Raw genomic sequence first — 133,023 nt, 5'->3', positions numbered from 1 at the left:
TAATTTCACAGCAGCTTTCCTATATTTCATTGGTAAGTCTCTGCCAATGCTCAAACTTCATGCGATACTTAAAACTATTGTTTTAAAGTTTACCTGTAGGAGTTTATAACAATTATAATTTCTTTTCAATAAAAATATAATGGATGTTTATCCATACTCGTTTATATCTGTACCAAGATATTTAACAATGTAAGTCAGTATAATTCAAACTCAGTATCAGCACAATAGGTAGTAGCTATGGTTCTATATTGAAAAGGAAATTTAAATTTGCATATACTAATTAATAATGTTTATGTTCAAACAATAATAAATACCTTTATAATTATTAAATTGATAAAAGAAAACTAGAAACAACAAAATTACAAGAGCATTTATAACATATCAATGCTATACTTGAGAAGAAAATATCTCTTTGTTATCTCCTTCCGGGATAAAGCAAGTCTTTGTATTCACAATTCTGAGCTTCAGTTTTCAAGATTCATCATCTGACCAAACCACATCCAAACGTAGAACATATAAGTGTCACTCTATGCAACCTTCCTCCAAGCACTCATTTGAGGAACTGTAACATTTACAAGCATGCTCGTTAAGCAAGATGAAAACAGATACCTATCCACTGCTTCAAAATCAACATGGCATCTTTTATACATATCAGTGTCATTCCATAACTTTCGAATCTTTATAAGATTATATCATGATCAAAGTTCATTCAAGTCATAAAAGGCTTCTATATAACTTAAACATTCAAGTTATTATAACGTTGCCAAGTTTAATCTTTAAAAGCAACAATTATTATACAAATATATCACCATCCCATATTGATATATCTGTCCTTATCTTTGCTCCATCCTCCGCTCTTTCAAAGTCACAGACAACTAGTATTAGAGCAACTAGTTCAAGCCAGATTTTTTAGTATGTGTTATCTTCAATTGTTTTTGTTTTATATTTTTGTCCATAAGTGCTTAACAGCTTGAATGTTTGTGTTGTAAATGTACATATTTGCTCTGTTACAGCTATTTTACTATGTATATTACAATATACTTATCTAATGATTATAATTACCATTTTTTGAATGTTGATACAAAATACCAAGTATGACATCATATTATACATTGAACAATTTTAAAGAGTTGACCTTTGTATATAAACCTTGATGCCAATGCAAATGTACACAATTTCAATAAATTTAATTATAAATTTGAATGTATCATATCTTTCTTGTCTGAAAGAACACATATGATTGAAGATATTTGTTTTTCATATTGCCAGTCAAAAATAACTGTTATGACTAAATTGTTATAAATATTGCACAAATGTGGAACTTTGAACTTAGCCTAACCTTTTTCAAATGTTGTTATGACAATGTATTATTTTTATTGTCATACTGGCGCTCAACAAGGGACGGATCCACAACAACAGATCTGAGCACTACTGAGACTTTTAACATATACAAATTAATATAATGCCTCTATATTTACAAACTGTTTTCATGTTTAGCATTATAATCAACTGAGTATAACTGAATATTTTTTTTTAATGAGTATAACTGAATATTTGTTTTCCAACAATAGAACAAGAACATGTTCATCATGAATCAATACAGTGCAACTACACATAGTGAGTTTTTAGTACATAATAATGTTGAAAAACAAACAAAAAAAATCAAGTTCTACATAACAACAATTATCTAATGAAGTTCCATATGAACCATTTTTACATAAAACAATGTAACTACATAACATTTTTATTTATTATCAACCAATGAAGCACCATTAAGAACTTCATTCTTAATCTGAGAGCATAATTTCTATATTAATCTTTATTTAGCCAAAAATATATTAATTATAATTTTCTATATGTAGAGTAAGTTACCTATGATCCAACTAAGTTTCCCATTGGGAATTCATCCATTTATCTAGTAACATCCTCTAACAAGACAAGAATCTAAGTCCCTGCATCAAAAGCAAACATCCTCAGATTTATGGAGTGTCGAAACTAAGATTTCTTACATCACAAATCAATTCATGCAAGAAATGTATAAATTATGATGTGCGCACAAAAATTATAAATCATAAATAACTGTTGTTCCTGAACTCACAGTGTCACGTCACGAATTTTCTATTCTGCCCTTTGTGAACACATTTTGGAGCCATATTGCATTCTAGCATTTTAAAGGAACCTACTACTTGACTTAAGCTTAGATCAAAACGTCTTTGCTTCTTGTCAAGTTTATTTCTATTTGAGCCTACAATTCAACTCTTGGAATCTCAGAGCTCTATAAAATGTTTTTAAGCCACAGCTAAATCTTAGCATTAAAATCTATTATGCACATGCTATCACATTATATTATACATTTTTTGCACTCCAAAATACACATAACAAAGAATATTTGTTATATTGAATTTTTCCACAGCTAATCACAACTAAGGATCAAGATATATGAATGAGGACCAATGTCGGATTACGAAGATCAACTTAAGGCAAACTCTACAGATGAATACTTCATACCTGAACTAATGTTTCAGACTCAAGGAAAGAAGCACGAAAAATGAAAAAATTTTGACATTGACATCTGACAAATGAAAAATTATGCATAAAGTACTGTGACTCACAGTAACACCCTTAAGCAACAGTCTAAGCAAAGAACTCAACCAACCAACCCCCATGGGTATGGTTGTGAAACAAAGCAGTATTTTTTGTTCTTCAAACCAACAAAATAAACAACATGTTATCAGTTAAGAAATCATTATCATGTTTTGCAATGATGAAGAAAATATTACATTATACATTTGTGAAGTATGAACATATATATTGGATATATAATCTCAGATGTATAACACTGTCAAACATATACATGTGTATATTTAAAAGAATTTACAAACATGAATCAATTTTTGATTATTATCAGAATTGCTTTGAGTTTGCAATTGAGAAAATACTATCTGAAATTGTCAAATAATTAATCAATCTGTGTCTACTCTTAATATAGATCACACTTATAGAGAATTACATCACACTGACACTACCTTGTGAAAGCTCATTATTATAATATCTTCAAGTGCAAAGATATTATATGATCATGTCAAAGTCCTTTAATATGCTGTCAAAATAAATCACAAATTAACTTTGTTATTCATTTAGAATAAAACAACTAAAATATACCTCATACCAACAAAATGTCATCCTAGTCTGTATAAATATTTTATCAATCCTAGCAAGTGCATTGATAAAATAACATATCCCTGGGGCTTAATTGACTAAAACCTTTTTAACGTAGTCATGTGTGATTTCAGAAGTCATCAAAAATACATCTAACATAGTTTTAATCGAAAACATGGTAAGAATGGTTATCTCAAAAGATACTTGATATTTACGATCATTATCAATATAAGACACGTGGCTCAGAGTAATCACTTATGTAATTAAGTACATTTATATTATAACATAAATGGAACATTACATTCCCTGAAAAAACTAGTATAACTGGTCTTAATATGTATCTTTCCTTCATAAATTTATACCCCTAAGATGTGGAAATAGTCAACCTTCAATCATCATATATATATACAGCAGCATCATCGTGTGGCTTAGCTTGATAAGTGTACTTGAAATCGTAAATACCTAACCTATCAGCACTACACGATTACTATTGGAAGAATCCAAACTTGATAAAGCACCAAAGATACATGTGCATCATATAAAGAAATATATATATATTCATGTGATAAATATTTCTACATTAAGTGTCACAATAGGACTTACTATTGCCTTTACGTGAACACTTCACAATGCTTTCATGCAACTGTAGCATGGAATTATGAGTGACGAGCTTGGATCATCTAGTGGATGTCTCTGCTACATGTCAACTTCATAAAATATACGAGGAAACAATTCATCTTCAGGAATTATTGACTTAACAATTCCCTAATAGCAAATAAAATAATTCTCGTATATAATAATTTTAAATGCACTTACATTCTTGGTACACTACCACTGCTTAACTAACCTCTTGGGTAATATCTTTCACCAGCTATTCAAGTTTGTTACATAGATGAACTATTAAAGTGTTTTAAAATTTGCTTTTGTTGTGCATAATAATGCCAAGTTTCCCACAAACGTGCGGAGTTATATTTAAGTCTAATAAACTTAAATATAGTGATCATGCAACTGAACTGTACATAAAATAAATCACAAACTTGTACTTCAAAATATTATATTGCATTTTTGTCCATCAAGATGAACAGTAGTACTGTGGACAAATATACCTCCCTAGACCAACAGTCTAGAAGATACTCCCAACCAACCACCCTTTTAAGTTGATGTGTTAAGCAGTTACTACATCTATGTAAGATATAGCAGCTAAAGAAACATCAACTTGCACTTGTCTAACTTGAGCAAGAAACTTCTGCACATGATCACTAATTTTACATTACAAAATAAATAAATAAATATCATGTATATGCCTACTTAAATATTTAATTTGATTCCTAAATTTAATTTTGTTATTGGCTTTGGAGTCTCCAATTAGAAGCTGAACTCCGAGTATAAGCAGAGTTTCTATAAGTTTTGCTACGGCCACCATCACTAGTTTTGCTACGGCCACCATCACTATCTGATCGGTAATATTCTATTTTATCATAACCAGGACCATTGTTATTGCTCTCTCTGCATACTGTGGTTTGCACCCTTGTATCACATGATTGTTTATCATGCTGCTGTTGAACTCTATTACCAACATCAGAAGATGATTGTTTGTTATTATTTTTATTAAAAGTCCTAGAATTTCTATAGGATTTACTAGAATACCTATCCTTATTTCTATTTTGATCATTAGCACATGAAACATTTGCTACTCTAGCCTTATTCTTTGGATTATAATTATTTCTGTTCATGTCATTGAACCGTGCAGGATTATTTCTTAAAGATTGAAAATTTTCAATTACTTGCAAAGTTTGGTGCAATGTACGTACGTTATTAATCACCATGTGTTCACTAATCCTGTGTGGTAATAATGAGGCTAATTGTGCTATCAAATGAGGTTCTTCAGCATGAGGCTGAGGAGACTTCAAAATTTTGTAGTTCTTATTCGCATATTGTAACAGGCTTACATTACTCTCTTTTGTAAAAGGAGAATTCAAAGTTTGAGTCAACTTTACTGATTTCCAGCGGTCATTCTGATAATGTGCCAAAAAAGCCTCTTTAAATTCAGAATAAGTGGTAAACTGATTCTTTACTTCTAAGTACCAAGTTCTAGCACAATCAGTTAGAAGTTTTGGTATGTACTTCAAGAATTGACTTTCTTTGATGTCATAAATATCTAGGTTTTCCTCTACTTTTTCTAAGAATTCCGATGGTGCAAACTCTAAAGATATCCCATCAAAATGAGGGAAATGCCTCAAGTCCTGTGGTTTAATGAGAACTTTAATTTGACTCTTATTACAATTAGTCAATGGAACATCTACTGAATGACTGACATTATTCATATGACCAGCATCATGTTGTGCATATGAAATTTTGTCATCAACATTATTATTAGCAACTGATTTGTTCTTCCTCAATTTTCGACGCTTAGATGCTAATCTTGTATTTCGGTATGGACCACTAAGCATACTTACTCTATCATGATCTGAATCTGTACTATTATACATCTCAGATTCAGTATTCACTCCTATATTATGTCTAACAAGACTACTTTTTGGTGAACCATGACAAACTTCATCTTTATTCCCAACTGTATGTTGTCTCTGATTTACAGTGTGAGAACTCATTCGAGGTGTAAAGTCACTCTGTGCTTTAGCTGTATTTTTAACTGCTATTATATCATGAGTTGATAATGGTGTTAATGCATTATTAACTACACTCATGATATTGGTTTCTATTTGTAGAAGTGCATTCTTAACATCTAATTCCAAAGAAGAGTTGATATTGCCTTTATTATTTACATCATGCAACTTATGCAATTCATCATCTCTATAATACTTGTGCCTTGTACTAATATCCACCGACTTATCACTATCAACATCACTCCTAATTGCATCATTCTCTGGAACGCGAGTGATAATAATATGCCTTGCACTGCTAGACATAACTTCTTTATCAACCTCATCATGTTGTATGCCAATAGATTTGACATCAACCTGTGGTTCAGTTGAATTAGCATACTTGGTTTCACTTCGTAACTTAATTAGATCATTACTTAATGTACCAAGTGATACACTACACTGAGCACAAACCTCAAGACATTGATCCAGTTGAGAAGTAAACTGTTTGGATAAATTACTAACTGTATCGTCTAATTTTTTATCCATATCCGCAGCAAGATAAACTAGCTCATCATTCATCCTTTGATCCAGTAATTGAACTTTCTTTTCTAACTTTTCTGTTCTATCTAAGCATTCCTTACGGAACTGTGAAATATCTACCTTAATTTCTCTAAGTTCCTTACTTTGAGCTTTACTGGCTTCAATGCTTTCTTTCATCTGACTCTGCACAGCACAGATACCTTCTTTCATTTCACCTTGCACTGCAGAGATACCTTCTTTCATTTCACTTTGCACTGCAGAGATACCTTCTTTCATTTCTCCCTGCTGCGATTTGAGCATCATCACAATGTCAGCCAATGTGATCTCCTTCTCCATAATGTTAGGTATTGAAACTAATATCAGAAACAGGAATATTCACAACTCAATAACTTATTCTTTCCTATCCAATAATTGTACCATTTGAGTCCTCATAATCTAAGTTTAACAATGTAAGTCAGTATAATTCAAACTCAGTATCAGCACAATAGGTAGTAGCTATGGTTCTATATTGAAAAGGAAATTTAAATTTGCATATACTAATTAATAATGTTTATGTTCAAACAATAATAAATACCTTTATAATTATTAAATTGATAAAAGAAAACTAGAAACAACAAAATTACAAGAGCATTTATAACATATCAATGCTATACTTGAGAAGAAAATATCTCTTTGTTATCTCCTTCCGGGATAAAGCAAGTCTTTGTATTCACAATTCTGAGCTTCAGTTTTCAAGATTCATCATCTGACCAAACCACATCCAAACGTAGAACATATAAGTGTCACTCTATGCAACCTTCCTCCAAGCACTCATTTGAGGAACTGTAACATTTACAAGCATGCTCGTTAAGCAAGATGAAAACAGATACCTATCCACTGCTTCAAAATCAACATGGCATCTTTTATACATATCAGTGTCATTCCATAACTTTCGAATCTTTATAAGATTATATCATGATCAAAGTTCATTCAAGTCATAAAAGGCTTCTATATAACTTAAACATTCAAGTTATTATAACGTTGCCAAGTTTAATCTTTAAAAGCAACAATTATTATACAAATATATCACCATCCCATATTGATATATCTGTCCTTATCTTTGCTCCATCCTCCGCTCTTTCAAAGTCACAGACAACTAGTATTAGAGCAACTAGTTCAAGCCAGATTTTTTAGTATGTGTTATCTTCAATTGTTTTTGTTTTATATTTTTGTCCATAAGTGCTTAACAGCTTGAATGTTTGTGTTGTAAATGTACATATTTGCTCTGTTACAGCTATTTTACTATGTATATTACAATATACTTATCTAATGATTATAATTACCATTTTTTGAATGTTGATACAAAATACCAAGTATGACATCATATTATACATTGAACAATTTTAAAGAGTTGACCTTTGTATATAAACCTTGATGCCAATGCAAATGTACACAATTTCAATAAATTTAATTATAAATTTGAATGTATCATATCTTTCTTGTCTGAAAGAACACATATGATTGAAGATATTTGTTTTTCATATTGCCAGTCAAAAATAACTGTTATGACTAAATTGTTATAAATATTGCACAAATGTGGAACTTTGAACTTAGCCTAACCTTTTTCAAATGTTGTTATGACAATGTATTATTTTTATTGTCATAGATAAATATTATTTTCTATTAGCAGTGTCTTCGTCTTCTTTCTTTTTGACTCGTCTATATTACCTAAAGGTTTAAGCAACACATTTAAAATGTCGATGTAAGTGTCAATCTGCTCATTTTGGTGATATAGTGTTTGAAAACAAAACCTTCGCCATGCAACTGCAAGGCTTCGGGTGCGCGACAACTTTTTGCAATGGAGTTGTTGAGGAAGTTTGCGGCCTTAATTTTTGGAGAAATGGATTGGAAAGGAAAGATATTAGGCTTTGCATCGAATATCTTGGGAATTACTATAACAATGCAAACACTGCTTACATTATATCTTAAATACTGCTTACTTTTCTCCAATACAAAAGCTAAAGGAAATGAAAAATAAAATACTTGGGAATAGCAAAAAAAAAAAATCGTGCCTCCGGCGCTATCAGCATATTTAACAGTTGCTGCCATCTGTTGAGTTTCTTTCGGAAGGAGCACGTGCTCCGATTTCCAGTTTCCCCCCTTGGTTTCTATCGGCTTCTTCGGTGGAGTAGGAAGAACACAGGAAGAATACAGCAGAGGGAGTTCATAGCGTCAGATGTGCCCCGGGCTCTCGCTGCCTGATCTGGTGAGTTTTTCTTGTCAACAGTCGGAGGAAATTGGTAAATTTGAAGCATTGTGAAGACTTTATGAACGAAAAAAGCTGCTTTGTAAAATAAGTACAAATGTAGTGTTTTATAAAGTAGAGAAGAAAACAAATTGGGGGTTTTCAGTTTTCAGTTGGCGGTTCTTGTGCTCCGTGAACCCCCTTCAGGCGACGCCTCTGCTATTTACAGTCCTTACCTAACTATTTGCATCTCCAGGTCCAGAAAGATACCTCATTAAACGGCTGAAGTCTCAATCATGTATAACGTTAGCAGATAAACGTTGCCCACATCAGGTAGTTACAGTTTGTAGCCAGTTAATAGCATCAGAACCAAATGCAAGATATGAAGTTATAAATCACAGAATAAAATTTCGATTTCTTCAGAGTTGAAGCAGCCACAATTGATGTAAGCTCTCCACGAAGCATTTTTTTCCAAATGAGGCACGTCTTTTAGGCTTCTAGCTGCTGCTCCTTGGCGAATAAGTCCAAATCTTGTCTATTTAAATTCGGTTGTAATAAAATTAAGCCTCGTTTCCATATTAAAAACACTAAGTTTGTATCAGGGTTGAAACGTTACATGTTAAGTATTTTTATATCTTAATAAATTGCCTTGGTCGGCAACTTAGTTCTTTTTGAATTCGGGTTTCCCAGGATTAACTTTTCAGCTGAGGTTTCTAATTCACACAATTGTACAATTGTTCATCGAATTTTGCAGTAATCTCATTGCCAGCTGCGTGGATCTTCTTGGTCAGGTCACATTCCAAACTCCAGTCCAAATCTACTCTCCTGATTTTCCTCAGGCAGGAAGAGGTTTTCTCGCACATCTTCCTGTGCAAAGATTCCTCTAATTTTGTACTTACTTTGTTTAATTTCCACTTGAGGAAACGCTCTTTGCATTTTGAAACAGTGTATTTAGGTTCTGTATAGACTGCTCCACTTCTTCTTCAGATCTTCGGCACATCTGGCGCATCACCCACTTTCCATTTTTCCATGTACAGTAGATCTCTCCTTCCCACTTTCCTCTCCCCTCTAATGACCCAATTTCCACACATGTAGTGGTGGTTCTGATGATGTGCCCAAGATGGTACCTCCTTCGTCCCTGGAGCAAGGCAGTATCTCTGCGTGTAGTTCTTCTGTGACAGATGGTGTTAATCCTTTCAAATATTCCACTGACACCATCTCCAGTGCTAGTTGGTCAGCTTCCTGCACATTTTGCAACATTGACATCCCATTAATCTTGAAATATCGCACAAAATCCCAGTGATTTAACTTCAATCAACTGCGCACGGACATGTACAGGCTTCGATGCAATGAGTTTCAACAATCGCAACCCGGACTATGCTTTCAACAATTGAAACTTGGAGCAGTTAAATGTATTGTTATATGGGCCATTCGTTATATCCGGCATATCTTAATACAAATTACATCACATCTATGAACTGGGAGAAATACTATTCGATGGATTTATGGCTTCAACTGTAATTTTTACATGTCACTAAGGGTCGAAATTTACAATATGATCATTTTACTGCTAGTGTTACTTTTAGCTACATTTTATTCGAGAAATGGTAAGTTTCCAAATTAATATATTGTTTATTTCAGTATATCTACACAAGAGCCAGAAATCAACCAAAGAGAACAAACTGTATATATTATTTTCTGTTGTCGCAATATTGAGATACGAGCTTTCTATGCCACAGTCTCTGAACTAGCCACTTGATCATGGCCATACCGTACATAAGGGGAGGATTGATGGACTTAAGATCTCCAGCCAACCTCCCTTGCAGAATGGTTAGCACACCATGCTACAATGCTGAGTCCCAGGTTCAAGTCCTGACCTAGGTATGGGTGTTCTTCGTGAGTCTCTCTTCATCAATTCATGCCTCATCCTCAATTTCATTAGTTATATACAGACTCCTCATGTCATAGACGTCAGCAGGGTTTTTCCAGGGAGGGTCAAGCAAGGTATTTTGTTCCAGTGGTGAAGCAAACGATGCCTATTTTCCTCTATACCAGTGGTGAAGCAAACAACGCCTATTTTCCTCTATAATGGCATTCACTCCTTCCTTTTCAAGTTATCATGTTCCTCCATGTAGAGGTAAGGTAAAGTTCCCCATGTGCCATGAAGGCACATTTAGGGGATGTAGGAGGTAGGGCCCCACACATTTTCGATCTCTGCCATTTTGGAGGTAATGTGATATGATCAGCAACATGGTCCAGGCATGTTTACCCTCCAGGGTTGCCCCCAGGTACCCACTGATTTGAGGCTGGGCGAGACCAGAGCCACTTTATAGGACGCGTGTGGAAAAATTCCAACCTTAGATCACCTATACCAGGAGTTAAACCCAGGTCTCCCGCATGGCAGTCAGACCACCACATATAATTTCAGATTGACATCCATTTTCAAGGAGGGCCTCACCCCGTAATAGCACCATGGTCATAGGGTGGATTTGTGGATTTTTTTTTGTAGTTCCTGTACGTTTGTAATTAATTAGTCAAAATATTGCCTGCTACTTTTGTTTGTTTACTCAGACAGAAAGCCATGAACTTTTTGAACAACATTAACTTTTAGAGAATTTCCTTTAGGTTTCAAATATATATTCACCTTGTAGTCAAGGAATCCCAGGTTCGATACCTGGTGGAGACACACAATGGTTCAGACCCCACTTTAAACTGCAGGTCCAGTCCTGTTAGCTTATTTGTGCATAGAGTGGACGAATTTATAATACTGACTTTTTTTATAGTTTTTCTGTTGCATGGTGAAAAAATACAATTTTTGTTTGAGAAGATATTTTCATTCAACTGTTCCAGTTTTACTGTATTTATGTTGTTTGTCTGACAATAGTTTTGAATTACCCTGTATTTACACAACTTCCATGGAATGAAAGAAAAGGTAACAAAAACACTGCCATATATCAGCGCAACATAATTAAACTTTATTGGTACAATCATTCAACCATCATCTCAAAATACACATGCACTCATTATGTACAAAAGTGTGCATATGTACAAATAAATAAATAGTGACCTTTGTTGGGTTTGTACACCATTAGAAAACAACAATATTTAACTATCCCAAGCAGGAAATATATTTGTATTATAGCAACTCCCTCATTCCAAGAATAATGTCCATACACTAGGCAAAAGGTCAATTGACTTCACACACACACACACACACACTCCCTGCAACAGCATTAAAACACAATGCAATGAAATACACTAATACAAAATGTTAGGTTTTAACAAAAATTATACTGTTTTGTACCATTGAAAGCTTCAACACTGTTAAGATTTTTCAATTTTCAACAATTTTCACTGTATCAAGACATTTAAAAAAAAAAAAAAACGTGGTTCATGTAAAACATGATGCATAGAGAAGGGAAATATATAAACAGCAATATTCTTTAAAACCCAAATGAACAAAACTGATCCCAGATACAACAAACATTTATTGCTTTTGCACAATTATAAATTTCCCCTACAATAAGTATATGAACTTTGCAATGGCACATCTTTAAATTGACACATTTAATTAAACATATATTCTGATTCTAGTAACAAAAGAGTTTTATTGTATAATAGAACATGGTGCTGTTGCAAAATATATGTATACACACACAAATCTTTTCTGCATGAAAAAATTCAGGATGAGTACTCTTGTGATCAATGTAAAATTATTCAAATATAATTCTTCATTTACAAGGAAAATTTTCTACTAATTCATTGAAAAATAACATTTATTATCTATAAAAATGTATAAACAATTTACACTAAATATTTATGAATAGTTCCTTAAACATATCACTAAGTATATGAATTCATTTATGGACAACCTCCCTTCAAGATATAGACAACAAACATTCAATTAATATAAAAGTAAAAATGATGATGGATGACTTTTCAACTTTGGCCGTGTCCGAATTGGCAAGCGTTCTGTCCCATTCTCTCCCGTTGCTTTCGTGTGCCATTGAAATCATCCAAATCTGCATGTCCTCTTGCAGTACAGTTTCCACTTATCCAGTCAGGTGTTAGCTTGAACGTCACCCGCCGCCTTGTGTGACACGAGCGCACAGTACGGAAGCAGAAGGCAAACACCAAACAAAGATCACAATGATTTCCACCTATTTACTGCTCATATTAAGGATGTGTCATGCGATTTCTTCTCTTACAATTTTTCTACGTACAGTGGTATGTCCAAGTAGAACTAAGTTTTACATAATCTATTCAGTCAACGTTCACTCTGCATAGTGAAAGTGGCAATATGGCTGCCAAGCGCAGAGCCGCCAATTTGGATAACTGAGGAAGGCAGATTCCGCATGTGGAACGGTGCTCTAGGGGACATCTGCTGCAGATTCGGATGCGGCCTTGGTCTCCCATAACACCTTGACATACAAAATTAAGCAATCCTCTCAACCAAGTCATCTTACACTAAAAAAAAAAGTTTCCCCGTTTCAAAGTTTTAAAATGTGATTATGTTTCCCCTTCAAGGTTAAAATTAATTGGTTACCCCTGAGACATCAGGTTTCATTAAGGAAAGCGTAAATTGAAATCTTCCCTTTCTTGACATCTAAAATAAAAGTGACCATTTCATGTCTAAAAATACGACAGTGATAGTAAATAAAGAGAAAGAGGGCACAAAAGTGCATTTTTCAAGTCTAAAGAAAATCCACACCTAATTCTCAGTTGGCAGACACCAGACACTTTGCCAGTGAATAGCCATCTCAGTTTCACGGTGCAGTACTTCATTGTCTTGACACCTCACAATCAGATAGATCGGTTGTGATATTCTCATGCCAAAATAGATGATTATAGGTGAAACACGTGTTTTTTTTTCTTCTGAAAGCAATTACAAGGTGTGTCCAACTCATCCCCTCTATTCTCCTGATTTGGCACCTGCAGACTTATTTCAGTTTCCATTGATAAAAATCTACCCTGAAAGGATGTAGTTTCCAGACAATAGAAGATATGAAATAAAGTTCACTGTGGGACCTGCTTACATTCCAACAATGGAACAAACGCAGGAAAATTTGAGGAGGGAACTACTTTCAAGTGGATGAATCTGACTAGCCTTATAACAAGAAAATAAAATAATTTTGAAAACGTTCAGTTTCTTTCTTGACAAACCTTGTATAAAGTATAAACCCCTTTTCAGTTACACAATTATTTCCCTGTACTAAATGTTTTCCAGGACTGCAAACCCACTTTTGAACAATGAACTGAATGTCCAGGTGAAATTTCAATCTAGTTCACAAATGCTTGTATTTCATTACTGTTGTTGCTAACCTCCTCAATTCCACCTCTCAATGCTATTTACTACTATTTTCAAGAAGTGTGTTATTCCTTTAAGATTATGAAATTTTCCATAAAGAAATTTTCGTCAATGCCTAAACACGTGCATTACAATGCCTTAGAAAAAAGTGGAGGTGTGACAATAATTACTGCAGATTTCTTAAAATGGAGCAAAAAAGATATTTCATGCAATTTCCTGTCACTACCACCAAGAAGACTACATATATAACAAAATCCTATTATACGAGGCATATATACACGTATCTTGAGCAACATATTTGGAAGTAACTCAAATTTTATAGAATTTGATCATTAAAATGAAAAAAAAAATCATGATTGGTTTAATGTTTTTTTAAAATGTGTCCACTTTTATTATCTAGACTAGACTATAGTTTCTTCATTTATACAAAAATATATCATCTCACCTAGCACATTGTCAACATGATTAATAAGAGAATGAAACTCCAACACATTTTTATTTGAGACATTAAAATAAATAGGCATTGTTGAGTTTCTCTCTTACTAGTTATATATTTTTGTGATTCAAATCTTTATACAAGATCTGGTATTATAGCTAGAACTGAAACTTGTACAAAAAGACTTGAAGAAAACATAACACTATCCAGATAACCTGGTGAGACCATATATGCTTATTGTGTCCAAAACTTGTCTTCTTATACTATTTTTGTTGGAAAAGCTCCAAGACTGAGTCAATGTTGGTTACATTGACTGTTTTGCTTTATTCAATGATGTGATCTACACCTAAGCATCCTTCAATCATGTGGATAATTAGTAACACAAATCCTTGAAACTTGTACAACACCCTAGGGAGACCAGGCTTTATTATGTCTGGAAATTTATAATTTAGAAAAATCAAATGCTCAATCTTTTATGGTTAATAACAACATTTACAGAAGTAACATAACTGTGATCTTAAATTGTCTTAGCACTGTGCTTAGGAAATATGTAATATATATAATATTTTTTTTAAAGGTTAAACTGAGTGGAAACAATAACATACTGGGAACAAAAACATTACAAATACATTACAGGAGGCACTGTACAGAAATATGTTCAAATACGAGAAAACAAATTCAACGAAGATACTTATATTGTTGACGTGTGTTCCAGTGAGTAATGAGCAACACTGGAACATATTTCTCTAGTAGTTTATGGTTGTTACAAGCTGTTGGGGAGTTGGTAGAAGAGAATATCACACCCAGAGAGAAGATGCTTGCATTGGTGTGCAGAAGAACTAAGGAACAAGGCAAGTTCTTCATGAATTGGATTCACTTTGAAGATACAGCAAGTTCAAGTAACGACCAGGTGGAAACTGCTCGACAGCTTCCAGATAAGAAAATGCAAGTGACATTTTAATTCTCTTTGGGAGTATGTAATGAATAATCCACAGTGAGAGAGACAGGCTGTGAACTTTGGGTACTCCCAAGCACAGGCATAGAACATTTGCATTGCCTGATGGAGAATCACCTGAGAATCACACACATAGTCTCTAGTTCCGGGTGTTGTTTGAACGTCGCCATTTATCAGTAATTGTTTTTTCAACACCCTCCCTTTATCTAGCTGAGTTTCTGACCATCCTCCATTGCCCCACGATTTTGTTTTCAGCGTGAGTCAGATATTCAAGCAACTATGAGGCGTTTGTGGAAGCCCTGGTCTATGAGTCTGTGCATGACTAACGGCGTAACACTGTAAACCCGGTCTGCCAATCCACAGGTAACTTAACAAGGGGTGGCTTTTTTGTAGTTGCTTATTTGTGAATTCGCAATTTTTATTAAACTGTGATCTTTGTGCAATAACTGAATAGTTGGTGTAATAAGATGGACGGAAAGAAAGAAGAATGGATAAGACAATGGAAATTCCGAGAGAAAGTTAACCAATAGATGGACAGTTTGATTCAGATGACTATTGTGACCAATCAGAGTAAAATTTGTAAGAGCGCCAAATAAAAATGAAAAAGACTTTCAATCATCAGCTATTTCATTTGCAAAACAAATGTTTTCCAAGGTTTTCCAATATTATGGAACGTTGGTATTTTCATTATGCAGAATATTACTTATATTGTCCTGTATAGTTATTTTATTAATAAGAATGCATATTACGTAGATTTATACAATCTCAATTGTTTGCAAATACAGATTCAATTGTAATAATTGATGGTTTGGCATTTTAGACCATTAATTGATTAAATTTTAAAAACCCGGTCTCTGGCATCGTGTACGACCAGCGATGTAACTTTTCTCACACGACCCATGAAAACCAGGAAAGGAAGCTTCTAAAAAAGCTTAGGCCGCAGTTGGTCTTCGTGAATCAAAAAAAAAACAAATCTGCTTTCAAAGAATGCTCAGATTGAACCGACGATTCTAGAACAGGGTCCAAGACACATCAGCAAAGGAGACATTCAAATTTCCATGTATTTCAACTTGATTCAAATCCATTGTAATAAAAGAGATTGTAAACTGAATGAAAAGAAGACTCCAAGTCACATTCCTCGGTTTGTTAAAAAGCCACCAAACTTTGCTACATTACACCACAAAGAATTTCACAGAATTGATTCCATAGATGATTATGTGAGGAAGCAGCAGGAACGAAAAGAGCAAATAAATTCATCTAAGAAAATAATCACCTTTAATGGCCTAACAAGCAATATGAGAATTGGTAACCGACAAAGTGTCAGAAAACCTGTGATGGCAACTGGAAGAATATGTTTTGTCCAAACTTTCACAGCAGCTTCAGGATTGAATTTCAATTTCAGCAAAACAACAAAAGAAAATAGGTCACCTTGTTTGTGTTACAATGGAAGCAGTGACTCTACTTTCAGAAGTCCACCGAGGGCAAATGAAAGCTACCGACAAAGAGAAGCTAAAAATATTATTCAGAAGGCTCCTGTCATGTCAGGAAGAGAGAAAATAAGCAACAAACAACAGGCCATTCTGAAAGGGGTTCAAATGAACAGAAGATGTGAACTGATGCAATGCAGGGAAGCAAGGAAGCATCAGATATAAATTCTAAAGAGTTTTTCTTAGCAATTTTTATGTAAAGTCTAATTTTCAGCCACTTCTTCAGTAATACTTTCTAAACACTGATGAATTGTATAAAAGAAAGGAAAAAGTAATTAGTGATAATAATTACTCACCAGTATTATTAACCATTAATATTAGCTTTCAATTTTTGTGTTTCAATAGCATGTTGGTATAATTTTTATACGGCAAAGAAGAGTTTTGTGCATTATACATAATATTTTCACCTGTTTTGTATTCCTTATATATGAAGAGTGACAGTTACAAGTAATGATCAAATTAAGTTATCTCTCAGTACCAATTTTGTAATTAAACACATCCATGTCCGATCCATGAACCTAGGAAGAAACCCCTTCAAAATTTGTGTTTTTATGCTTGTACCAACCATGAACTGCAAGAGAAATAATTCTACACTGCATCCAATACATGCATACAATAAAAAACACTGAGACTTTATGAAACAAAAATGAACAATGATGTACTGAATTCCAATAATTCTATTTTAATGGGACAAAATGCACAAAGAGGATTTGTAAAATATGAAGATGGTTCAAAATTGTCCAAAATGTGTCAACACTCATCAGTCATCCATGTAAATTACGCAGGACAAGTTTGATTCTTTTCATCGCATGAACAATGAGAAACAAAAATATTTCATCTCAAAATAACAACTTGATTCCACACCACAATCAAATTCATCCACAATTATGCATAATATTTGCATGATTCATTTTATGTATTTTATGAAAACCATTCCTACTATTATTAACAATATTTATACAATTAATCTGAAAATTATGCTAATTATTAGTAATAACTCTCTCATATCTTTCACACACAGAAGCACACATATGAAAAGCAAGAATAGCTGCTGAAAATACTTCCCCACTTTGCAATTGATATGCTGTGCTGATGCTAATATTTAATGTGTATTTAATAATTATATTACTAGCTTTTGCATCACCCCCACAACTACCTCATAATATATAGATATAATATCACATTGTGGGTGGTGCAACTGACATTTAACCTTTAGGAGATGGCTGGTCCACATGACAGCAATTAACGTCAATTTTCTGAAACCAGAAAGGATATTGAAGAATGTCTTTTTTGTTCATTTATATACATAAGAAGGCATGACATTCTAGAATTACTATTAAAGTCAAAGTTTGTTTAATTTTTGATGGAATGGCTAGGGCTTTGACACAAAGTACAATTTACACTGAAGAAGAAAAAAATATAATTTACTCAAGAAATCATTTTCGCTGTCCCCATGTGAACAGAAAAATTCCAAAATGTGGCACTGTCATGCACAGTCACGGATACTTCTGGGTTGTAATGACTCCATTAACTTCACATGTAATCGTTACAACCCAGAAGTGTCTGTGACTGTACCCGCAATAGAGTTAAGTATAGTTGAAAATTGTCTCATAATTTACCATACAAATAATTACAATGTACTATGCAATAGCAGAAAAGTAGTGTTGCCAACTATTTCCAAGTAGGTTATTGCTCTAGCAACAGGCTATGTACCATAGTTACTTGAATTTATGTACCACAAAAGATCCTATTTGAGAAAGAATTACTTGCTTGGATTTTTTAAATGTAAAAAAAAATATTAAAAAACTATAATTTCCTAAAAAAATGTATTATTTTAAAAACAGTAAAGAAAGTGTTGCAAATCCAGTATAAAATTTACTACATGAGAATAATGAGGATTGTCCTAATTTGGGGTTTTCAATATCTATATTTCCATAAACCCACACCATTTTTCCAAATTCTGTATGAAAGTATGTACAATTCTAGGTAACTGGTGCACCAGCACTTTGATCTTACTATTCCCACCCCCAACACTCCTTGAGTGTTATTTTTCTTCACACGATTTAATGATGAAAACTGCTAAATCACTAGAACATAGTTTTGAAAATTGTTGAATTTTATTTATCATAACACACATTTAATTTGTAACAAAAGTCTGTCACATGTTGACAATTGCATACTGTATGAAACTTATTTAATTTTACGATTCAAGTAGTCTCAAAAAGTGCATGAATTAATGTTGTTATTTTAGTGGTATCACAAAATATGAAGGTCCCTACCACAAACAATAATAAAAAAAGATGAAGAAATAACTGTACGCAAGGTAATCTCCTCATCTAAAGTATTAACAAGAGTATTCTACATTAATAAAATAATAATGAATTTCTATAGTGCACTGGAAAATATCTTCGCATAAGATAAACTCTGTTTAATGTTTCCATATACATACATACATGGCATCTAACATTGTGTGCGTCCACACATACAATCACACATGTAGCAATATTTTAATGAACAACTGTATTAAAATATCAGCTTTCCGTCTTCTCAAATGTACAGTTTTCACAACCTATCACCTAATAACTAGACAAAATTCTTCTAAAAACATACCAGCTTTGTATAAGAGAAAGAAAAATTCAACCGCACAAGTAAAAGATAATACAATTCTTCATTCTGCTACACTGAAGTGAATCATAAACATTTACAGAAAGGAATTTTCAGTCGTTTACTTAACAAGTACCTTCAAGGGCACAGATATCTTAAGACTCCTTGCGACTTCTTGATGCAGATGCTGATCTCCTACAGTGCCTTCACTTTTAACTGCTTCATTTTTGGAGCCTTCTTCTTCATTTGTCGTCTCATTTCTCTTTCCTCCCACTTGCGCTGTTTCTCTGGGTCATCCTCCTGCAATTATAATCATAATTTCTCTCTCAGCTCTTTAATTACTACCTTATTTTTAATTTTATTGTGGGGATATCATGTAAATGTTTCCACGGCAGATATTTTCAAACAAACCATTGGTGATTTGAAGTACATATAGGGTGTCTACAAATGATTGGAGTGGTTTCAAATATTATTTGTAACTATAGTATTAGATTTAATTCGAATGTGATGTTAGAGAACAAGTATCTCACAAAGTTTTGATTCCTGTTGCACTTCCATCACGATGTCCGCAAATTCTTAAACTACCATCAAACCAATGGATTGGTTGTTGTGGAAATTATGATCAACAACGGCTGTCATGGCCTTCACGCTCCCTTGACTTAACTCTGTGTGCGGTTATAGAAATCATTTAGTGTGAGTGATCTAGAACTGCGGGCTCGCATCATCAGTGTTTTTGATCAAATTGATAAGGACATGCTGCATTGCGTTTGGGAAGAACTTGATTATGGAGTTGATGTTTGCAGAATCACAAAGGGGGACATAATGTAATGTGTCAAAAAACTTGTCGAGTTTCCCTACAAAACTTTAAAGTTACTTCATGATATGTTTAACCCGTAACCAAACAAAACTGGTGCAAAAAAATAGGCTCATTTCATGTCAAATCAACAGATTAAAATTATTTTTGAACCTTTAAGATTCAGATTCTTTAGATTTTTTTTGTTTATACGTTGTACCTATCAAGAGGACAAAAACTGCCAATTTTCAGATTTTTCCGGCTATTAGTTTTTGAGTTATTGACTTTCAAAAAAGTAAAAATCCCAAAATTTGACATACTCAACTTAAGTTATGGTTTTAACATGAAAGTCAACAAATTTAGCAAATTTCACACACAATACAATACAAAAAAATAATTTTCATAGGAACCCATTGCTGACCCATTATGAAATTTTGCACACAAATAGTCAATTCATGTCTTCGAAACATATTTTTTTTAAAAAAAAAATGTTTTTGAGATTTTAATTTTTTTTTTTTTTTTAGTTTCTTAAAAATTACGAAATTGAAATACCATGGTCATCTTGCATTTCAAATTAAAGCTCATTAAAATCAGAAGAGAATGACACCAATTTGAGCTCTCTATGTCAAATAGTTTTTGATCTACAGCTGTTTAAATATTTCAAAATAATGTCAAATTTTGGGATTTTTACTTTTTTGAAAGTCAACTAAGAGCAGAAAAATCTGAAATTTGTCAGTTTTCGTCAACTTTATTGGTACTAGCACTGCACCAAAAATTATCAATTTCTGAGATGTAAAGGTTCAGACCTTGGTTAATTGGACATGGAATAACCCAATAAGAAATGCTGAATTTGGCATAATTTTCAGGTTTTTAAGAGTACATGAAAGTGGCATGGCATTGGCATCAGTCCTAATACAAGGCACGTCCAGAAAGTAAGTTCCGTTTGGTAATAAAATTAAATTGTGTACAGATACAGAAAAGTTATTTATTGCACAAAATTCTACAACTCTTAAACTACTTTTCCACATAACTGCCGAAATTTTGCAGGCATTTGTCATAGCGTGGCACAAGTTTTTGTATACCTTCTTCATAGAAATTTGCCGCCTTGTCTTCAACCAGTTTGGAAACAGTTTCTTTCAGCTCGTCGTCATTGTTGAAGTGTTGACCGCCAAGGAAAGACTTGAGATGTAAGAACAGATGAAAGTCGCTAGGAGCGAGGTCAGGGCTGTACGGAGGATGGTCAAACACGTCCCAGCCAAATCCCTGTAGGAGGTTTTTCGTTACATTTGCAGTGTGTGGTCGTGCGTTGTCGTGAAGAAAAACAACACCTTTTGACAGCAATCCTCGATGCTTATTCTGTATTATTCTGTATTATTATTATTGCGCAATACATAATAAGCGTCGAGGATTGCTGTCAAAAGGTGTTGTTTTTCTTCACGACAACGCACGACCACACACTGCAAATGTGACGAAAAACCTCCTACAGGGATTTGGCTGGGACATGTTTGACCATCCTCCGTACAGCCCTGACCTCGCTCCTAGCGACTTTCATCTGTTCTTACATCTCAAGTCTTTCCTTGGCGGTCAACACTTCAACAATGACGACGAGCTGAAAGAAACTGTTTCCAAACTGGTTGAAGACACAGGCGGCAAATTTCTATGAAGAAGGTATACAAAAACTTGTGCCACGCTATGACAAATGCCTGCAAAATTTCGGCAGTTATGTGGAAAAGTAGTTTAAGAGTTGTAGAATTTTGTGCAATAAATAACTTTTCTGTATCTGCACACAATTTAATTTTATTACCAAACGGAACTTACTTTCTGGACGTGCCTTGTATTAATCAATATTTTGAAAAACTTTCAATCGTTACAATTTTCAAGCCTTTGTATCGGTCCAGCTGCACTTTTGACACATACCTGCATAATCTTCTCCTTCTCTTGCCTTTTCTTCTCTTCCCGGCGAGCAGCTGCTGCTTCTGCCCGTGCCGCATGTGTGGTCTTCAAGAATGCTTCTTCTACACGCAGGCGGTTCTTGTCAGCTTTGCTTTTAGCCTGAAAATGAGAATAGTATGTAACATTTTCTACTGATATCCCAGCATCACAGTCACAACTTCAAGATACAAGGGCACTAAACAGAAAAATTCACTGGGTGGGACACACAACTATATTTTTTATATTAAAGTAACTATTCAACTGATAGTTGAGCAAAATTTATCTTACAGTTTCTGTGCAATGAATTGTGAAAATAAACACTGTTGATTAAACGTAACTATACTTAGAATACTTTCCCTGATTTATAGCTGCAAGTGAACAATTTTGTGTCACGGGTGGGACAGATAAAACGCTGCCTCTTTACTTAATAAGAAATGTATTTTTATTTCTGTGAATTTTCAAATGATGAAACATAAATTATTTCACATAAGGAGAGAAGGTAATTGACCTTTGAATATTATAGTGGAGACAAGGGGGAAATTTTACAGTTAAAGGAGAAATTAATTGCTTTTTGGTATTATGGTTGGGCACAATAGAAAACAAAAGGAAACCAAAAAGTTAAAATAAAGGAATAAAGTACAATCTACCTTCTAACTTCATTATGTATAATACTTGAATTTTTATCCAAATGACAAGTTTAGATAGTTCTCTCTACTATATTTCACCGGGCCATCTCCACCAGTGACGCGGAGCATCTATCAGAAGAAATACAACATCTTCGCACAGCTTTCAAATAGAACTGGTACTCGGAACACATCAACATGACATTATAACGAGTACTGTCCAAGAAGACCAGCACACCAGGGAATCTGAACACATCGGGGAATCCAGACTTGCTGGGGAATTCAGACATGCCAGGGAATCCAGACACGCTGGGGAATCCACACACATCGGGGAATCCGAACACACCAGGAGACACGGACAAAGCTGACCAGAAGATAGCCATCCTTCCTTACACCGGAAATCTCTCCGGAGTTATCAGCCGAATTCTAAAGAAACATAACATAAAACCATTCACAAACCACCTCCGAACATCAGAAGCCTACTACGCAACTCCAAGGATGAGTTAGGACTCAAAACACCGGCAGTCTACTGCATTACCTGCAAATGTGGGAAAGAATACATTGGGCAAACGGGTAGGACAATATGACAGCGCTGTAAAGAACATCAAAGCTCCATCAAGTATTTCCACCCTGAAAAGTCGGGACTAGCAGAACATTCAATGAACGAGGGACATAGACCAGATTTCAGCAACACAGAAATAATAGCCAAAACTTCAAACTACTGAGACCGTATTATAAAGGAAGCAATAGCCATTTATGAAGAAAAAGACAATCGCGACACGGGGCTCGAACTGGACCCAGCCTGGTTATCGTTAGTTAACCAGAAACGCACACGTTGCAGACACGCCACTCGATTGGTCCACCATCTTCACCGGGATCCCCCCTCCACGAACGTATATACACGGGGTTGACGCTCAGAACTGCACTTCTACCCTGAAGATGAGAGTGATGTTAGCTCTCGAAAGCTTGGAATCATTTCCACAACTCACCTGGTCGATAGCCCGAGAGAATATGTTCAAGATTTATTATTTCAACTAGACTAATCACATTAAATTTATAATGTTGACAGATATTTGTAATACATAATATTGTTTCGGTTGCACTTGAAACCATCTCTTACAATGAAATTTGTGATTATCAATTGTTGTTAAAAGTATTCTTAACTCAATAGAGTGAGTGTTATGCAGTTAATAAGTGATCAAATTTGCACTAGATTTTCTATTGTCAATTTCTTTTAGAAATCAGCAAATAATCGTTAATAAATATTGATATCAGAATTTATGTACTCCCTACAAACATCTAGGTAGTCAAGCATCAAAAACTGCAGAAACATCAAAATTTAAGTTTCATGTATGACAGATCATAAGTTTTCTAGTTGAAAATGTTGTATATAAAAATAATCACGCTGTACAAATTACAACTTTGCCAGCAATGTGTAAAAAAACTACAATGGCAATCACGCTGTACAAATTATAACTTTGACAGCGCTGCAAAGAAAAGTCATATTGGCAATCGCATTGTATAAAATAGAGGAATAGGAGGGTGGAGATATTCTGTGGTTTAGCTTAATGGAAGCGGTGGTTGTAAGTTTATGCGATGCATGTTAATCGGATTGTTTTCTAACAAATTTCAAGCATGTTTGCATGTAAAAATTAATAAAAATCTGAATTTACTAACACCAGACTTGTTTTTGACATTTTTCATGAGTTAGCGTATGTGGTTTAAGCCTGAAAGGTAAAAATCCAAGTAAGTAAGTTGGTCCCCTGCGATTCTCAAGTTGCGAGGAGTGCTACGAGAATAGGTAGGCGGTCGTAAAAGATTTTATGAGACTCAGTACGCTGTCTCAAAGATTATTTGTCTAAAGATTATAATGTGAAATATTTTACATTATCATCGCAACTAGTTTGCAAAAACGAAATATGTGATTCCACGATTGTGATAGTGTTCAACTAGTTCTTGTTTGGTGCAAAGTGAATTTAAGTGGTTTTACGTGAAAAATAAGAAATATGGAGCAAATATTGACTGAATTGCGAGCTATCTCGAAGTCACAAGAGGAACTTAAACAGGAGTTAGGACAAGTGAAAGAAGGATTTAAGAGTGATCTAAAGAATCTAGAAAAAAATATAAGAGCTGATCTGAACATCCGACTGAATGTCATGCAGAAAGATGTGTCCCTATACAGGCAAGAATGCATTTCTAGGAATGAGAAGGTTAGGAGTGAAACCCAGAAAGTTGACATGGAAGTGAGAAAATTGATAGAAGAAAAGGATGAATTGCGTCAGGAACTGGTGGTTGTGAAAAACAAACTTTTTGAACTGGAAGAAAGAATAGAAAACAATCAAGCCAAGACTGTATGGTGTCATCGTCAAGTACAAGTACCAGAGTCTGTCAAAAAGAAGCCTGCATTTTCACCTGTAGATCACCAGGAATCTACTGAAGGGCCATCAGAAGCTGAAGAATGGTTTAATTTTATTGCTGGTAAATCCCACACAAGTGAAAATATTCCCATCGAAACTAGTGAATTACAAAATGGTAATGTTTCCCATGAGGTAGAACATTTAGTGGGTATTGTGAACAATACAGTGTTGCCCGTTTTGTCAGGCATAGCTCAACAAGTTAAAGTTCTACAGAATTCAACTACTACCATGTTACACAGGTTTCGGGAAAGTGATTCAGATAGTTCTCCCAGCACAAATAGCTGTCATTCATCTAGGCTTAAGAGTAGAAAAAAGAATAGGTCTAGGAAAAGGTCTCCCTTAGCCAATGTGAATAATAATGATAGTGTAACAACACTTTTCCCTAATGGAACAAGTAAGAGTGTTTCTAGGTGCAAAGAAAATCAAGTTTCCTCACATGTTACTAAAAGAAATTACTTAAAGTCAGATCAATTAAATAGGTTTCCGAAATTCTCTGGAGTTTCTAGTGAACTAATCCCATCTGAATTCTTAGATGATGTCGAAGAGAATTTCGAGTTATTTCAAATAGCAGAAACAGATTTTATGACTTATGTACCAACGCTGCTAACAAAAGATGCTAAGCAATGGTACAAGATCTCAAAGCAAAAATTTTCAGATTACCAATCTTTCAAAATTCAGTTTCTGAATCATTATCAAAATTCTAATTGGAAAACAACGATGCTCACCAAAATCTTGAATTCCCAGTATCAAAAGTCTGTTCATGGGTCACTGCTAACATTCTTCATGGACCAATGGAAAATTTTGCAGATTGTTCAACCTAACACTGACGAAGCACAAAGGCTAGCTCAAATTGCTACTTTGATGCCTTTCAAAATCAAGGAAATTTTCATTATGAAACCTGTTACCGAGCTGAGTGAAGCCATCACGGTAATAGAAAATTCCGAAGCCCTTAGCAAAACTTCATTATGTGAAAGGCCACAGGCAGTATTTAACAGTAGAACTAAAAACTTTGATAATAATAGAAACATAGCAGTTATTCAAACTAAATGTACTGATCAGTCTAAAGACAGAGGTGACAAATTCAAGTGCGAGGTTGTTGATCATTCCAGCACACAGCGTAACTCGAAAAGAAATGTAGTCACCAATGCTAATAAGTCTACTTTTTCGGGAAACGAGTAAGTCGCTCATGTCGAGAGGGAGGTGTCATGAGTGTACCTGCTAATCCTCCTTTGCAACAACCCAACTCTAGTAATCTTAATCACACAGACAAAAAATTTTACAATTCAGTGAAAACAAATACCGAAGCACAGGCCATTGAACCCTTGTACAATAATGTTCATTTGCTAGGTGATTCCATGATGATCCGCATAGCAGAAACCTTGGCAAACTACACTGTTTCATATGATTCACTAGGTAAACTGAACATAGGGTTATGTACTAGTGGCCAAACTATTTCCAACCTATCCCAAAAAATCCATCCAGATACCAAAGTTGGTAAAAAAGTGATGTTGCTTATTGGCACCAATGATTTTTTGAGATATACAGAGCTACACAAAATGAAAAGTGACCTCAAAGGTTTAATACACAAGTTATTACCTTTAACGAATCAATTAATATTACTCACATTACCACCAATCCCAAAGTTATTAACTGCTGACAATCCTGATTTGTGGAGTAAGTGGAGTCAGTGGAATAATTTTCTAATGGAGTTAGGGAATGATGAGAATCTCATTGTAGTGAATATTAGTGATCTGTTTTTGAATGCAGATTCTAGTATAAAACTAGATCTATTTGAAAAACACTTAGGAAATCCAAGGAATCGCCGAATTGATTTAATTCATTGGTCAAAGTCTGGGATGAATGTAGTTTTTGATTTCTTGAAACAAAAAGGTCTGTTCAATGATGTCAATCAAAATGAAATCACAGTCCAGGCAGACATACACCAGTTTAACTCGTTAAACTAGTTACGAGCTCATGTCAAAAAGCAGGTGATGTGAGTGATGCGATAAATCCTGCTATTCATTTTATAAACTTAAGTGAATGTGATGAAATAGATTGCAGTGCAGAAATCAGAAATTGTAAGCAACCCATAAATACTAATAGCAAGCGTAAACCTTCTGCTCACATAAAAGTAAGAATAAACAATAAGGAATATACTTCTTTACTCGATAGTGGTGCTGAGGTCAGTGTTCTCTCGGAAACCCTGTGGAAGTCTATTTGTACTCTGGCTTCTAAACCACGGCTATTGCCAGTTACAGGTATAAAATTAGTAGACTATACAGGGAAAAGGAAAGACAAGCTAATAGGTTCCACTAATTTGAACGTGGAAATTTGTGGACTTTCCTTTTACATTAAATTCCTGGTAGTCAGACATTTAAAAGTAGACATTATTCTCGGTTTAGATGTCCTATACAATATTGATAGTACTTTAGACTTTGTCCAGCGAGGCTTACTCTTGGAATCGAGCGAAGGAAGCAAATTCTCCAAATTTATCGCTGTCTCAAATGAAAGTTGTCCGGAAGAAGAGTTAGATTTCAGACCTTCTGTATCTAACATATCCCCACGGTCATCCTCTCATCCTTCTGATGAAGACTTGTGGAGAAGGGTTAAAGAGTGTGAACATTTAAATGAGTCACAAAGGATAGCTTTAGTTCAGTTGTTAAAACAATATAAAACATTGTTTTCTGAATTACCAGGTCTCTGTAACAAGTATACACACACAATAGAACTGGATACTTCCACACCAATAGTTAACAAAAACTATCCAATACCATTAGCATATAGGGATGAAGTTGGCAGGCAAATAGAACAAATGTTCAACTTAGGCATTATTGAATATTCTGAATCAGAGTACCTATGTCCTCTCCTAGTTGTAGTCAAGCCCGGAGGAGGCATTCGTCTCTGCTTAGATCAAAGAAATATCAACAAACATGTCAAGCTTGAGCAATTACATCCTATGAACATAAATGAACTCTTAATGAGTTTCCATGGATGTCAATGTTTGTCCTCCCTAGATTTGGTTAATGCTTTCTGGCAGGTCCCCTTACACCCCAAAGCAAGAAAGTATACTGCTTTCAGTTTTCAGGGAAAACTTTACCAGTTCACAAGGGTAGTGTTCGGATCAATCAATGGAACGTCTGCATTCATTAATGCTCTGACACGAACCTTGGAAGGTACGGAATCTTTTACAGTATGTTATGTAGACGACGTAATTGTCAAAAGCATGTCTTTCGAACAACATCTTTTTCATTTAAGACTTATTTTTGACAAGTTACAAGATGCCAACATGACACTGAGACTGGACAAATGTAGGTTTTGTCAAGTCAAGGTGGAATTTTTAGGGCATTCTACCATTGCACAGGGTTATGAGAAATCTCCCAAGTATGTTCAAGCCATAAAAGACTTACCTGTCCCTTGCAATATCAAGCAACTGCAGAAAGTCTTGGGAAGTTTCAATTGGCTATCAAAATATGTTAAAGATTATGCCATCATGGCACATCCCTTGTACCAGTTGAAAAAAGGCAAAAAGTGGGAATGGGATGACAGTGCACAATGCTCCTTTGAGTTGTTGAAACTGTCCATTATTGCAGAAACAATGCTTTACCATCCAGATTTGAACAAACCATTCTTTGTTCAAACTGACGGATCAAATAGAGGCATTGCAGGATATTGTTTTCAACTGGTAGACAACAACATGCGTCCGATTGGATTCGTGTCAAGGATTTTGAAACCTTTTGAGAAATCATATACGTCCACTGAAGTAGAAGTGTTAGCAATACTCTTTACACTGGACAAATTTAAATCACTGTTGTTAGGTAGAAAATTTACTGTTATCACAGATCATAAATCCCTCACGTGGCTAGAATCTGCACACACTTGGAACAATAGGCTGACTAGATGGTTTATTCAAATACAACAGTACTCATTCCATGTCGAGTATTGTAGAGGTAAAGAAAACCTCTTGGCAGACCTGTTGAGCCGATCTTTTAATGACCATAATAATGAACTCATATTCATGAATAACTTTGAGTATCTTGATGAGTCATTAATATGTGATAAAAACAATTTTGTTAATGAACAAAATAGTGATCCGTATTGCAGTGGTGTTAAATCTGTTCTCGCTGGTTGTGAAAGTTCACACCAGAGCAAACATTGAAACTGGAAAAATGTATACCTTATTCACAATGATCTACTTACAATCAAAGATTTTCACAATCCAAACCGGATAAGAATATGCGTGCCTCAATCATTAGTAAATCTTGTACTGCACAAGTATCATGATGAAGGTGGTCATTTTGGTACAGACAAGACACTCGGTAAAATTTACCAAATATTTTACTGGCCTCATATGAAAAGAGACACAAAGTCTTACATCACTGATTGTGAAATTTGCATGAAAAATAAACCAGATAAACATCCTCCTAAGTATCTGGAAATCATGCACAAACCCTCAAAACCAGGTGAAATATTATTTATTGATTTACAAGGTCCATTCATACGTTCCTCCAAAGATGAAAAATATTTACTAACAGTATTAGATTCTGCTAGCCGTTATCTTGTGGCATATCCTATTGGCAATAGTACAGCTTCCATCGTAACTAGAAAACTAACACATTCTTACTTCATCCATTTGGGAATACCAACAATCATTATATGTGACAATGGTCCACAATTTCGTGCAGGACATTTTACAAAAGGTATGCATGCTCTCAATGTAAAAATTTTTTACATACCCAGTTATCATCCAAGTGCTAACTTAGTGGAGAGATATCACCAGGAAATAAATAGATTGATGCGTATATTTTGCAATGGTAAACATAAGCAATGGTCTAGCCATGTTGCTGCCATTTTACATCTGTTAAATAATTCAATTTGTTCCAGTACAGGTTATGCTCCTATAGAACTCAGGCTAAATATTGAACCTCAAAATATCTGTAAAAAAATACTAACGGATCGCATTCCTGATGTAGAGATGTGGAAAAATAAGCTGCTTATGGCAGAAACATGTAGTTTCAATAAGAGACAAAAACATATTATAAAAGAGCATGAAAAACAAGCAACAAAAAATCCAGTAAAGCAAGGCGATCTGATCTTCATAAAACTGCATCCTCAAAGTGACATTATCACTTGCATTATAAAAAAATATTGTAATTTATACCAAGGTCCTTTTGTTTGTATGCAAATTCATGATGATAACACAGTGAAAGCCATATGCTGCAATACTGGAAAAGACATTGCAAATATTTCCTTAAAAAATATCAAAGCTTGGCATTGTTCATTGGACAAACAAAAACTTTGGATAAACAAACTTTTAAGCATGCGTAACGATTTGCAACTTCATGAGTTAGGTTTAGAGCAGTTGCATGATGCTGTCTAACTATATTTATTAAGAGCATGATAACAAATTGTAAATTATAGTGGTACCATATTTGTGATATGTGGAGTTTGTGCATACATGTTGTCTATTGCATGTTATGAATGTATGCATGCGAGATGCATATGTTATGATTTTATCTCTGCATGCAAATTGTACATGATGTGTTTTCTTTTTTTTTTTACTGATGCATGTAAACTGCACATGTGTTGTTTTGTGTTTATTCTTGAAAATTGTACAAATTTGGTTCTGCGATTATGCATACACACTGTACACATGTGTATTCTGTTTTGTGTTTATGCATGTTAAGTTATTTAATATATGAATCTGATATTTTGTCATAATCTTACATGTTATATCTTTGTTTATGTGGTGTTTGTTTTGTAACTAACTTCTTGCATGTAAACAATGTCATAATTTTAGTAGTGCATGAAGTATTTGACATTTCTTCTTGATTTTCAGTAAGAAAGTCAAATTTCCCAACCCCGGGGAATTTATGACAGATCATAAGTTCTCTAGTTGAAAATGTTGTATATAAAAATAATCACGCTGTACAAATTACAACTTTGCCAGCAATGTGTAAAAAACTACAATGGCAATCACGCTGTACAAATTATAACTTTGACAGCACTGCAAAGAAAAGTCATATTGGCAATCTCATTGTATAAAATAGAGGAATAGGAGGGTGGAGATATTCTGTGGCTTAGCTTAATGGAAGCGGTGGTTGTAAGTTTATGCGATGCATGTTAATCGGATTGTTTTCTAACAAATTTCAAGCATGTTTGCATGTAAAAATTAATAAAAATCTGAATTTACTAACACCAGACTTGTTTTTGACATTTTTCATGAGTTAGCGTATGTGGTTTAAGCCTGAAAGGTAAAAATCCAAGTAAGGAAGTTGGTCCCCTGCGATTCTCAAGTTGCGAGGAGTGCTACGAGAATAGGTAGGCGGTCATACATGCAAAAATAATTATTAATGTTTTTTTTAATTTAAGGATGGGGCTACAATTTCTAGACCGGGGTCTTTGAATTGAAAGTGTTTTTTTCAATCGTCTTCACAATATTCCATCAATTCTGGGATCAAACCTGGAACCACTTCTTCGATTTTGCTATCAGCTGATGCTTAATACATATAGAAATAGCGCAGTGTAACAAAAATTTTATTCAAACGTCCCCAACAACCCCTAATACCACCTAAAACCTTCATCAACACCCTCTCTAAAATTTTCCCCAAACACTCGGCTGTGTAAATATTACCCAGAAGCAAAATTACTTCGTAAATCTGAGTTATAATTACATTAAAGCATAACTAACTAACTCTCTAGCCTTCTTAAACCCGAAGGTTCATGGCTGCAGCAACACAGACCTTCCATCTGTCCCTATCTTGAGCAAGTTCTATATACTCTTTTCCATCCCTACCGATTTCCCTTAGGTTCATCTCAACGTTGTCCCTCCATCTTCGTCTTGGCCTTCCTACAGGTCTCTTACCATCAGGTTTCCCAACAAGAATCCTGTAAACTCCTCTTTCCTCTCCCATTCGTGCCACATGGCCTGCCCACCTAAGTCTTCTTGATTTAATTATTCTAATAATATCTGGACATGAATACAAATTATGTAGTTCTAAATTATGTAACCTTCTCCACTCACCTGTCTCCTCATCCCTTTTAGGTCCAAAGATTTTCCTAAGGATCTTATTTTCAAATACTCTCAATTTATGTTCCTCTTTCAATGTAAGGGACCAAGTTTCACATCCATATAATACTACAGGCAAAATTACGGTTTTGCATATTTTAACTTTTAGTTTCTTAGATATTAAACGAGAAGACAAAAGTTTATGAAGAGAGAAGTAACATGCATTTCCTGAATTAAGCCTACTTTTTATTTCCTCTTTAATATCATTTTCATTTGTTAATATTACTCCTAAGTATTTGAATTTGGAAACTGGTTCAAACGACTTGTTATCAATAATTAGATTTTGATTATTACCTAACACTTGGTTTCGGCCTGTAAGCATATATTTAGTTTTCTCTTTGTTAACTTCCAAACCTTTAACTTCCAAACCTATCTCTTTAGCAGTTTTGAAAAATATTTTAGCATTATTCTTAATTGTATTCACATCATTCCCCAGTAAGTCTACATCATCTGCATATGCTAACAACTGAGTCACACCATTTAATTTTAGTCCTTCGTTAGTTTCTTTTACCTTCCTAACAGCATATTCTAAGGCAAAATTAAAGAGCAATGGAGATAATGCATCTCCTTGTTTTAACCCATCATGAATTGTAAATTTGTCAGACATATTAATACCCACACGAATTTTACTTTCTGTTTCACGGGTGCATATTTTTATCATACTAACAAGCTTCTTAGGTATTCCAAACTCTACTAATATATTATATAATTTATCTCTTTTGACCGAATCATATGCTTTTTTGAAATCAATGAATAGCTGATGGACATTTTGATTATATTCCCACTTTTTTTCAAGTGTCTGTCTGATGTGAAAAATTTGATCTGTAGTTGATCTGTTGCGTTTAAATCCACATTGATAATCACCTATAATTTCATTAGCATATGGTGTTAGTCTTGTTAAAAGAATGTTAGATAATATTTTATATGTTGTTGAGAGTAGAGAAATTCCACGGTAATTATTGCAGTTCATTTTATCACTTTTTTAAACACAGGAACAATTATGGATTCTTTCCACTGTTGAGGGATTTCTACTTTATTCCAAATTAAACAAATTTATTTATGAAATTGACATATTAATGAATTTCCACCATATTTAATTAACTCAGCTGGTATTAAATCAATGCCAGGTGCTTTGTTACTCTTTAGCCTTTTAATAGCATCTTTAACTTCAGTCAAGTTAGGTTCTGGAACTAAAGGTTCTGCTGTGTGGACTTCATTTACTTCTGATTTATCTCGTACTTGGACATTTAAAAGGTCATTAAAGTAGTTCTTCTATCTCTTTAGAATATCGCTTGGGTCAGCTAGTAAATCACCGTCTTTATCTTTTATCAAGTTTACTTTAGGTTGCCTTCTCCTGGCCACCTAACTTCCTGGACAGCTACATTAAAGCATTTGATTAATAATACCTTTTTTAGTTAAACTAATTGTATTAATATTAAACATCTTTATTGTATTTCACAATTGATAAAAAACGCAGGAGCACACGTGTGGGTGAAATTTACGTAGATGTTTCTACGGCCCTGTGAGGGGAACTAATGAAGCCTCATAGCTGATTCAAGGTCATGACATTTGAAAGTGTTTACTGGAAAGGTAATGAGAAGGATCGCCTTAGGTACACTCATTGGTAAAGATGAAAGAAATATTTCAAAATCTTTTGGGTCACTTTTACCCATTCACGTGTCATTGCAGATTAATGGTGATAGTGTGTCATAGAAATCCAAGAAACATTAGACGTCAGAGCTGTGAAGTCCAAAAATGGGATAAAGTTGCAAGACTGCACCCAATATCGGTTTCCACGTCACTCCGGAAGTTATCCAAGCCACTCGAGAAGAACGAGAATTTATGTTGGATTTGTGACGCGACAAGGGGAAATAAGAAAATAAAAGGGGGGAGGAAAGCGTTCGTGAAGAGAGACCTTCATGTAGATTAGGAAGCAAAGTTGAGCAGGAAAGGCTGTACCTGCAAGTTTTATATAGTGATACACACAGGTTTTTTAAAGTTTTTTAACGTTTTTAACATGAGAATAGGTTAATTGTGCAAGTTTTTAGTGAACGACGTGCTTTTTAAAATACATCTGGGGAGGGGATATAATATCTTAAATGAATCCACACCAACCCTTGTCCACAATCCTTTTATTACATTTCAACGTGGTACTATGTTAAGTACCTAGTTTTTTATACGAACCTGAACAAGGGGATAGTTAGTCTCCGAAACGTAGTTGTAAAGAAAGGAAAATAGGTTCAACATACTCGCATACGTAAGTACAGTTCTTAACGTTAAAATTTTTTTAACGTCTTTTATATTGTGAAGTACTGTTGAGAGCCACGCACGTGCATCCACCTGTTAGGCTTTCCACCATGGGAATGGCCTTATTCTCTTAATACTACAACTATGTCCACAAACTTACCTCTTTACCCAGCCTAAACCTCTTCACCTTCTCCATACAATGGAACACTAAGTGCATCAGTGGTCGTATTGAGTCCATTGCTTCAAAAATAGGCCTTCCTTTCACAGGCACATTGAATCCAAACAAAAGCACCTTTTTCGAGTCTGGAAGCTTCGTTGGACTGGTTTCTCTGAAGGAAGAAAGAAAAAAAACTCAGGGATACAGCTACAAAATTAAAGTTTGAATCCAGGTTTTTCAGGAAAAACTTCTATTATTTCAGACCAAAAATCTGATAAGCACAATTTATTCAGTTTTCTTCATTGAAATGTGTGCAAATGAACTGTGGCTAGTGTATTTTTAATTCTTTGGTTATGGTATCAACAATGTTTAACTATTCTGCAATTGCACCAGGAGAAGAACCACTAAAAGCAATTCAGGTGCAAGCATTTTTTCTTAGGATTTCTTATTATTCTTATTCTTATTCTTATTTTGCAAATACAGTCTAAGAGAGCATGAATCCAACAAAGATAAAGCTATGCGGTTCTACTGGTAACAGCATGAATAACTATGCAATACATTTTAATATATCACTGACTCTTCAAATTGCTGCAAATTTTAAAATTCGGCAAGAAGCAGAGCAAAAATTTAAAATTGAATGTTTACCATTTCTGATCTAATAATATGCATGATACAGAGAACACACAAGATTAAAAAACACATACTGTTCTCATAATTTTAAAAAAGGTAATGGGAATTTCAAGAAGCAAACTTGAAATAGAACTGAATTGGAAAATTCAGGTTGCAGGTTAAAATTTTCAGGTACCATGGCAACCAAGTGTCCTGTATTTCTCTACCTCTGGATTGCACCATGTATATTTTAGGGCATACAGGATGAAAATTTTTGGATGGGATGGTGAATTTTTAAAATCCCATTTTTCCCGATATGAAAAATATCAAATTCTTCATTTTTGCATTACTGGATATAAAATTGGTACTTTCAAATTTCAGGCATTAATGTGTAGGAAAAATCCAGAATTAAACATTTTTAAATGCAATCATTTGGAATTCCCAGTCTTCATAACTGCGCAAATTAGTGAAAAACTTGCATACTACATACTATTTCCCCCTCAAGTGATTGCCTTTGCATTACTGGAATAAAACGAGCTACTTCCATAAAAGTTCAGATGTGTAAGTGAAGAAAACATCGAGAATTAACCACTTTTAAACATGACTATTTAGAATAAACCACATTTAAACACAACCATTTGGAATTTCCTGACTTGTTTGGGATCAGGACAGAATTATATTTTTTCCCCGATTCTGATACTGACTTTTCGTGATCCTGCACATTCTTAATATTTTTGATGTGGTCAACACAAAACGATACTAAACTGAAAACATTCATTTTCACACCCTCCCCAAAGTTGGAGTGGTTACCTACAGTTAACATGCTTCAAGTTGTTGCATACTTACTCAGGTTGTTTGGCTCCAGAAAACTGATCAGAGAAGTGGATGTAGTCCACATAATCTGCATATTTATTAAGAATCGTAGCCACCTTGGAATCCAATATGGCTGACGATGCTTCCAGAATTTCACTATGTAAGCTAAAGCTTGAAGGAAGACCAAACTTCTCTGCAGCCTTCTTCTCAGGGCAATACATACTCTGGAAAAAAAATAATTAAGGTATGAGTAGGGTGTGGATAGTTGCCCATTCACCTTATTCACTTCCTTTGCATTAACATATAGCCTAGGGATGGCCAAATCCACATATTGGATAATTTTCTATCTGGATTTTAAATATCTGGATATCCGAATGTGTGCTTTAACTGGACAGTTTTATTGTTTATTCATTTTATTGGCTATCCACATATTCTTTAATTCGTCATTTTTGTATTTCATTGTACGGATTCTCTACTAATCCTTCATCAAATCTGTTCTATGCAGATATCCAAATTATCATATCCATATTCTCCAGATATTCAGATAATCCATTGCATCCAAAATGGATATCGGATAATTTGAAATCTGGAAATCCGTTATCCGGAGTTTGTGGCTATCTCTAATGTACTTTAAATACGGAGAAACTAGTACTCACTTTATCCACGAAACTGTTCTTCTTGTCTGTTCTATTAATTTCAGTGGCCACTGCCATCATCATCGTTGGAACTTTCAAGACTTTAACGTCTGAAATTTGTTTCATGTTGTTTCAAGATTGATAAGGCATTTTTACATTGCCTATTTTGAGATTAAGTGTCTATTTTGCTTAATCTGGTCTACAAATGATTTGTTTGGCCATCCTCACTTCTTTCGCCAACCTTGGCATCTACGCGATCACATCTTACCTAGATTTGTCACTTAAGTAAGAGTAAATTATGTTTGTCCCCTTTGAAGTCTAGAAAGGTGATCATCCTTACATAAGACACCTAACATTAAGGAACTGAAATCTAAAATTAACAAGGAGTTGCCAAAATTAATATACATCATAATTAGCACAATTGTAAATTACAACTATTACCTCTTGACATGTAAAATTAAGTAATGAACTCTCTCACGACACTAACATAGTTGTATCTTACAATGACACTAAAAAATTGGGCCATAACTCCAACCCCCTCTTCACTCTTAGGCATTCAAAACTAAAAATAAATCACCAATTTCCAAAACAGTGATCAGCTGTTTCTTCCAAATTTATCACCCTGATGAACTAGGAGATGATAGATGGAAAAAAAAATACATCTGCTCCCAGGTAAGAATGTTGAGAACATGTATGTTCAAACATGATATTGGCAAGATTGAACTAAATATGTCAAACATTTAATGCATTTGTAATAATAAGAATTTTCAATATCAGCTCATCACATCTGTCATGCAAAAATCTCATCACTTTAGATAAATTCCTAAATATTAATGAACACGGATGCACCTCATCTCCGTTTTTCTTTCATCGAGCAGCCAAAGAAAAACAACCAACACTTGGAAACCACAGAGAGAAAAATATTTTCTTTGCCAAACTCACAGATTACCTTAATATACCAGACTTTCGCTCTGATTGTCTGTTCCAGAGAGAAAGCCAGCAGTTGCAATTAGAACACTCATCAAAACCAGTCTAGAAGCCAGCCCAGCAGCCATCATTTCTCGCCTGGTAGCCAATCCAGTCCGTATGATTCGGCCATTACCCATTCTCAAACTGGGAAAACAAGTTGTGAACTGCAGGTTTCTTAGTGCAGTATCACTGTAAATGTGCTACAGAGCAAATAGTGTTTCTAAAGCAGATTTTCCCAATTTACACATGAACTTGATGTTCGCATGACATTTGAATTGTGACATTACACTGAATGACCAACACTCATGTGTACCTGAAATGGAACAGTGAGGAGATTGCACGCCAGAACTTGTCCAGCCCTATTGCAACTGCAAGCAGACATGCTAAGCTTCTCACCACGACAATGCATGCATGCTCTACCTTATTTCGCATTCTGTCTGCAGGGGAATTCTGGGAACTTTTTGACTACCCATTGTACATGCTCCTTACATTAGTATCTTAAAACAATCCTTCCACTTTGCATTTGATACTTACCAAATCATACATATCTTTTACAAGCCTTGCTGCAGTCCTCTTCGTAGCTAGGCAGAATATGAAACTATCCATGTCTTCTTTGTTCATATCTACTTTGACATGGATTTGATCGGTAGCAGGTCGCATCATCTGTGCAATTACTGCAACCAAGTCTTGCCTCTGTAAAAACACAATTTCATACAACATGAAAGTAGGAACTGAATCTTCCCTGGTGACAAAATCCAAGCAGATGTTCTCGGGTGATACAAACTCTGATATAAATTGGCTGATTGATACCCAGAGATCATGTACGTGAGTACATTATCAAAGTTAATCACATTAACCCCCCCCCCACCTCCATTATACGTAATAGTGATGTAACGAAACAGGAAAGAAATTTACAGATTCCAACGTACTCACGTACTCACCAACTCACTCACAGCCTGAGAGACTTACAAGCAGAAAGATTAAACACATTGTTAGGTAAATTATTAATTATTGTTGTAAGTCCACTTCATGCACAGATAGGCTAATCGGGACTGGACCTACAGTTTAAAGTGGGATCCAAATCAGTATGTGCTCCTACTGGATATCAAACCTGGGACCCCTCATTTACAAGGTGTCTACATTAGCACTACATAGTCAGGGAGGATACTTAGGTACATTTTTCCAGAACTCCATGTGAAGAACATGTTATTCAAATGTGCTATCCTCTAGCCCTACTTAAATTTAATTTCCACTTAAATACATATAACATTTACTTTCGTAATCAAAATAACTGCACAAACAATCAGTTAGATATAATTTCTTATGAGCCTCAAAAATCAATATCCTACTATTTGAAATACATATAAAATGAATACATACGCATTATATTGGTTAATTTAATGTACTTGATCAAATTGTTGTTGCTGAAATCTGTATACACTTAATAAGGAATTTGCTGGTACTCTGAACTTAAATATTTCGAGTAATTACAAATGAAGGGTCAGAGGTAAAAATCAGGTAAGTCAATGCTCATCAAATTCCAGAAAGTGAAATTTATGTTTCTGGGCAAGTAAATTAAAAAGTACAAAAACATGTGCTTTGACGAATGGAACTGTCAAATGTATGAAACAAAGTCCAGCACAGCATCAACATAGCACAAAATGACACCACTACCTCAGGACAGAAAATGAGTTACCTGGTCATATTCCCCTGACCCTTTAAGGGCAGGATTTTTAATGTGTGACTACTTTGGGTTGGGAAAATAACTACAGCAATTTTGGTTTTTTTAATCTTCGGTTAGCTCTTCAACTGGAGGTTAAGTGACACAAATTGATCCATGCTTTTTCCGGTTGTCAGCGAGATGACTGGTAAATGTATAGTTTGCGAACAAACATGGCTGCCTCATCGGAAGATCGATCTACACCAGACAGTTTCTCAGGCACAATAAAAAGTTAAATTGGTGTAAAAATAAACTTGTGGTGTTTGGCAGAATTCAAATAAAGTGTGCAATAACAGGTAAAACAAAGGAAATAGTCGCCAGACCATTTGTGTGCACATTCGGGTGACATCCATCCTACCGTGAAGCAAAACCCCAAGTGGCATGTTGGTGTAGTGGGTAAGGGCAGCAGCTTGGAGTGGGGGTAAAGTTTTATGTTGTGAGTTCGAGTCCTGCTGCAGACTATTTTTGGTGATTTACCACGATTTTGAGATTGATTCTGTATTTTATTTTGCGCGATCCTAAAACACATATTAAAAATTGTTGCTTTTTTATATCGTTGGATAGATAGTGTGTAAAAGTTGAATACAAAGTGAGAATGTTCAAAGAAAATATTTAATTTCTCCATGATGTTAGGTTCTCCCTTGAAAAATAAGTGTACAAAGTGGATATAAACTTCTAGTCGAAAGATAAGTGCAAGATGAAAACATTAATTCCTAATCAGCTAGATAGTTATTTATATTTGATGTCGTCTCTTTTGTACTATAGGAAAGGATAATTATTTGTATTACCTATTACCATTTTGTGGGTTGTGAAGTCGATCTGTTTTAGGAAAAAAGCCAAATCTGTAGTAATTGTTCTCCCCTTGTATGTATTTCTTTGTAGCAACGGAATACGCGTGTGTTAAGTTCTACTGTATTTACAATGTAAACAACCGCATGTGCCTTATTTTAGTTCTACCTTTTCACACCAGGCGAAATTTACCGTATTTACGTGTGTATAGTGCGCGTGCATGGATAATGCGCACCATGGTTTTTCATGGGTAAAAGTTACAAAAAATTATATTTCGTATATAATGCACAGTACAATCCAGTTTCAAGACATGGCTTTCTTAGTTGTAGGTCGTAAAGCTGTTGCTATGCTGATCAAGAGTGAATAACATCACCTATTCAATGAGTCACCTATTGCTATTGTGGACCAAGAGGAGAATGTCCTCGTGTATAAACAATAAGTCTCCTACCCATGCCACCTCCCCCTTCTCCCCCCACTGTGTTTAGCATCCCAAAGCTTTCACTCTTTAACCACCTTATTTATTCTATAATAGTAGAAAGCGATATCAAAATTACATTATGGATTTGCAGTGCTCAGGAAGTTATTTTCTATTATTTCTCCCTCTACAAATACTGCTGATATGCATCCCATGTGATGGAAGGTGCATGCTCGAATTTTGCCAGAGTTGCACTGCTTTTCTTGGTGTCGCAGAACATTACATTACAAAGTGAAAAATCGTGTGAAATTGCCTTCAAAATTTTATACGTGGTTTTGCTCATTCCTTCTGTACTTTTTCTAAAAGAACTTCAAAATATATACATTTTTCCGTGACTAATGTATAGAGGCACATATTTTTGGTAAATAAAAAAGCAAAATTTCGGTACAAAAACGGAGTGAATTTCGGGTTCAAAAGCGGTAAATAAAATCAAATATCGGTGTTATAGCGGTGAAAAATTGGATGAAAAGTGGTATATAAAAAGACATTTTGGTTTTAAAATTGTGAATATAATCCTAAATTTGATTTAAAAACTACACCTATTCTACAGAATTAACATTTCACTTCTAATAGCACATTTATGTAGTTATCAGAGTATTAAGTTTATTTCTGTGTAAAGGAGTCCACTTTTGCTTCTCCAATATTAACAGCAGAATTAACAAATTTTCCGGGAATTGCATAAGTCTCAGGATAATTCCGACCTCAGAGGGTGTCGCGGCGGTGAATAAACCCTGAATTTCGTGTTTAAGAGTTAATTTCGCCTTTTGCAGTTCATTTCGCATTATTTCGTGACAAAATATGGTCACAAAATGCATCTCACACCTTTCAAAAACATGAAAAATTAACACTACAATGTGTTTTTTCAAATTTCGTTTTTTTGTCAAAAACGAAATATGCATGCCCCTACTAATGTAACATTTATAGGAGGCACATTCAGGACCTTCAAATTAGCAGTTAGCAGCACAAGATTTCTTCCATTAAGGAATTTACACACTCCATATATATTATTATTTGGCCAGTAATACATTTTAATTATTGTTTTCTCTTTCCTTATCTTTCCTTTCATCCAAAGCACCATAGAAATCAGAATGTTCCTTCATTTGGTGATGAACTTATTTCAACCGCATTTCACATTAGTGTCGTTATCTTGAATGGAATATTGTTGCCATATTCAGAATCTGCAGGATTTAAGCTTTCCAACGATATATAACATGATAGGGTTCTGTAAACATGAAAAATCAATGCAAGTGTCCCAAAATCATGCAATGACCCTGTATGGTTTCATGTTGGCTGTTCGAATTATCCCGTGCATAATACGCACCACAGTTTTTGGGAGCAAAAATTTTGGAAAAAAGTGCCCATTATACATGAGTAAATAACGAACCTCTGGTTATTTTTGCATCGAAAACCCCGGTGTTGATTAAGACTGGAGATGAACTCCAACTGGTGGTTGGCTGACCAAAAAGTTGACCAGACATTGAAAAACTGGCTATAAATATCCTCAGAGATTTCCTACTAGTACAGAATCAGCTATTCATATATACAAGGTAGGAATAAAGTGTGGGAGATTAAAAGTACTAAAAGAAAACCTATAATTCTTAGGTCTTCCACCTAAATAAGCTACTTAGTCTAGGCTACTATTGCTGAGTCAATACTGATATCAAGGTTATTTGCAATGACTGATAACCAGTGGTACTGTTACCATAAATTATCAACTAATTTTAAACATCAATACCAGCCAATACTTTCGAAAGTACAGGTGTATTATGAAGTCCACAAAAATGGCATATGACACTTTCAAAAAATCTAAATATCCTACAAATTATGCCAAATGGCTAATTTGCCTTATTTTTGCAACAACAACGTGGGGAGAAATTGCCTTTCATGTGCAATTATGAATATTTTAAAGGAAAACTGTTAGACTGATATAGTATAGCTGCAATGGAAATAGTATACATTACAAGAGATGCATTTAAGTAGCATCAGTATTGTTAAAGTATTGACACTGGAATCTGTTTCTGTTTCAAGTGGTATCAACTCAGACCTAAAGAATACATTGAAAACAGGGTTAAACTACAGCATGACATGGTTCACAAAAGTCTACATAATGTAGGAGCTAAAAGGGAGCACAAAGAAGTAGTTATTCGGAAAATTATGGTAGGTATGAGCCTGTTATGAAATTTTTACCATTACACACAATATACCACATAAAAATTTTCAAATTCGGATATTCTACAAATCAAATATAGAAGTTCACAAATACACTGAATGGTTAATTCCTTCCTTAATTAATGCACATAAGCAGATGATGACACTAGGTTCCACCTTAGACAAAGGGGTTGTGCATTTGGTATGTCATTTATACCCTTATATTCATATTAGGGGGAATCAAAAACTCGGTTGAAAATGAGAAGACGTAAGTGAGTTACTAAAATAATTTCCACGTAACTTACTTGTAAATGTGTTATTAAATTCGGTGGCCTCTGCCACCCTCCACTTGGGAACTCGATGCTTCACTGTTGGGTTGACTTCCTGTTCCTGTTGTTTCCTCGCCGCTAGGAGCGCTGGTGAAGCCAGTTCGTCTGCTGCATGTGATAGGTTTGAGTTGTTGTAAAAGCGGGAGCCCAACATGATGTGCCTGACCACTGTCGATATTAAAATCGTGTGGAAAATGCATAATTGCATGCATCTCTTTGATTCTTGTGTCAATCAGTGTGTGCACTGTATGCCTTACTGAAACTTTTGGGATCCTGTGTTTGTTAAACTAGCAAAGCACCTCAAGGCATACAGAACATTTACAAGTAAGTTTCGCGGAAATTATTTTAGTAACTCACTCACGTCTTCTTATACCCTTATATTTATAAAAGTTACAACAAAGTGACAGAATTTTTTTAGATACACTGGACAAATAAAATGATTTATTGCTTTACTGGTTAACCAATAATGAGATGCCCATATCAGCCAATATGGATAGAGTACAGGTTAAGCTGTTTCGTCCCTGTACCTTTAAAAACTTCAGTTCCACTAGCATGCCTTCACAGCATGTTCGTCCACTACACCACAAAGTGTAGATATTTTCGGATTCCTTGACCAGTCCACAGTTTTCCATCTCCATCTTCCCATCATCCCCTGCAAAATAAAGATATTGTAAGTTTACATTCTAGTCTCTAATACACACACACACTGTAAATATAAAATCGAAGAGCTCCTTTCACCCAAAGACGACACTGTGGAACCCCAATATTGTTTCCATTTCCATCAGTGAAAAATATACTAGTACAGCCAATGAGAATTCAGGAATTTTGTTTATGAGAAGTACAGTGGAACCTACATTTTACTTTCTTCATGGAGACGAAATGAAAAATTTTAAAAGTGGGAAAATGTATAATACGGGGAAAGTTGGTAAAATGTTGTTTTAGTGGGACAATGAAGATTGAATGTAAAATTCAGGAACATCAAATTTGAATATTGGTTTTAATTTTAGCAGAGAGCCAATACAACAGTGATCACAGTGTTTGTAATACCTAGAGGCACATATTTTTGGTAAACAAAAAAGCAAAATTTCGGTACAAAAACAGTATTTCGGGTTCAAAAGCGGTAAATAAAATAAAATTTCGGTGCTATAGCAGTGAATAATCACATCAAAAGTGCTATATAAAATGACATTTTGGTTTCAAAATTGTGAATATAATCCCAAATTTGATTTAAAACTGCACTTATTTCACAAAATAAACTTATCCCTTCTAATAGCACATTTATGTAGTTGCCAGAGTATTAAGTCTATTCCTGTGTAAAGGGTTCCATTTTCGCTTCTCAAATATTTGCAGCAGGAATTAATCAATTTTCCGTGAATTGCATAACTCGCAGGATACTTCAGACTTCAGAAAGTGTGGCGCCGGTATATAAACGGTACATTTCGTGTTTAAGGGTATATTTCGCATTTTGCAGTTCATTTCGCATTATTTCGTGACAAAACAGGGTACAAAAATGCACCTCAGACCTTTCAGAAACATGAAAAAGGAAAATGACAGCATGTTATTTAATATTTCGTGTTTTCGTCAAAAATGAAATTTGCATGGCTTTAATAATACCTTGTGGATGGATGGGAATACACCTGTCGCAGTGTGATATGGTGACATTTAGTAAAAAATAAAGTTCCCGTGCACATAGCACCATGCCGTGAAGGCACAGGGGATGTGGGGCAGGGCCCCTCATATTTTCAATCTTGGCCATTTTATAGGTGATGTGACCAGCACCATGCTATGGCCACCTATACCCCCCAGATTGTCCCCAGGTACCCATTGATTTGAGGCTGGGTGAGCCCCGGAGCCTTTATGCAGGGACAAGGTTGAAACAATTCCGACCTTATATCACCCACCCTGGGAATTGAACCCGGGTCTCCCAGGTAGTAGTCCGACACCCTACAGACTAGACCTCAGCAGCTTCCGCATTTAGTTAACATGTCATTTCTCAAAAAACAGCATTTAATTTGAATGCAATACGAGTATTTATGACGGTATGACATACTTGAGTTTCAATATAATACAAGTATTTAAAGATTGCCAAAAGAACATTTTATTTTTTATTGGTTACGAATATTAAAGAGTAGCTTTTTTAAATACACTGAAATATTTTCAACATTCACAGAATAAGAACTACTCATCATAGAGAATTGATTGGATGGAAAGTATGGTGTTGACATTCCATCCCCATACAGGTGCAATTATAAGAAAAACAAGTTAATTTAGTAAAAAAAATCCAATTTTAAGTGGCGCAGTAGCCCCAATATTAACTTGAAATAGAAAGAAAAGATTCCAGAAAGGTACCACTATTATGTACCTACAATCATGTATAGTTGAAAATTCTCAGTTTAATTAAAATTTGAAAAACGTATTATGCAATAGCAAACAAGTAGTGTTGATATCAATTCATATGTAGGCTACCGGCCGCAGAAATGGCTATGTAGCCTGATTGCTTGAATTTACATATCACAAAGGACTAGAGATGTGCCGAAGCCGATTACAGATGTATGAAAATCGGCCGAAATTTACATATCGGTATCGGAATCAGCAAAAATCCGATATTTAAACCGGTACAGATTATACCAGAGTTTTACCTTCTAATAAGTTTTATATATTAGTTTTGTAAGATTTATTGAAAATTAGGTTATGATTCATCATTATTGTAGAGTTTAAGTAATAAAATTATTGCAAACTCTCATTCAGAGGATCAACCTAACTATAAATCAAAAATAAAACAGTACATTGCTGATCCAGGATCTGCTGTTGTATTGGAAATTCAGAAGTGAGTATTCAAACCTGAAGCAAGTGCTGAGAAAATACTTGGGCATACCTGCTGCATCAATATTATGTGATTGAGTGTTCAGTGTTGCTGAACAGATTTGCGATAAGAGAAGAAGTAGGTTACTTCCTGAAGTGCTTCCAAATCTCGTATTTCTGAAGTTGAATCTGGCAGCAGTAAATTTCCAACATTAAGAACAGGAATTCATTTTGCATTTCAAAGAACTGCTTGTGTACTAATGTTAAATCTCTTGAGAATCCATGTTCTTCTTAAAAGTACACATAACCACCTTTTGTAGATGCAAATGTACATTCGCATCTCTTGAGAATATATATGTATATACATATGATATGCAATAGAAATGTACATAGCAAATTTATTTTTGTCATGCTGAAAATAACATCCCATTTCTGTTTAATAACCTTATGTATCGTAATCAGTTAAATATCGGCATCGGTATTGGTACCAAACATTATCGGCGAGTACATCGGCATCGGTGAATTTTCAGCTTCGTCACATCCCTACAAAGGACCATTCTATGGGAAACGATTACTATTTTGGATCTGTGTGATAACCATCTGCAATACATGCACAAAATATACATATTTTCACACTTGTTTGCCCCCAACTTAGTGCATGGTGCAACAGGACAGACAAATATGTACAGTACCTACAATAAATACCATAAACCAATATTTACCTAGCTTATTGACTGACTAAGATATCGTATTTACTCATGTATAATGCACACTTTTCCCCAACTTTTTTCGTTTTAAACTGAACCGAGACGACTGCAACTTAGATGATGTATGGATTACCTTTTTTAAAAAGTGGGACGATATGAATGACAAAAATGCCCCAATAGGCTTCCATTGGCTCGCAAATTCTCCTTGGATTGGTGACAAGAGGAAAAAAAGGGGAGGGACCACTCGTAGGAGGAAGTACCCCATAACTCCGGAGTGTGGCGCCAGCGGCTCGCATGCTTCACCTTGGCAAGGAACTAGGGCTTTTAACAGCCACTCAAGAATACCGTGGTGGTGATTTTAACATGTTTTTTTAGTGACTTTTATGAGGGTCACTATTTATATTTTGAGCCTTGGCAACACTGATTGAAGTTAGGCGCGATTTGACGTTTGCACGGAATCGTCTGGCATTATTCACCATAACATACTTCAAATATTTTGTCAATAGCTTCATTTGTGTTGTTTATGTTGCCTTGGAGATTGCGAAACAACAATAAAATGGAATTAACTCGTGAACATTTTCGTGCGATGATTTTTTACAATTTTCGATGTGGATTATCAAGACAAGAGTGCATCGATCAACTTACTTCCACATTTGGCGATGAAGCCCCATCCTTTGCCACTGTGAAACGCTGGTATAACAAATTTAATCGTGGCCGCCATTCGCTCACCGACGAGATTAGCGAAGGTCGTCCAAAATCAGTTGTTGTTCAAGAAAACATTGATGCTGTGCAAAACCTAATACTGCAAGATCGTCATGTGACATACTGTGAGATTGAGGCAACCATAGGCATTAGTTCCACCAGCATATATAAAATATTACATGATCATTTAGCTGTGAGAAAGGTATGTTCTTGTTGGATCCCACAAATTTGACAAAAACTCAAAAAGACGCTCGCGTCAATTGGTGCAAACAAAAGCTCAATAAATACAATCGTGTTGCTTCAAAAGACGTATATAAGATTAAAAAAGGTGACGAATCATGGATATATGCATATGAGCCGGAACGTAAACAGCAGTCGACTGTATGAGTGTTTCAAGATGAACCCAATCCAACAAAAGTTGTTCGTGCTCGAAGCACATGGAAACAAATGGTTGCCTGTTTTTTCGGGAAAACTGGTCATGTGGCAACTGTGCCTTTAGAGGAATATAGAAAGGTCAACTCTGATGCGTTCAAAAACCATATTATGGAGGTGTCTCAAGAAGATTGGAAAAACTGCTTTGACAAATGGTTGGAACGAATGCAAAAGTGTATTGACCATAAAGGAGAATACTTCGAAAAACAATAAAGCAGTTTTCAATGCCAAATTCCTGTTTTTTCATTGTTAGGCTCAAAATATAAATAGTGACCCTCGTAAGGGTTTTTAACAAAGGCAGTTTTAAATTTGTATGTGTCGAGCACTATGAAGTGTTTTCACCCCAACCTTTTACCTAGTATCCTCGTTTAACACTTCTACGACATGGCTTGATGTTAGGAGCCTAAAATACGACCACCTGAAGAAGGAAGTAGCCGAAACGTAGTTTGCAATGAATATACACTCACTTACGTAAGTAGACGAAATTTAATACTCAATGTATTTTTGTTTAAGTTTGAAAATGTTACTGAAATTCAACGTACATGGAGGCGTGAGTTTGCAACACAACCTCCAACACGCTTGACAATTATATGACTTTGTGATAAGTTGAAAGCCGCCAAGTGGAAAGCGTATGTATCAAGATTAATGCATGAATTAAATGAGGATGATCCTTGATCGCTGCATGCAGTTCTGAGAATGGTTTCAGCATATGGCAGGTGAGGATGAAGAGTTTGTGACGAAGATTGTGTGGTCTGATTAGGTAAAATTCAAACTAAACGGTACATTGAATCGTCATAATTGTGTTTACTGGGCACCAGAAAATCCCCATGTTCATGTAAACAAGGCAGTCAATCTCCCGGGGGTGACTGTCTGGTGTGGACTGTTATCTGCGGGTTTAATAGGACCATTCTTCCTTGAAGGTACAGTTACTGGCACCAGGTATCTGGAAATGCTATGCACATCAATTTTGCCAGCTACACGTTAACTTTATGGAAACAGTGAGTTCTTCTACCAACAAGACGGGGCACCCCCTCACTACCACCGAGGCGTGCGGGCTTTCCTAGACGGGAATCTGCTGGGACACTGGATAGGACGAAGAGGTGCATTTGAGTTCCCACCATGTTCACCAGATTTAACACCGCTGGACTTTTACATTTGGGGGACCTTGAAGGATGTTGTGTATCGCAGGAAACCACCTACAGTGGAACCACAAGCAAAAAAAACCTGCGCAGAACCACATCGTGCCGGCGGGTATGGGAAAGGGCAGGGGGAAGGAACATTTAGCACGGCTCACGTTAGTGTTGCCAGGCCTATTGATTTCTCGGGAGAATTCCTTAATAAACTATTGCTATGGAACCTCCAACGGCCTGCTCAAAAACACGTTTCCTGCTCATCTTACTTGAACATGGAGGGGAGAGGTAGAGTGGAACTCCACTCAGCCGTGAAAAGTGCTGTTTGAACTGTGAAATCATGCCAAACGCTACTCAATTGTGCTAGGACATAATAATTATTATTATTTTATTACTTTTACTACATTATTATTTTTAGATGGCTGTATTTTATCCCATCCCAAAATCTATTTATATTTTAGTTATTTTAAGTCGCTTTTGTGCCCCTACGGGTAAGTACGACAACAAGGATGAATGAAGAAGTGATGAAATGGATGAAGTGACACAAACACAGTGAAACGTCCATGCCTTACTAGGTAGAACCTCTGACTTCGTAGCGTGGGCAAATTATTTTATACATGTATGTGTATGTGTGTGTGTGTGTGTGTGTGTGTGTGTGTGTGTGTATTTCTAGCAGATGGGGAGGATAGGTGAACCCTAGCATAAGCATTGTTATCTTCAATTATTGAGGAAGACATGCTGTATAATTTTCCAATATATTTCACATAAGTAATTCATTTTCTCGTTATGGTGCAGGACGCGTGCCAACCCCTAAGGATACCTGTACACCGAACACCAGCAGAAGGCAAATTAATTTGATAGTATTAGCATTCGACTTGAAAGATTGTGGAAAATCGCCGACAATGCTTCATTTGTCAACACAACTTTCTACGATTTCCTGTTATAAATATTGTTTCCGAAAATAGAGGCATGGCAGACCCCTTGCGTCGGTGCTGAGAAAGAACAAACTTGAGGGTGTTTTCCATGCACTCTCTTAGATGTTACCACTGGAAGATGCAGAACAGATGAAAAACGTTGTACGGGTCCCTCAAACGGTTTACTTTCTTTGAAACACGTCCACTCCTGAAATGAAGATGTTCGGTTTCTTTTCGCCAAACACAGGGTGCTGTGTTTAGCACCATTGTTACAAAAGTATCTGTGACGTTTACACCGTAAACAACGCACGCCACTGCAGCAGGGGCCTTTTATTGTGACCCTTTGCTTGGCGACTCTAGGTTATTCCCTTCCCTTCCCTTCTGGAAAATGAATGTTGACATAAAAGTACCTATATGAGTTGATTTCAGTCACAGTAATTGACATCCATTATTATAATAGGAACGTGATAATTTCAAACTCAAGTGGTGTTTTCTGAGAGGGCAACACTATTGTGGGTTAATATGCCTCGTTTACCCACCTGATAAAAAAAATACATTGTTTCCCCCTCACTGGAAAAAATCTGCGGACATTCCCTTGCCCCCCCCAGCGCACATGCCTATGACCCCCCCCCCCCCAGAAACAGAGAAAAACGTCTTTCATCCGCTACTATTAGATCATTGGATTTTGTAGCAGATGATCTGGTTTCCCAAGGAACAATCTCCCGATTTTTTCAAGTCTGACCTAGCAACACTGCTCCAAGCACTGACAATGGCAGGGAAGATGCGCGAACACTTTTGACGGAAGATTTTTCCTTGTGATCGAACTATATGCTGGAGGCCCTTCGTGAAGAAATTTCAGCAGCATGTGCAGAAATCCCCGTGGACACATTGACCAACGTTGTTCAAGCAACCATTCGCCGTTGTGGTATGTGTCTGGCCGCTAACGGCAGCCATTTTGAACACCTCAAGTAAATTAACATGAAGGTGCAGGACGATTGTATTAAACCTGTGAACAGGTGCAGAAAGCTTGTATTAAATTTAGTTCAGGTACTAACACACAATAAAGAATTAGTGTTCGTTAAATTGTGTATACATTTTTTTGACAGACTCTGTATTATATATATGGAGTGTGTAAATGCCTTAATGAAAGAAATCTTGTGCTGCTAACTGCTAGTTTGAGGGTCCTGAATGTGTCTCGTATAAATGTTACGTTAATCATGGAAAAAGTATGTAGTTTGAAGTTTTCTTTAGAAAAAGTAAAGAATGAATGAGCAAAACCACATATAAAAGTTTCAAGTCCATTTTGGCGGAATTTGAGCATGCATCTCTCGTCACACGGGATGTGTATCAGCGATATTTGTTGGGCAAGAAATAATAGAAAAATAACTTCCTGAGCACTGCAAATCCGTAACGTAATTTTGATCTCACTGTCTACTATTACAGTATAAATATGGTCATTAGAGTGAAAGCTTTGGTATGCTAAACACAGTGGAGGAGGAGGGGAGGAGGTATTGTGGGTTGGTGACTAATGGCATACATAAGTAAAATTCTTCTCCTCTTGGTCCACATAGCAACAGGTGATTCATTGAATAGATATGATGTCATTTACTCTTGATCGGCAAAGCAATAGCTTTACAACCTACAACTACGAAAGCAATTTCTTGAAACTGGATTGTACTGCGGATTATATACGAGATATAATTGTTTGTCACTTTCATCCCATTAAAAACCAGGTTATGCATTATACATGCGTAAATACGCTACTTATTGGCACCTGTCATGCTCTTTTACTTACCACCAAGTAGAATTTTTCACACACTCAGCACACTTACCAACTAGGCAGAAATTTTCTTCAAGCATAGACTTGTGAGTCGTAAACCATGCATTTGCCAGCTTCTGGTTCTTTGCCTTGCCAGTGAAGAAGTTCAGGAAATAAACGACTAAACCCAGCACCATCAGCATTTCCAAGTAGAAGCTATCCCAATTCGTACGAAGATGAAGTGGCACCTAGAAGAGACACCAACCAATTTTTTATATCATTTTTAATTACCTGCAACTTAAAGTCTTACAATTAAGAAAGTGAGTTATTTAAAGTGAAAAATATGATAGTTTATGTGCAAAGAAAGCTGATGCACTGACATCTCCACAAAACCAGTTCTCATTCTTGTTCTGTTAATTTTGGTAGCTACTGCCACTATCCTCATTGGTTGATTTCATTTGCATTATTTTACTTTTGTCTTTTGTGCCACTTTTGGCTAATTTGCGAAGATGGGGATGAGTGATGATATGATGAATGGACACTCACGAACATCCATGCCCATGCCAGGATTTGAACCCGGGACCCATGGCATCGTAGCACGATGTGCTAACCACTCATTAGTATTTGCTGCACTGTTGCTTGGCCTGTCATTTTTGTTTTGTCGAATACTGCTAGATGGCAACATAGCACCTCACAGCATTCGACAAACCAAAAGCATCATGCCAAACAACAGTGTAGCAAGTTTCAATGACGATGGTAGCAGTAGTAATCAAAATTAACTAAACCACAATGAAAACTAGTTTTGTGAAGAAGTGGCTACAGCATCTCTAATTTCCCAACACATGAATAATAATGTACCACTAAAAAACAGCAGGGTTCTATTTGTACAATATTCTAGCTATTGGAATTACACATGTAAATTTGGTTTTCATAATTGGGAAAAGATAGACGCGGTAGTATATAAATACGGAGAAACTAGTACTCACTTTTATCTGCGAAGCTGTTTTTCCTTTTTCGATTAATTTCAGTGGCCACTGCCACCATCCTCGTTGGAACTTGCTGTACTGTTGGTTGGCGTGCGTCTTTTATTTGTAGTTCTCTGGTTCTCTGTGCATCTCGGTCTGTGCTGCTATTTCCGGGCGATAACTGTTGTAGTAGGGGAATCCAAGTGTGGTGGGCTTGCCAGCTATCGATGTTTAGCTCGTGCGGGAAGTGCATTATGGCATGTGTTTCCTTGATTTTGGTGTGTGTTTTTGACTTGAACCTTTTGAATTTTATGGCTATTGTATTTGATAGGTTTAGAAAGACCAGTAGTGGGTTGGGCTTTTTTTGCATCTGCTAGGTGCTGTTGGATTCTTTCATTGACAGATCTGATGGACCTGCCGATGTAATCAAGGAAACGCCGCCATAATGCACTTCCCGCACGAGCTAAATATTGATAGCAGGCAAGCGCACCACTCTTGGATTCCCCTACTACAACAGTTATCGCCTGGAAATAGCAGACGACACAGACCGAAACACACAGTTAACAACAGCGCACCTAGCGGCAGCCAGAGAACTACAAACAAAAGACGCATGCCAAGTAACAGTACAGTAAGTTCCAACGAGGATGGTGGCAGTGGCCACTGAAATTAATCAAAAAAGAAAAAACAGCTTCACCGATAAAAGTGAGTATTAGTTTCTCCATATTTATAAATTTGGTTTGTTTGCGGGTGTGAGTATATTTCTTACAAGCGTAAACCATTTCTTTATCATATGCTAAGTAGAAGTGTTATGGGGCAGCCCAAAATTATATCTTGGGAGAATTTATTTTAGATTTTCTATTTCTTATTTCTTCCCTCCCAAATAATATGGACAAAAGTAATATATTCCCATAGACTGGTCTTTTGTTGTACCTACATCCAAGTACGTAGCTTCATAGCTGTTTTGGTAGAACCAATTTTTGAGAATAAGTGGGAACAATGATGTTTTGGTATTTTTTTTCATTCACTTTGTATTATTGTGGGAGCCAAAAGTGGGGCTTGGGGTAAGGACAGTTTACTTTCTCTTGGTAGGCAAGACAATTTACATTAAGAGGCCATAGTGCAGGGACAAATGTGCCTACCCTCCCCCCCCTCCCCCGCTATCCCTAAATGGACTGCTCTAAACCAAAAGACATTTCATCTTTGGAATCTTGCTTTCATGCAAGATCTTTAGAACTGGAAAGCAAGTTAATTGAATAAAACTGCATGTAATCAAACGGTCCCAGGTTTTGTGCAAAGTGGGAGCACACAGTGGTTCAAAGCTAACTTTGAACTGTACGTCCAGTACTAATTTACCTATCCGTTTATTATTAACTTAAGTGCAAAAACTTAAAATCTGGAGTGTAATTATAAGCAGTTGATATGAAAAACACTAACACAAAGACACAAGAGTATCAAATCTTTTGTTATGTTTTAAGAATTATGACATATGCAATACACCTTCCTCATGTCAAAAGAACAGACTATCCATTGGTTGCCGTGCTGTGTTTATTGCTTGATCCAGTATCGCCAATTCCACAAAGCACTTCACTTTGCCAGAACCATGCCATTTTGACCTGCCCAATTATGAAGCCATGTTAATTTCTATTAGCCATGCTTACTGCTACACGCGTATGTGCAAGGACATAAATACGATATGTGCTGCAAAATTACCTTTGTTATTGTTATCTTGGGAGTGTCCTTGCCATCTCCTTTACCTCCTGCTCCAACACGGTCCATGTCAAAACCAATGAACTCCTCCTCGTCCTGGAAATGCTCAAACTCATTGTCGTCGTCCTGCAAGACAAAGGATACCATCCCTTTATTTAACAAGTGTAACATGGTCCAGAATTAGTGAAATACATTCAAGACTTTTCATAAGCATTCATCTTGAAATATAACATTGACAATTACACATGAGAGATGTACAGAGATTGGGTCTATTTGGTTGGAATGGAAACTAGCTACTGTTTCGTGTGATCTCTCTTGTTTACTTTTGATTGATGAAACCATATGCCAGGGCCTCCCCAGTGGCGCAGTGGTAGTGTCTGCACCTTGTAAGCAAGGGGTCCAGGGTTCAATACCTGGTGGAGACACAAACTGGTTCAGATTGTGGCGATTAGATAATTGCCTTATTAAAAATTTACCCGCCACAGCTTCACTCTCCCCTTTGTTGGGTGATTGAAGTATTTAAGTCACCACAAGATGCGTAGGAATTGATGTTACGTAATGTTTGCTTTCCGCTTGCGGAAGATTGCCGGCAGAGGTCTCCCCCTCTACCGATGTTTTTGGACACGCATGCACACTTTCACTTCTCACGATTGAGCTGTCCTTGGAAAGACAGAGAACAGAACGAACTACAAGCCTGCGGAATCAACTTCTCTCTCCGAAGCTCTTGGAGTACCTTCACGGTGTTCCCTCCCCTTCTGTTACATAAGAGGCAAGGTACAAAAACTGGCTAGCGAATGCATTCGCTTGAGCAGCCTGTCTTTTCCAACTCATGTGGAATTTGCCAAAGTACGTAACAGGGACGGAAGACACGGGTTCTAGTCAAAATCACATTTGTTTCTTTTTATTGTGATTCGTGATTTTCTTAGAATTTTCAGATTGTTATAGATACTTGCACATGTACTCCGAAGGTGTCTACACTTATGGATGAACTTTGCAGTTTACATATTCTGGTGACTTTTATACATGATGGTGTGTGTGTGTATTATGAGTGTAAGTATGCTTGCATTACCTTTCTCAGCAATTATGTACATAGATTAACTTAATGTTTTTGCCCTTTGCGAGAAAAGTGGTGTAAAATGCGTAAGTGAAAGTTTGGGATGTGATTATTATCAATAGAATCACTATATATATGTGTATTTATTTATTTGTTGGGAGTGAACTAACTCAATCTGTTGATTACAAGCCCTAGGATGTTTATGACTTTACATGTTTAATATTATTAGAAAGTTTAAGTATGCAGATATGGGCTGATATATATAGGAGTAATATGTAGATTTTCAGCGAAAATTGCAGGCTCGACCAGGACTCGAACCCGGGTCTCTGGCAATCCGTGCCATTGCTCTACCACTGAGCTACCGAGCCGGCCTGGTTTCCCCTGCATTTTCGCTGGCACTGTTTTACCTGTGTGAAATGGTCTCTGCAAGTGCTACTGCAATGGGATCTGTTGCCTTTGAAACACTATAGACGTCGACGTTGCCTGGTACTTTTAATAGGAGTAATATGTACTACGTAATATAATCTAGAATACAGGGACTTCTTGGACACACTGTATGTACTAAAAACCTGTTTGATATGTAACTATATGTTTAGTGGTCAAAATCAAAATATGGAATTAAAACTACTTATAATTGAAGACTACTGGGGAAAAAGTTGGCAAATCAGTAAATTGTCGAAAATGAGTTAACAGCAGATTCATGTAGCTTCAATGATGTAGTTTATGTGGACTCAATGTCAGAACAATAGGGAGGTTAGTCACTGAGAAATTTAATCTTGAAGATTTTGCCTACACAGGGGAAGAAGGAGGTAAGTCAGTTGAATACAGGGGGACAGGGAGGCAAGTAATTTTACGAAAGTAACTTCGCCGTCTGATGATGCATCTGAAACACTACAATACAGCATGGATTTCCACAATTGTGCGCGGGAAGAAAAAAAACAGAAGCCTTGCACCTCATCTGGAATCTAACGAATTTCTACATCCTGCACGAGCTTATGAGGGACTTCTAAAAATATCAGACGAAAAGTTCAAAGATCTTCAGGAATTGAAAGTGTTCTTTACAAGAGAGGCTCAGGTTTACTACACAAACCAGCCACATGGACCTAAGTGACAGAAACATTAAGGACATCACTGCCTAAACCTGAACAAGTGAATTTGTGCACCACTTCATAATGCTGTAAACTGTTACATTAAGAAAGTTTTTGTCATAACGTTTGTACTCTTCTTGAATCAATTTCTTTCATATTTCATTTTCATACAAAGAAATATACCCTTGCTTCATAATACATGTAATGAAGAACATACATCAATAAGATTAACAATTATTTGGTTTCAAACTTTAAATTTGCTATTCTGTACAATTATTGAAAACTGACTTGCCTTCTTTTTGCCCCTGTAACCTTCAATTGTGAAAAATGGAAGTTTGCATTAAGACATAAATGCATAAGGCTTACATGAATATGGAATATATGTCAGGAAACATCAGAAAATATGGAAATTACATGTAAGAATAACTAACAATGTGTGATAAAAGCTAAAATATGGAAATTAAAAATAGCGCTTTTTGAGCAAACACACCACAATTAAGATGATAAAAAAATAGCATTGATTTTAGCATCATATGAAGATATTATTTACATATAAATCTGTTCCCTACTGATCACCATGTAATGTAATAACTAGAGCCCGGAAGTTTGGCAAAATGCCTTTTTTTATTTACTGCATATATTGATAAAAATTTTCCGGATATACGTTTTTTATGTTGTTTCGAATGTTTTAGAACCCTTTTCATTTTGCCTATTTGGGACCCCACTGCCTATTTTTAATTATAATGCCTTTTTCTGCCTTTTTCAATGAAATTTGACCATTTTTTTAAAAAAAATGTTGGCATTTATTTTTCTTCCGTTTATTACGTGAATAATTTTCGCCTTATTTAAGTAATATTGAACTCACGCATGTTTCAACATTGCTGAAGGAGAAAAGTGTGAGAAAAAGTATTTCATGCTGAGTTAGGATATTGCCTTTCGGTTAACATTTCCTTGTGCATGATTGACTGCTGAAGTGAAGAGGTTGATTTCGAACACAAAGAAGATATTTCTGAAATCTCCCTCTCGAACCCGAAAATTTCAGGAAGTTACGCCTGAGCTTAGTTTTCCTCCGCAACCAGTCTTGACAAGATGGGGAACCTGGATATCAGCAACTATATATTATGCTAACAACCTTGAAAAAATCAGTGAGGTGATCGATGCTCATCCAGAAAATGAAGTGGCTTCAATTCGTGAAATGAAAAACTCCTGTGCTATTCAGAACTGAAGAATGAACTGTCGTTTATTTTTGCACATTATGGTGCATTGCCAGAGACAATTACAAAGCTAGAAAAAAGAGGTGAGACTCTTGTAGCATCCATGAAAATCTTCGAGGAATCTATGCAGCAGATGATGGAAGTGCCAGGAGAAAAGGGGTCAGCTGTTGCAGAAAAGTGCAAACGGGTAGTGAGTGCAAATAAGGACTTGAAACAATTGAAAGCAATTTGTGATATTCTAAAAGATGAAAATGCTGTTACCAAAATGAGTCCAGCTACATTAGCTTGTTCTATGTATGCTCCAATAACTTCTGTCGAAGTAGAAAGATCATTTTCTATTATGAAAAACATTCTCTCTGACAGACGACTATCAATGAATGTTGAGAACTTAAAAAAACACCTTGTAGTTATGTGCAATCAAGACGGAGAAAATTGAAATGCTCTTCCCAATGTAGATTTTAACATGTTGCCAGAAATTATATATAAAAGTAAGCGATTTCCAAATGTGCCATTTTTTCGGTTTATTTTGCCTTTTTTTTCATTTTTAGTGCCTATTTTCCACATTATAAATGCCTTTTTGCTTGCCTATTTTAACGAAAATAAATGCCTGAACTTCCGGGCTGTAGTAATAACATTATTACCTCAACAATTGCTTCCTCTTCATCATCTTCATCTTCGGGAGTTTGCTCCTGCAGCACAGGTTCTCGTTTCATGCTCTCCTCCTGAATCACAGTCTCTTTCACATTCTCCACTTCCTCGTCATCAAAATCCTCAAATTCAGCAAATTCATGGTCTCCTATTTCTGGACTATACTGAAGTGATGAAGTGACAAGACCACACAACACCAAAACAATAATTGCATTCCTTGCCAACATTGTCAATCTGAAATGAAACAAACATTAATTTTTATTTACGGGTTTCAGCATTATTCCATGGATTTCCATGCTCCTTACAGATGCTCGCAATGACATGTTAGGCAATTTCTGAACCTATAAAATGCAAGAAATAATGATGGTGATGATGTCTTAATGTAATATACTCTTCAACTTTTTTAACTTTATTATAAAAATTGTAATACGAATTCAAATGCTGTATTCACGGCTACCATGGATCAAGCCAGATGTCAAATTTTTCCTAATGTTCACAGATGTCACCACACACATTCCCAAAATCAAGAAGTGTGATTCAAGATTTTAAAAATATGATGCTATTATACAGGGTGTCCATAAATGATTACCCAGATATCAGCACATTATATTTTATCAATGAAACATACTGATAATATTTATTGCAAATAAATTTGGGCAGTCATGAAGTTTCTGTGCTGTTGAGTTCTACTTACTGCTTTAACCACAAGGAGCGTTGATGCTCAATTTCCTTCAGTGCAGGAAAAGACTCAAGGTGTCACATGGCTTACAGAAACAAAATCCTTGATTACTGCGCAAACTGTCACCACAGAGGAGGAAGGCTGAAACTGTATGCACACAGAGTTCGAATTGGGTATAAATTTACAATACCAGAAGTATCTCCAATTGCTTTCAAATTCGGCATACTCACTAATTTTGGCCTCATAATCACAAATCTGCAGGTAAAAATTGGCGGTCATGACTAGAAATTGCAAAATAACCTTGTCAATTACCGCTATGATTCTCCATACTCTGATATGAAGATGTCTTCCTTTCCGCACAACGGTCTTGCTACCAACATTGCTCAAGTGTTGTGCAATAAGTGAGACCGTTGCATGCAGCATTGATTTGCATGAGAAAATGGCATCTTGCATAAAGGTGGAAAACATGTTTGCCCCACGAACCATTCACGGTAAGGTTAGGCAAGCATAGTTAATGGTCATCATAAACATAGTTTTGAAACGCTAATCATTGCAAAAATAGTTGTTTTCTTCATAAATCAAGGGTGTTTACTACATTCACAGACCCATTTTTTCCGACTTATTTTGCAATTTCTAGACGTGATCGCCAAATTTTACTGCAGATTCGTGATTACGAGGCCAAAATTAGTGAGTATGACGAATTTTAAAGCAATTGAACAAACTTCCGGTATTGTAAATTCGCTCCTTGAATTGTTCAGAAATTAAAGCCAGATGATCATCCAAGGTGCAAACATTTTACACCTAATTCAATTCTTTGCATGTTAAAAAGTGGGTGTTCAGGTTGAAGTTTTTGACTTTCTTCTGTGCGATTAATCAAAATTTTGTGTGTTCATGTACTGATTTTATAAAAGTTGCATTAAGAGATGGACACCCTGTACATTGACTCGCTGAAAATCATGTAATGAATCCTAGCCACCAGCAAAGTGCAGTGGCTAATGCTGTCACCTTGCAATCAGAGGCCCTAGGTTCGATTCTCGACAGAACCACATTGCACATTGTAGATTCTACCCTAGAGTGGCCTATCTGAGCATAAAGTGGACTTAAAAGATTTTCAGAAACTATGAACACAATAAGAGAGAATGGGTTGCAAATTATGGATTTTTTATCAATTTTAGTATGAAAGTTGTTACTACTATTAATGCCTTAGCAAGGTGTAAAAGTGTAGTAAAACTGATTGTTGTGGGCACTCAACTCAATGTAATGTAATAACCTTTTAAAGTATTCTGAATTATATTGCATTTCCGTTTGATGAATGATTTCTGAATAAGCGTACGTGCACACACACACAAAAATGTTAGCAGTCCAGAAACCGGTTAGTTTAATGTATTTCCTGAATATTGGCAAGGTTAGAACACTTGCTCTTTAAATTGTAATGCACAAACAACAAGAACATAGTATAAATGGGAAAGAAAGGGGGGGGCAAAAATGTAGTATACCAATAACAACCAATGTTTAACTATTATTCGAAGATAACACAGAAAATACATTAATTTACCTAAGTCCCTACTACACCTTATGTCTTAAAATACCTGCTAAATGATAGCTGCAAAATTATGTTTATTCCAGCTCATTTAATATATTATACAGGGTGATTCAAAAGTCACCAAACATGCATAGCACATAACCACATTCTTGATGCATGTCATAAGATCTCTGTCAAGACACTGCATGCAGTGCAAGCTGAGTGGGTCACATGCATTGGCATGTGCATTCACAACAACGGGGGTCATGTCGAACATCTTGTGTAACCACAAAACTGCTTTGTATTCTATGTATGGTGACTTTTGAACACCCTGTAGTTTCAAAATTAGGATGAGTTCTACTTGAAGGTTGAAGTAACTTCTTTTACATCAGAATCCGTATGCAAATAAAAATGTTCATTTGGGAAGACCAGCAGTTGCCTTATAAATCTTCTCGTTATTTAAGAAGTGCAAATGTAAGAGTAGGCATTAAAAGATGAATTAACATTAGTAAATAATAATTTAGAAAAAAAAAGAGAAATTGAGACCTCACTGGTGATTTTTGGGGTGAAAAATCTAAATTAGCAATTTAAAATATGTGCAAACGTACACTAGTATGAGCCACGTCTATTATTACATTACATTCCTGTAAATATGTTCCATGCCCATACAAAATTTACAACAGTTAATTATTCAATAATGTGTTATGTATCAAGGTTAAGTTAGGTTGTCCAAAGTTCCAATTGTTTAAATCTAAACTAATAATAGTACACATATAATTTTACATGCTTCACTTTCTATGTATGTCTGTTAAACACATACTTCATCGGATTAGTGATTACTTGACCTCGGATTTTATGTTTTTACCTACTTTTTTCCTTTGCTGGTAAATAAGAAGTAATACGATATGTCAGAGTTTCACTAAAACAATGCAACAACTGATGAAGCTTTTTAGTAAATGTAATAACCTATTATGTTTGTTAGAACCTATTGTAGGTTTATGAGCCAAATCAAACTATTTTTTTTAGATCTTTATGTATATTTTTAAGGTTTTACACAGAGGTATTTGCTCTGTTTGGTCATGAAAAAATTAAATGCCTAACATAGTTGAAACATATTCTCTGTCAATTACCCTCCCTCCATGATGTTTTTTCAAAGCTCTATACAAAGCAAAATTTATGGCTTCATCTTTACCTGCAAGTGCAAAGTGCAAACTAATGACCCGTGTCATCTTGCATAGTCAAAGTTAATGAAAGATCATTTTCAGCACATAATTCATGTTAGGGGGAATAAAAATGTGGTTGGTAATAAGAAGACGTAAGTGAGTTACTAAATTATTTCTGCGAAACTTACTTGCAAATGTTCTATTAAATGACACGAACAAAGTAAAGAGAATGGGAGAATTCTGTTTTTTTCTTTCTCAAAAATAAAAGCTAAAGTTTAAAAAAATTTGCCTCAAGCCACTAATAAATAGATATAAATTCAATGGGATTTGAATCAATAAAAATTGCAATTTTTGCCTTTACAGAGAAAAATTTACGCATAATTCTCAGAATTTTACATACATATGTAATTCATTCATCATATCAACAAGTAACTTTTGCTAACAGCATAAGTATATTATTAACAATAATTTGTGAAAGTTTTGAAAATTATGTATACAAGTGAAAATATGGTTAGAAAATTATTATTTGGTTCTTATATACTCTATGTGATCAAAAGTATCCGGACACACCGCGAAACGTGTGTTTATCATAGAGGATGACACAGTACTGCCATCTACCGCGTGGAACACATAGTCAGCCAACTCAGTAGTCTGCAGACAGTGTGAGACAGCAGTGTGGGATGGTCTGAGGAACTCACAGACTTTTAACGTGGTTAGTTGGTTGGGTGCCACTTGTGTAGTAAGTCTGTGTCTGAGATTTCCACCCTCCTAAACATCCCTCTGTCCACTGTTTCCAATGTTATAGTGAAGGGATGTGCACAACCCAAAAGGATGCAGGCCAACCTCCCATGTTCACCTCCAGAGACCATCGAGTGTTGAAGAGGGTCGTAAAGCATTATCGTCAATCATCCATCGCCACCATCACACAGGAATTCCGAACTGCATCAGGATCTACTGCAAGCACCATTACTGTTTGGCGCAAGGTGCAGCAACTTGGTTTCCGTGGCCGAGCAGCTGCCCATAAGTCAAACATCACACAGACAAATGCCAAACGCCACCTCGTGTGGTGCAAGGAGCATCGAAACTGGACCATGGAACAGTGGAAAACCTTTGTGTGGAGTGATGAATCACAGTACACAATGTGGCGATCAGATGGTAGGGTTTGGGTGTGGCAAATGCCTGGTGAACGACATCTACCAGCCTGTATAGTGCCGACAGTGAAATTCGGAGGTGGCGGGGTTACAGTATGGGCATGTTTCTCCTGGAGGGGGCTTGACCCCTTGGTGCTTTACATGACAATGTCACGGCACACGCTTACGTTGACACTTTAACAGCTTTCATGCTGCCTACCGTCGAAGACCAGTTCGGGGATGGCCATTGTGTCTTTCAACTCGACCGAGCACCCGTCCATACTGCAGGGCTTGTGGGGGAGTGGTTTGACGACAACAACGTCTCACTAATGGACTGGCCTGCGCAGAGTCCTGATTTGAAACCCATAGAACATCTCTGGGATGTTTTGGAATGCCGACTTCGTACTAAACCACACCGATCCACATCAATACCTCTTCTCATTTTGGCGCTCTGCGAGGATTGGGCTGCCATTCCTCAGGAAACCTTCCGGCACCTGATTGAAGGTATGCCTGTGAGAGTGAATGCTGTCATCAAGGCTCAGGATGGGCCAACAGTGTATTGACTGCCAGTGTTCCCGATGGAGTGTTGCCCAAACTTATACTTTATTTTCAGGTGGGTGTCCGGACACTTCTGATCACACAGAGTATATGTATTGAAATTTCTTAACAGTTCTTTTGAATTCTTGTTTTTTATGTTTGTACCTAATAAGTATTTTTCAGGAATTTTGTACCATTTCAAGTTTTTTGGAACCTACTTCAGGATTTTTTATCCTAATTTAAGATTTTTAGAACTTATTTTAAGATTTCCGGAGCTTATTTCAGGAACCTAATAGAACACTTTTTAGACTTTAAAAATTCGAGGTCTAATTGTGACACGAATATTAGTAGCACACATTGTACGCCCTGGACGGAATGTTGCAGAATAACAAGGGTATGGCATCTGGAATCAGAGAAGCTACCTTTGTTTCAATATGTTTTAAAATAAGCAGCATGCAGCAGGCTATCAGAAAAATATTGATTGATTGAGTCCACTTTATGCACAGGAAGGCTAATTGGAACTGGACCTACAGTTTAAATTGGGATCCGAACCACGGTGACATGTGCCTCCATCAGATATCGAACCCGGGACCCCTTGATTAGAAGGCGATGATGTTACCACTACACCATTGGGGAGGGCATATCACAAAGATATGTATCACGATGTATAGCAATGAACAGATTTCAAATATGACACTGCAAAATGAGAAATCTTCATGAAATCTATGCCAAAGTTGGATTTGATGACTAAATTATAGCTACCAGAAATCTAAATGCATTGTTAAGTAGTAGTCAGGTTTAGGGCTCTTAGCTTAAAATCATGTCCCTAAATGCTTCCACACCTGACTTAATATCTGGCCCTAAGTACGAAACCCTCTTCACGCTTCGTGTGAAAATTTTGCCAGTACTCTGGGACTAAGATGACTGTAAACCAAGGCTCCTCAACCTGACCGGAAGTAAAGAAAAAAGCATTTAGGGATGTAATATCCATTCACACATCACATAATGTGATGTAGTAGCAGTCCCTATCCAAGACACTATTAGATAAATGGCTGTTAGCAACAAACACATAAATAAGGAGTATGTGGAAGAGAAACTTGAAGAGTGCTCCCCAAAATACTCAGTAACGAATTACTGAAGTATGTGTTAAGACAGACAGAAATAGAACCACGTAAAATATGAGTGTGTACCATGATTTGTTGCAAATTAAACATCGGAATTTTTGGCCTTCCCAATGCAAAAATAGAAGTGCTTTTTGTACCTTTTACTTGCATTTCTATAAAATTCATGCAAATAAGCCTACAGGAATGCAATGAGAACAGAAATTCATTTGAAACTTTAAAACACAATGCAATTAATTGCTGCACCTAACTAAAAAATTACTGTAAATTAAATAACGTTTTGCAAATTAGTGCACCAAAATAACACAAGTCACTGAAGTTGTAACAAAACGTGTATGTTTATGTTAATTTTTAAAATCTCGCCAATAACAACGAGCTGGTTTATTTTTGTAATTTCAGAATAATTTTTCTTCTTTTTCCCCCTCGAAAGATATGTACAAAAATTAAAAGAAAATCAAATCAGGTCTATGAATATAATCCTTGTACTAGCAAGCGAGAATGAAATCAATAATAAAAAATAATTTTACAGGTATACTTAAATACCAAATTCCACAATGCAAAATTTAATTACAATTAATATTGATATATCGGCTTTACGCACATTCACCAACACAGAATCATGCAGCACTTGCACACAGACTATAGCAAACATAGAGCAAATAACTCGTCCTTTTGGGCATAATCGAACATTATAATCGATTATATCAATTATTCAAAATATGATTGATACCTTTTATCCTAAAAATACTGTTTTGAGTTTTTAATTCGACTTCATGCACAAGTAAGCTAATCGGGACTGATCCTAGAGTTTAAATTTGTATCCGAAATATGTAACTGTTAGTGATCCAGTGGCGCAACCAGGGGGGGGGGGGGCGGAAATCAATTCTAGGTGGGCAAACATTGACGGCCAAAGGCGCCAGCCAATGGGAATCCTTGAAAAAGCAGGTACTGCGTGCGAAGTGAACATGAAAAAAATTGATCTAAAAATTTTCTTCCTCACTTCACTCGCAATATATGATTGTTTTCGGTAATGCATTGCAAATTACCAGAGAGAAGAAAGATTTCTGTTAATTTATTTCATTTTTGTGGTTGGTTTATTATGAGGTGGATGAATTGATTATGTAATGTATTTAAATAATATATGTTGTACGTACAACAGCTTATGTATTACACAGTGACGTGCACTGAGGAGTAGCTAGTCTAGCAGAGATAGATCAATCAATCTCACGTTTCTAATTATTTTCAAATCACAATATTTATGGTCTTGAAGCCCCAGTTCATGTGCAACACTTCTTTCCACGCTCTTCTCGTCCCTCGATGTGATCAGCTGGCAAGGCTGAATACCCTAGCTGGCTCTTCTTCCGCCTTACCAGATCCAGGTATAGACAACCGCCAGAAGAGAAAGGGAAGATTTCTGCCTGTACTTCCCTTGCCCCTTCGCCCCCCGCTCAATTGGTTGAAAGTCCGTGGTTTCAGGTCCTTCAGTCTCCTATAGGACAGATAGGGGATTGGTTTCCCTTCGATTCCTTTGGGAAATATTTTTGCAGTACTTGTTCTCTGAATTTACACAACCTTTTAAACGTTGTACAATATGTATGTATAACATGGGATGTAGTTTTATTTGTATATGAATGGGAACGTACTTGTATTATGTGCAGACAAAAATGTTATGGTTACTTTTCTCTTTCTTCAAATATGGAATATATAATGATTAAATAACAAATATTTGCTCACGTTCTCTCTCGCTCTCGTTTTAGTAGTGTTTCGTTTAAATATACTAATATTTTGGCCCCAATAAAAAAAAATGGGTAAGCTAAACAGTCATAAATACGGATGTATTAATTTGGGCAAGAGAACGCGCGTTCTAATTGTTGTTGTTGGTTTGGTTTATTTTCCTTCACCTTTCTGCCACATTTGGTTATCGCGAAAATGAGGATGAGTGATGATATAATGAAATTGATGAAGGGACCTTACAAAGAACAATTCAGGCCGGGATTCGAACCCGTGACGAGCGCGCATTCTTGTCCCTATGTGTTGTACTCTGCAGTGAATAATGAAATAATTTGGAATGTAAAATTATCGCAGAACTAAAAAATCCAAATGAATATTGTTGAAGAAACTACAAAAAAAGTGTGTTTTGTTACCTCTTCATCCCCTCTAATATATTTAATTTTTGCCACCTTCCATTACTTTTTCTAGCTGTATAGATTTAACTGCGATAAGTAGCTAATGAGCTTATGGAAGTCACGCGGGACAATCATAAACAGAGAACTCTGCACTCCTGATTTCACAGTGCCCTGAGATGCACTGGGAGGAAATTATTTGTATTTTCTATTTCCTTTCTTTAGCGTTGCTTTTCCATCACTTTACCTAACTTCTGCCATGACGATGAACGTTGATTAAATTAAACGGTTGAAGAGTGGTTACAAAGGAACACTCACGCACAGGCCAGGGCTCGAGCCCGGATCCTTCAGTAACGAGATCGTGAGATGAAGAAATTAGGGAAATCAAGCAATGCAATTTTTTTGGAAAAACGTTAATCATATACGAATATGGTGTTTCAAAAATCCAATTGAAATTTACGTCGTACTGAGTAAATACGCAGTTTGCTTTACCGATAGCCACGAATCCGAATAGTTAGAGCTTTCCACTCATCTTTGTTGTCGGCCGACCTCCGTGGAGGAGTGCAAGTGGTCCCGGATCGGTACCCGGTGGAGGCACATAGTGGTTCGGATCCCACTTTAAACTGTAGGTCCAGTCCCGATTAGCTTTTATGTACATAAAGTGGATTTAAGCACCAAATCAACCAACCGCGAGGGAGTGGTTATCACTGCATGCTATGACACTAGGAGTTCCGGGTTAGAACCCCGACCTCGGCATGGGTGTTATTTGTGTTTGTCTCTACATTGATTGTATCATCTTTTGCGATTAACCAAATGTGTCAGCGACGCTAAGTAGCAAAAATCAAATCATTGATTGATTGTTTGATTTGGTTTGTTTTACTTCGCTTTACCTACACTTTGGCTAATCGCCAAGATGATACGATATAATTGATGAAGGGACAAACACAAATAACACCCATGCCCAGGTCGGGGTTCGAACCCGGGATCTCTGGATCAATAGTCAAATCAACATGTTTTGGATTTTCGAAAGTGGGTGGGATTAACACGTGCTTCTTTACAGTAGTCCTTCCTCATTTTACAAGCCTTTCCCTTCTTTGACGTTATATTTTTAGGAACACAGGCCCTAAAGGGGGAGGGGGATTATGACACACACCAACCTCGCTTGGGCACGTCACTGATTGCTACCCCAAGTGTTGACATCACCGCACGTCACTGGTATTACAGAAAGTTGAAAAACCTACACAATTTAGTGTTAGCATGTTGTACACATAGCTATGTTCTTATTTTACTTCGCATCATGTTGCATATGTTGTACCAGAGACAGTGATGTGCCGTAGACTATAAGTTTACGTCTACATGCGTTGTCTACACGTAATCTACGCGTAGATTACATTGGGTTGTAGTTTACATACACTACGTAGACAATTTAAAGTGCATTACAATTTATTTTCAAGGGTTTCATGAAAAGAAAGTGACATTTTCAACTATATTGGTTCCTAACGAACTGAAAATAATCCTACTTACAACAAAATTTATCTTCTCTTCTATTATCAACTGTGGAAGAAGATCAATAGTATGCAAAAGAAACAACAGATGGCAGTCGTGAGGCAAAATTAGTCTTTTTCCCATAAAACACTAGAATGTTTCCTATGTTAATGTGAGAAATTGTTCGAATTTGGAAGAAAGAGTGTGAAAAGTTCTCTTCACACATCAGCAATTGATACGCAGTATAATTTTCTTTTAATTCCACGGCGCCCTTTGCTAAGTTATCATCTTTCGCCTTTCTTTTAATTCCACGGCGCCCTTTGCTAAGTTATCATCTTTCGCCATGTTGTTTACATAGATTACGTCATCTACGTGTAGAACAGTGGCGGAGCGTGACCTTTCCAACAGTGTAAGCCTAGCATGACGAAGGCTATTTCCCGTTGTGCTTATTTTTGGGCTGACATGGTTAGTGATTTATCCACACACATCGACCCCCCACCCCCAATTTTTTCAGAACGCTTCCCTGGAATTTTTCACCAAATTAAAAATTCTGGATATCTGGTAATTAAGTCAGTGTTATTCCTATCACAATGAGTAACGTATCGATAAAAAATATGCAAAGTTAGATAAAATGAATAATAATAATAAACAAACGAAAACAGAAGTAAACAGAAAAGTGCTGAATACTTTTTACAACCGCATAACGAAGTATCAGCTCCGTATCATGAATCGCAAAATCGGCGCACTTTATTTTTCGTTTCTGTTACTATGTCTGCTAGAGAAGGAAGGGGTGGGCCTACCTATATCCACAAGTTTCTTCTTGGCAGCAAAATCCTTGCTGGACAACGGCGTCTTCAACAAGTTATCCACCCCACCGCACAATCACACTCATTTTATTCCATAATGCACTTCACTACTGTATCACACCACAGCACAGGGACGACAGTCCGCTTTTCAATAGATGGAATTCGCAAAAGCAATACCTCGACACTTTAACAAACACACAGCAAGAAGGGGAAAACAAAAATAAACCAGATCCAAAATCGGTCACTGCTCAAAGCAGTGATCTTTCGGACTGTGAGGGGAATATCCCTTTCGGATATAAATAAATTCCCTCTCTTGCCTTAAAATTCCCTATATTTATAAATAGTAAAAAAAAATACAATATAAAATATAAAAGAAATGCTCACAAATTGTAGGGATATATCCAGAAATTTCTATCATAGGACATGTGTTTTCTTAGGATAGTGTAAAAGCAAATCTAGCACCTAAAAGATCATAAACAGGCTTTTCGTACGTTGTTCGAAGAGTGTTTGAATCACGGACTATGTAATTAATAATATTTGGTTCACATTTGACATGAAATTTGTAAAATTGGTTCAATCTTCAGTTTTCATTAACATTTATTTATTTACTTACTTATTTCACTTTTTAGCTCAATTATTACCAGCTGAGTTCATACATAAACGGAAAACAGAGTCTTAATATGTCTAATGTTTATGCTCTCCTACAAGCGAAAAACAGAAACAACAAGAATTTAGCACATCAATGTGTATCTAGTTTTCCCGTATCCCGCTCATTTCTAGGTTTCTCCTTTTTCCCCTTCCTGTTAGTTTTTTGCTTCAGAATTCCCTTTTCCTGGAAAAAAAAACCCTCCTTGAAGCACCACCGGCTCAAATTTCCTTTGCAGTCAACCATTCATACCCGACAACGCTGGAGCCCCTCCTCTTGCAGGACCTGGGTCACGCTGGCGCGTATTCAGTGAAGCCAACCCAAGCATAATGGTGCTAAATCTCGCACAAGTTTAAAAAGTCGTTTGTAAGTTGGAGATATAAATAAAACAACAGGGCCGCTTTTCGTTGTGGTTGAATTTTCTCAAACTTTTCACATAACGTGGAACCCATGCCGTTGGTTGAACCATTCAAATTTATATTTGTTTTAGTTATAAATTAATATTTATAATATGAAAATCCCAGAACAATTTAGTAGTATGTAGCATAATTTCGGAGTTTAAACGACACCATGGATGTCCAGAAGGGGCAAGGGGAGGAGACACTTCCTGAAAAATGAATGTCAACCATTTTCACACATATAATTTCATTTCAGTCACATCAAATTGTTAATTATTGTAAGGGCGTTGCAGAAAAATGTTAACTTCAAATTGAATTAGTATATTTTGAGAAGGGAAATATACCTAGTTTACCCTGCCATGAATAACACTTTTTCTAAATATGAGGTTTGCAACGCTGCTGTAAGCCTCTGCCCGTAGGTTTACACACCTAAGGTTTCGACGCGCTCTTCTCCCTATATTCCTTGCTCTTCTCTTTCCAGATACGGTGGGCGACGGTAGGCACTGCTCCTTCGCGGTCAGAAATTTGTAAGGCAACATTCAGACGGCTTACAACTTTCCCCAAGCAAAAGGCGGGAGTTCTCATGTGCCATCTGGTGTGAAGTGTTGCAGTCTAACAAACAGGATCTCGAAGACTGGTATCGGGCCCAGATGAACTTTGAAGTTTTTACGAATTTTGCCATATAATTACATACATTTTACTAGAATTAATAAAGTGTAAGCCCGGCTTACACGGCTTACATGGACGCTCCGCGCCTGGTGTAGAATGTAGACTATCGTTGTTTACGCGTAGACGCGCATCACTGACCAGAGGCGAAGATATAGTACAAGCAATGCAAGCACTGCTTGCGTTATTCGAATATAATTTAATGTTTTAGCCTTATTTAGTTTCCATCGCACTCGATTTCGCGAAAAATTGCGGCCGCAAACTCTCTCAGCAGCGCTGTAACAATCACCAAGCTCAATGCTTGCGGCCGCTCTTCGCGAGAATAACGCACCCGAAGGAGTTGCATGGCGATGCGTGAAATTTGGGTGGAAACCGTTCACAATGCTTCTACAAAAAGATCTGCTTCTTGCGTGATTCCCGAAAATAGCCGAGGGAGAGGAGAAGGAGAGAAGAGAATGGAGACGATATTTTCTACAAATACCTCTTCTCTCCTTCTTCTCCTCTGCTTATATGTCATATAGCCTTCCCTCCTGTTCTCGCCTCTTGTCTCCATCCCATTCTTCTCCTCTCCTCATACTTCCTCTCCTGTCTTAGATTTCAGACTCCACTGCACTCTTCTCCTCTTCTTTTCGTTCTTCTCATATTCTCTCTTTTACTCTACTCTTAAGTCTCCTCTTCTGGTCTACTCCTCTCCTCTTTGCTCCATTTTCCTAATCTCTCCTCGCATCTTTTCCCTTTCTCCTTGTTACTTATCCTATCCACATCTGTCCTCTCTCTTCTTTCCTCCTTTACTTTTCCTCTTCCCCTTTCGCTCTCTCTTTACTCATCTCATTTGTTGCCCTTTTTGTTTCCTCTCCCCTCTCTTCTTTTGTGTAGACTCATCAGCGATGAAATAGTAGAAAATCGATTTTCTTTCTTTCAGAAAGTATTTCTTATTTGCGACAAATGTAATACTGATATTTGTTTAGTTTTATACAATAATACTTGGTTTTATTTCTTTCGCGTATTTTATAAATATTGTGCATATGGCAACCCTGAAATTGAGCCTAACTCTGCACGCAACCCACCAGTGCCTTACGTAATTTGGGTTGCCAAGCTTAAAATGTCATTGTCCTAAAACTTTTGAGAGACACTTACACAGCATAGAAGTAAAACGTATACATTGTGAACAGAAGAACATGTTTTAAGTTTTATTGTTTCTGTTGAGTTCGTGTTTTAAATACACTTTATGCACAAAAAGGCTAATTGGGACTGGACCTACAGTTTAAAGTGGGTACTAATAAATAAATAAGAAATTCCGACACCTGTAGTCGTATGCGGAAAGTTCGCATATGCAAGATGTTTACTATCATATGAATAACGTTACCTGGAATTTTGAAAGTAAATGTGACGTTTGCAGATAATATGGTTTATTTTTATTACAGTCACTTTATTATGATATTTTGTCAAATCCAGCGAACGGGCCAATGAGGCTATAAACACCGACCCCCTCCTTTTCGGCATGCCATTGTACTACTTGTTTTATTGCACTGAAACATCGCTTGCCTCCTTTGTAAGACTATGCTTCGCTACTGTGTTGTACATGAAAGTTATAGTATATGTGTTATATGTAAAAAGAAATAATTATATTCAGAATGCCTTTATCATGCAATTTCTCTTTCAAAAGTAAAGTTTGTTCCATTATTAATGTGAAATTGAATGTTCTGAAAAAAAAAATCAAATTGTTTGTTCCAACACAAATACTTCAGCACAGACTTCTTTCTACCCCTCTTTTGTTTAATTTACTAGGATAATGACGTATTTGATAATACTACTACCACTATTATTATTATTATTATTGGTATGTTTATCCTGGTAGTTGACCCCCAGACAAATATTCGTAGTTGCTCCTCTGTAGTGATCACTCCTCTTTTGGACCTTGAGGTGCATGGTGATTCAGCCCCCAAAGCCATTCCCTTGCGAAAGGAACCATTTGTAGCTCTACAAGAAGCGGAAGTCCAATGCACCTTTTGATCAACTAAAACCAAAGTGTCAAGGATGGAGGGTGGAATGTGCAGGATAGGCATTTCCTGGAAACACCAGCTCCCTTGACAAGGCTTCGGTCAGCTCTAGGTAAAGGACACTGCCATCTGGAAAATGTCAAACTGACCTCTTGCCCTCCTTCCAGGGAACACATACCGCACACAGTGTTGACAGTTCAACGTTTGAATACCTAAATAATTAATTCTTAAATATGTTACAGATTTGTAATTCAACCCCTGAGTCAATGAAATTTACATTTTGTTGCATTTTCCTTTCGATTCTTTCATATGAAAAATGCACGATAAAAGTAAGGGAAGAAATTCAAAGATACAGGTTTGACTCCTTGTAGTGAATTGTGTTACTATGGTTAGCAACACTATTTTCTGTAACTTGGGCGAGATGGATGATTTTGGAGTGGTAGAGAAGAGAACAGTCAAATGCCTTAGGCCTGTCTCAATGTAGCATCTCAGTTCGTGTGTTGTCATATATTCTGCTTAGTGTAACAATATCTGAAACTTTCCTGCAAAACTGACTAAATAAGATAAACAAAATTATACCAGACATAAAGAAACCGAAAGTGATGAGTAGGAAAGCAGTGACACCATATGTAGGCAAAATTTCTCCCAACGGATATTCATAAGTACCAATATAAAATTTACTGACTGAGTATTCGATATAAAATAGCAAGTATTTCAAGAAGAAACTACGTGATTCATTCATGTGTAGTCTATAGTTGATGTACCTAGGTATGTGACCATTTTTGTGGCTCTAAGAGTTCTTAACTTTGTAAAATAAATTATATATTAGGAAGAGTTGTAAAAGGAGGGGGGAGGTCCATGCGGGGTGGTTGCCTGGGCACTAAGGACAAATGGGGTGCCGAACAAGCAAAACAGATAAAAATAGAAAAGCGTCAACATCATGGTGCCCCGTGAAATTACTGGCACACTATTAAATTAAAGTTATTGTCAGTTTGCAAAGATATAGACCTAGTAAAAATTGTCTTCCTCTTTTTATCTAGTAAGTTCCCTGACATAATGACATATTTATTTTTTTCCAACTTTTCAGAGGAAGCAAAGGAAGTATAAGGAATTAAACATAAAAAGAAGTTTAATTTACATTAAGTCCCAAATTTATATCTGACTATAGGCGTACCAATGGAGGCACGATGGCACTTGCCACTGCCTGCTGGAAAACGTGGAGAGAAAAATTTTGTGTGGCTCATTGTGTTGGAAAGTGAAATAAATGCTATTCAATTTGTAAATAATTTAAAATAAAGCATTGCCCAATTTAGAAGTGAAACTTCCTTGCCTTCCCTTTGCAGCTAACATGCCATGCATTTATTTGCATATGTTATTTAAAGAGGCACATGACTCCTAATTCAGTATTTGAAAGATAAACTCTCAACAGCGCCAAGCGTATTTTCCAAAGTTTTGTAAGGATATAAGACTTCAAATATGTAGTGTTTCATTACTTTATTCCAGTTTGTGAATCATTGTTTAAACAGAGATTTGAAAACACCAGCAAAATTTGGAACTCACTCGCAGCATAAAACTATTAAAATTATATATATATATATATGCATATTTTCTAACAAGCTAGAACAGGAGGTGGCAGGGAGCATGTGCTTAAGTAAAGAGGACGCCGAACAGTGACGTGCACTGAGGAGTAGCTAGTCTAGCAGAGATAGATCAATCAATCTCACATCTCTAATTATTTTCAAGTCACAATATTTATTGTCTTGTTACAGCCACAGTTCATATGCAACACTTTCTTTTTCATGCCCTTCTCATCCCTCGGTGTGATCCGCGGACATAACTGGCCTAGCTCGCTCTTCTTCCGCCTTAGCAGTTCCAGGTAGAAACGGGTTTCCGAAAGAAAAGGGAAGATTTCTGCCTCTACCTCCCTTGTCCCCCGCTGCAATGGTTGAAAGCCCGTGATTTCAGGTCCCCCAGTCTATCTCCTTAAGGACAGATAGGGGATCGGTTTCGATTCGATTCCTTTGTAAATCCTCTAAAGAACTCAAGGGAAAATTTTCTGCAGTACTTATGTTCTCTGTATTTACACAACATTCTACACGTTGTACAATATGTATGTATAATATGCATGGACGTCCGCAGGATTTTTTCAGGGAGGAGCAAGGAAGGTATATTTTTCCAGGGGGGGCAAACAAGTCACATTTCCCCCCAAAAGAGTGTAGTACCCTAAAAAAACATTGCTTAAATTTGAATTTTTGGTGTTAATGCAATAATTAACACATATTGTTTTGGCTAAAATGAAATTATATGTGTGAAATACATAATTTTTGGTTGACTTTCATTTTCCAGGGGGGGGGGGTCACGGCCCCCCTTCCGGACGCCCATGATAATATGGGATGTAGTTTTATTATTTACGAAATGGGAACGTGTTATGTGCAGACAATAATGTTTTGCTTTCTTTCTTTCTTTGAGTCATTCCATGCGAAATCAACACAGCCTTTGACCTGACCACCTCCGATTTTCATGAAATTTGGGGAATTGAAACTATGCATGGAACTTAGTAACTATGGAAATTTTTAGTTTCGTGGGCCTTGTAATTGTTAAATTATTCAAGGTCAAAATTTGCATAAATTGCCCTTTTTGAGCCCGCTTAGCTATACTAAATCTGCTGTAACTCCGCCCCTATTTTGCCTAGGAAGCTCAAATAAAGCTTATTGTACAGGGAATTGAACGAACTTTCCAGTGATATATAACAAGCCTACCTTTGGATAAAAATATATTTTTTTCACGTGACCTTGACTTTTGACCTTGAATATCTCAAAACATGTCATCACCAAAAATCGTGAAAAAAATATATTTGGTCCCTCATTCCATACTCTTAAAACATATCAAAAAATCATTCTGGGACTGCAATGGGATCAGAAGATACAAAATAATATGTGTAACTATGTGACTGATAAAAGCCCGATTACATGAACTATGAAGAGTCAAATGTCCCTTAACACCCCCTACAAAATGTGAAGGAGTTATCCTGGGTATAATTGGTCATGAAAGAAATAGGTTAGGCACAGGGAGATCCCTAGCCGTGTGTGTCAAGTGCAGATCCGGCATATTGTTGACCGCCATATTGAATTCAACGCAAAAATTTCAAAGGAAAGGGGGTGATGTGATATATCAAATGAGGCTAGAATTTCACGAGAAATGAAGTGACGAAGGATTTTCCAACGTATCTTACGCCAGCTAAACGTTATACACATAGCTTTCACTTACGATATATGCACATTATAATGTTGTCAATGTTCCTGTGAGCACACTCGTTGACGTCTCTCACACTCGCATAGAACATTTGGTAATGTAGCATGTGCAACAACATCGCAAGCAGCAACTATGCCTTCTCTCAGATGGTCAATATCAGGGACTTTTACTGCATGCACCATTCTCTTCAAATGTTTCAGAAGGTAAAAGTCCTCCTAAGATGTTAGTTCTGGGGAATGTGCAGGCCTTTTAATAGATCCCCGTGTGCCCATCAATCTAACTAACTAACTAACTAACTCTCTAGCCTTCTTAAACCCGAAGGTTCATGGCTGCAGCAACACAGGCCTTCCATCTGTCCCTATCTTGAGCAAGATCTATATACTCTTTGCCATCCCTACCAATTTCCCTTAGGTCCATCTCGACATTGTCCCTCCATCTTCGTCTTGGCCTTCCTACAGGTCTCTTACCATCAGGTTTCCCAACAAGAATCCTGTAAACTCCTCTTTCCTCTCCCATTCGTGCCACATGACCTGCCCACCTAAGTCTTCTTGATTTAATTATTCTAATAATATATGGACATGAATACAAATTATGTAGTTCTAAATTATGTAACCTTCTCCACTCACCTGTCTCCTCATCCCTTTTAGGTCCAAATATTTTCCTAAGGATCTTATTTTCAAATACTCTCAATTTATGTTCCTCTTTCAATGTAAGGGACCAAGTTTCACACCCATATAATACTACAGGCAAAATTACTGTTCTGTATATTTTAACTTTTATTTTCTTAGATATTAAACGAGAAGACAAAAGTTTATGAAGAGAGAAGTAACATGCATTTCCTGAATTAAGCCTACTTTTTATTTCCTCTTTAATATCATTTTCATTTGTTAATATTACCCCTAAGTATTTCAATTTGGAAACTGGTTCAAACGAGTTGTTATCAATAATTAGATTTTGATTATTACCTAACACTTGGTTTCGGCCTGTAAACATATATTTAGTTTTCTCTTTGTTAATTTCCAAACCTATCTCTTTAGCAGTTTTGAAAAATATTTTAGCATTATTCTTAATTGTATTCACATCATCCCCCAGTAAGTCTACATTATCTGCATATGCTAACAACTGAGTCACACCATTTAATTTTAGTCCTTCTTTAGTTTCGTTTACCTTCCTAACAGCATATTCCAAGGCAAAATTAAACAGCAATGGAGATAATGCATCTCCTTGTTTTAACCCATCATGAATTGTAAATTTGTCAGACATATTAATACCCACAAGAATTTTACTTTCTGTTTCACTGGTGCATATTTTTATCATACTAACAAGCTTCTTAGGTATTCCAAACTCTACTAATATATTATATAATTTATCTCTTTTGACCGAATCATATGCTTTTTTGAAATCAATGAATAGCTGATGGACATTTTGATTATATTCCCACTTTTTTTCAAGTGTCTGTCTGATGTGAAAAATTTGATCTGTAGTTGATCTGTTGCGTTTAAATCCACATTGATAATCACCTATAATTTCATTAGCATATGGGGTTAGTCTTGTTAAAAGAATGTTAGATAATATTTTATATGTTGTTGAGAGTAGAGAAATTCCACGGTAATTATTGCAGTTCATTTTATCACCTTTTTTAAACACAGGAACAATTATGGATTCTTTCCAGTGTTGAGGGATTTCTTCATTCCATATTAAACAAATTAATTTATGAATTTGACATATTAATGAATTTCCACCATATTTAATTAACTCAGCTGGTATTAAATCAATGCCAGGTGCTTTGTTATTCTTAAACCTTTTAATAGCATCTTTAACTTCAGTCAAGTTAGGTTCTGTAACTAAAAGTTCTGCTGTGTGTACTTCATTCACTTCTGAATTATCTCCTACATGGACATTTAAAAGGTCATTAAAGTAGTAAAGTAAAGATAAAAGGTAAAGTGTTCCCCTGTGCATAGCACCACGCCATGAAGGCGTATAGGGGGTGTGGGGGTAACGCCCCACACTTTCTTGATCCGGTCGTGAGTGGGGGTGATGTGATCAGCATCACGCCCCTGACTGCCTTTACCCCCCAGGGTTTCCCCCAGGTACCCATGCTATTCGACGCTGGGTGGGCGCCGGGGCCGCTTTCACCGTTAGAAAAGTTCCCGGATTTGAACCGGCCGGGGATCGAACCCGGGACCTTTAGCATGGTAGTCAGATGCGTTACCGACTGAGCTTCCATCTATTTAGAATATACCATCAATCTACCTAGAAAATTACCATGAAGAAATTGCGAAAATGTCTACATAGTGTGGTCACACTCTGTCCTGTTTCAAAACTCTCGAAAAGTGCTATATCCCGTAAGCAAGGGTGAAAAAACCTGTTCACTTAACAAATCCAAGAAGCCCTCACCATTTAAGGTTCTGTTGTTGAATATGGACCAACCATTTCCGTTCGCCATACATTATACCACATAATTAGCTTACCGGCAACAACCATTCGACTGAGCAAATCACAGGTATTGCATATTATTTTTATTAATTTAACGTGAACATAAAAATTTGCCTCCTCACTGAAGAATTTTTCATTCCAAAGGAAAGGTCACGTAATTGTTTGAGATACTTTTACCAATATTATTCACTATTCAACTATTTGGTGAATGTAGCTGATTAAAATCATATGCAATGGTGCGTATACTTCTTTCTCTCCCAAGATATCAGCGGGATCTCGATGAGTTCCTAACACGTTAGGAGCATTCCAATGCTTTGTTTTTAACACCTCGAAAAGGAGAAAATGGTTACAAGCATGCAGTAATAATTTTTTGCTGGTAAAATATATGTTGGATAAACCTTCGTCACTTCATTTCTCGTGAAATTCTAGCCTCATTTGATATATCACATCACCCCCTTTCCTTTGAAATTTTTGCGTTGAATTCAATATGGCGGTCAACAATATGCCGGATCTGCGCTTGACACACACGGCTAGGGATCTCCCTGTGCCTAACCTATTTCTTTCATGACCAATTATACCCAGGATAACTCCTTCACATTTTGTAGGGGGTGTTAAGGGACATTTGACTCTTCATAGTTCATGTAATCGGGCTTTTATCAGTCACATAGTTCCACATATTATTTTGTATCTTCTGATCCCATTGCAGTCCCAGAATGATTTTTTGATATGTTTTAGAGTATGGAATGAGGGACCAAATATATTTTTTTCACGATTTTTGGTGATGACATGTTTTGAGATATTCAAGGTCAAAAGTCAAGGTCACGTGAAAAAAAATATATTTTTATCCAAAGGTAGGCTTGTTATATATCACTGGAAAGCTTGTTCAATTCCCTGTACAATAAGCTTTATTTGAGCTTCATAGGCAAAATAGGGGCGGAGTTACAGCAGATTTAGTATAGCTAAGCGGGCTCAAAAAGGGCAATTTCTGCAAACTTTGACCTTGAATAATTTAACAATTACAAGATGCACGAGACTAAAAATTTTCATAGTTACTAAGTTCTATGCATAGTTTCAACTCCCCAAATTTCATGAAAATCGGAGATGGTCAGGTTAAAAATTGCACATATCTGTGTTGATTTGGCATGGAATGACTCCTTTATTTTTTCAAATATGGAATATATAATGATTATATTACAATTTTTTTGCTCAGGCTCTCTCTCGCTCTCGTTTTAGTAGTGTTTTATTTAAATATACTATTCTCTTAGCCTCCAACGGATGTATTTATTTGTGCAAGAGAACACACATTCATATTGTTGTTGGTTTGGTTTATTTTACTTCGCTTTTCTGCCAAATTTAGTTTTCGCGAAAATGAGGATGATGTGATGAAATTAATGAAGGGACCTCGAACAATCCAGGCCGGGATTCGAACCCGTGATGAGCATGCATTCTTGTTCCTGTGTTGTACTCTGCAGTGAATAATGAAATAATTTGAAATGAAAAACGTATCTCAGAACTCAAGAAGCCAAATTAATATTATTGAAGAAACTACAAAAAAGTGTGTTTTGTTACCCGTTTTGTTTCTGTGCATAAAGTGGACTTAAAACACCAAATCAACCAACCATGGGGGAGTGGTTATCACAGTGCGCTACGACACCAGGAGTTCCGGGTTCGAAGCCCGACCTGGGCATGGGTGTTCTTTGTGTTTGTCCCTTCATTAATTTATCTTATCACCTTTGCAACTAAGCAAATGTGTCAAAAAAGCGACGCTAAGTAACAAAAATCAAGTCAAATCATTGATTGATTGCTTGATTTGGTTTATTTTAATTCGCTTTTCCGCCACTTTTGGCTAATTGCGAAGATAATACACTATAATTGATGAAGGGACACACTCAAAGAATACCCATAGCCAAGCCGAGATTCGAACACAGGATCTCTCGCTTAGTAGTCAAATCAAATCATTTTTATTTTCAAATGGGGATGGGGGTTACGTGTACTTCTTTTTAGTACTCATTCATCATTTTGCAATCTTTTCCTGTTATTCACGTTCTATTTTTATGAATACTGGGCCTAAAGGGAGGGGGGGTATGAGTCACACCAACCCCCCCCCCCCTTGAGCACACCACTGATTGCTACCCCAAGTGTCGACGTCACCGCAAGTCACTGACGCCAAACGAGCAAAGCAAGATTGTAAAGAGTAAACATCGTGTGAAATGAAAGTATTGTCGCTTACGTTTAATTAATAAAATGCATTCATTATCAGTTTGCAAAGAAATAGTTCTAAAAATAATTTTCTTGCCCACTTCGCTCGCAGTCTGATCATTTATTTAAGAGTCATATTATATCTGTAGTTGCTACTACTACTACTTCAGACAGGCAAGCACGCACCCATGCAATGCATTCTCACTGATATTTTATCGATGAATTGGGCACCCCCCAGGATGAACTGAGTTATACCTACGACAAGAATCATACAAATACAGTGACAACATATTGCACAAGTGTTTGTAATTTCTTTATAACTAGCTTAAGAATTGCATGAAATGATTCCTGGTAATATGATGTTTGAATTTTGTGTTTTTCGATGTTATCTCTTGTGTTTTGTCTAATGATTGATTAAATCAAGTACTGAACATTATCGGAAACACTTAACATCCCCAAACTTACACCCCCCAAGGGAAAAATCCTGGAAAGCACATACAGTACCCCTGTGACAGAAGAGGGATGTGAATACAATACTTATCAGGGGGGTACTGGCCTTTAGGGCAAGAGGACAACTGCCCTTCAAACCCCATCTCTTACTGAATTTTGAGATGAGACCCCTTTGAAGTGTTTTTAACAGTTAAAGAAAAATCAACTGATTTGTCATAGTATAGCTAAATTTCGAAAAAAAAAGAACAACACATAACAGACAATGAGGAAAATTTAACAACTATTTGAACATGAAAAACCTTGGGGACACCTTGAAAATAAATGGGTGAGGATTTCACCCAAAATTTGAAGAGTTCTACACCTAAGCATCATTTCGATGAAGTAAGTCAGTCTGGATGAAAATTTAGTAAATACCTAATCTTATTTTAGAACAGCAGTATTTCATTTTTGATTGGACATAGTTATAATAATAATAATAACCTGTGGCACAACAGCCTAGGAGGGCCAGGGCCTACCTACCAACTACTGGCCTCACTCCCACCTGCTGTGACTTACGCTACTCATTCATACCTCCCCAATTTCTTCATGATGGAGGGTGGCCACCGGTCCAATACACAGGCCGAAATCTAAGTAGAAAAGTTGTTACATTCCCTCCAGGAGACTCAAACCTGCGTGCATCCTGTAGCTGGAGTCCAAAGTATGAAACGTTTGAGACAGCACGTTCACGGTATGGGATGGACATAGTTATTACTAAACTTAAAGACAGATTTGGTAGTACTACTTCTTTTTTGAGAGTTCTTGTTACGAAATTTCCTTCTAATGCTTCAGATGAGGATCTTAATAATGCATTGCCCTCCATATCGAGTACGAATATGATTTATCCTCCAAAATTCTCGATCAAAGTCAAAGTTTGAGGAATACGCTTCAATTTGAAATCACCCCAACACCTTTCACAGTGCTTTGGCAAAGTTTCTTCTGGTTGATGCTCTACACTAATTTTGTGTGTTCCCAATCTTTGCACTGCCTTATGTTTGTTTCTTACTCTTCCTGTAATTGTTGGTACAGCAGAACAAAAAATGGGGAGTAACAGTTTCAGCTTTAAGAACAATGTGTTATGATGCCAGGGTTCAAATCTGGATCAGGGCATTGGTGTTATTGATTTTAGCACATTTGTATGCTAAATATTCCTAAAATTATCCTTCATCGTGGTTTTAAACTTGCATTTTAGATTGTAGGTCATATGGCCTATGCCTGTTTGTGACAGTTTGATATGTTGGAACTGATTTTTGAGATAGTTATTTTCCATTATTTTCTGAAGGTTCCAGGTTCAAGTCCTGGCATGAGCATAGGTGTATATTTATGATTGTCTTGTAATCAATTTCATCATCAGTGTCAAAAAGCCTGTAAAAGAGGCAGAAAATTGGTGGAAATACAAAAACTTGATGTATGATAAAGAAAATTAAAACACTATCCATGAATATGAAAGAAATTTAATTCAGTTTTTCATTACCCATTACAAAATTTATTCAAAATATATGTCATTGATTGGCTACCTTACAACACTTTGTCCAAGTACACTATTGCACATTCCATGATGATATCAATAGTGTATTTTTAGAAGCACAGGTAAAGGATAACACAATTAAGTTAACGTATTTTAACTCTATATATATGTGTGTGTACGTATGTATAATCAACAATGCTACATATATATGTGTGTACGTATGTATAATCAACAATGCTACAAGAAATTACATATTAAATCAAATGGGATGCTGAATAACCAAGATACAAATACAATTTATTTAATTGTAACTGCGCACATGCACACACACAGACTATCCAATTATATTTCAAAATATGTTTTATAACTTCATGTGATCAGCCACATTATCAAGGGAAACTTTCCATTTCCCCCCTGCATCTCTTTGAGATTATACTGCTCAGTGACAGTATTCACAACATGATGCCATGCATTTCAAAAACAAAACTATAATATTTATATTAATGTTAAAAATATGCAACTTCAGCACTAATACTGGTTTCAACAAATTTTAAAATAGATAGTATACTGCAACACTGTTCTGACTTTGTTTTCATTGGGACTACATTAAACACGCTGTATAACGGGGGAAAATGAAAAGACGAAATAACACATAACAGGCTATGTGGTTATGGATGCTCTTTAGAACACTACGAAATACAGGGTGTTTTTTGAGGCACTTAATTTATACTTGAAAATATATTGAACAAGTCAACAATTGCTGCTGTTTTTATTTTATTTTTGGAGGCCTATCATCAGATCAGTGCATGTGTGCATGTATGCATATGTACAAATTTTTTAAATAAAATATGAAAATGTATTTTAAAGACATGTACTTCTAATCACCATTTTAAGTAGTAATACTGACACTGAGGAATAACATAGGGATCTGAGCCCCATATAAAACTATGATAGTGAACCAACTTGTGTAACTCAAACATAATAATTTTAACTACAAAGATTTACATTTGTTCATAAATATAATTTATATTTAAACCATAAAATGCACTACTGCCACTGAGATAACAATCTTGCTTAAACATTTTCATAATAGCCAAAAATATCTATCTTGGTGATTAATACACAGTATGGATTCAACAATTTACTTCTTCACGTTCATGTGTATGCAGACTTTTAGGCTCTGTTTGGTAATGCAGTACGAGTCCTCGGAATTTTAGCTGCAAAAAGGTTAAGATAAATTTACTAAAAAATAACATGATATATTTCAGTTATTTTCGACCTAATGTATTTTAATAATGTAACTGAAAAAATATTTTAGAGAAAGCATGTATCCATATTATATCAATAGATTTAATATTTCATATTTTCAACCACATTTTCATAGCTACTTCTTTGTAAAATCATACTGAATAGGAGTTTTCACACTGGTGAAGTAAAAGCATATAATGGACGACATAGAGCAGTACCAGAGGAGGGGTATTCCCAAAACTTCCAACGAGAATAACGACAAGATAGCAACCACCTTGTTTGAAGAGCAACTGGGCATCAAAATCCAGCATGGTGATATCTGCAGAAGGCACAGGGTAGGAGGACAGAAGAACGGAGGTAAGCCAAGAGCCATTCTTGTTAAATTTACTAATTACCGTGCGAGAGCACTCCCTAAGACGACCCGACCAACTAATGTAAACAACCTTCGACCTATTAGTTTTCTGCTTGTGTGTTCAAAACTCCTAGAAAAAATAATCTATAAACAGACATTTAGCTTCGTTGCCCAAAACAATATTCCACCCTCACAGTCAGGATTTCGGCTAGCACACAGTACTGCTACGGCTTTGCTGAAAGTCACAAATGACGTCCTCCAGGCTATGGATAAGAAATTCCTTGTTACATTAATATTATTGGACTTGTCCAAAGCATTTGATACGGAACAACATAAATTACTGCTCAGTAAACTGAAATATTACAGTTTTTCACAATCTACCCCTAACTGGTATTTTTCATATCTAAGTAACCGAAATCAACGTGTAAAACTGTCGCCTATTTTTTTATCTAATAAATTAAATATTTCATCTGGTGTTCCACAAGGATCTATCCTAGGTCCCTTATTGTTTATGATTTATATTGCAGACCTACCCTCAGTTGTCAAATACTGTAACGTACATTCATATGCTGATGACACCCAACTAACCAAATCATTCCATCCAACAGAAATTGCCATAAGTATTGAATACATAAGTAATGATTTGGGTGTGATAAAAACATGATGTGATGCAAATGGCCTTAAAATTAATGCTAATAAGTCATGTTATACATTTATTGGAACTCAAAATGGTATTGGTTCGGTCGAGCACACCAATACAACAATTAAAATAAATGACGATGTCATACCTAGAGCTCAAGTAGTTATGGAATGAGCATATTAGCTGCCAAATCAATAGATCATTTGGAACACTTAGATTCTTGTTTAAATTTAACAAACTATTATCTCAGAAATCAAGCAGCGATTAGTTGAAACACACACATCCATTTCTACTATTGTGACGTAGTGTACTCTGGTAGAATAAATAAAACTTTACAAGCAAAAATTCAAAAATGCGTGCATGCGGTTCATATTTTGCATCCCGAGGTGCAAACATATTTTACCTTCCATAAATAATAAGAATATCCCTCAATATGTACCGTAGGCGACTACTGCATACATATTGCCTTACACATAAAATTATTACATCTGGCAAGCCGTCGTATCTGGCAGACATGTCGATCCCTCGCACCAGTATTCACAGCCACCATACAAGAAACAATTTCAAATTTAACCTTCCACTCTGCAACACACAGGCATATCAACCGTCGTTTTCATATTTTGCTGCAAAAATATGGAGTGCCCTATCTAAGAGCATGTCGAGCATATCTAAAAAGAATCTTTCCGAAATGAAGTAAAGAATTTTCTTTTGGCAGAGCAGAGATTGTGTTAAAATACTATGATGTAACTTGTATGTTTATGTTATGTATTTTGTCTACATCTTTTTTTCAAATTTATTTTTTATTCATTTTATTTTATTTTTATGTTGTTGTCTTTTCACAATTTTTGTATCATTTAATCCATACATTTATTACAATTACTTTATCAATAGATTTTGTAACTAAATCATACAGTTTATTGTACACTGTATTAATACTGTAATAACATATGTATAAGAAATGTAAATTTAAATGTAATCGATGACATGGGCTAGGTGGCAGAACAGCCTCAGGCTGAACCTCACCCACGCAAATAAAAAATTTGAATTTGAATAAGTAGACCTCAGTTTTTAGGTTTAACTTATTTTTTTCTTTTGCAGGTAAATAAGAAATAATAAGTTATTCTGAGTTTCATTAAAAAAAACAAGAACTGATGGCTTCGTAGTGCCTAAAACAAAAACTATTTTGCTTGTTAGAACCTATTTTAGGTTTATCTGCCTAAATCAAACATTTTTATAGGTCATTATACATTTTTTTCAAGGTTATACAGGATTTTTATATCACATACAGGTATTTGCTCTGTTGGTGACAAAAAATTGAATGACTAATGTGCTTGAAACATACTCTGTTGATTTCTCTTCCTCCATGGTTTCAAAACTCCAAATGAAGCAAAATGTCTGGCACCACTGTTACGTGCATGGCCCAAAGTGCAAACTTCTGATACATGTGATCTTGCTCACTTTCGTGTCAATTCGGTGCTTTGTGGCATTCATGCCTTCCAAAGTAACATTTCAGCACTCAAATTTATATAACTGACTATGTTTCTATTGCAAGATCATTTTGAGCATGTAAGATGATCCTCACAGACAAAAAGGCGAGTTTGACTGTACATAACATGAAAAAGATTGTTATGTATTCAGGATGGCCAGTCTAGAACCTGATAAAATTCAAGTATAATACCTGGTTTCCAAGGTAAACTTTCCAAAACTTCAAGGGTACAAGCAATGTTTTCTCTATTTCAACCTTATGCATTACCACCTCTTATCATGCCAGAAGCATGCAGTAAGGAAAGGCGGGGCAAGTGCCGCTTGCGTTGTTTATTAAAACACTTTTGATATCTTAAGTTCATATTTTTCAATGCCTTTATACACATTAGAATGGAATTTATTTACTATAAGATATTTACATTGAAGAATTTTCATTTTCTCTATTTTCTGTTCTTTTGGCTTGAAACCTAAACCGGCTACACCCTTGACAATGCTGGGCGATGCGGCATGACTGACCACGTTAGATGAAGAGGACTGCTCAACTTTCTCCCCGCTTTTCGAGTGACTTATGCAGTTCTTTCATGGACACTGTCAATCCCAGTTTACGAAGGAAAAAGACCGAGGGCAAACAACACCAAGACTGCATCTGTCTTTGGCAAGGGTGTTGGAAAGAATTCGTCCACACTGGCCACAAGTGCTGCTAACTTCCAGAATTTTCTGTGCATCCGTAGCACCACCTAACGCGGTACAATTTCATATTTGAAACTCTATAGTAATCAACAAATTACATTATGAAGTTAGCCAGTGATCACCAGTCATATGCTATTTATAAGAAATAAGTAAGAAACCGAAACCCGTCCGTTTATTTAAGATCGAAACTTTATGCTTATAGGATGTTTATTATTTTCAGGGTTAAAAAAAAAAGAACGTAATTTACAGTTGCCCTCAAATATCAAGTAAATAATTTTCTTCAAGGTTGAAATTTACAAGTTTATATCGAGAGGCTGTTTTTCTTCTTTATAAACCGTGCAGCGAAGATTTGATTTTATGGTATGTATGTAGTTCACACACTCAAGCCCAATTCTTCACCATTATGCACATTACTGTAAGTAGGGATGTGTGTACGCCTATATTATATTTGAAATTGTTATAATTAACCGAAACAAAAAAATTAACCCATCCCTTGCCTATCACGAAAGGTCACGGCACGCCCCTGCATCATGCACACACAAACATTTTAACAATATAAAGGCTCTGTGTGATTCAAACATATCCAGAAATTGTAATCCAATTCAATTAAACAGTATATGTATTTAAAATATTTAATATAAGGTGAAGAGTCAACCTTTGCATTTCACATAGACTCGAAATACATCTGTAAACATAAGTCTCAAACAGTGGCAGCGATTGTGAGCCAAAAATTGGAAAGCCAGGACAGCTTACTTTGTCTTGGCAGACAAGCCTTAGCATGGCAAAAAGTGTGTGTGGGGGAGGGGGTGAATGCCCCTCTAATTGCCACCACTCTTCTCAAATGTTACGGGATATGAAAACTTGTTAATTCTTTAAGAATTTCAAACTCAAATCTACCTAATCAAATTAGATATCTTACAATAATCTTCCGTGTGTCAGATAGATTATTCTGCAGAGAACTAACAAAGTAAACACATATTGAGAGAATTCTATTTTATGTTCTGCACAGCTTTCTCTTCCTTTCTCAATAAAAATAAAAACTAATGGGATCTGGATTAATAAAAGTTGCAATTTTTCACATCTACAGAGAAAAATTCACTCATAATGCCCAGAATCAAGGAATTCTTGGTGAATAGCCACCCTGGTATTCTGGAGCAAATTATTTGTACGTAATTCATTCTTCATATCAACAAGTAACATTTGTCAACATCATATGCAGAATATTGTAATTTTTGTGGATAATTTTGAAAATGATTTATACAAATGAAAATTTGATTAGAAAATTAATATATTGTTGTCTTATATATCCCTGAAATTTCTTATGGTTCTTTTGTCATTTCGTTTTTAACGATTGTACCTAAAAATACTTTTCTTAAAAAAAAAATGGTGTTTCCCCCCGAAAAAAATGTCAAAATGCAAAATTTATGCAAATTTGCCGTTTTTATGGAGGGGAAGGGAGAAAACCCCCAAAAATTATTTTAAAAAATTGTCACTTTACCCAAAAAAATGTCCTCGCACTTGGGCACAAAACGACACCTACGCACAACATTCACGGACGAAAAGTTAGAACGCAGTGAAACATGAGCGCCGATTCTTGCAGCTGCTTGAAATTCTATTTTTAGACAATGCAGGGTAACCCCTGTCGCAACTTGTGGACACTTGTGCTAAAAAAACAAAGGTTTCCTTTAGTATGCTTCGAAATTCCATTCTCACAACGCAGATTCAACAACCAGTCTTCCCCCTTCCCCCTACTTGCACCCTCACATAAAACTTTCATTTTGACATCGGATACTGATAAACAAGCTTCCTTCGAATGTAGTTCACAGGCGGTAGTGAAAAGCATTGCTTTAGAACAACAAAGCCGGTCTTCCTTTGTCAGCAAAAATTTTCCCTTGAAAAGAGACTCAAAAGAGAAGTCCCTTTTCCCGCCTTTTCCCCTCAATTTTCATGAAGACAAAAAAAAAAGGCAAAAAAACATTTCTGTTAAATACATGTGTTAGGAACAATATTAAAAAAAATCGAAATTCTAGCCAAAAATAGAAACGTTATAACGTAAAAACTACAACCTTGACAGAGCATCTCGATCGAGATGCTTGGGACCGTGAGGCTTACTTTTGAGTATCTCGATCGAGACGCTTGGGACTGAAAAGGTTAATATCATTTTCATTTCTTAGTATTACTCCTAAATACTTTGAAATGGGTTCAAAAGAGCTGTTATCAATAATTAGATTTTGATTATTACCTAACATTTGGTTTCGGCCTGTAATGAGACTGTCCCAGTCAAAGTTGGACACCCTACATTGGAAGCCTTCGTTCTCGCTTTGAATGACAAAATGAAGACAAGTCTTAAGTTTTTTGTGATATGTGTGTGCATAAATTGATTTCTAGCCTTCCTTTCAAGGAATTATTTTTTTATGGAATTTCTACTAGTTGCCTTATATTAACTCTACAATGTGGTTTCATCATTTCCCCCTTTCCCCTCCATATGTACGCCGAATGTGCATAAATTATATATCGTCTGAATCTGTGATTCATTCTGCGTACAACAGTATATCTTTCATATCTCTAGGCCATTTAGTTTCTGAGCTATAATATAACTCAAGTTACATTGGTCATATGATAATAATGCAAATATTTTTGTGTTCCTTACATGTCAACGATCATTTCCATGTGCATGTCGACACTGTCATGTACTTTTTTCTTGGGGAGAGGGTGGGGGAACCAAATTTTTTTTCCGAAATTTTGGAATTTTTAGTTAGCGCCCTCCCCCGCCACATATACGCCGAATTTCCATAAATTTCATATAGTCTGAATCTCTGGTTCATTCCGCGTACAACGGTATATCACTCATCTCTCTAGGGCAATTAGTCTCCAATCTACACTCATTTAATTGAAACTCTGCATTTTGCTCAAAATCGGCTCGGGACAGAGAGGCTTACTTGTGAAAATGGCCTTGGGACTGAAAAGGTTAAAGAGGAAATAACAAGCAGGCTTCATTCAGGAAATGCATGTTACTTTTTATAAACTTTTATCTTCTTGTTTATATACAAGATACTAAAAGTTAAAATATGCAAAACAGTAATTTTACCTGTAGCATTATTATATGGATGTGAAAATTGGTCCCTTACATTGAAAAAGGAACATAAATTAAGAGTATTTGAAAATAAAATTCTTAGGAAAATATTTGGACCTAAAAGGGATGAGACAACAGGAGAGTGGAGATGGTTACATAATTTAGAACTACATAATTTGCATTCATCTCCAGATATTATTAGAATGACTAAATCATGGACAGGCCATGTGGCACAAATGGGAGAGGAAAGAAGAGTTTACAGGATTCACGTTGCGAAACCTGATGGTAATAAGAGACCAGTAGGAAGGCCAAGACGAAGATGGAGAGATAAAGTTGAGATGGATCTAAAGGAAATCGGTATGGATGGAAAAGAGTGGACAGATTTTGCTCAGGACAGGGACAGATGGAAGGCTTGTATTGCTGCAGCCATAAACCTTTGGCAACACCATGACAAAAGTTGGACTGCACTCCATGACAATCAAAATATTCCATTGTTGCCGAGAATGCTTGAGCAGACAGTTTACTGTTTAAGTTAGCTCACATTGCGAGTTGTATTGCTTCGTGTGTTCCGTTATTTGCAGAGCAATGAATAACCATAAACAGCAGTAGAAGCTTCTCATGGAGATTTTCCGAGGCGAGCCTCAGCCATTGGGCACGTTGCAACTAGCAGATAGTGAATGACCATCAGATATGGTGGTTAGCTGAGAATAAGGCATAGCCAAATAAGCAGTCGCAGACTGAGGCAGCCGTGTTATCAGGATCTGGGGAGGATGATCTCTGGCAGGACCATCCTCATAAAAACTCTGAAAAGCCCAATGACAGCACTGCGACATGGCAAAGAAGTGCTGCCGGGAAGGATACCCTGACAGAAAACCAAAAGAGGTTGGAGGAACTATGTAGGCATAGAGAAGCCTGTCCTCCTAAGGGAAAATAACCCAGAAAGATTTTGATTTTGATTTTAAAATTTTGGGTGAGTCAGCACTAAGGCTATTTTGCACCCGTCACACTATACGGGGTCCAGCCCCTTACCTTTACACATAACAACTCTAACGTTGCTTAACTAAAATCATAAAATATTAAAATGTTCCGACTTTCGTTAAAAGCCGAGGCTGCAAAGAACACTCAGCACAAATAAGGACAAAACACAGGACAACATAAAAAAATTATACTGGCCATGGGGCCAGTCGCCAGAGCCTCGTTACTCTTGAGTCCAGGGTGTACTAACGTGGAAGTGAGGTTGACATTTGGGTGTACTACGTGGAAGGTCACCCCTTACACCCCTAACCCAGAAAGAAAATTCGGTCCTCCAGAGTGGGGGTTGGGTGGAGGGTTGACAGCCCTACCCCATAAACAAGCACCTTGTTCAGAAGTTAATAGAGGAATGCCGAAGTCATTACGGAAAACAAAAAAGCAATGAATAAGATACATGATTGGATACTAACTACTTGGAATGTAAGAAGTCTACGTACAGCTGGTGCACTAAATAACCTAACAAGTGAACTTCATAAATATAGAGTATATATTGCAGCCCTCCCAAGAAATGAAATGAAAAGCACATGACATTTTTGAAAATGATGACTATGTGATCTCCTAAAGTGGCAGCATAGAAGTAAATATCTTTGGAACTGTTTTTGCTGTGCAAAAAAAGCTAAAGCACCTCGTCATCAACTTCGAAGTTGTAGATGAACGCATGTGTTGTCCGAGGATGAAGGGAAATTTTTTTTAACACCACTTTTATTTATGTTCATGCACCCACGGAAGAGAAGGAAGAACCTGTTAAGGATGCATTTTATGCCAAGATGGAAGCTGCATATCAAAGAGCACCTAATCATGACATCAAGATTATTATGGGAGACCTAAATGCTAAAGTAGGGAAGGATATGGAGTGTAGAAATATTGGATGTCCCAGTCTACATGATGAATCAAATGATAATGGCTTAAGGCTAATTGACTTTGCCATTACAAATAACTTAAAAATAAGCAGCACAACTTTTCCATATAAGAACATTTACAAGGAAACAGAGGTGTTTCTTGATGGTTCAACAAAAAATAAGATTGACCACGTTATCATTGATATTGATTGAGTTTGTGTTTTAAGTCCACTTGATGCACAGTAAGGCTATGGCTGGGTCTGGGCCTACAGTTTAAAGTGGGATCCGAACCACTATGTGCCTCCACTGGGTATCAAACCTGGGACCCCTTGATTACAAAGCGTACCACAACACCATCAGGGAGGCCCACTATCACTCATATGAGACATGTATCTGACATAACAGATGTCAGGAGTTGTAGTAGAGTTGAGTTGGATATCAATAATTGCACAGAAAATAGGAGAAAGGAATATCGAATATGATCAGGGAAAACTGAAATATATTGGCATTGCCAGAGAATATAGAAGTAGCATAGAACAACAACTAGAAATGAGACACACTGATGAGAACGAGGCAGTAGAGTTTGTGGCTAAACATCAGGCCAGAGCATTCAAGTAGCAGCAGATGACAATCTTGGTAAGACAAAGCAATGGAACAGAAATAAATGGTTTGATGAGGATTGTAAGAAGGTCGTAGATGAATGCAATGCAACAAGAAAACAAATGACCTGCAGAGAAACTAGAACAAGTAACAAGAATTACTGTGAAGCCTGGAGAACTGCTTGTAAAATTTTACGAATTTAGAAAAATATATATGAGGAGAATGTACTGGAGAAGCTGCAAAGAATGTACCTCAGAAATGATGCTAGGAAATTTTATGAAGAAATGAGAATAAAAAGGGGTTATCAGCCTAGAATGGTAGCATGTTGAGGTAAAACTGGGAACTTGGTGTGTGGAGAAAAAGTGATAGAATGCTGGAGAGAGTATTTCAAAGAACTATTGAATTGACCCGCAAGTAGAAATGATATGGAATACAAGCAATATTTTGGTCCCCAACAGTTTATCACTGAACCCACAGTAGGAGAAATTAACCAAATAATTAGACATTTAAAGAATAATAGAGCCCCTGGTGAGGACAATATCATTGCAGATGATAAAGAAAGGAGGCATAAAATTGTGGAAGTCAATCTACAAACTTGTAAGCATGATTTGGAAAAAAGAAGAAATGCCTGAAGAATGATGCATAGGACAAATATGCCTCATCATAAAAAAGGAAGTAAGCTGAACTGTGAAAACTACAGGGGATAACGTTATTACCAGTAATACAATTTTTTTTTACCAAAGTTCTGGCTGGAAGATTGAAGGTATACATCAAAGAGGTTAATAGGAGAATACCAATGTTGGTTTTAGGCAAGGACGTTTTTCAACAGATCAAATCTTCACCCTTAGACAAATCTTGGAGAAAGCATTTGAATACAATATAACAGTGCATCAATTGTACATACTTTAAACAAACCTTTGATAGTATAAATAGATCCCAAATATATGAGATTATGAAATAATTTGGAACACCAGACAAATTAGTAAATCTAAATACAACTCTTACTAAGACACTTAATACAGTTAAAATTCAAAATAAACTCTCCGACACGTTTGAAACAGTAAGTGGAGTTCAACACTGAGATTTCCTTTCAACAGCACTCTTCATATTATATCTAGAAAAGGTCATACAAAATGTAAAAATCTGACCCGCAGGAACAATTTTCAATAAAATGAACCAGTGCAGATGACACAGCTGTTTTCAGAAGTCAAAGCTCTGTTGAGCAGGTTATGTTGGCAATTGAAGAAGCAGCTAATGAAGTCGGATTAGAAGTGAATGTAATGAAAACAAAATACATTAGACTGACAAGTAACCCTACTCAGGTCAGAGAAGAAAAGATTGGTGACCAAAATTATGGAGAGGTGGAATCCTTCAAATATCTGGGATCATTAATGACTCAACGAAATAACGTAGAACTTGATATCAAAGAAAAGATTTCAGAAGGCAACAAATGTCTCCATGCCTTTGTGGATATATTTCGGAATAGAAGACTATCGAGGGCTTTAAAACTAAGAGTATATAAGACAATGATCCGACCAACAATACTATATGGAAGTGAAACCTGGGTACTCATGCAGAGATCATCATTAATGCTGATGACTTTGGAAAGGAAAATACTACGAAAAATATATACGGACCAAAATATGATGGTGAAGGATGGAGAATACTTTATAATCATGAATTGAAGAAATTATATAAATCTCCTGATATTATAGCTAAAATAAGGCAAGGATTGAGCTGGGCAGGATATCTTATTAGAATGAATGATGACAGTGGTGTATAGAAAGTATTCTCCGTAAAACCTGAAGGCAGATGAAGAAGAGGGCGACCCGGGATATGATGGATAGATGATGTGTAGAGAGAGAGATCAGAACACTGGGGATAAGAAGATGGTGACAAAAAGCACAAAATAGACAAGAATGGACCGACATTGTTGAGAAGGCTAAGGCTATACTATAAAGGCCGTAATGCCAAAGGAAGAAAGAAGAAGCATATGTGTAGTTTCAATAAGGACCTCCAACAAGATTTTAAATTCCTGCATCTTGACAGGCTCAAAAAACAACTCTCACACTGTGTGTCAGATATGAGGGGAGATTTATGAACTGCAGGTGAAGAATGAAGATGTTCTCAAAAAAGATGGGTTCTTCTGATAAATTCTTGGCATTCCTCAACTTTAGCATAGGACTAACATCAAAGGTTGATTCGTCGTCGCCTTGTAATCAAGTGATCCCAGGTTCAATACCCGATGGGGGCATAGTGGTTCGGATCTCACTTTAAATTGTAGGTCAAGTCCCGATTAGCCTTACTGTGCATAAAGTGGACTTAAAACACCAAATCAATCAAAGGTTGATTAAAAGGAACAAAAACACTACATAAATATATTATAATTAGGTCTAACAAACTTTCCATGACAGATGATGTTGGGGGAAAGAGGGCACTGACCTCCATGGGATCTCCCATTTTTGGGCCAAAATAATAAACTTCGAATGTAGTTTAATAAGTAGCGGTCTTAATACCATTTTAAAGATTGGAGGCATTTAAAATATCCTGTTGGGTCAGCAATGGCAGCCAATTTATTAGTATATCTTTTGACACAAGCAGTGTAAATGAACTTTTATTGGTCCTGTATGAAGATTTATCTGTTATTGGTCAAAGAAAAGGAAAACTTTCCAATAAGGCCTACAAAAACATTCTAAATGCATATTAATGATGAAAGATACCTTCATTGCTTATGTTTAAGGGGCAAGTTTTTCAAGATTGTTTATAATAGCACATTGCTGTTCAAACAGCTTCAGTTTTGAAGTCTGAAGTGTAATCGTTAATTATCAGCGCTTATGGTTACCAATTATCATATCTCATGGATGTCGATATATGGGTTGTATAAATTCCAGGGGCAAAAACACAAAGACTCATTCATTTAATGCTACTTGAAAGAGTCTCTTGCAAATCAGCAACAGTATTAAATGTTATCCGTTAATCAAATTGTTTTATTTTTTAAAATTATTGCTTATAATCAGTACTGACGTTCAGTAGCTGAGAAAGTATCAATACAATCAATAAAAGCTCTTAGTAACATCACAAAATCATAATTGACAACTTCAACGAGTGTCTTGTCTTTCGACACAGCCACTGCATCTGCATAGTTGGGTACACTCAAGGTTTACAGGGAATGAGTTGGAAAATGATAAAATTGATCTGTTGTGAAGTTTGAACACTGGAAGGACAAGCTATATCAAGGAATCTGAACATGCAAACGTCCACTTACCTGATACTTGCTCTTAAACTCGTGCTCTATAAACCTCACACTACTGAGCTCGAACGTCAATAAAACTTTGTAATTGCGAAGTTCGCTGTCTAGCAATTAGATATGATACTAAATTTGCAATAGTACTGAAAGGTCGGGAAGCAACACTGAATGGCTGAGTTAGTTCATCTGAAATGCCAAAAGCTTGTTGGCCCGCTCTCTACAAATTCCTTCTTGGAAGTACAGAGCATTCCCTGACATTCCTACGAGACTCGATGGAAAGCGGCTCAGCATCAGCGCTTGTCTTTCCCGGTGAACGGGTCCGCGACAGTCGTACGCTACAGTCTGTTGTTTTTTTTCGCTCTCCCTGCCTTTGCTCTCTTTCCCTTTCTGTTGACATTGCAGACTAACACCAATATAAATCTCCCTCGGAAGTTGTGTTGTGTCGTGTCCATGTGTTGAAGATTGTTGCTTAATATGGCACCACAAAAGTTTACGTTACAACAAAGGATTTATCTTGTCGAGTGTTACTTCGGAAAAAAGAATTGTGGAGAAGTGCGACGTTTTGCAACGAAATTTCCTGGTGTTCCCGTTCCACATAGAACCACTATATTAAACCTCATAAAAAAGTTTAGAGTAACAGCATCAGTTCTAAATAAAAGTGGAAAGAAAAATGGGATAATCTAAAAAATAAAGTATACAAAGACAATCCGCACACCATCCGTGAGTTAAGAGAGAGTATTGTACGAGAAATCGGAAGAATTACAGTAGAAGAACTTGCACGTGTAAATGCCAATTTCCATCGGAGATGCCAGGAATGTGTTGCAGCAGAGGGACATCATTTTCAACACCTTCTGAAGTCAAGGTTAGTACACAATATGAAAACTGTAATTTTAATAGCCGACTCTAGCGACTGTCGCGGCCCCGTTCACCGGGAAAGACAAGCACTGATGCTGGGCAGCTTGCCGCCGTCTCTCGTAGCGAATGTCAGGGAATGCTCTGTAGTTGCCAGTGTATGCATCTGGCATTTTTCTTTGAGAAGCTTGGGAATTCAGATTCCTGATATCTAAGCATATTTTATGCGGGAAGTAAACGAAAAGAAGCATAGGTGGATCATTTAATAAATGCTAAAGTAATACCATACGATTTTAAGCATCACTGGTTGTATTTGCACCAAGCACAGCGGCTTTCTTAAGAGTTTCGCTACAGTCTTTTGTAGTGCGTTGATTTTACCATTCTACATATCATGAACTTGAAACTGTTTGTGTGCGTGTTTGTACTATATACATCCAGGCCCGTAGCCAAAATTGACCTCAGTTTTATAAACCAAGTTCATTTTCAAAAGTTTGGCAATATTATGTGAAAGTGAAGTACGGCAGGGGGGTGTTCATTAAGCTAATATAGGACACAGAAAGTCTAGAAATATCGTTCAAGTACATCAGTTTATTTTAAATATCTTGTACACACCCCTTTTTCCCACTCATAATTACTTCCTGCTACTTTGACTTCGGCTCGTGAATCAGATGAACGAATGTTATGTTATATCTGTTGTTTATATTCTGTGAATTTAACCTTTATCAAGTTTTGAGCAAAATAATGTGTGCTGTCTACATTTTCACTAAAGTGCGCGTCAAATCTCCTGCATATGGCCTTGAACGCCTGCACAGCACCAGCGAATCACAGACGTGCGGCGTTGCCTAGTTCAGAACCTGTTTCACCTCGCTACTAAATCGTGTACCTGGCGCTCGGATATAAATAGATTATTTCAAGTGTCAGTAGTTCAACAGATGGAAAGATAATGAATTTGCGAGTATGTACGAAAAACAAGCGTGATTGTAGCATATACCGTTCCCTCTGTAGAAGCAATGTTATTATAAACGTATTTGCATTGTATCGTTTCTGCTCTTCCTTCGTTCCTGTTTCATTCCGAAACTTTCCGATTAGCGAAGGGAACAGGGTACGTACGTTCCCAGTGATGGTGGAAGAAGTTGACAAAGAGGATTCCGTCACCGTTCGTTTTTAACATGTATTTAGTGGGTGTGTGCAGTATGTCGTTTAGTAAACCAAGTGGTAGTGGTAACGAGAGAAGAGGGAAAAATACAGTGTTGTACGAATCCAGGCACGACAGGTGATTTTTCAGGTGTACAATTTTTTAAAAAAATGTTCGAGTGAAGAAGAGAGAAGTAAAATTGACTAAGTGCCAGGCTCTAATAGCTTAAGCGTGTGGTGTGAATCAAGCTACCGTTTCTCGGATATGTTCTGTGGAAAAGCAATGTGGATCGGGGCATGTTTCAATCACCTAGAAAGCACATTAACGTCCCGAAAAGAACGACAAACTTAGATGACTTTGAAAAAGACGGAGTTCGTAGAACAGTCTTTGAATTTTACGATCGTGGCGAATTTCCTACTGCCAAAAAGATAACGTACTCTTGTTAACGAAGAACTTGACAATGTAAAACAAGAACAATGGGCCGCTTGGGTTAAACATGCACAACAATTACAGGAAAACGATTTTGTAAGGGAGATAGGTCGGGACGAAATTTTGGACCCAATTATAATACATTTGAAGGATAGTGACACAGAGGGCGAAAGTAGTGTGGTCAGTGACGATGAGGACAACGACTGCAGTTGTTGGAGTGACGAGGACCACTGGCAGGCCCTCTGACATAATCAGGTATATTCTTTTCTCCAAATAAGTTTATTATATGTTATATTATCAAATGTTCCGAGCTCGCCGTGACAAGGCGTTTCGCTCAACCACGCTCTTTTCCAAGTGAGATTTCGACTTGGCACCGCTGCAGTGGGCTGCTATTGGCTATCGCCATATGCAGGAGATTTGACGCGCACTATAGTCATTTTCAGTGCCACCAACCTTCAAAACGTTTGATATGATATTACTAATTTATTGACCAATTTTTATGCCTCTATCACAAAAATTCAGAATTCACCAAATATCTGCACATATTGGCCAGACTACGAGGGTCACTATTTATATTTTGAGCCTTGGCAACACTGATTGAAGTTAGGTGCGATTTGACGTTTGCACGGAATCGTCTGGCATTATTGACCATAACATACTTCAAATGTTTTGTCAATAGTTTCATTGGTGTTGTTTATCTTGCCTTGGAGATTGCATGACAACAATAAAATGGAATTAACTCGTGAACATTTTCGTGCGATGATTTTTTACTATTTTCGACGTGGATTATCAAGACAAGAGTGCATCGATCAACTTACTTCCACATTTGGCGATGAAGCCCCATCCTTTGCCACTGTGAAACGCTGGTATAACGAATTTAATCATGGCCGCCATTCGCTCACCGACGAGATCCACGAAGGTCGTCCAAAATCAGTTGTTGTTCAAGAAAACATTGATGCTGTGCATAACCTAATACTGCAAGATCGTCATGTGACATACTGTGAGATTGAGGCAACCATAGGCATTAGTTCCACCAGCATATATAAAATATTACATGATTATTTAGCTGTGAGAAAGGTATGTTCTCGTTGGATCCCACACAATTTGACAGAAACTCAAAAAGACGCTTGCCTCAATTGGTGCAAACAAATGCTCAATAAATACAATCGTGGTACTTCAAAAGACGTATATAAGATTGTAACAGGTGACGAATCATGGATATATGCATATGAGCCGGAACGTAAACAGCAGTCGACTGTATGGGTGTTTCAAGATGAACCCAATCCAACAAAAGTTGTTCGTGCTCGAAGCACATCGAAACAAATGGTCGCCTGTTTTTTCAGGAAAACTGGTCAAGTGGCAACTGTGCCTTTAGAGGAACGCACAACGGTCAACTCTGAATGGTACACAACAATTTGTTTGCCAGAGGTCTTCGGTCAAATACGGAAAACAAACAAACGCCGTCTGATCATTCTTCATCAAGACAATGCCAGCTGTCACACATCTCGTCTAACAACCGACTTTATGAACAGTCAAAAAATCGAATTGATGGGTCATCCACCGTACAGTCCTGATTTGGCACCCAATGACTTCTTGTTCCCGAATGTCAAGAATAAATTGCGTGGACAACGATTTTCGTCGGCGGAAGACGCCGTTGATGTGTTCAAAAACCATATTATGGAGGTGTCTCAAGAAGATTGGAAAAACTGCTTTGACAAATGGTTCGAACGAATGCAAAAGTGTATTGACCATAAAGGAGAATACTTCGAAAAACAATAAAGCAGTTTTCAATGCCAAATTCCTGTTTTTTTCATTGTTAGGCTCAAAATATAAATAGTGACCCTCGTATATTCAGTCATTGTGGTTTGCCCCTGGAATTTATACAACCCATATATCCACATCCATGAGATATAATAATTAGTAACCACAAGTGCTGATAATTAACAAATACACTTCAGACTTCAAAACTGAAGCTGTTTGGACAGCAACATGTTATTATATACAATCTTCGAAAACATGCCCCTTGAACATAGGTAATCAAGGTATTTCTCATCATTAACATGCATTTTGGATGTATTTGTAGGCCTTATTGGAAAGTTTTCCTTTTCTTTGACCAATAATGAAGATAAATCTTCAAACAGGACCAATAAAAGTTAATTTACACCGCTTGTGTAAAAAGATATACTAATAAATTGGCCGCCATTTTGAAAACGTCCGTCATTGCTGACCAACAGGAAATTTTAAATGCCTCCAATCTTTAAAATGGTATTGAGATTGCTATTAAACTACATTCACTATCACTAAAATGCACGATTTTACACATACTACTATTCCAACCTGTTTGATTTTTCAACTATGAATGTTGCAGGCACATTTTTTCATTCTTGACACGCAAATCAGGGGAAAAAGCAAAAATAAAGAAAAAATATTTTTTTTCAATATTCCAACATACCATCATAAGCCATGTGTCCATTTTATCTGAATGTTCCCAAAGGCCTCACTCTTGATGAATTGTGATCTGCTATTATATAAACATTTATCCAGAGTTAAGAACTTCAATGAATTTCCAAGTGTTGGAACAAAACAGAGAAACTCTCCAGTCAGATAGAACACCCATTTAAGTGTCAAGTTGGTCAAATGCTTGCAACCACCCAGAATAGATATCACACCACAATCGGTTACTTCAAAGTTTGAGGAGAGGCTAAAGATGCGGAGTAAGGCACAATTCATGGAAATAGTTTCTGCAACCTGGTCATTTACTGAAGGTGAGGACGACATATCCAATTCAGTTAAATATGATCCACCGCCCTCATTGAAGAATGTGCAGAGATTTCTGGGTCCAACGTGTATGTCACTAAGTGACAGTGACTTCAAATGTAAAGTTCCAAGGTTGCACAAATCCTCATTCCTCATTAGAGAACAATTAATAATTGAAAGTGTTTCCAAATTCTGACAGACACATAATTTCTGGAAGAATTTGTTTCTAAATTTTTGTTTGCATATCTTCAGGAGAACAAGTGTGTCCTTCCTCTTCTCAAGCAAGTAGCACACACCACATTCCTTTAAATTAAAGCAGTTGCTAATATCCAGTTCAGCAAGATTTACACAACTATCTGCTATATTTTTAAGGCCACCACCATCTATATGAAATATACTTGGAATGATGAGGCTTCTCAATGATGTTGGTTTTCCAAAAGCATCTGAAATTTCATAAAACGATAGTATGGAGCCTCTTTCTGACATTACATGTAGTACCTCCAGCTTTTTAAGGTTCTTTACAGCTTCTACAATGAAATTTTCTGGATCAACAGTGTCCACTTTCAAATATAAGGTCCGGATATTTTTGCAATGGAGAAACAATGCACGGACAATTTTGTTAACAGAGTTTTCTTTTTTACTTATCATTCGGACAATTTTGTTAAAAAAGTTTTCTTTTTTACTTATCATTTTAAAGTTACCCAGCAGTGGAGCCTGGGAGAGAATTCTTATAGCATCCTCCGAAGTAATCCTGTCATTGCAAACAAATACTTGTTCCTTCCACAGAAGTGGATCATTCACTAGAGTTTCCCATCGCACACACACAGCACGTATGTCCAATGCTAGGCTCTTTGTTGGAAGGTATGAGAATATATTCAGTAATATTTCATTTGGTAAACTGTTTATGTGGGCGGCCATGATCAACATATCCATGCTGGTTCCAAGGGGTAAAGCAACAGATTCCAAATATTCTTTCGAGATGTAGTCTGAAAAGAAAAAAATGAGCAACTCAGTGTTAAGTTTCAAGTCAACTTTTCGCACAGATAACCATAATCAGGATTGAAAATTAGTTTACAGTCAAATCTGAACCAATGAAGCACCTCCATTCAATATTGATCTGGGTACTATTTACAGTGAATCCATCTTTACGAGATGGTAGAACAGCAACAGCTTAACTTCACCCAGCAATACACTAAATTCAATTAAAAGAGTTAACTGTTATGGTACAGGAGAAGCCCCATGAGAAATATAAAGCAGGAGTAGACAAAACTAAAAATAAATCAGGAGCCAGCATTTTTCTTTCTTTTCAAATATAAACTAAGAAAACTATGTAACCAGAACATTCCCTTGGCATGGGTGGGACACCCAGACTGCATTTATGACATTGAAGCAACTATTCAACTGATAGTTAAGCAACAGTTTTCTTACAGTTTCTATGCTATGCATTATGAAACTAAACACTGCTTATGAAACAAAACTACCCCTAAATGCTTTCTCAGATTTATAGCTACAAGTAGACAATTTTGTGTCACATGCGGGTTTGGTTTTTCCAGAGTTCTTTTCTGGTTTTATTTGAAAATTTTGATATTCTCAAAATTTCAGGAGGGGCTGTAGCCCCCACACCCTCTCCGTAAGCCAGTGCTATCATTTATTCAATATCATTCAAATGTTTATTTTCCAACCTTTTCCCTGTCAATGGCTGGTGTTGGTCTTAACGAAATGAACGAATTCAACTAAGATAATTGGATGCTCTACATGAAAGTGCAGGTGCAACGTTTTGTTTATAGAAATTTTCCGTATGGCATCCAGCGGAAGGTATGTCTTTCTGGCAGAAATAAACTCTACTGTGGACAGTGTTACTCATTTTAATCAAATTGTAAGAACAGTTAAGGCACACTCATATTGTGCATGTTGCTTCATACCACTCTGTTAAAATTATAATACATTTTCCGAACTGTTACGTGCCTGAACAGCTGAACCCAATGATCAACGTAGGGAGAATTAGTTGGGGGAAGCAACAACAGGTGGCAGCACGAAGGAAAGGTGGAAAGTAAATTGATTGATGAAATTAGAGGAGACAAAGTGATTATATTAAACAAAACAAATGAAAGATAATGAGTACAAATTAAATCATTGTAAATATAGGATAAGAAACATAAAATAATAGAGGAATCATAATGATTAATAAAATACTCATGAATTAGACATATAGGAGAGTAAGGAAGTCAAGATGTCGATTCGAATCAGTGTCTTTTATCGCCCCAAAGCACTACGGCTGCGCTAGCCGACTTTAGTCACACCGGGAGCGCTCTTACATTAGCGATTCTGGGTTGTCCCTTTGGTGGTTATTTAGGTGGCGCTATATCCAGATTTGTTGCCCCAAAATACATCTGAGTTTTGATAGCCAAATTCAGGTTTCATGCTGAAGAAAAGGTAGAAACGCTCAGGCAAAAGAGTTCGGGAAAGGCGACGACGAGAGGGAGGCAAAACGAATCAACCTTCAATTGTGAGTAACGACCCCCTTGGTTTGAAATATGTTGTTTCTCAAAGGAAGAAAGAGTTCAAACCTGTTACTTTAGATCTACCAAGCACGATGAAGGGAATGTATGCAGAGATAAAGGGGAGTAACGACGAAGATCCTAAAGGAAAAGGAAAGAAGGACGGTATATTGTAAAGGATGAAGCAGTTTGTAAATATTCAGTTGTTGTACATAAGAATAGAAGAAATCGATGATCCTTCTACAGAAGAATTGAAGAAATATTTAACCTTTTGTGTCCCAAGTATCTCGATCGAGATACCCGAAAGTAAGCCTCACGGTCCCAAGTATCTCGATCGAGACGCTGTGTCAAGGTCGTAGTTTTTACGTTATAACTTTTCTATTTTTGGCTAGAATTTCAATTTTTTTTATATCGTTCCTAACACATGTATTTCACAGAAATGTTTTTTTGCATTTTTTTTGTCTTCATGAAAATGGAGGGGAAAAGGCAGGGAAAGGGACCTCTCTTTTGCGTCTCTTATCAAGGTCAAATTTTTGCCGACAAAGAAAGACCGGCTTTGTTGTTCTAAAGCAATGCTTTTTCACTCCCTCCTGTTAACTGCGTTCGAGGGAAGCTTGCATCCGATGTCAAAATGAAAGTTTTCCGTGAGGTCGGAAGCGGGGGGTGGGGGGAGGGGGAAGACTGGTTGTTGAATCTGCATTGTGAGAATGGGAATTCGAAGCGTGCTGAAGGAAACCTTTGTTTGTGAGCACAAGTGTTCCACAATGTGCAACAGAGGTCACCCTGCATTGTCTAAAAATAGAATGTCAAGCAGCTGCAAGAATCGGTGTTCATTTTTCAGAGCATTCTAGCTTTTCGTCCGTGAAAGTTGTGTGTAGGTGTGTGTCGTTTTGTGCCCAAGTGCGAGGATATTTTTTGACTGAAGTGACATACTTCCAAGGACTTTTTTGTCATCTACCTGTTTGTGAAAAGTGTGCTAGTGTCGTTTGTGCCTGCTGTGTCCCCAAAAGGGTTATAGTCGACCATGGCTGCTCCCAGTGATCTCCGTTCTGATGAAATCCGAGATGAGCTGGGGGATATGGATACAGACTCCGAGTGGGATGAAGAAGAGCTTGACACTCCCTCTGATATATCATCAGAATCTGATTCTGATGATATGTCACAAAGACATTCCCCTTCCCCTCCTCCTGCTCCATCCCACTGGCAACCCCCTTCCCGAACTAGTAGAACTGCTCCCAACCCCCAACCTTTCCTAGGACAGACTGCACTGAAGGTTCGACACATTGACGATGCATCCTCTTCCTTGACTTTCTCCGAAGAAATCTTCCAGCATCTGGTGACTGAGACTAACAGGTACTACCACCAACATATCACACAACACCCAACGACAAAGCCCGAATGTGACGTGACCATTGACGAAATGAAGACTTTCGTTGGTTTGACAATACTGATGGGACATGACCGCAGATTAAGTGGCCGAGACTACTGGTCCAGAAAACCCCACCTTCACACACAGTTTTACGGACAACAGATTGCACGTAACCGCTTTTATCACTTGCTCAGATTCCTACACTTTGAGGACAACATGAAGAACCCCTTTCCCCAAGAACCCGATTATGACAGGCTGTGGAATATGAGGTTTGTCTTTGACAAGATCAATCAGCTTAGCTCTAATTGTTACTATCCGACAGAGCATTTAGCAGTTGAAGAAGCTATGGTCTTGTACAAAGGGAAAGTCATCTTCAAACAGTATATTCCAAAGAAACACAAGAGGTTTGGGATCAAGATCTACAAACTCTGCGATTCTTTGGGATACACCTATGACATGACCGTATATCTGGGCAAGGCAAGAACAGAGCGACTGGCACGACATCAGCGACGCATGGTTTAGTTGTAGCGTTGACAAAGAAGGTGAAGGGAGTTGGTCATAAATTATTTATGGACAACTACTTCTCTTCTCCAGAGCTATTTGATGATCTCGCAACAAGAAGTATCTATTGCTGCGGGACCGTCAATCCCCGACGAAAGGTCTCCCACCCAACTCTTCAAAGACTGACTTGAAGCTGAAGAGAGGTGACCTACGTGTTCGGGTGAAGAATGACTTGACTGTGATATGTTGGAGACACAAGAGAGAGGTGTACCTGTTGACGAACATCCATCGGTCACCAGCTGAGGGAAATTTCTCGGATGACCATGGCAATGTACTCAAGCCGGCTATGAATCTGTGATTCATTCTGCGTACAATGGTATATCTTTCATATCTCTAGGGCATTTAGTTTCTGAGCTGTAGTCAATTCAATGTAACTCTGCATTTCGCTCAATTCCGAAGCTTGAGACAGTGCCGTACAAGCCTTTCGTTTCAGGGGTACAACTCGCGTTACATTGGTCATACGGCAATGATGCAAATATTTTTCTGTTTCTTACATGCCAGCGATAATTTCTATGTGCATTTTGAACTTTTCATATCCTTTTTTTCGGGTGGGAGAAACCCCATTTTTTTTTAAAAAAGGGGGTTTTCCCCCCTTTCCCCTCCATATGTACGCCGAATGTGCATAAATTATATATTGTCTGAATCTGTGATTCATTCTGCGTACAATGGTATATCTTTCATATCTCTAGGGCATTTAGTTTCTGAGCTGTAGTCAATTCAATGTAACTCTGCATTTCGCTCAATTCCGAAGCTTGAGACAGTGCCGTACAAGCCTTTCGTTTCAGGGGTACAACTCGCGTTACATTGGTCATACGGCAATGACGCAAATATTTTTCTGTTTCTTACATGCCAGCGATAATTTCTATGTGCATTTTGAACTTTTCATATCCTTTTTTTCGGGGGGGAGAAACCCCATTTTTTTTAAAAAAAAGGGGGTTTTCCCTCCTCCATATGTACGCCGAATGTGCATAAATTATATATTGTCTGAATCTGTGATTCATTCTGTGTACAATGGTATATCTTTCATATCTCTAGGGCATTTAGTTTCTGAGCTGTAGTCAATTCAATGTAACTCTGCATTTCGCTCAATTCCGAAGCTTGAGACAGTGCCGTACAAGCCTTTCGTTTCAGGGGTACAACTCGCGTTACATTGGTCATACGGCAATGATGCAAAAAATTTTCTGTTTCTTACATGCCAGCGATAATTTCTATGTGCATTTTGAACTTTTCATATCTTTTTTTCGGGGGGGGGGGGAGAAACCCCATTTTAAAAAAAAGTATTTTCAGGGATTTCCCCCCTTTCCCCCTCCATATGTACGCCAAATGTGCATAAATTATATATCGTCTGAATCTGTGATTCATTCTGCGTACAACGGTATATCGTTCATATCTCCAGGGCAAATAGTCTCTGAGCTAAAGTCATTTCAAGGTACCGCTGCATTTTGAAGCTTGAATTCCTTTTAGGGGTACAACTCAAGTTACATTGGTCATATGATAATAATGCAAATATTTTTGTGTTCCTTACATGTCAGTGATCATTTCCATGTGCATGTCGACATTGTCATGTACTTTTTTCTTGAGGGGGTGGTGGGGGAACCAAATTTTTTTTTCCGAAATTTTGAGAGTAACCCCCCTCCCCCCCACCACATATATGCCGAATTTGCATAAATTTCATATAGTCTGAATCTCTGGTTCATTCCGCGTACAACGGTATATCACTCATCTCTAGGGCAATTAGTCTCCGATCTACACTCATTTAATTGAAACTCTGCATTTTGCTCAAAATCGGCTCGGGACCGAGAGGCTTACTTGTGAAAATGGCCTTGGGACTTAAAAGGTTAATCGACCTACAGAAGAATAGAAGAAATAGATGATCTTTCTACAGAAGAATAGAAGAAATAGAGGATCCTTTCTACAGAAGAATACAAGAAATAGATGATCTTTTCTATGGGAGAACAGAAGTATTTAATCCTGTCATAGAAGAAGTTAACCTTCCCCCAAAGAAGAAGTTGACCACTCCATAGAAGGAAGAAGAAGAGGCCAACCTTTTTTCCTAGAAGAAGAATATAATTTTGTCAATGTGTTTTTAAGCGTTAAGTTATTGTAGAGCAGTTGGTTATTAGACTGCTTACCTTATTTTTCCTCAAGCTTCAAAGGTCGCAGGTTCAAATCCCCCCCTTTTTTTTGTTAGCTGAAAACACACCGTTGATATTAGAACACTAAAAATTAATCTGATGCATACTTCGTGGAATGTCACCTTCTGCACATTTTTCCCCTTACAAGTTTAATAGTTATTCAGTTGATTCATGTACCAATAAGGCATGGCATCGTTGGAAGAATATTAAAAGAAACAGTACAAAAACTATTTTTTAAAAAATTCTCTATCAGCATTGATGTCAGCAGGATATTTTTTCAGCAAGAGGCAATCAAGTAATTTTTACGGAGTGGGGGGAAAACAAGGCACATTTTCCCTTTTAATTATTATATTAAATAACTCATTGGAAGGAAGGCCACAAATCAACTCATGGACATATTTCATCGGGAAAAACCGAAATTTGTCCTCATTTTGTCATTTAAGGCTTGTGTTGTTTGATTTTTCAGCTATGGACATTTTTTCATTCTTAACATGTAAATGAGGGAAAAAAGCAGGAATACAGAAAAATATTTCTCAAATATTCCAACATACCTCAAACCCATTCTATCTGAATCTTCTGGAAGGCCTCACTGTTGATGCATAGCAGTTCCTGGAAACGTTTCTCCAGACTTAAGAACTTCAGGGAATTTCCAAGTATTGGAACAAAACGAAGAAACTCTCCAGTCAGAGACCTCATAGATGTAAGTTTCAAGTTTCTCAAACACTTGCAACCACCCAGAATATACATGACACCAGAATCGGTTACACTTCGGCATGCGGTGAGGCTAAAGATGCGGAGTAAGTCACAATTAATGGAAATAATTTCTGCAACCTCATCATCTACTGAAAATGAGAACAACAAATGCAATTCTGTTAAATGTGATCCACTGCCCTCATTGAAGAACGTGTACAGAATTCTGGGTCCAACTTCTATGGCACCAAGTGACAGTGACTTCAAATGTAAAGTTCCAATGTTGTACAAATCCTCACTCTTCATTTGCCGACAATCAAGAATTGAAAGTGTTTCCAATTTCTGACACATACATAATTTCGCAAAGAATTCCTCGGCAAAACATTGGCCTCTTATGTTCAGGAGAACAAGTGTGTCCTTTCTCTTCTCAAACAAGTAGATCAGGTCACGATCATCTAAATCAATGCACGCGCCAATATCCAGCTCTGCAAGATTTACACAACTATCTGCTATAGTTTTAAGGGAAGAACTACCTAAACGCAATATAAATGGGATGATGAGGCTTCTCAATGATGTTGGTTTTCCAAAAGCATCTGAAAATTCGGGCATTGATGGGGTGGCGAAAAACATTGCTGATATTACGTGTAGTGCCTCCAGCTTTCTAAGGTTCCTTACGGCTTGTACAATGAACTTTACTGCATCAACATACGTTGCTTTCAAATATAAGACCCGAACATTTTTGCAATAGTGAAAGAATGCGTTCAAGACATTGTGAACATCCTTTTTTTTACTTATCATTTTAAAGTTACCCAACAGGGGACTCTGGGAGAGAATTCTTGTAGCATCCTCCGAAGTAATACTGTCGTCGCAAACAAATACTCTCTCCTTCCACAGAAGTGGATCATTCACCAGAGTTTTCCATCGAACACACACAGCACTTACGTCCAATACTAGGCTTCTTGTTGGAAGGTATGAGAATATTTTCAACAAAATTTCATTTGGTAAATTGTTTATGTGGGCTGCCATGATCAACACATCCAAGTTGGTGTCCAGGGACACAAACCACAAACTCCAGATCTTATTTTGAGATGTGGTCTGAAAAGGAAAAATGAACAACTGAGTGGCAAGTGTAAAGTCTTTTTTTTCTTTCAAAGATTGGGTATAATCGGGATTGGAAATTGAGTATAAAGTGAAATCCAAACCAATGGCAAATGTGCCTCCTTCAGTCCCGAATCTGAGAACCATTTAAAGTTTATTCATTCTAAAACATAGAAATGTTGAGCGTAATGCATTAAAAAAGCTTGTTGAAAACCAGGAAATGTCGCGTTTACTTTCTAAATACTGGCTACTTTATGTAACTGTTACAGGGTGGCTACTCCACGAGCATGATGAAATATTTATGTATAACTCCATGTGTTCACTCCGAACTTCCAAAAATTCAAGGGTACAAGCAAATTTTTCTTTTGCATTTCAAACTTACATATTATTCTTGAGGTTGTTGGACAAGGAGGATTGAATAAAAAGTTCCGAAGGAGCAACACCGATGTTTGCATAAATATAATCGTTCAAGCCTCTCATGACCCACACACACAAATATATATATAATATAAACTGTCTGTGTTATTTCAATGTATCAAAAATTCTAATTCAATTTAATAAAACGGTATAAGTATTTAAAATATTTAATTTAAGGTACGGAGCTTACATTAGCCATTTCACATACAAATCACAAACGTCATGGGATTCACTAATCTAAGAAAAATTTCAATCTCAAATTTACCTAACCATCTTCAAGATAGCTTATCTTGCAATAATCTTCCGTGTATCAGATAGAAGTAAACGGGTTGAGAGAATTCTGTTTTACTTCCCATGCAGCTTTCTTTTCGTTCCCGGATGAAATTAAAAGGTTGACTGTGAAAAGCTAACCTCAGGGTATTTATAGATATGTATAAGTTGCAATTTTTCACATCCACGGAGAAAAATTCAAGCAGAATTCCCATAGCCAATAACTCATGCATAATTCCCGGTGAATAGCCACCCTGCGTTACGTTACTATTTATGTTATTTGGTACAGTGTTATATAATTAATGTTAATGTAACTGGTTTAAACTTGAATAAAGGCATCATTAGCATAATTTTGCACCTTAAATTTGTTTCCCTAGTTATGACATGGGAGAAGCCCTGTGATAAATTTGAAGTAGCATCAAATGCATGAATTGTATGGGTTCAATATTGATTTATTCCACATCAAATCACAAAGCAAAATTTCAGAATGACAATCACATATTCAGATTTAAATTATATTTATTGCAAAGTTTTTCTTGTGTACACCTCACAGTTACTGAGAAACAGAAGACTAAAGTTTCAGAATTTTGCATGGATTGGTCATTGCCAACAGCAACATCACGCACATGGAATGCTTACGTTGTTAGGTAAGGTCTATTAGGTTTGGTTCTCGTAGCATAAATATAGTTGAAGTGAACGCGAGTGGAAAGTATGCTACCAAACAAGTTGTCACATTGTTCTACAATATTTCAAATTTATGATTTCTTCAATAGAGAGCCTGCGCATGAATAGAAGAAACTTACTTGACCTTCAAGCATTTAGTCATAAATAATAAATTCAGTAATGCAGCTTACTTTGATCTATGAAAAACTACACATGAAAAATTCAATTCAACCCCTATTATTCGGTTAAGTCCGTATTTTTTTCCTACCAGTAATATGACTTTTCAATATCTTAGAGCATCGGAAAATAATCTATTTCATGTGCTTCAAGTTTCATGCATGAAAATAAGTAATATAGGGTGTCTACCAAAATAACAAATCCAAAATTCCTGGCCTTTCTTTCCTTTTTCTTAACATTTATTTAATCGCCCTCTACTTAAGTGTGGAAATTAAGAAAATAGATAATTTTATTCAATAAAAAAAACCTACCATAAGGACAGTTAAGATTAAAACTGAAGCTGTACTGCCTCCGCACCACATATGGTGTGAGTGGGGGGGAAGCACAGTAAGAACGATAAATTAAGAAAGACCGATAGTTCACAAAAGTTTCTCTGGAGCGAATTTACAATATAGAGAAAGTCTCCAATTTTGTTAATTTTCGGTATACTAACTAATTTTGACCTCCTAATCACGAATCTGTTGAAAGAAACCGGGGGTCACGTCTGAAAATTTGAAAAAAAGCCGATTGAATTTTTTATATATATAGGTGTATATGCGTAGTTTTACGAACAAAAATGTAATATCCTGTCATTGTGTCCAACCACGCCGTTGTTTTACAAGAAAATGATTTATGATGTTCAATTCTAGTTCGATCCCTATTTATTCGATGAATGTAGGGGTGAAATGAGTGCTAATGGAACCTAACCTAACAGGCCTAATCTAACCTCGTGTGAATGGTTCGTGGGGCTACCCGTGGATGGTTTTTGGGGCTAACGTCAATGGTTTGTGGGGCTACCCGTGGATGGTTTTTGGGGCTAACGTCAATGGTTTGTGGGGCTACCCGTGGATGGTTTTTGGTGCTAACGAACAATTTTTCATCAAAATGTACAATTTCCAGACGTGACCCCCGGTTTTTTACAACAGATTAGTGATTAGGAGGCCAAAATTAGTTAGTATACCGAAAATTAACGAAATTGGAGACTTTCTCTATATTGTACATTCTAGCCGTTTTTCTTTCGGTGTTCAAATATATTTTCAACAAAACATCTTTTATTTCTATGTCCTTACAACTGCAAAGCTGAATAGTTCAAGTCATTGATTACGTCACCGAAGGGTAGACGACAGGCAAGAAAATACGTTTTTCTACCATCCTTGAGATATTGTAGCCCATCAAGTAAACAATAGATGGTAAAAATTTACTATCCTTCGGACACCTCTATTTTTTTGGTTTCGTCAATTTTTGACATTGATACTTACGTATCTGCTTCGCGGAACATTCCTGAAGGTGTATTAACGTTGTTTTGATGAAATTAATTGCAATTTTTCACATTACCAGAACGTCTTTCTGGTAGGTGTTTTCCTTTGCCTGAGACACAATATCGCGAGTAGACCTTCCTACATAATTGCGCGTCCGGCTTCTCTTTAGCCAAATTTTTGACATTCGAACTTACGTATCTGCTTCGCGGAACATTCCTGAACGTGTATTGACGTTGGGTTGATGAAAGTAAGAGCAATTTCTCACCTTACGATTACTTCTTCCTCCTACCTTTCCGTTTGCCTCACACACAACATGGCGCGCACACCTTCGCAAATAATAACGCGTAGGAATGACGCATCGGCCTTGTTTTTTCTCGATTTTCAATTGTTATGCAGTGTTTCAACCTTCGGAACTCAAGAAATGCCCGTCGACAAACTTAATCAGATTATTTCTTTTTAACTTTATTTTTCGCGTTCTGACACCAAATTTTAACTATGTATCCCAACCTAACAACTAATCTATCCACGCACCAATGGTTCGTGGGGCTAGCGCCAATGGTTCGTGGGGCTAGCGCCAATGGTTCGTGGGGCTATCTTTTTCACTATTGAAACCTTTGCGTGGCCTACTAACCTATCCACGTGCCAATGGTTCGTGGGGCTAGCGCCAATGGTTCGTGGGGCTATCTTTTTCACTATTGAAACCTTTGCGTGGCCTACTAACCTATCCACGTGCCAATGGTTCGTGGGGCTAGCGCCAATGGTTCGTGGGGCTATCTTTTTCACTATTGAAACCTTTGCGTGGCCTACTAACCTATCCACGCGCCAATGGTTCGTGGGGCTAGCGCCAATGGTTTGTGGGGCTAGTGCCAATGGTTCGTGGGGCTATCTTTTTCACTATTGAAACCTTTGCGTGGCCTACTAACCTATCCACGCGCCAATGGTTCGTGGGGCTAGCGCCAATGGTTCGTGGGGCTAGCGCCAATGGTTCATGGGGCTAGCGCCAATGGTTCGTGGGGCTATCTTTTTCACTATTGAAACCTTTGCGTGGCCTACTAACCTATCCACGCGCCAATGGTTCGTGGGGCTAGCGCCAATGGTTTGTGGGCATAGCGCCAATGGTTCATGGGGCTAGCGCCAATGGTTCGTGGGGCTATCTTTTTCACTATTGAAACCTTTGCGTGGCCTACTAACCTATCCACGTGCCAATGGTTCGTGGGGCTAGCGCCAATGGTTCGTGGGGCTAGCGCCAATGGTTCGTGGGGCTATCTTTTTCACTATTGAAACCTTTGCGTGGCCTACTAACCTATCCACGCGCCAATGGTTCGTGGGGCTAGCGCCAATGGTTCGTGGGGCTAGCGCCAATGGTTCGTGGGGCTATCTTTTTCACTATTGAAACCTTTGCGTGGCCTACTAACCTATCCACGCGCCAATGGTTCGTGGGGCTAGCGCCAATGGTTTGTGGGGCTAGCGCCAATGGTTCGTGGGGCTATCTTTTTCACTATTGAAACCTTTGCGTGGCCTACTAACCTATCCACGTGCCAATGGTTCGTGGGGCTATCTTTTTAACTATTGAAACCTTTGCGTGGCCCTACTAACCTATCCACGTGCCAATGGTTCGTGGGGCTAGCGCCAATGGTTTGTCCACACCCGGCACAAACTTTACAACACACCCACCACACGTCATTCTCCAAACCCTTGATCCACAGTTCTAACTCTCGTCGCAAACGCAGGGAGTTCGAAACACTGGATACCAACAAAACACAATCACGACACGTCATGATAGTCACGACGGTGTATGAAGGTGATGGTGTATGAAGGTGTACGAACTTCATGGTATACGCAGATGTACGCGCCAGATGCTATCTCCGTCGGAGAATTAATTTTCAACGAACAACATGAATTTTAGCTGTGAAACATTTCCAAATCACACAAAACACCTTCCTGATGTTCGACAATGCTACAGGAACTAATTACGGTAAGTAGTTTCTTCTGTAAAAATAAATAAATGTGTCCGAAGGATAGTAAATTAGTACCGAAAAAGGGGTATAGAATTAGTTGTGAATGCAATAAGGAACATATTGGACAAACAGGAAGAAGTATGGAGATAAGATACGAGGAACATGTTAAGGACATTAGGCAACGAGTTTCAAGAAAGGAGTTGTCAGAACACATTATTGAAGATCACCATAAAATTAAGAAAAGGGAGGTGGTTAGGAATGAAAGCAAACAAATAAACAGATACATATATGAGGCTGCAAATATATTCAAAGATAGGAACAATAAATTAAATAGAGATGATACAAGAAAGTAATTCTTAAAAAACAAATTTAACCACAACTCAATACAATTTTAGATTTCCAAATATTAAATTTTATCAAATCCAGGTAAGATTTTACAATACCCGACAATTCTCCGATTTCACTATATTGTAAAAAATAGCAAAATTCTTTACCACAAGCTTTCTTGACTGGTAAGACACCCTCTAATATCTCATCAAATTATACGTAACTCGTTCACTTTCAGCTTTCTTATAAAATGAAATAATTGTAATGTTCACACAAAAACTACTCCATTTTCCTACCTTTTGTTATCTTTGTAGATTACTCTTGATGATAAAAGTCATGTTCAATTTTGACGTCTTCCCGGTTCGACTGCAAGTGCTGCAAACGATATTCACCAGACAGTTCTGCAGTGATCTATTTGCGAAAGTCTATGGTTTCTACATGCCTTGTCTGGGGCCTCAATTCTCTCGTGCGTACATAGGGCCCGTTCCGAAAGTCGCACGAGTTTAACGCGTTAAACGAGTTATGGTAACTGACCGTTCCATAAGTGCTTCCGTGCGTTTCGTGAGTTTCATTATGCTGTCCCAAAAGTCGCATTCCGTGCGTTTCGTGCAAGAACGAGATTCACCAAACGCACGGGCCAGGATGCTGGTTTGTTCCGTGAAAATCGTCTGCTCCTTGCAGACAAAGCGCGTGCTGATGGATTCAAACTGCACTAGTTCGGAAAATGTATTATAATTTTAACAGATAGCGATATGAAGCAACATGCACAAGATGAGTATGCCTTGACCGTTCTTAGAATGTGATTAAAATGAGTAACAGTGGCCATAATAGAGTTTATTTTTGCCATAAGGACATTCCTTCCGCTGACGCCATGCGGAAACTTTCTCTAAACAAAACGCTGCGCCTGCGCTTTCGCCTAGAGTGTCCCATAAGTCCGTAAAATAACTGGTTTCACCAGATTCACGAGCCCAGTTGTTTTCGTTGAATGCGTTCGTTTCGTTAAGACTTTCGGAACGCACCCATAGAATAGTTCTATCTGAGAGTTCTATTCAGTGTTGCCAGGTCTACTGATTTCGCAGGAGATTTCCTGATTTTCAAGACTGTCTACTGATCTGATAAGTTTCAAGAATATATGGAAATCTCCTGATTTTCCCCTTTTTCCATGTCTAACATGAACAGTTTTCTCAATCTTCGAAATAAAAAAATAAAAACTAATTCTAATTTCAATCAAAAATGTTTAGCTGACGAAATGCATAGGTCGGTAATATTCCGCCCGCGGAGAGGATGGGTCATGGTTGAGGGGGAGGGTGAGAGAGGGGGTAGAATTCATGACACGTTCAACGACTTTTTGGAAAGAGGCGCGGCTTCTTCAGCCTTTTGTGTAATTGCTAACTGGAGGGTAGTGTCATATGGCTTTTCCTGGCGACTTCGTTTTTGTCAAGGAAGGGACAACCACATGAAAGTAGATACCAATGTTGCCATCTACGCTTACAAACAATTGCCATTCAAAGTATTGTGTTTAGTTTGAATGGATCGCAGTTTTTAACTCGACAATTTTTTCCCAACTTTATGTTGTGGTTATACGGCAAGATTATGCTTCATTGATTAACTAGATTTACTTTACTTCTCTTTTCTGCCACTTTTGGCTAAACGCGAGGATGTAGATATAATGGAAGTAACGAAGGGACACTCAGAGAACACCCATGCCCAGGACGGGATTCGAACCCGAGACACTCAGCGTCATAGCAAAAGCTGCCACTGAGGCTTCTGTTGTTAAAACTATATTATACATAGGTAAGGAAGAAATTCGAAGCCTTGTAATGGACTTGTATTTAATATAACTAAACACTAGATGCAAAACATGTACAGACATTACGACAAAAATAAGGTTCTGCTTCAGAATCAGGTAATTAATATTTTTGAAACAGTTTCATCAAATAGATGCATGTTGATAAAATATCAAGGAAAAGATGGTCATTTGCAGTGTTTGGAAATAACTAGTTACAAGTAAGAGTTACTTTTTGGACGAATTCTAACTGTAAATAGCTACTTTTGTAGCTGTAATTGTAGGAGAGTTACGATTTTTCAATAGCTCCTCTCCCACGTTACAAGTTTTCAAGTTAACAACATTAAGTGTCGTACAGTAAATGTAAAACAGTTAAGTACTTTTACATTTACTGTACGACACTTAATGTTGTTAACTTCAAATCTTGTAACGTGGAGGAGGAGCTAAATTTGGCAATTTTGTTTTCAATTGTCTTTCCTCAAGGCTTTGTTACACGCTAAATTTAGAAAATTCACATTTTATTGCAATTCGTCATTTCTATGTACATGAAGACTTCAGTATGGTGGACTTCAATGGGTGTATTGATGCACCCATTTGAAACGTAATAGTCGAGCTAGAAAGAAGAGCGAATGGAGTTAGTCTTTGCAGAGCTTGGAATAATAAAAGAGACACAGGTGCAAGTGGAATCGATGTCACCACATGCAAAGTGCCGTGGCCAGCATACGAATGATTTTTGAATTAAGATCATTCAGCCAAAGCTGACTCCTTGTCCAATCATTTCTATTTGTTTTTACTACAATTATTGGTCATTGATTATGTGTAATTTCTAGTTTCTTTCGGCTGCAAATCTTCTCACAGGTATTTTTCAACGAAGTATCAGCATCTGTAACTGAGTTCCCTTTTAATATGAGTAACTATAACTCAGGTACTTTCCTGAACCAAGTAACTGCAACTAAGTTTCTTTTGAAAAGAAACTTTACAAACACTGGTTATTCTGAGGCCATCAATTTTATTTTGTAGTTTGAATGGTTATTTCTATTCAAAGGACATAACAAGCTTTCAATAGCGTTCTTTAAAAAAGTCTATTGGGGGAGAGCAACATCTATAATTTCTCAATGCTCTTGAGCTAAAAAGATCTTTACTGCATTTGACATTATTTGTTAGGAACGCTGTTAGAAATGAAGTTATGTCACCACCGAGCAGGGTTGGCATGTTTAAAACAAAAGTGTTTAAAACACTTTGTTTTAAACGTTTAAAACACACGGCTTTGTTTTTTTGTACAAATGTTTTAAGCGTTTAAAACAATGTGTTTTAAACATGTTTTTTTTAGAAGTGTTTAAAACACATTTTGGTACTCGATATTTTATAGTCTGTGATATTTTTTTTTGTTTGGCAACCCTGTCTTTTCATTGAATCAGTGTCAATTAATCCGTGCTTTACGGGTCTAGCTAGCACAAGGTAGAAAAACTGTTTTGCGACAAGAAGGGCCCGTACTTTACTGTAGAAATGGAAACTTCTCAGTTCTTTGTTTCGTACCGCCCTGTAAGTTTGAGACTGGTGGAAGTATGGTGGAAGTATCTGAATACACAATGCGTGATTTTGATGATAATGTGATTTTTTTTTCTCTTGCGATAGGATTCATTCGTTTGTATAACTGAATAAGGTGCAGACGCTTACTTTTGGTAACACAATTTTGTACTTTGGATAGATAAATTGATCTGGAGAATCTATTATGACACTGCAGGTTGTTTTCTCCTATATAAACTGTTCAGGCAGCAGGAAATATTTCACACTGATTTTTCCACGACGAAGATAGTAATTCTATAATATTTAGTTACTTGAAATTTAGATGAATATGAATCCTAATCTACTTCAGCAGTGGCGGAAAATGGGGGCTATTACCCCCTACTTTTGTCCCTCAGTAGAGGTGTGTGGGATCCCGAAGAGTCGGCACCGGGATCGGGAAAAGAAATTCCAGTCCCAATCCCCACTTTTGGGGTCCCAAGCAGTAGGGAAATACAGAATGGTCATTTTAAAAAGTCGCCAATTCTGGACATTTTCTTCAATGTAAATGTATGTTTGGAACGTATCGGAAATTGTTAGTTTTTGTACCAGAAGTACAAAAACAAACACTTAAGATGAAAATTACGTGTAGAATTCGAGATTACAAGAGCTTCGGGAAATTTCGAACATATCCCGTCCCGAATGTCGGGATTTAAAGAATTTCCCGTCCCGACCCAAAAAATTCTGTCACGCACACCTTCTCCCTGCAGTATGGTAAACCTTATCTCCAAAGGGATATAAACTGTCCTTGCAGCCACTGTACTTCAGTAATATAGTTTCATAAAAATAAGTATTATTTCTATAGGTGTGCGAGACAGAATGTTTTTGGTCGGGACGGGATCGGGACAGGAAATTGTTTTTAAATCCCGACATTCGGGACGGGAAATATTCGCCATTTCCCGACAAAGTCAGGAAATTTTCGGGACGGGAAATGATCGAAATTTCCCGAAGCTCTAAAAATCTCAATTCTACACGTAATTTTCATCTTAAGTACTTGTCTTGCACTTCTGGTACAAAAACTAACTGCTCGGGAACCCAAAAAGTCGGGAAATTTTTTTCCAGAGCCCGGTCCCGACTCTTCGGGATTCCGCACACCCCTATTTTTTTCTTTAACGACTTTAACTATAATTTACTGGTAAAAGTTGACTTTCTTTTGTTTAAAACACATGTTTAAAACATGTTTTTTTAAACTCATGTTTAAAACTATGTTTAAAACAAAAAAAACAGTTTGTTTTGTTCTTTTAAAAAAAAACACAAATTTTGCCAACCCTGCCACCGAGCCCTTGGGCACCTCACTGGTGTTTTCCTTATTTACGCCGCTTTTCTACATTTAAGGCTAATCGCGACGATAAGGATGACTGGTGATTCGACATTCATAAAATAATTTTTATGCTCACGCCAGGACTCGAACCTTATCGTCGGTGGTGAGGTTGTGATTCCAGCACTCAACGATCTTTTTCCTAGCAAAATGGAAAACTCCTGAGCGGCAGTTTTCCCCACACAACAATCTCATATCAATTTCACTGAATTCTGAAAGTTTCACTCAGGACAAACAAACACAAACGTCCATGTATTAACTGGGATTCGAACAGGGACCCCTATAGCGCGCTGTGCTCACCACTCCGCCACGGGGTTCGACATTCGGCCACCGAAGCGATATATAGTAAGAAATATATGGGGTTGCAAGCATTGGTTTCTGAGGGGTGAAGAGAAGATCCTCCGAAGAAGCTTTTGTCGCTGCCGCCAAAGAGAATAGGACACTGCAAATTCGCAGTGGTTTTATGAGGGTGTGGGAAGCAAGATGGCAAGATCTTCGACCTAACAGTAAAAAGGGAGGTTATAGGAGGGGCTCTTTGAGTACATTGCCGCAACAGTGATATCGGTTATCGCCTGGAGGGAAATTTACAAGACATTTCTGACTAAGGGTAAAAAAGGGAATTTTCTCCAAAATGAATGTTCTTTTTAATGGAAATACGTGGCCAATGCTTTTGCAAGATTAATCTCCATAATGACAGTTCTTTTTCGCCTTTTTTAGGTGATTTTCTGCAGGTTTCAGGATAATTTTTACTTACATCTCCTGCACGAGCGGATTAAGAGGAAACTGGAGATTTCGTAGGTTTTTTTTTAATACGTTGAAAATAATTTACACAATATATATTCTCCGTATTAGTAGCGCGTCTGACTAACACGCGGGAGACCCGGATTCGATTCCAGGGGTGGGTGATGTGAGGTTGGAGTTTTTCCGGCCTGTTCCACGGCTCCTGTGCTCACCCAGCCGAAAATAAATGGGTACCTGGGATCAACCTTTGGGGGGTACAGCCGACCGGAGCGTGGTGCTGATTATATCACCTCCAAAATGACAGATCGAGTATATTTTGGACCCTACTTCCACATCCCCTAAATGTGCTTTCATGGAACGGTGCTATATACACGGGGAACTATAACTTTATCATATTAGATTGATATTGGAACTATATTGAATACAGGATAGTTATTTTACCCACTTTCTCTTCTCCTCTAGACCTAATAAATGTACAGTCATGGACACTTCTGGTTGTAACAACCCCATATACCAGGTGGTTATAATTAAAGTGACGGTGTTCAGAGTGGTACAGCACGGGCTGTAATGAGAGTAGCAGTCTGAAACTTCGTAGATATGCTAATGAAGCAATGCGCTCGCGAATTATGTAAAAAAAAAATGGTTCCAATTCTCACCACCAGGGTAAAACATGGCGCTGTAAGCAGTCAAAACGTGGAATTTTCCGTAACTCTGACGTCAAAGTCGGCGACATTGCCTAACCATTGTGTGAGCTCCCTGGTTGTTGTTGGTGACGCTTGTTGCTTTTTCCTTTAGTAATGTTCATGTAATTCGAATAGTGAAATTGTAGCGATATTTTATTACAAAGAGTATTGTTTTCTGCGATTTATAGTGTTTTTCCTGTAACTATACCAAGTTTTGACTGCTTACAGCGCCATTTTTTACTCTGGTGGCGAGAATTGGAACTATTTTTTTTTTTACATATTTCGCGAGCGCATTGCTTCATTAGCATATCTACGAAGTTTCAGACTGCTACTCTCATTACAGCCCATGCTGTACCACTCTGAACACCGTCACTTTAATTATAACCACCTGATACTTTCATTGGGATTGCCACAACTTAGAAGTTTCCAGGACTGTAGCCTACAAAAAAAAAACAAAAAAAACAACATTAAGACTTAATAATATTCCATAGTGGTGCCAGCATTTCATTATAGTGTTAAAATATCGCGGTTTGTAATGCTTCTATCTTTGTACTCAACTACAAAGCACAAAGCATTTCGATGCTATGCACATGGAGAAAATTTGTAGGAATGGGAATTTCTCCCTTATGAGAGGGAATTTCTGTGAAAACGAGGTTAACATAGCTGGGGTGGGTTCAACGGTTTTGGGTTTTTGACCATTTTTTACGCTAAAATTAGTTGCCGGACATGTGGTTCTTGCATTTTCTCGCCATCGCTGTCTTTGTCGCTGTCCCGTGCGGGTTGTGCTTGTGACCGTTCTCTTGATAGTGGTTGTGTGTAGTGCGACTTGTGTTTTTTTTTCTTTCTTCGAAATGAGTGCTTCGGCTTTGGACCGGAAAAAGGTGAAATACGAGGAGAACTACAAAGATGAGTGGGAATCATCTGAGAAGCTGCAAGGCTGGTTGCAGAAGAGCAGCAAGGGTAAGACTTTTGCATATTGTGTGGCCTGTGGGGATCACATCTCCATTGCATCTGGCGGGAAAAGTGACGCGGAAAGGCATGCAGGAACTAAAAAACATCTGCAAAATTCGAAGAAAATTCAAGGCCAACGAGGCATTTTGTGTTACAGTAGTAAACCGACAAAATTAAACACGCAAGTGAAAGAAGGAGAGATTACACTGGCGACTTTTGTAGCTGAGCATGACTTATCTTTTAATGTTGTGGAACATTTGCCTAACCTGATCAAAAGCATTTGCCCAGATTCGGATATTGCAAAAAATATTAAATGTTCACGCACAAAAACCACGGCAATTATGAAAAACGTAACTGGAGCAGAGAGTAATGAACAATTATGCAGCACTCTTCGCGATCAAAAGTTTTCCATCATAGTTGACGAATCTACAGATAAAAGCTGTGTGAAGCACTTGTGCATTGTGACGAGGGTAAATAATGGGGGAAACGTTGTAGATGCCTTTTTTGATCTTGTACCGGTCAGTGATGGGAGTGCTAATCAGTTGCACAAGCATCTTGTGGACTCTTTTGATTCGTGCGGTGTCCCGTATAAAGAAAATTTAATTGGATTTGCCGCTGATGGAGCGAACGTCATGATGGGCAAAAATCATTCTTTGTGCACACTCTTGCAAGCAGAAATACCAAATTTGTATGAGTAGTAGCAAATAGAGAGTACTGGGCCCTCAATTGGGGCTCGAATCATCATGTGGGGCTCGATCGCCTTAATGGATTTCTCTCGTAAGGCGCAGTGTTGCCAACTCCTTACCCGAAAAAATCATCAAGGTTGTGGCGCTCGTCGTAGCCTTTTATGATGTACATTTTGAGGGCACAGAGTTGGCAAGACTGTGGGTTTTTACTGTAGCTTTTTATGAGGGGGGGGGGTTTATTGCCCTCTGTTTACATCTGGCAACACTACCGTAGATTGACAGTGTTGTTAACCTACTGGGTTTTTCACTGTAAATTTTCATCAAAGGACCTGAGGGGTCCATGTATTTTTTATGTCTGGCAATACTGTTGGGGGCCTAGTGTTGGCGACACTGTGGGTTTACTGTAGCCTTTTATGAGGGGGGTCTATTGCTTTTTGTTTACATCTGGCAATTTTATTGGATGTTTTGTTTGAGGCTCGAAATTATTATTTGAGGCTTGAAATCATTATTTGAGGCTCGTCGGTGTTGCGTACCCACTCTACAAAAATTCTACTATATGATCTTTCACTGGCTAAGCTAACCTACAAATAGGAATTGGCAGCACTGACTTATAAACCCACTGGGTCCTCTTGGCATGTTTTTTCATGATGTGTTGCTAGGCTATTGAGCATCTTGGCGTATACAATGTATATATTTTGAGAGGGGGGTTATAGCTTTTTTATGCTGTACGAATACTGGAAGCTTGACAGTGACAACCAACAGAGTAGGTAAACCTACATCCAGGAACTGGCAACACTAGTTTCTGACAGTGAATTTGAAATAAAATATTAAACAAAATACATGAGTAAGCACTGTGATTACAAATAGTACCAGTGTTATGCCCCCCAACTCCAACTGGACAACTGGGGAAAATAATTGTACAACAATTTGTACCTAATTGTACAACAACTTGTACCTAATTGTACAACATATACACAGACATAAAAGAGAGAGCCTTCCCGCAACTTACTTTATGTACAATTTATATGATTTTACAACTGTGAAAAGAAAGCATATGTGTTCTGTATGCACACATTTATTCTTATTTTTCGAAGTTGAATGAAAGCACGTGTTTTTACGCTCTCGTAATACTGACCTTGCCCCAGTGATTTTAAATTGCTTCCATCCGCTTTTTTTCTGTGTTATTTCCGCATGCACGCAACATTCGCTTTCAATAGACAGAAGGAGTGTTAGTATAGCAGGCTCCGAGTTTACAATTTATTAAATTAAACAATAATTTATGTAAGAATATACTTGTACTTACCGAACACAAAATAATAAAAAGCACATGTGAATATTTGCGTGTGTTCATGTTATATGACGACTGAGTAAAAAAATAATGTTGACTCCCCGAAAGATAAAAGTTCCTGGTTCGACATCAGATGCATGCAAATTTTATGTTTTGCTCTCCAAAATCTTGATTTTTATGTTTGTGCTATTTGTCATACAGCAGAGGAGAAGAGGGGAGAGGGGAGGGGAGGGGGTACTATTAGCGCCATCTATTAGCAAACAATAGAAATAAAAAAGTAGGGTCAAACTTTTTCAACACCCAAACATTTTAAACGTCCTCGTTTAGTAATACGATCAGCAGAAGATGTTTGAAAGAGTACTCTTAGTCGAGAAAGCTAATTGCTAGGGCCCATATATTGCTAAAATGTTCCTTGATTTGCATATTTCTCATACCGCCATATGTTGTTCTAGTTGACTTCTTCCAAAAAAATGCTAATTAGCGAGAGTTAATTAAGCGAGGCAAGTAAAAGAAGCAAAATAGAACAGCATATGTGCCGGCGTGAGAATATGTAAAAATTCGACTCGATTCGAATTAAAGTTGGGGGATATTTTGCATTTTTTTCCTATAATGTACAAAATATTTACCGTACATAATTTTTTCTATTTACAACAGTATAAAATAAGAGGAATGTGTGACAATATCCATATTAATTAGGAAGGTATGTTGTATGCTAGGTTAGCTAATTGTGTCTTCTACAGCTTCACTGTATAGAGGAAAGATGGAAAAAGAGAGCTCTACGGAAACTGACGCTCTTAACAATATTGTACGTTCGTGAAAAATTATATATATAAATAAGGCATAAGCGTATTATCTGCTTTCATGTCAGATTTTCCCAACCTGTAAGCTGTAGTGTTTAGGTGACAAGCGACCTGCTCAAATATAATACTGTTGACAATATTGAACGCCCCGTGAAAAATTATATATATAAATAAGGCATAAGCGTATTATCTGCTTTCATGTCAGATTTTCCCAACCTGTAAGCTGTAGTGTTTAGGTGACAAGCGACCTGCTCAAATATAATACTGTTGACAATATTGAACGCCCCGTGAAAATTATATATAAATAAGGCATAAGCGTATTATCTGCTTTCATGTCAGATTTTCCCAACCTGTAAGCTGTAGTGTTTAGGTGACAAGCGACCTGCTCAAATATAATACTGTTGACAATATTGTACGCCCCGTGAAAATTATATATAAATAAGGCATAAGCGTATTATCTGCTTTCATGTCAGATTTTCCCAACCTGTAAGCTGTAGTGTTTAGGTGACAAGCGACCTGCTCAAATATAATACTGTTGACAATATTGAACGCCCCGTGAAAATTATATATAAATAAGGCATAAGCGTATTATCTGCTTTCATGTCAGATTTTCCCAACCTGCGAGCTGTAGTGTTTAGGTGACAAGCGGCCTGCTCAAATATAATACTGTTGACAATATTGAACGCCCCGTGAAAATTATATATAAATAAGGCATAAGCGTATTATCTGCTTTCATGTCAGATTTTCCCAACCTGTAAGCTGTAGTGTTTAGGTGACAAGCGACCTGCTCAAATATAATACTGTTGACAATATTGAACGCCCCGTGAAAATTATATATAAATAAGGCATAAGCGTATTATCTGCTTTCATGTCAGATTTTCCCAACCTGTAAGCTGTAGTGTTTAGGTGACAAGCGACCTGCTCAAATATAATACTGTTGACAATATTGTACGCCCCGTGAAAATTATATATAAATAAGGCATAAGCGTATTATCTACTTTCATGTCAGATTTTCCCAACCTGTGAGCTGTAGTGTTTAGGTGACAAGCAACCTGCTCAAATATAATACTGTCGACAATATTGTACGCCCCGTGAAAATTATATATAAATAAGGCATAAGCGTATTATCTACTTTCATGTCAGATTTTCCCAACCTGTGAGCTGTAGTGTTTAGGTGACAAGCAACCTGCTCAAATATAATACTGTCGACAATATTGTACGTATATTGTATTGTATAGGAGACTAGAAGCATATAATTTGACGAAAAAAAACCCAAATAAGGTCATAGAGAATAGTTAAAAAAAGTGAACAATTATATTTTGCATTGCACAGCATTGGATATTAAATAACATACCCCCAAAAAATCTCTGCATAATGCGTTCTGTAAAAAATTGCCCTACGTGCCAAATTGCTGTGTCAAGTAAACATTTTCAAAGGCACTGTCGTACTTGTGTGCCGGGAAAACGAATATGTGCAACCAAACTGTGCTCTAAGTGTGGAATAAATATTTCTATTGCCAACTTCAAGCGACACCAGCTTACTTGCAAGAGCACTGGAACATCTCTACCGCAACCTTCCAAGCGAAAGGTAGAAGTAACCTCCCTCGATGCATCGCCACCTGCCAAACGCGTCAAGCTGGCGAAGAAAGCAGACCGATTTGCGTTTGAGCATTTATTAGAAGACTTTAACATAACATCAGACAGCTTCTGCGATGTGCGTAGTTTTCTGGAGAGCGAGCGAGCTAAGATAATATCCATCCTCAACGATGCATTGGCTACATACTCCACTAAATTCTATGCTGTGCTATGCTGCAAGTATAAGAAACCGTCTGATGAAATATATAAATTCTTCCATGCCACAAAAGCAAAAACACTGCATCAGGCAGATATCACTGACCTCGACAGCATCTACGACAAGTTTGTCGAGGAGTTTGTGGCAAAGCACGAGGAGCATCAGGCTAAAGGCTCGGGCGGTTCGCTGTGTGGCGACCCCCACGAACTTTGTCTGAAACTTAGCAAGTCCCTGCCACTGGCAGGGTCTAGCTATATTGCCCTGCCACCCGAGGTTGAAGCAAGGAAAGCTGTTCTCAATATTCAGAACAAAGACACCAAATGCTTCCTCTGGTCGGTGCTGGCAGCATTACACCCTATACCTAGGGAAAACCACTCGTACCGTGTTGCACACTACAAGCAGTATGAGTCGGAACTGGAGGATGCAATGGCCGGGATTGCCTACCCTGTAGAAGTCTCGCATATTCGCAAGTTTGAGGTTCGTGCTCGTGACTTGTTGGGCCTACAATTAGCCATCAATGTTTACGGTCTCACCGAGAACAAAAATGAGGTCCACCCCATCCGGGTGAGCAACGTGGGCAACAACAACGAGGTACGAGAAATCAACCTCCTGCTCATCAAGGACGAAACCCATCACCATTACACCCTTATTCGCTCTCTTTCCAGACTTGTTTCAAATCAGAAAAATAGACATAATGGTCACATCGTGGTGTGTCGCAGGTGCCTGTCCACTTTCGACAACCAAAACCATTATAAATTCAAACACTCTCGAGGACCCAACATTGCTGCTGAGAAGCTAGCTCGCCACATGTTCTATTGTGGTACCAACAAGCCTGCACGAATTATCCTGCCCGAACCTGGTGCAGTAGAGTGCTTTCGCATGCACAGTGCTATGGTGAAGCATCCTGCCTATATTGTAGCAGACTTCGAGGCCTTTCTTCAACCTCTGTCTAACTGCGAGCCCAACCCCGAAACATCCTCTACCATTCCTTTCCAAATCCACGAGGCCTCGAGTTACTCCTATCTTGTGGTGTGGCGAGACCAACATATTGCCTCCGAGCCCTATGTGTATCGCGGTCCCGACCCGGTCAAACACTTCCTGGAGAGAATGCAACAGGAAGCCATCAAGATAGGGAAGGTGCTGTTGGCCCCCAAGCCCATGCTGCCTCTGTCTCCGGAAGACAAGCATCAGCACGAAATGGCTCTAAATTGTCCTGTTTGCAAGTTGGTCTTCACTGACGATAACAAAAAGGTCCACCACCATGACCATTATGGGAGCGGAAGCTACATTGGCCCGTGGTGCAACAGATGTAACTTGAGAGCCAGGGACCCGCGCTTCATACCGGTCTTTTTTCACAATGGCTCGGGATATGATTTCCATCACTTGGTCACACATCTAGGGTACGACAATGCGAGAATCAATGTCCTGGCACAGAACGAGGAGCGTTATATTAGCATCAGCAAGTGGGTGCCGATCCCCGACTCAAAAAGCAGCAGCATCGAGCTTCGGTTCCTCGACTCTCTGAGGTTCCTCCAGGCAAGCCTCGATGCTCTTGCTGGGAAGCTCAGAGACGACCAACTAGCCATTACCACATCAAGTTTCCCGAACTTAGATGTCGCACTCATCAGACGTAAAGGGGTCTACCCCTACGAATACGTCACCGACCCTTCCAAGTTCGAAGAAGAGTTGCTGCCTCCCCAGGATAAGTTCTACAGCCAGCTGAGAGGTTCAGGTATTACCGACGAGGAGTACAAGCATGCTCAGTCTATGTGGGTCGAGTTGGGTTGCCGAACTTTCGGTGATTACCACGATGCATACCTGAAGCTTGATGTGACGCTTCTTGCCGATGTGTTCCAGGCGTTTCGGGCGACTGCGATAGACATTTACAACCTGGACCCTGTATATTTTTACAGCCTTCCTGGACTGGCATGGTCGGCCATGCTCCTGCTGACTAAAGTTAAACTTTCACTTATCTTCGATGTTGATATTATGCTTTTCATCGAGAGAGCTATCCGGGGCGGCATGGTCCAAGTGTCGCAACGCTTCGCACACGCCAACAATCACCACATGGCCACTGGTTACGACCCCTCCCAACCATCAAGCTACATCATGTACACTGATGTGAATAATCTTTACGGGCACTCCATGATGCAGCCACTCCCAACAGGACAGTTTGAGTGGGCTGATCCTTTATACCACGACATCGAAAAAGAGTGCGACGAGTTTGGGTTTTTTGCCGAGGTGGACCTTGACTTCCCCGAGAAGCTGCAGGATACATTCTGTGACCTTTCGCCTGCTCCGGAATTCAAGTGTCCACCTGGTTCGGATCAACCGAAGCTCGTCATGGACTTGGAGCCCAAAAAGCGTTATGTGCTACACTACCGGAACCTCCAGTGGTTAATGCAGCAAGGGGTCTCGGTCAAAGCAGTTTACCGCGTGCTCTTGTTCAGGCAGTCTCCATGGTTGAAGCCGTACATCGAACTGAACACCAAACATCGCACTGATGCCACTTCGGAACTTGATCGCGATTTTTTCAAATTAATGAACAATGCGGTATTTGGGAAGACCATGGAGAATGTGCGAAATCGCGTTGATGTGAGGTTGGTGACGAAGAAAACACAGTGTCGTCGACTTGTTCCAAGCCCGCTGTTCAGGTCTCGAACAATTTACAACGAACAGATGTCTCTGATTCACATGAACCGGGGCAAGGTGCTACTCAACAAGCCCATCTATGTGGGAGCTGCAGTTTTGGATCTGAGCAAGTTGTGCATGTTCGAGACATATTACGGCATACTACGTGCACACTACAACCACAATATCTCGCTCCTCTACACAGACACAGACAGCTTGGTGTACCATGTTCGCACGGCCGATGCGTATGGTGATATGGCCAAAGTTCCAGCTCTTGTCAAGCTCTTCGACACATCGGGCTATCCCCAGCTAAACCGGTATGGAATTCTGCCCCGGAACAAAAAAATACCCGGCAAACTCAAGGACGAGAAAGACGGGGATGTGATTGTGGAGTTTGCTGGACTTCGTGCCAAAGCCTATGCGATCCGGGCTGAGGGTTCTGTAACAAAAAAGGCAAAGGGTGTAAGCAGGCAAGTGGTTCGGGAGCACCTCAAGTTTGAGGATTACCTCGAGTGCCTCAGAACAAAATCGCCCATTCTACAAAAAGAGCATCGTATCCAAAGCGTCGATCATGTGCTTACAACTAATATTGTCAGGAAAGTTGCTCTGGATGCACACGACGACAAGAGGTGTATTCTTGAATGTGGGGTCCATACACTTCCGTGGGGCCACTATCGCCTCCAAACTAGTAAGACCTGCCCAGAGTGTAACAAAAAGTAATAGGCAATGCGAAAAAAAAACCAATTTTAATTTACTTCCACTTCCTCAATTACATGCATGCATGGCACAGCAAAATTAAACTTCTGGAAACTGCTAATTGCAATTTGTACTTATATATATAAAATTCCACATTTCTTATTGTGTGCTATTTTTTTTTATTTATTTAAAACTGTTCAGTTACTCTTTCATTCTTGACGTCATACACAAATGTTTTCTCTGCAATAAGAATGACACTGCTCAGAGTATCTGCAGGCAAGGCATCGTGGAACTCGCATACAATCTTGATGTTGGTACGATCGTTGACCACCACTTGCTTCCTCTTAGATGTGTTGATGACGGTCATGGGTCTCCGTGCTTTGAATTCGCTGGGCGCGTAGTACACGTCCACGCTTCCCTCGGTCACGCGTTTGTAAGCCGTGTAAGCTTCGTAAAGTTTGAGGTAATCGTCTTTGGTCATGTCGAGGTTGTAATTCTCGCGCGGGAACACTTCGTTGCGTCCATTCTTCAGATAAACGTTCTTGATCTTGCAGTCGTCGAACTTGCTGGAATCTTTTTCCTGATCGTTATCGCGTCCGGTCTGAAAGAGCACTACGACAAAATCTGGCATGTCGAACTGTATGTTGTTGAACTGCGTCGTCACGTCGAATTCCATGTGACTTCCCGACGCCATCTTCTGCACGCACTGGTAACCGTGAAAGTGAATCGGCACCTGCGGACTTTTCAAGATCTCCGCTTTGTACTTGAGGGCGTAGTTCGTTTCGTATTCCACCACCGGCATTCTCAATTCCATGCTCCGGATGACGCACTTGGCCGCTTCGGGTAAAGTGTTGGCTATCGGCGTGGTGCCGTCCGGACCCAAAGTAGCGTATCGCATCAGTGCGTCGTTGTCGTTGGCCGCTCTTCGAAACGTGATCCTCAGTCCTCCCTTCCACATGATCTCCTTGTAGTCCGAGAAGAAACCAGGCAGCAGACGCAAGGGAAAGAGCACCGTGTGACTTTTCGTCGATATTTTGGCCCCGGCTTCGAATCCCCCGGCCTGGTAGTACGCTGCGTCCGTTTTGGATAATTTCAACGTTCCCACCGCCGTCGACGTGATGCCTGGATAATCTATTCTGTCGATGACGGTGTTGTGTTTCCTCACCTCCACCTGCGAGAACAGGTGAGGCACGAAGTTGTCCACGAGTATCAAGTTTGCTGCTGCGGGAAACGCGTCTCCGCTTTCTTTCTTCACCACGTCGAATTGAAGGTAGAGGTCCGCTCTGTGAGGATGAATGAACCCGTCGCCTACGTCCACGTCGTATTCGATCTCCCTGTTCGCTTCGTTCAGATTGGCGAACGTGCGACGGTTGGGAGGGAAAGATTGCAATTCGTAACTTTCGATTTGCTCCATTTTACATGTATGGTTATTTATTATACGTTGATCTCCACGATGGCCGTCGTAGTGGCACCTGCGAAATCCACCACGTCTCCTTTCTCGTTCGTCACCACCAACTCTATGTCGTCTATGCGGTTGCGACATACTGGAAAATAGATCGGCGAAGAGGGCGTGTAGATGATCGGTTCCATGAACTCGGAACTTGGTTTGAAAGTGGCTATGATTCCCGTCTGCTTGTGGCTTCCTAATAATCCGTCCGAAGATTTCGTGATCATGCCTTCCGCCACGTTGCAGTGCACGTTCAGAGTCTCTATGGCCAAGAATTTAGGAATGTTGGTTGCTACGTGCTTGATGCCAGCTTCGAGTTTGGTGTCGTTCTCGAAACCTAAAAGTTCTCCCATGGTGCCCAGGTCCACGGTCTCCGTAGCGGATAGGATTTCCACTCTGTGCGTGACCGAATTTTGAGAAAGGTATGTGCCTTTGGGTAATTGAGCTTGCAAAGTGGAAAGATTGTATTGTCCTGGCGTGACGACGATGTGTTCGCTTCCGACGCTAATTTTGTTGTTGTGCTGCGTAACATTAGGTATGAGGTACATGCTGTAGAATGCACGCAGAGCCACGGATTTAGGATAGACGATGTCGTCGTGCAGCGTGAGTTTCAAGATTGAAGATTCGCTCGTGAGATGGAACACGCCCATCCTAGTGATGCTGTTTGAGGTTCCACAATGCTTTCTGGAAATCCTCGATCGTAGGGTTATTTATTTTAGAGAGAAACGCGAGCACGGAGAGGCAGAGATGACCGCAGTTCACGTCTCCGAAATTTTGAATGCGTTCGTCGTTGTAGTATATAGAGGTTTTGTTCGTTTTCAGATAATGAATTAAATTTGTAGGTGGAACACCTCCGAAAGAATCGAAAACGAATGCTTTATTATTATTTTTGTGGTAACATATCCAATGCGTGCCTGGATTTTCTTGACCGTCCAAGTTGACTACTCCGCATTCTCTTCTTTTAACGCTTGAAGGTAACGAGTCGGACATGAAAACTCCTCTGAAGTGCTTGATTTGTAACGGTTCGATCAGAGATTCAATGTCTCGGTTGGTGAGTGCTTCTGTTTCTTTTTTTTAAACTTTCTCATCACACCTTTGCCCCTTTTCTCCATGGCCAGGTTGTGACGTTTCTGTTCTTCCAACTCGGCCTTGTTCTTCTTCGAGTCGATGACGGTTTTCGCGATGGCGGCACTTCCGCCGGCTAAACTTCCAACGGCCCCCAATGCTGCCAGGATGGCCGGGATGCTGAATATGAAACCTCCGACCTTTTGCTGTTTCCGCGAACGCTGCAATCTTTTCAATTGAGGTGTGCTGAGCAGTAATTTCATTCCGTGTCCTTTCGACAAGCAAGAACGTTTCTTCTCGCGTTGTTTCTTGGTGAGTAACCCATCGAGGGCACCTAGATTTTTAAGATTGGAGTATGGTATCTGGTACACGACACCCTTGGGCTTCATGTTGATGCTCTATGTGTTATTTTTACGGTATGTTATTTATATATATATTCTGAGATTTTTCTCGTGTAGTTTTTTTACGGTGTTATTTATATATTTTCAAGGCCTCGCAGTCGTTACACAAATTCTATTACGTGCTTCGTTTTCTTGCCAAGAAGTTCCTTTGTCCCCTTGTACACGATTCGAGTTTTGTTCTCGATTAAAATAGATAGCTTCTCGTCGGATAACATGTTAGCGTATCGATCTGGTAAAAATAGACTGTATTGTGCGTTGAGCAACAAGCGTACCTTGGGACCATACTGGGTAGAAACGATTGAACCGGAAGTTATCGTGTAAGGTTTGTCGATTTCCAATTCCTGAATTTTTACATACTCGACTGATAAATTTAGCATTTGTTTTAATGCTTGGAGATCGCTCATTTTTTCAGTCGTCATATCAAAAAAATTTCAGAGTGTTAGAGAGAAATTTAATTGTTTTTCACTATGTGTGTTATTTATATATACCAAAAATTATTTTTTTATGATGTGTGTTATTTATATATCAAGTTTTTTTTTTACTGGATGTTATTTATATACCCCACCCCAATTTTTGTTTCGTGTTCATGGCGATGGTGGTACCCAGTGCGGCGACCCGTTCACCCAACGATGCGTCTCTGCTCACGAACCTTTCGAAAGCTGCATGCTCCAATTTTCTGTCTGCTTCGTGACGTGCGTCCAGATCCGTCTGCGTGGTGTTGTAGGCGATGTCGTGATCTTTGCATGCGGCGTCCAACAGATTCACACCCTTGTCTCCTCTCTCCAATCTTTTCTCGAGTTTGGTACCCGGTCCGCAGTACTGGTAGCCAGGTAGATGCATCTCGAAAGGTAACTTGTTGATGATGTCGTTCACGAGTCCCTTTCCTTCGGCCACGTTCCAAAATTTCGGAGGCAGCGTGTTGATGATTTTGATCAGGTAACCTATGCCCTTGTCGTCGTTCACGATGAAGTTGGAAAGTTTCGTGCTGATCATGTCCACGATGCCAACCTTCTCGTTGTAGAAATTACGATTGCCTGCATTCTCTTCGCCGGCTATCAC

The 133,023-nt window shown here is 37.4% G+C and overlaps 2 protein-coding genes and 1 non-coding gene across 8 annotated transcripts; all 3 read right to left on the bottom strand.

Moving 5' to 3' along the window:
- Positions 1-11,478: 11,478 nt before the first annotated feature.
- LOC145996031 (PAT complex subunit CCDC47) lies at positions 11,479-64,955 on the bottom strand. 4 transcript variants are annotated; one of them, XM_083132215.1, is made up of 10 exons: positions 64,914-64,955; positions 58,154-58,394; positions 54,160-54,282; positions 51,558-51,732; positions 43,566-43,690; positions 38,112-38,270; positions 36,007-36,197; positions 34,555-34,723; positions 22,027-22,161; positions 11,479-19,616 (listed from the first exon to the last, which is right to left on the bottom strand). In XM_083132215.1, exons 2-10 carry the CDS (start codon positions 58,385-58,387, stop codon positions 19,512-19,514), a joined length of 1,416 nt encoding a protein of 471 aa, XP_082988341.1. In that variant the 5' UTR covers positions 58,388-58,394; positions 64,914-64,955; the 3' UTR covers positions 11,479-19,511. The 4 variants fall into 4 exon arrangements, with proteins under 4 accessions (XP_082988341.1, XP_082988340.1, XP_082988342.1 ...); XM_083132214.1 differs by having other exon boundaries at positions 64,884-64,938; XM_083132216.1 differs by lacking the exon at positions 64,914-64,955 and adding an exon at positions 64,840-64,875.
- On the bottom strand, positions 55,508-55,578 carry TRNAS-GGA (transfer RNA serine (anticodon GGA)). Its single transcript has one exon. It is a non-coding gene; the product is annotated as a tRNA-Ser (tRNA).
- A 17,292-nt stretch (positions 64,956-82,247) lies between the features above and the next one.
- On the bottom strand, positions 82,248-114,546 carry LOC145996029 (uncharacterized). 3 transcript variants are annotated; one of them, XM_083132212.1, is made up of 4 exons: positions 114,414-114,535; positions 107,771-109,004; positions 100,352-101,642; positions 82,248-83,494 (listed from the first exon to the last, which is right to left on the bottom strand). In XM_083132212.1, the coding sequence occupies exon 3, from the start codon at positions 101,587-101,589 to the stop codon at positions 100,354-100,356; it is 1,236 nt and encodes a 411-aa protein (XP_082988338.1). In that variant the 5' UTR covers positions 101,590-101,642; positions 107,771-109,004; positions 114,414-114,535; the 3' UTR covers positions 82,248-83,494; positions 100,352-100,353. The 3 variants fall into 3 exon arrangements, with proteins under 3 accessions (XP_082988338.1, XP_082988337.1, XP_082988339.1); XM_083132211.1 differs by lacking the exon at positions 107,771-109,004 and having other exon boundaries at positions 114,414-114,546; XM_083132213.1 differs by lacking the exon at positions 100,352-101,642.
- Between the last annotated feature and the right edge of the window lie 18,477 nt (positions 114,547-133,023).

Source organism: Lepisma saccharinum, chromosome 12 (assembly GCF_977018435.1).
Source record: "Lepisma saccharinum chromosome 12, izLepSacc3.1, whole genome shotgun sequence".
Lineage (NCBI taxonomy): Eukaryota > Metazoa > Arthropoda > Insecta > Zygentoma > Lepismatidae > Lepisma > Lepisma saccharinum.
The sequence above is the reverse complement of the archived record's forward strand: the minus strand, read 5'-3'. Positions and strand labels throughout refer to the sequence as shown.

Bases quoted from the DNA above. Each gene is read 5' to 3' on its own strand.
- LOC145996031 (XM_083132215.1), bottom strand. From the start codon at position 58,387: ATGTTGGCAAGGAATGCAATTATTGTTTTGGTGTTGTGTGGTCTTGTC. The intron at 51,733-54,159 runs GTAATTTTGCAG...TGTCTCTTCTAG, and splicing joins CCAAGATAACAATAACAAAG to GTGCCACTTCATCTTCGTAC. The intron at 19,617-22,026 runs GTATGTGTCAAA...TTATAATTGCAG, and splicing joins AGAAGGAGAAGATTATGCAG to GAGGATGACCCAGAGAAACA.
- LOC145996029 (XM_083132211.1), bottom strand. From the start codon at position 101,589: ATGGATATGTTGATCATGGCCGCCCACATAAACAGTTTACCAAATGAA.